Genomic DNA, 143218 nt, shown 5'->3' with positions numbered 1-143218 from the left:
CGGGGGAAGGGATAAGTGGTCAGGGGTGGAAGTTTTTCCTGGGAACTCTTGTATCTTTAAATCTGGTACTAGGTCAATCTATGATCTATTGGAAAAACAGTAAATTAAATTTATAAAGGAATACAACTCGATTAACAGAATGGACAAACAGGGCTGTGTAAAGAGTAAGACTTTTTTGGTGTTAAAAAAAAAAAAAAGAAAAAAGAAAAAAAAAAAAGAAGCAGCCAGCACAAGTCCAGATGCCAGAAGCCTCAGTTATTCAAGTGAGGCAGGCCTGGCTGTGGCTGACCTGGGGCTGGATGCCTCCTCCAGGCTGGCAGCTTCCAGGTGACATCTGAAGGGAGGCATGGGTCCTGGACCTGCCCGGCTGAGGGCTCCCTCCAGCCTCCCGTGTTCTGGCACAGCTGCCCACAAGGCCACTTGGCGCAGACATGGCTCTGCGGATTTGTGAGGGCTGGCACATCCCGGAGCCCTCTGGGAGCTACGGGCCGGAGACACCTCTCTCCCCCTGCACTGCCCCCCACCCCTTTCAAAATCACTGTCTCAATTCTTATCCCCTGAAGGGTCCTCAAATAACAGCAATGATCACACTTTGGGCCCTGCCCCGGGGAAACTCGGCTTCCTGGGTGCTTTATCTGCATGACCTCTGATATTTCCTAGCTTTCCCAATGAGGTTGGCACTACTCATAGTCCCCATTTTACAGACGGGAAAACTGAGGCCATCACAGCAGGAGATCATAGTAAGTAAAGGACTGAGTCAAGATTCAACCCTAGCGCTACCCTTGCAACTATTAGGCTCTTATCACAGAGCTACCACCTTGGCAATCCTCAGAATATGATTCTTTAAATACAAATATATTTAGAGAAGGCCAAGGCACAGCTGGGACCCTCCTGCAAGGGCCACTTTGTGAAGACTGAGCGGTGACCGCTGAGCAGAAGGGGGACCTCGGAGACATCATCCTGCTCCCGGACCCTCTTGATCGCTCCCGCCTTAATTTCCCTGCTCCAGAGGCGATCCGTGTGCCTCAGCCTGTGCGGGCGCCTTTGGGGGTCCGGAAAAGGAGTGCGCAACCCGGGTGCAATCCCAGGACGCGGGGCCCCACGAGCCGCAGCGGCGAGCGGTGACGCAGCCCCCTCCGCTCCCCGTGGATCCCCGGGAGGAGCGGCCCAAGCGGCGGAGGCGGGGGGGGGGGGGGGGGGGGACAGGGGGAGAGCTGCGCTTCCAGACTCGTAGGCGGGCGGAGGCGAGCTCCTGACCGAGTGGGAGGGGCCGCGGGAAGCAGCCAGGCGCGGAGCCGGCCCAGGTCTGCGGAGCGAGGTCTGCCGACGAGCGCGGGCGGGGCGCACAGGGGCGGCGGGGGGCGTGCGGCTTCCCCGCGCCGGAGGTGTCCGCCCCCGCGAGGAAGCGCGCAGCGGGAGTGGGCCGGCGGGGGAGCCGGGGCTTTCCCCAGGCTCGCGGAGCTCCTGCGCGCAGGGGGCCAGGGAGGCGGGCGCGGGGGCGGAGGGGCGCTCTGGAGCCCGCGCCCCCCTCCTGCTTTTAGGCAGTCACAGCCGGCGGGAGCGCAGTGGAAATTTCCAGTGTCCCTGGAAGCTGGAAGCCTGTGCAGATTTCACCTCCTCCTGCGCGGGAGACCACAGGGGTCTGCTTCCTGTTGTTCTCGAAAGGGAGGATGAGTTTCGAGTCTCCCGCTGCGCCCCCCCCCCCCCCCCCCCGCGCGCCCAGCTTTCCTCCTCCGGCTTGGCCTTGAGCACGTTTTGCACAGGCTAAGCCGGGTCCTTCGGGCGGCAGCGGCTCCCTTCCAGCTCTGCTTCGCCGCAGACCTGGTGAGCCCGGGGCAAGGAAGGAGTGGTTATCCCCATTGAACGGGAGGCCCCCGGAGAGGGGAGGGGCTTGTTCCAAGCTTCCATTGTGGATCTACGAGGGAGGGCGCTGCAGCGGAGCGCTGGTGTCATGGATGGAAAAGAGCAGCTCTCTCCCGTGCTGCCCCACGAATGCCTCTCCCTGTCCCTGGCGATCCCTCTGGCCGCTGTGCGTTAAGTGGCATCACGCGTGCCTGAGGATGCCAGGTGAGCCTGTTTGGGGGCGTGCACGGCACCGGTCCCTAAAGACTAGGCAGAAAACCCTGAGGCTAAGACCCAAGCACGAAATTTCCACCTGCTCTGCAGAGCTTTGTTTCTGTTCTTTTTAACCGTGCTGAATCAGAAGCATTGAATGAAAAATGTGGTAGGTCGGAATCATTCATCAAAGAAGAAATGGTGGATTTCCCTTGCTTCTGCACTCCTGGCTTGAGGCTGGCACAGGGCATTTCCCAACCCCTGAGAGGGCGTGGTCCCTGGCCAAGGCGAGGCCACAGTCAGCTGCAGGGAAAGTCAGCCACCGCACTGCTCTGTTCCTGGGCCTCCAGTCACTTCCCTCCGTGCACAGCCCCTGCACCTGCGCACTCTGGCCCAGCGCTGTCCCAGGCAGAGTGAGGAATCAGAAGGACGGGTAGGTGGGGGCCCTGTTGACCCAGCCCCATCTCACAGTGGGAAGATGCAGGAGGAACCTGCTGGCCCAAAGGGATGTAGCTTGTCAGGCAGAGAAAGGAGGGGACGTGGAGCCTGACAGTGTGACCAGGCGGCAGTGTCCTTGGGGGACAGAAGATAAAGCTATGCCCAGCCTTGCTGTGAGACCTACGGGTTGTTGGGTGTGGGTTAGGTCCGCAACCTGCTCTCCTAGCCTACGCCCATAGCACACTGGTCTATGCGCAGCTGTCCCCACCGATGGCACCACACACACTCCCCTCCTGATGGTTTGCCAGAGCTGTCACACCTAATTAAGTAAGAAGAGAAGGCTTTGAGCCTGGGTGCTGGTTCCTGGTGAACATCCTGGGCCAAGTTGTGGGCCCAGGACCCAGCTGTCTCTCCTCTTTCCTGCTGAGGAGGGGCCACAGCCCAGGCCTCCTTTCCTTCGCATCCTCACAGACCATTGCTCACAGCTTGTTGGACCTGCGGCCTGGGCTGCACGTGCGTGATGGAGACGCAGCACTTCCTGCTGGCGCTGGCTCAGTCTTTGCAGCTTCCCAGGCTGGCAGAAGAGGGAGAGGCTGCGGACAGACAGAGAGGCGGCCTCTCCTTGCTCCTGGACAGGAAGGCTCAGGTGGCTTCCCTGGGATGGCAGTCTCCCTCCAGCCTTGGTCCCCTTCAGTCCCCAGCCAGCCCTAAGAGCCCGGGCTCTGAATCTGGTATTTCACCCATGCTCAGCCGTGGGCCTGCTCCCTTGGGACCTTCCCCAACCCAGCTCTTCCTTGGCGCTGACACCGTCTCCTCTCCCTCCAGTCAGTAACTTCACACTGGGAATTTCCATATTAAGGCTGGGTCTCATTTCCCATCCTCTGTGGCCCCATGGGTCACCACCCTCTGGCCTTCTGGTCCTTCCTGCCCACATCTTCCCACCCCATAGTAAACCCTAGTAGAACCATGTGACTATTTTGCCATCCCCCAGATGACTTTCAGATCCTGAAACGGAGCAAAGGAGCTGACCGAGCACCACGATGCTGCCTAACTCCTTTTCTTATGACCTTTGCACATGAAACCCATTGGGAAAGTCTCCCTTCTATAGCCCATGAATTTTCCATGACAACTCAGTGTGGGTGTGCTCTCTGTCACTGCCTTTTCCTTACCAGGGCCATGCAAAGTAATTCCAAGTCCCTGCAAAATGAACAGGAAATAAAGATACAGTGAGGGGGGCTGGTGCTGTGCTGTAGCACCTGCAGTGCCAGCATATCATATGGGCATTGGTTTGAGTCCCAGCTGCTCCTGTTTCAATCTCACTCTCTGCTATGGTCTGGGAAAGCAGTAGAAGATGGCCCAAGGCCTTGGGCTCCTGCACCCATGTGGGAGACCCAGAAGAAAGTCCTGGCTCCTGGCTTCGGATCAGTACAGCTCTGGCCGTTGCAACCATTTGGGGAGTGAACCAGCAGATGAAAGATCGCTATTTCTCTCTCTCTCTCTCTCTCTCTCTCTCTCCCCCCCTCCCTCTCTCTCCCTCCCTTCCTCTCCCTCCCTCCCTCCCTCTCTGTAACTCTGCCTTTCAAATAATAATAATAATATAATAAAAAGATATGCTGAGACTCCACTGCCTCCCTCCTGAGCCTCCTGCCCTGGCCGTCACCCAAGCAGTGCTACCCTGGTATCCTCTTCTCTTTCCATCCTGCTCGCGGAAGCTGCTCAGATAAGCTCTTTGTACTGAAGTAAAAGACTGGGAGGAGTAAACGTGCCTGTCCTAGGAGACCTTGCACAGAGAGGATGGCCTTGATGCGCCGAAGCGCCCTCTGGTTGTGGAGTTGTTGTCATAGGCAAGATTGAGGAGGGCAGAGAGATCTCTTTCCATGTCCCAGGAACCAGCTCTCGGTTTGGCCCCGCACAACCACGGAGCTGCCCTGACCCACTCTTTTGGTTCATCACCATGAAGTGCCAAGAGCATTGCATGAAGAAGTGCAGAGCTCTAAACCTGGTTCTGCCACTAACTAGTTTGGAGACAGCAGCCATTTCTCTCTCAAGCCTTAGTATTCTCATGGACCAAAAGAAAAGTTTGGGTCAGGTGATCTTACAGGATCCCTCCAGATCTGACACATGCTTGACTTCCCAGAGGGGCTGGGGGCCCTGATCCAGCACATAGAGCCCCGAGTCCCTGCAGCCATGGCACTGAGAGAATGGCCTGATGCCAGCACACAACATGGCCCTTCTCTGGACAGGGACACCGACAGGCTGCCTGCATGCCCTCTGCCCACAGGTGCCACGCACTGGGGAGGAAAGGTAGCACTTAGCTCAGCCGCTGGGCTCAGAGTGACCAAACCTGCCCAGATTTGATATTATAGATGAAGAGCACACAACCTGTCCCCATCTCTCCAGCCCCAGTGCCATACCTGGCCACTGCCCATGGTGGCCTTAGAGCCACCACTACCCTGGAAGAGAAGTAAGAGAAGTGTGGAAGCCACTATCTTTTCCTTATGCTTTCTCTTTCCTAGCAGGTCTCCCACCTAAGAAAAGCCTTGAAGAGAAGGAACCTCTTTTACCCTGTAGGCTTAGGCAATGAAACCAGAGTCCTGCCCCTAAGGCCACTCCGGAACCCACACCACCACACCAGGCCTCCTCTCCTCTGGAACTCGCCCTCCTTTTCCATCTGCACGTCCTACAAGAGAGAGGTCTGACTTCCATCCCCAGGAAGCAGAACTGGGGGAAACTGCCCCCACTTGCACGCTGTCCTTGCCAAGTCACTGCGCCTTTTCCTGGGTGACTGTGGTTTCCCTGCTTAGGGATGGGGGAGTCCATCCTCAGGGCCACAGGGCACTGGGGGGCAACCGGGGTCTCTGAGTTCCTGATCTTAAGGAGCAATGGCAGAGAATCGAGTTGGGCTTAGAGATCATGTCCATCTCTGAGGGTGTGGGGGCCTCATTGTAGATCACTTGGGGATGGTGGACTGGTCTTGCCTGGCACTTTCCAAGGTGAGCTCAGATTCATGGATCTGGAATGGCTCAACTGCAGGCAGAGGAGTCCATGGGGAAAGAGCCTGGGGTGGGGGGGAGGTGGCCTGGCAGAGTGGAGGAATCCTGAGCCTGGCTTTTGGCTGCTCTATCACTGCCGTCTGGCATCAGAGAGGCCTCTTTTCCTGGCCCTGGGTTCTGTATCTGCAGCAGGACTGCAATGATTGAGCACTGACTGTGTGCCTGGAGCAATACTAATTTAAACTTTGCAACAACCCTTTAAAGTAGATGTTGCTCCTTAATTTGTACGTGGAGAAACAGAGGCTGAAGTCAATAATGAACGAAGGGTCTCACAGCTGGTAGGTGGGGAGCAGGACCCCTGCCAGGGTGTGCCTGCCCGAAGCCTAGCCCCTGGATGTTCTATGATCCTGTGGGTTCCCGAAGTTCCTATCAGCCTGAAGGGCGACCTTCTCCCTTGCTTACCCGGGTTCCTTGCTCCTTGTTAATGTCCTTGCTGTTGGAGATGCCAACAGCCACCCGTTTCCTCCATGGAAACACAGAGCTCCTTGCAGCCTGTGGGGGCTTGCACTTCGTGCTTTTCCAGGGACAGAGGAGGAAGTTGCTTCAGGGGCCTGGCCTGGGAGACTCTGCCAGATAGCCTCACATCTGGGAGCCTGCCAAGGCAGTGTGAGTGTCCCCAGGATCTCTCGCTAAGAAACTCCTTACTGCAATGCTGCTGCCCTGTGTCCAGGGGCACTGGCAGTGTGTCGAGGTGTTTAGCCCTCTCCCTCCAGCAAAGGCAGTTTGCCTAAAACCCTTTCCACAGGACTTAAACTCAGGAGTTGAGTCTCTTTCCCACCACAGGCCCAGCTATTTCCCCATCCCTTACCTTCCCTCTCACCTAGCCTGGAATCCAACTGGCTCTGCCCCAAGAAGCCTTTGGAACTCAGGTTGCAGGGATATTTGCTGAGTCAGCAGGATGGGCTGCCATTCCTCTTGCTTGGTTGGGGGCAGCCGGGCAATATGCCTGGAGGCCTTTGTCAGGCCCTGTGTGTTGATGCTGTGGGTCTGGGGAGGGGTTGGGAGGAAGGAGAAGATTGGGCTAAAGCAAGTCACAGGGGCTGGGGAGGAGTAGGGAGACACTTGGGGTTACCCAGAGGCAGAGAATGATTTGTTTCTTTTTGCTTTGTATATAAAAAAAGAGGGTAGAGTCTAGGCTCTTGGAAAAGTGGGAGACAGCAAATCTCTCCCTCATGGCAGCTTCCAGGTATGAGCCAAAAGACACACACTCCCTATGCTCAGAGGACTGACTCCATCCTGGGCCCATTCTCAGTCTTCACCATAGGCCGGCAGCCCCTTGGTGGGGGCTGAGGAAGAAGAGAGGCTGATTGGTGAACCTTGGCCGAAAGAAGCTTCCTCAATGAATAGGCCTTTCAGACACAAGGTCGATATGGTCCCTGTGTGCTGAGATTCTCCTTGCCTTGGAGATAGGTTAAGCCTGGTGGGGAAGGGGAAGCAGGCACTATGTACTGTACCATCACAGGGTGGGGTGATGTGCACATGCAATACACACATCTGCATGAATGGAATGTTCAGGGCTCTGTTCCCTTTCCAGCTCTCCTTGTCTCTTATCATTCCTTGACTTGAACCATGGACTCCAATCAAGAAAACCTTCCCTCTGGCTGTAGACATGATTTGTATGTTCACGCTTTTTATTCTGTGCTGTTCTGACAGAGGGTAGCCCCAGCAGCTACAGTATGCTTCACTTGTTTAGATGTTCCTACATCTGTGTTTCCCTGTGTGCTGAGCAGGGGCCACTTGCTTCTTTCCTATCTCTCTGCATCACAGAATGCAGGATTGTGAATGAACAAGACACTTCATACATTTGGTTGATTGACTGATAGACCTTCATACTCTCTTAATAGCTTCCAGGATGGACCAGTCATGAGCTGCCACCTTCAATCAGACAGCTCTCATTCAAGAGGAGCAGAGACACCTACTCCAATCGGCATCTGAGACAAGTCAGGCTAAAAAGCACATCCAGGATGAACTAGCCTCCTCAGCCTCCAGTCGCTATGAGTCCGAGGAGCTGAAAAGATGACTCATGATTTATTTTATGCTGAAAGGATGAGCATAGGGAGGAAAGATATTGCCGTCCTATGATACTTAAGTGGAAGCAAAGGGTAGAAGGATGGAGAGATATGAGAGAGAAAATGTTTGATGGAGGGAAAACACAGGGGAAAAGAGAAGGAAGGAAAAAGAGGTGGGAGAAAAGAGGGAGGAAGAAGGATGTTACCTAGGTTCAGGTTTCAGCTCCACTTTCAATTCCTTCATCCTGCTGTTGCACACACTGGGAGGCAGCAGGTGATGGCTCAAGTACTTAAGCCCCTGCCACCCACACAGGAGATCTGGGTGGAGTTCCAGGCTCCTGGCTTTGGCTTGGCCCAGCATTGTCTGTTGCAACCAATAGGGTAGTGAGCCCACTGATGAAAGTTCTCCCCTCTCCCCACCTTTCAAAGAAATTTTTAAAAATACAAATAAAAATGTCTTAAAAAAAAGAGGGAGAATGTAAAAGGAAGACTAGGGAGGAAGAGGGATAGAAGAGGACAGGAACTGCTGAGCCATTCAGGCTTTATTGTGATGTTGAGGTGGGGATCCTGGGGTAGCAGCTGAATGTGGATCATAATGCAGGACCCTTAAATAAGCTCCAACAACCATCCATCTCAGACCTTGGGGACATGGACAGACCCTGGAATCACAAACTCTAAATGCATGGTGGGAGAGAGGAATGGGGAGGGGAGTCATGTGCTCATGTGGTGATGCTGTGGTCACAATGAAGCCAGGAGCTTCAGAGAGCATTATGTGTTTCCAATGCAAGGGGACTTGGCCATGCCAGGCTGAGGCACTGACTTCAGCCAGGTACGGGATAATAATAAATTCTGGAGATGCTGTGAGCCTTGATTGAAAAAATAAACAGGAGGAAGCTGTGTTTGCTGCTTTCATTAAAGTGCATAAGCAGTGGGGGCCAGAGCTTAGCAAGAGCCAAGAAGTAGGCAGAGAGAATTTTAACCCCTGCAGTGGTTTTCTTCCATCATATCTCTGCCCTCACCCACCCCCACATCATGGCTTCCTTGGCCTTATGTCTAAGGCCACCATACCTATGTGCCTCCCCCAGCTGAAGGAGGCAGAGAGACTGAGCTGTTTATTAGTGCAGATCAGATGGCAGTTAAAGGATCCATGATTTCCAAGCCCCAGGTTCTCAGGGCACCGGCCTCTCCTGGAATTGGTGGGAAGCAGGAGTTCTGGGGGTAAGAGAAACTGGGCCACAGGGGCCTTTAGCCTCCTTACTGATGCCACAGTCTCACTCTACTGTGGCCAGAGAGGGAATGAGAAAGGTTTACAGCAAAATTATGCTCCTAAGATGCTCTCTGCTGTCCCTTGCACCAACTTTAGCATGCTCAGCAGGGAAATGATTGAGCAGGGAACTCCCTGGGAGAAATACCAGGGAGAGGTCTGCTGGTGCTGCTCTTCTCTGCCCCTCTTCATGGGGGCCATTCCCTGCCTCCAAACTCCATCTAGTCCTGCTCTGTAGAGACATGCGGGCAGAGAAAGACAAACATAAAGTGGGGGTCATAGGTACATAGCAAGAGGAGCCAAATATGGAGTCAATGAGGGTGATTTTTTTTCCCAAGGTTCTTGGGAAAACTTGGGTTGAAGTTGGGCAAAAAATGGGGAAAGAAGTGGGTGGTCCAAAAGGCATTCAATCAATCAATCAAGACGTCTCTGCCACCACATCCCAGGGAAGGGACTGCAGCAGGAGGCGTGTCCTTGCTCTCTAAGTCTCTGGGTAGACAGCCTTGGGGAGCATGGGAAAAGCAAGGAATCACTGGTGTTATTAACCTCTTAGTGCCTGGTACAACTTTCCAGGGGACGATTTCCCACAATGTACCCTCTGCTCCACCCTGCTAATTGTGTCTTAGTTTTGTTGTTTCCCTTGGGAAGCAAAAGCAGGGTGGGGTGAAGGGTAGAGGACACTGCAGTTTCTTGCTGGTGTTGACAGGTAAGGCTGTATAGGAATCAGGTGACTCCTAAATCCCTGTATTCCCAGTAGGACCGTCTGGGCCAAAGGTTTGGGCTCCTTAGACCACAGTGAGAGCTATGGTCCAGACCTAATCCAAGAAAAATGACGTTTCCTGCACCTGTCTTGCCCAGACAGTCCCCTGAAGGGATGCTAAGGAAGTGATGCAGTGCTGGAGAAGGAAGATATCAAATATCAGGAGGAGAGGAAGCAGGTGAAGAACTGGATTCTCAGGAAGCTGAGGCTGTCCCCAGGGATATGGAATGGACTAGGACTTCTCCCCTGGTGATGAAAAGGCTACACACAGTGTCTCAGAAGAGTGTTACCTCCTGCTAAACAGTGGGCACTGAGGAAAAGCCCACTTTTACTTTGTATGCCAGATAAGAAAACCATAAAACTGAGGGCATAAGCAAATGGACCACTGAGGAGGTTGAGGAAGAAAACTGTATCTTCTTGGGACTTGGACCAGATGCTTTAGGCTTGCCGAGGCAGATCCCCCTGTAGCTTCATCCTTAATTTCATATGGTTCTGAACAAAGCTACCCTGTGAGCTAATAGGCCATGGCCCAACTTCTGGAGCTCTGCAGGGGATGGAAGAAGAAAATGAGTTTTTGGGGATAATTCTTCACAAGTGTCCCCTTATGAAAGTATAGTTGAAACTGAATAAAGATGGTATGCTTGTCTCTCCCTCTCCCCTCACCCACTCCCTCCTTTAGCATTGCCATCATCAGGGTCAGGTGCTAATCAGGTACTGACTTCCCCTGAGCTGCCCTTCCAGGCAGTTATTCTATCACCAGTCTCATCAGAGAAGGGGGGCTGATATGGTCACAGCCTTCTCGATACAGGAGAAAGAAGATTCTGGCATCCTTTTTTATCTTACTTTTCATATTACGAGGGTATGGACTGTGTAACATGAAAAAGCTGGGTCCTTAGAGGGTCTCATTGGAAGAGTAAACATTTCCTTCAAAACCTAACGTGAGATTCTGCTTATCACCAATTAACCAGGAGGAAATAATGTTCACATGTAGTAGCCATATGGAGATTTAAACTGCCCTTTCCTTCAAATAGCAACTCTGTTTGCCAGCTGTCTCTCGATCACTGTTCCCTTTCCACAATTGCCAGCGACCTGCACTGACATCCTCCTTGAGTCAGAGGAAAAAGCTGTCACCAGACTGAGTACTCAAGCTGCAAGCGAGCTCTCCATTGGTCTGTCTGGTGGATTTCTCCTTTTCCCCGCTCTGCAGGGATTCAGAAAAAAGGTGGCCACTCAGGTCGGAGCAGAGTCAGCTTCCCTAGATGAGCCACTCTTGGCTTTGACTCCCACTGCATCAGTTAAAGAGCCAGCTCGTTCCCCTGGGAAATGCTCTCTCCCACCCTTGATCTTCCTGAGTCCAGCTCCCTGCCTTCCATTTTCATCCTCTTCCTCCTGTATTCCCCTGGTCCCAAACCTGCTCTTCCTGAGTGCAGTCCTTTTAAAGCACTTAACATGCCTCTGCCAAGCCTCTGTCGCTTTCATGTATCACCCTCCCTCTCAGTAATTTTACCATCCAAACTCCCAAATTTTTCCGAACTTAAAATCCTTCAATGGATCTTATTTCTTCAGTTTAATCTTCAACCAACTTTCCCCTAATTTTGTACCTTTGAAAGCCTGCCAGTTTCCAATATCCCCAATCACTTAAATCCGTTTCGCTCCTTCCCTCCAGAAGGGCTGGATACTTCCTTTTGATCCGACATCGTCCAAATCACACCCCCTCCCCCATATCGCCCCCGCTTACCCCCAGATCTCTTCTACCCCAAGTGTCTGTTTAACCCTTCCCTTCGCATCACCCTTTCCTTCAAACTCCCTTGTACAACACCACTTCCCCTCCTCACACCCACTCCCTTCCCTTCCTTCCCTCTGCCCCACTCACTCGGGTCTCCTGCCCAGGACGCCCTTGCCTAGGGCGGCGGGGGATTTGTGTTGAAGGAGGGCTCCGGCGGCGGCGCAGCAACTCGAGGGACGCTCCTTGTCCTTGTGGGCGCCGGCCGAGAGCGTCCCCGCAGGCTGCTGGGGCGACTGCGGTGCCTGAGCCCTGCTGCTGGGGCCTGGTTGGGGCTGCACCAGGAGCTGCCCGTGGTGCTGAAGCGCCGGCGGCTCAGGCGCAGAGGGCGCGCGCTGTCCGTGGTCCTGGAGAGGCTCCTGGGCCCCGGCGGCGGCGGAGGCGGGAACGGCGACAGGGGATGCCGGTGGCGGGGCTGGCGACGGGGCCACGGGCCCGGGCGGAGGCTGAGCTTGCAGCCGCTGCTGCTGCTCACCCAGGCTGCGGTTCTCGGCGCTCAGCTCGTCCAGCCTCCGCTCCAGCTCGTCGATGCGCTGGCGCTGCGTGTGGATGAGGCTCTGCTGGTTCTGCACGATGGCCGTGAGCTCCTTGAGGTAGAGCACGGCCCGCACCGGGTTCTCCAGCAGGCTCTCCATGCCGCCCGCCGCCGCCTGCGCCTCCCTGCGCCTGCCTGGGCTGGCGGCGGGCAGCGCCGGGGCGCGCTGAAGCGGAGCAGCGCCGCGGCTGGTTCGCTTCGCTCTCCGGCAGTGGCAGCCTCCTCACCGCCGCCGGCGCCGCGTCAGCGCCACGGAGACTCACACCCGCCCCGAGGGCGGGACTGCGGCGCCAGGGCCTCCCCTCCTGGCTGCGGGAGGAGGCTCCGCTTCCTGCAGGCAGAGAGGAGGGGCGGCAGCCAGGGCCCCGCGTGAGCGCGTGCGGCCGGCCGAGGCCGTGGCAGAGCAGGGCGCGCCGGGGCCCTGACACCACTGAGATGCGCCCTACCAGAGGGGAGGGAGAAGGGAGCAGCGGCGCTGGGAAATGGGAGAAGAGAAGCAGCTCAGGAGAGGGGAGAATAGGGAGAGGCTGGCAGAAGGAGGAAGGAGAAGGAAGGAAGGTGGGGACGAACGGGGACAAGAGGCAGGCGTTCCGGTCGTGAGCTCTGTTTCCTATGCCCCACCTCCCAGGGGTTGGGGGTCTCTTAAAGACCTTCTGAGGAGAGGCCTCGTCTAACAGTCTCTAATGCTGGGGAATTCCCTGGTGCACAGTGGTCACAGGACTGTAAGGGACCCTAGATACCATCTCCGCCTGCGCTTTCTCCCAGCCCTGAGGAAGCTGAGGGTGGGACGGCTGTTTGTGGGGGGTTTCCTCTGGGAGTGAGACCTCAGGCCAGGGCGAGGAAGGAGGCAGGGCGGTGGGTGATCCTCGCATACCTGTCGTTGCATGTTAGAACATCAGACTTCCCTGTCTGCCATTCTCCTGGTGTAGGCATATTTGTGGCTATCAGGTGTCCACAGCTGGAACAGCCACACCGATCTAATATCAGAGTTGAGTGACCTTCTGGGAAGGAATTTGTGCTTTGCAAATATTCTTTTTTTTTAATTTTTTTTGACAGGCAGAGTGGACAGTGAGAGAGACAGAGAGAAAGGTCTTCCTTTGCCATTGGTTCACCCTCCAATGGCTGCCACGGCTGGCGCACCGCGCTGATCCGATGGCAGGAGCCAGGTACTTATCCTGGTCTCCCATGGGGTGCAGGGCCCAAGCACTTGGGCCATCCTCCACTGCACTCCCTGGCCACAGCAGAGAGCTGGCCTGGAAGAGGGGCAACTGGGACAGAATCCGGTGCCCCGACCGGGACTAGAACCCGGTGTGCTGGCGCTGCAAGGCGGAGGATTAGCCTAGTGAGCCGCGGCGCCGGCCTGTGCTTTGCAAATAAATTGGCTTCTCTGCACTTAAATATTTTTCTTTGTTTTTCTCCCATTTATCTTCCAGGCAAACCTGGAATTAAAAAGGATGAAGGAAGCTTATCCACAGCTGGGGCCGCATTGGGAGAATAGGAAAAAACTTCAGGAAGGATCGGGTCTCCTACCAAAGAGTGGAGGCTGGGGATGGGACAAGAGCACTCTTCTGTGCTCCCTTCTCTAGCTTGATTGGTTCACTGTCCGAGAGCTGGGTGCTGGCAGAGAACCATACTGCTTCTGTACATGGAACAATGGCAGCACCATTACCCATGGGGCTTTCTTCAAATGCAGATTTCTGGACCCAGTATCAATTCTGGTGTATGGAATCACTTGGGATGGGGCCCAAGTGCTTCCAGTTTTGTCTTCTTCTTTCACTTAAAAAAAAACTCATGAGTTGTAATTTGCATGTGATGATAAACTGTATGCACCTGTTTTGAGTGCACAGGTCAATACATTTTGACAGATGAACCCATGTAACCAGCACCACAAGCAAAATTGCAAAAAAAGGACCCTCATACCCCTTTGCAGTTGATTCCTCTCATGCTCCAGCCTGTTAACTGCTGTTCTTTCTGTAAATATACTTAGTTTTGCCTGTTATAGATTTACATTTCAATGGAAATCACAGAATATGTACTCTTTTGTGTTTATTTTTTAAAAAAGATTTATTATATTTATTTGAAAGTCAGAGTTACAGAGAAAGAAATAGGCAGAGACAGAGAGAGAGATCTTCCACCCACTGGCTTACTCCCCAAATGTCTGCAATGGCTGGAGCTGTGCTGATCTGAAGCCAGGAGCCAGGAGCTTCCTCTGGGCCCCCATGCAGGTGCAGGGGCCCAAGGACTTGGGCCATTCTCTGCTGTTTTCCCAGGAGCATCAGCAGAGAGCTGGATCAGAAGTGGAGCAGCTGGGGCTCAAACTGGTGCCCACATGGGATGCTGACACTGCAGGCAGGGGCCTTAACTCTCTGTGCCACAGCGCTGGCCCCTGTGTCTATCTTTTCCCTCAGATTACTGTTTTAGAGGCTCATCTACTGTGTGACAAACATGATGAGTTTGTCCATTTTTTTGCCACTCACAATAGTATCACAATAGATATACCTTAATGTGTTTTTCTCTTCACTTGAGAGATATTTCAGTTGCTTCCAAGTCCTCATTATTTTGAATAAAACTGTTATGATTATTAATGGAGAAGTCTTCATGTGGACACATTCACATAGCTTCATGTGCCTCATATTTCATGTCTTATGAAAAGTCAAAATCTAGGACTGGAATTGCTGGATCAAATAACAGTGTATATTTAACTTAATAAGAAAAGGCCAAACTGCTTTCCCAAGTGGTTAGGCTATCTTTTGTTCTCACCAGCAAAAATGAGACTCAGGCATTTCACATCCTTGAGAATATTTGGTATTTTTATCCCTTTTATGTTTTACCAACATGGGTATGTACTAATATATCATTATGGTTCTAATAAGTGTTTTCTTCACAGCTAATGTTGTTGGACAGGTGTTCAACACAGTGGTTCAGATGCTGCCTGGGACATGTGCATCCAGTTCCTGGCTTAGAGGCTGGATCTAACCTTTTATGGCTTCCCAGTAATGTGCTCCCTGGAAGGCAGCAGAAGATGGCTCAGTACTTGGGCTCCTGCCACACACATAGGAGACCCAGACTAAGTTTCAAACTCTAGGCTTCAAGCTGGCCCAGCCTCAGCTGTTGCAGACAGTTGAGGAATGAATCACTAGATGGAAGAGCGTGCGCTCTCTCTCTTTTGCTTTCAAATAAAACAATAAAATAAATGAGGTGGTGATATATTGATTAAATTACATATGTGTATTTATATATACCTATCTATAATACATACATGTAGACATACACAATTTTTCTACATATGCAGGAGTGCTTCAAAATGTTTGTGATAAGTTTATTTTTACACACAAATATTTTAAGCATGAAATCGACTAAAGAAGTTGTACAAGGGTCATTCCCTGCAGCCCTCTGACTCTGGCTAGAAGAGCAGCTGACCTCTAGTCTGCTCCACACCTCCTGCCACACACACAGCCAGAACGCAGAACTTCTGGTTTGCACATGCATTTTATATATTTAATAAATCAGGTTATCAGCCTGCAGAGAAGTAAAACAAATACAGCTTCTCCTATGCCCTTTTGGATCTGTTTCTGTGGGTGTTGGCTTTATGGGTATATAAAAATGGTGATGATAATCTTAGCCAGCATTTGCATCCCACTTAATGGCTTTCTTTTTCATTGTTGTTGTTTTTGTATTTGTTCTTATTTGAAAGACAGAGATGCAGAGAGAGGTAGAGCCAGAGAGAGAGAGAAAGAGAGAGGTATTCCATCCACTGGTTCACTCCCCAAATAACCGTAATGGCCAGAGCTGAGCTGATCCGAACCCAGGAGCCAGGAGCCTCCTCTGGGTCTCCCACATGGGTGCAAGGGTCCAAGGACTTGGGCCATCTTCTACTGCTTTCCCAAGCCATAGCAGAGAGCTGGATCAGAACGGGAGCAGCTGGGGACTAGAACTGGTGCCCACATGGGATGCTGGCACTACAGGCTGGGGCTTTAACCCACTGTGCCACAGCACCGGCCACACTTAATGGCTTTCAGTATCTCTGGGTCTCAGTTTTCACAACTGTAAAATGGGGATAATAATGGGATCCAACCATAATTTATTTCAAGAATAAAAATCTAATGTATGTCGAGTGTGATCACACGTACTTGTTTTATTTGATACCTAATGAATGACAAACACGGCATGTGCACTGCTGTTAGTCCTGTTTCTCAGATGTAGCAAATGAAGCTCAGGGAGGGTGGTCAACTGTCTTGAAGTTGCAGAGCCAGTAAGGTAGAACTGGATCAGATCTATTCTCAGCCTGCCTTGTTTGCTCTGCACCACACATTAGGAATCTGATATGGAGAGGATCCTTGGGGGAGGGGTTTGGCCCCAACCCTAACAGTGGAAGCGTGGTTCAGTGATGCAGAGCAGGGAAGCACTTAGCATGGTGCCCAGCACAGAGGCTGCGCCCAAGGCAGGCTGCTTTATCATGGAGGAGTCAGCGCCGCACTGTGCCCATGGTACTCTGACACACAAGTGCCTTTGGTCCTCACAAGAAGCCTGTGGGCTTTTTTATGAGCCCCGCCTTGCAGAAAAGGAACAGAAGTGGCAGAAATCAAGTGACTTGCCCTCGGCCAGTAGATACCAGGGTCAGGAACCCCACTCGGAGCAGGCTGTCTTCGGTTCTCTCAGACAGGGCTTCCCTTAAGTGCAGCCGCATGTCACACAGCAAGTGTCAGTTGAGGGCATGTGGTTAATGGTTTGGGCCTTGGAGGGGGCTCTACCGCCAGGCTGCAGTCCCACCTTCAGGCCTCGTCACCTCTAATTTTCTGCTCGATGTCGCGGAGCAGGCCTGCCAGCTCCCAGCCATTCTGATGCACCCATGCTTCCCAGCTTGGGTGGAGCCCTTCTCCCAGAATGTCATTTCCTTGGGGTTTCTCTGCACTTGGGAATGGAGCAGAGCGTAAAGAAGTGTATGGATTCTGAAATAGGCAGACATGGATCCGAGCCCTCCTTCTGCCCCTCCCAACAACGTGACCTTGGGGAAGTCACTTCTCTGAGCCACTGATTCCTCACCTGGACAAAGGGTCAGGGGGCATTGTGGAAGCACCGTGCCTGGGGCTGCAATCTGAGCAGGATTTGGCTCCCCAACCCATGCAGATATTTCAGTCCCAAAGCCACCGACTGATGGAAATAGCAGGACAGAGGCTTGATCTAGTTATGGTGTCTGAAGAGGGCGCCTGGGGAAGTGGCTGGGTTGGATTAGGTTGCTAGAGTGCAGCCGCATGATGGACTCACAGTGGCTCACCAAACAGAGCCCATGTGGCCGAGCGTGTTCCCTGTGTGCTCCTGGTCTCCACAGCTGCTCCGTCCTTGACACACCTAGTGCCACCCAGCACCCTCCGCAGACACCAGGCCAGGGGGACTGCGTGAACTTGGGCTATGAACCTTTAAAACTGAGCCAAAATAAAGCTTCTTCCTTCGTAAGTAGCCTCTCTCTGATGTTTCAGTTGTACGAACAGCAAACTGAATAATACGCTGGCATGCGGGGGTACTGCAAAAAGGTCTTGGCAAATGGAATTAAAAGACAAATATATTTTGGAACAAAAACATTTGAAATCCATGCATAGTTTTTTTTTTTCATACTATGCAATCTCCATGGACCCTTTGAAGACCGCTCCTGTAACACATAATTAATAGTTTTTAGTTTTTAGTAGGAGTGGGGAAGATCTCCCTGAAGTCAGTTCACTCCTCTCAATGTGGTAACTGGGGTGGGTCTCTTACTCTCACTGAGCTTCCCCAGTGTTGCCTGTGAAACGGGTCAGTACCAGTGCTCCCTGAGCTCCCATCTGGAAAGTTCTCCATGAACAAGAACGTGAGCAAAGTGTTAGGGGTTGAACTCATCTGAAAAGAGCCTTCTCTTCCCCATTGTGTCCACAACTTCCGTCCAGTCAGTGGCCTGCCTCAGTCCCGAAGAAGGCTGGCAGCCTCTGTGACGGGCACGCTGGACAAACCTGCTCACCCTGCAGAAGAGTATGGGAAGCCTTCTCCTCCTTTTTCAACACTGATTTGAGGAGGGCACTGCGGAGATGAAATTGGGTGCACTCGAGAGATTATTGAGCTGCAGCCACAGGCGGGAGACTCTTGGTCCTGCTCTCACCTGTCCTCTGTCCCTGACAGTGGCATAAACTGGGCCAAGATCTGTCTTTCTCTGGACCTCAGGAGCCCCATGGTGGAGTAGGATGGGGTGGAATCACAGAGTCTAGAAGGGAGAAGAAGTGGGGAGCTTGCCTACCCTAGGATTGCTTCCACCCCATGCAGGCACCAAATACATCTACCCTGATCAGTAGGCTCTGTCCCGAATCTCCCGGGACATTCAGGTCCCCACATCACAAGATGAGTACCCACCATCACAAGGACAGAATGGCTGGGAAGATTTTTCTTATACTGAGCTGTGACTGCCTTCCTTTATCTTTCACTCACCATTCTGAGTCCAGCCCTCTGGAGCCCCATTCTTCTTCACGTCAACCCATAAAGCCCTTCTATGCTCTGCCTTCCCAGGAAAAGAAGAGGAGGTAGGAAGGAGGGAAGAGATAAGGAAGTCAGACTTCAGACCGCCTGAGCTTCTTATACAGCATCTGTCTACACACACAAGCTGTGGGCTGTCATATTGGACAAACTGTTTCAAAATATTCTCTTTTCCTGCTTGCTGCCAACTCTTCCTCCCCCCACCTACAGAAACTGCTCTGAGAATGACCCGGGAAGTGGGAAGCAGTCATAGCATCCACCTCCAGGGGCTGCTCCAGTTTGAACGGCAATACTCAGTAGTTCTCAGCTTTCAAATTATTTTTAGAATTGTTTCAGAAGACTCCTTTATCAAAGAAACTCTTACGTGGAGCTTGGCTGAGTGGATGACGGATGGAGGATGGGTGGGTGGGTAGGTAGGTAGGTAAATAAAAGGAGATTAGTAGCGTGGATAGACATAGTCCAGAGCCAGGGGTTGGAACCCCTGCTCTGTTGCTATGTTGTTTACTGACTGTGTAATCTCCTAAGTCTGTTACCCATTCAGCACCTCAGTTTCTCAACTGAAAATGGGCACGATCGTTAAATCCCATCTCACAGGAAACGTGACTACTGAAGGAATTGATGTGTGCGAAGCATTCAGGAGAGCACTGGGGCAGTGATGTCCTCTGGTGCAGCATTATTGTCCCTGCCGACAAGGTGGCGAGGCTTTCCCACCCCCTGGCCAGCAAGATTCCCGAGACATCAGAGCTTCCAGGAGCAGAGCTTTTCATCTGTTCATCCGGCGCTTTTCTATGTGGCACAGGAAGTGATGGGAGGGGCTGAGGGCACACAGTGGAGTAGGCGTGTTGAAACCAGACCTTCAGCTGAGGTCTCTGGGCTCTTGGCCTTGGCAATTCACTGAGATCTTTCTGCATGTGCTGAGCTGGGGCTGAGGACCAGGAACTGAGCACATTCCTTAGCCTGTTGGGCTGACCTTGGCTGGGCTGCTGTGCTCCACATCCCCTCCAAGATGAGGCCTCAAGGTCATGTGCTAATGAAGTAGCAACTCTTAACTCTCTTTCAGAGCAGGGGTGGAGATGGATGAGGACAGGGAGCTGTGAAACTTAATTCACACTTATTGCTGTGTCTTAAGGGCACAGGCTACAAGGTATTCCTTGCTGTCTATGCAAGTGCAGGGGGGAATGGACAGGTGAGACTCGCCAGCCTCTCTGTACCCCCTCAGTCCATCTCTCTCTGTCTCTGAAATATTTGAGGACTATCTGTCCTTGAGACAGGCCATCCCAGGCAGTGGCACTCCTCTGAGTTTTATGTTGGACCTCCAAGGTGATGGAAGAGGGAGGCACCGATGGTGTGATTTGGCCCCCAGATTCTTTTTTTTTTTTTTCTTAAAGATTTATTTATTTATTTGAAAGGCAGAGTCACAGAGAGGCAGAGGGAGAGAGAGAGAGAGAGAGAGAGAGAGAGAGAGAGGTCTTCCATCCGCTTGTTCACTCCCTAGATGGCCACAACAGCCAGAGCTGTGCCAATCCGAAGCCAGGAGCCAGGAGCCTCTTCCCAGTCTCCCACATGGGTGCAGGGGCCCAAGGACTGGGGCCATTTTCTACTGTTTTCCCAGGCCATAGCAGGGAGCTGGATCGGAAGTGGAGCAGCTGGGACTTGAACCAGTGCCTATATGGGATACCAGCATTGCAGGCAGCAGCTTTACCTGCTATGCCACAGCGCCAGCCCTGTCCCCCAGATTCTTGCAGGAGTTTAAATTCCAGAGTCATAAGTGAATGATACTAAGAAGGCAGAGTGCTAATCCCATTGTGGTGTTTAGAGAAGGGGTCTTTGGGAAGTGATTACATTGGATTAGGCTGTAGCCCCGTGATCAGATCCTGGCAGCTTCATAAGGAGAAAGACCCCACTTGGAGAAGTACACTCCCTGTCTCTTTCCCCATGGTGCCCTGGGTCACTTAGGACCCTGCCAACAAGAACACTGTCATTGCAGGACAAACCAAAGGGACTTGCCAGATCTTGGACGGTGAACCTCCAGAACCGTCAGTGAAGATGAGCTACTTTTCTTTTTAAAGTTAGTCTGCTGCCAGTAGTTCATTATAGTAGCAAAACCTGACTAATACGGAGACCTTTAGCTTTTACCCAAACCAAAAAATTGTTTATATCAAGTGACAGTCATTCCTACATTAAATTAACACATGCTCACTGAGCATCTACCACGTGGTGGGTGTTAGCAGGGCCACCATTGTATGTGTTATGTGTGCTGTCACTTAGGATCCTTGACTCAGAGGGTCCCTGCACTTAGCTTAATACTCTGCTGTCACTGGCCTGCATTTTTTCATGTTCTTTTCTACCCATTGGTACAGTAGAGCAATGATGGATGTCCATGATGGAGGAGACACCTGTGACGTGAGTGTCCACATTCATTGCACCCCATTCACCTGTGGCCTATGGGCACGGAATTCTGGTTAGCCCACACTCCAGGGGAGTGCAGGAGACTTGGGGGGAAAGTACAGGTATATTTCAGTGTCTCTGCGAACTGTGAATGTGCCAGTCTCTTATATATGACATAATTTACATATAATCTATGCACATTTTCCTGTATACTTTTGTTAAAGATACTTGTATGGATTTGAATTTTCAAATTTATTTTCTGAAATGCATTTGAAAAGCAGACAGAGAGAGAGAGAGAGAGAGAGAGATCTTCTATCTTTTTTTTTTTTTTTGACAGGCAGAGTGGACAATGAGAGAGAGAGAGAGAGAGAGAGAAAGGTCTTTTTTCTGTTGGTTCACCCCCCAGTGGCCACTACAGCTGGCGCACTGAGCTGATCGGAAGCCAAGAGCCAGGTGCTTCTCCTGGTCTCCCATGGGGTGCAGGGCCCAAGCACTTGGGCCATCCTCCACGGCACTCCCGGGCCACAGCAGAGAGCTGGACCGGAAGAGGAGCAACCGGGACAGAATCCGGCACCCCAACCAGGACTAGAACTCGGGGTGCTGGTGCCGCAGGCAGAGGATTAGCCTAGTGAGCTGCAGCGCTGGCTGAGAGATCTTCTATCCAGTGATTCACTCCCCAAATGCCTACAATAGCCAGGGCTGGGCAGGCAGAAAGCCAGGACCCTGGAACTCCATCCAGATCTTCTGTGTGGGTGGCAGGGACCCAATTACTGTGTCATCATCTGCTATGGGAAGCTGAATTGGAAGTGGAGTACCCAGGACTCAGACTGACACTCTGGTATGGGATGTGGGTGTCCCAAGGAGTGGCTTAGCCCACTGTGCCACAACACCTGCCCCTTTCCTGCTGTGTACAGGGCAATTTTCATTTACCCCTGGGTCCCCATGTTATGTAGCTGGGGGCCACAGGATGAATAACACAGTCCCTGCCCTCACACAATTTACTAATCCATTGACAGAAACATACTTTGATTGCATACTTCAGAAATACGTCCTTATAAGCTGATGAGTGCTATGGGAGAAAATTACAGGGCTCTTTGAAGGGGATAGTATTAGGCAGCCTCACTGAGTCTTAGCATCAGGAAGACTTCCCTGAAGAGGTGATATTTGAATGAGATGTGAAGATTAAGCAGGAGTTAGGGAGGTAAGGAGAAGGGGAAGAGTGCTCAGACAGAGGGGACAGCACGTGCAGGTGCTGGTCATCAGGTTCTTTCTGGAACCAGGCCTGGCCCATGACTGAACAGAAGGAGCAAGCAGGAAGGGGCCCCAAGTCCTTGTGGAGCAACAAAGGCAATGGCCTTGAGGGTTGGGCCTTCATCCGAAAAAAAATCGTGCTGATCTTCACATCTGAAGATGACGTTCCTGCCCCATCACCGACTGCACGGGCACTGAGCTTACAAGGTGGGGGGGGGGGCCCGTGTGATGATGGCCTTGCCCTGAGCCCCCCATATTCCCCAGGCCAGTTCTCACTGCACCCAGTGGAAACACCAGCAAGATGACCGGCACGGATGGGGGATTTTCCTGCACCTACCAAACACCTAGAGAGCCACAGCAAGATCTGCAGCCTGCCCTGATGCGCCAGGCATCTGAACATTGCCACAGCTCTCCGTCCTCCCACTTCGTGTAAGTGTTAGCTGAGGATGACCACATCCAGACCTTTTCCCAGCCCTGGGCTCGTGAGATGCCCAGCCCAGCCATCTGGATGTGATCTCTCCCCAGGACTGTCACAACAGCCTCAGGACAGCCCAGCTTGCGTCCAGTCCCTCCCCTCTGCTGCAGACGACCTCCCCCCTGCCCCCGCCACCAGAGGGTCTTCCCGGACAAAGGAAGCTTGTGTCACTACCTTCTTCAAAAATCTGCAGTGGTTCTCCTGTCCCTAAGCAGGGCTTTGCAGTAGCAGGTAGCAGTGGGTCCTGGATCAGTGACATGGGTCATTTTAAAAACAGAGAAAAAAATAGAAAAGAGAGGAAAATGTCAGAAGGCATCGCAGAGTGCTGAACATCATCTCTTCACAGCTTGTTTCAGTTAGGTCTGCATATTTCTAAATATATGTGTATTTTTATGTCCTGACTAGAGATTTAACATTTTAAAATTACTTTTATGTCTCTCTCTCTGTCTCTCTCTCTCTCTCACTGTCTAACTATGCCTGGCAAAAAATAAAAAAAAATTACTTTTATGTTTTCTTAAGAAGCAGAGAGACAGAGATCTCCAACCTATTGGTTCATTCCCCAAATGCCCACAATGGTCTGGGCAGGGCTAAGCTGCAGCTGGGAGCCAGGAACCCAACCCAAACCACGTGGGTGGCAGGGACCCAACTACTTGAGCCATCACCTGCTGCCTCCCAGGATGAGAACTGGTGGGAAGCTGGAATCAGGAGAGAAATCAGGACTCGAACCCAGGCCCTCCTATGTGAAGCCCAGGCATCCCAGGGTGCGGTAACCACGGTGCCAACCACCCTCCCCTGACATGTAGCTCTTGTTGTGGATCGTGGGCAAATGTTTGGAAGCAGAAAGAATATTGCTGCATTGGTGCACCACTTGCTTTCCCTGCTTCCTGTCACTCACATGGGCACGCATATCCTGCACTGGGGCCGCACCAAGACACCCCTCCAAAGCCCCCTCTTGCCTCTCTGACTCGGCTCCTGTCACTTCCTCAGTCTTTGTCTTTCCATCCCCTTCTCTGCCTATTGCAATTCTATTTGACAAGACACCTGTGAAAAATCCCAGCTTTCTCCCCAATCACAGCTCATCACGTATTCCTCTTTGATCCGAAGCACATTTGCATATACCTCTCGTTAGCATATTTCATTCTGCTTGAATAAAGGTTAATTCAAATGTCAGTTTCTCCCAGCTGCCTCCAGTATTGGGTCTGTATCTACTTCATCATTATTTTCCTCTGTGACTAACACGGTGCCTGGCACATTGGATCAGTAGGGGGTGCTTCGTCCAGCCAACTGAATGCTCACGCAGCTCTATGAGGTGAGACTTCAAATTTGGATACAGAAAAGAGGGGCTCAGAGAGGTCGAGGGACTTTTCCAAGGCTACATAGCTGGTTCAGGAGTAGAACAGTGGATGTGTCCAGTGTGTGGAGTGTGGACCCCAGTGCAGAGTCCCCCCATCCCACCCTCCCAGTCACAGCCTGGCCAGAGAGCTGTCTTAGCAAAGTGCTCTCCAGGCCCAGGAATCACCCCAGTCCCCACCCAGGTCCTCCGCGGGGCTGGTCAAAGCTCCCATAGTCCCTGAGCAGCTCTGGGGTGTGGGGTAGAGGTGGCTGACCCCGACAACCTGGGCTTGGAGGAGAGGTTGAGAAAGGCAAGAAGAAGCAGCAGTGGAAGGGATGGGAGGGAAGGGAAAGATGAAGACCCCGGGGCAGAGATAAACACCAAAGGGACTGCGAAACCCAGAGAGGTGAAGATGAAGAAGCAGGGAGAGTGACTGGAAATGAGGAAGAAGGCAGAAGACAGAGCAGGGAGTTGGGCAATGAAGGAGGGGTTGGGAGAGAAAGGTGTGTCCCGGATGCACAGAGCGTGCAAGGCCAGGCTGAGCTTCCCCCAGTCTCCCTGCCCTGCCAGGCCTGCTGCTCTCAACCTCCTTCTGCGCATCAGCCAAGGGCTCTCCGGTCCTCCTCCTCCTTATCCCTAAGTGCTCAGCAGGTGGCCCACATTCAGCCCAGTGCACTATGCTGGCTTGCAGAAAGCTGGCCCCCAGGACACCTGGCATCTGGGGTGGGGCTGGATTTGAATCCCTAGCACCCCACTGTTATTCCAGGGGGTCAGTCTTTCCCAGGGAAGCTTTCCCAGCAAGCCACTCTCTCTGGCTGTGGGCTCAGTCACAAGATCTCCTTTCTCGCTTCTGGTTCTGGAAATAAATAAGAGTGACCTTGGTCAAGGTGACTTCTCTGAACGGGCATCCTACGTGCAGGATGAGTTCTGGGTTCCCCGCCAGGCTGCTGACCGTGGCTCTGACTGCACGGCCTTTGCCACATGGCAGCCTGCAGCACATCAACCTGCTCCTGCAAGACAGCAAGAGCTGGCTCCAGTCCTGCATGTCCTGCCCTCCCTGCTGCTTTCTCTCTGTAAGAAGCGAGGCCCAGGTTCTGCCAGGACCTGAGAGGCTGGAGATGCAGCAACCTCGCGTCTGTCTGTCACCACCCAGGGCACCCTGATGTGACAGGGTTTGGGGCTGGGAATTCACATGATGGGACATGTTTTGAAAAGACACCTCTGGCTGTCATTTGGAATAGACTGAAGGGGGAGAATGGGAGCAGGAGCCCAGCTGAGAGGTTTCCATGAGGGAGAGATAGACAATGGCGTCTGGGGCTGTGTTGTCGGACTGACACAGGCACCCCCTCCCTTCCACTTCTTAAGGTCCCTGGAGTGCTCCCGGGGGATATGGAGACTTGGTCCTCCACAGGCTTTCACTGCGCCCTTTCAACTTCTCTCAGGCCCCAGCCTCTCCTGTCTTCAGCCCAATCCAGACTTCACCGACTGAAGCAGGTGGCACTGCACCCGCCATTCGGTCTGTCACCGACATCGGCATGATGTCTTCTCTGAGCATAGCCTGGGAGTAGCAGGAATGCTGGCAATGCTTGTGCTGCTGAGGGCCAGGCCCACTCTGGCAGCTCATAAAGATGTAGAGAAGGGGGCACAGGGGGTATTCAGAAGGGCAGATCTAGGGGTATCTAAGGGGCACCTGAGCCTCATGGTATAAGGTAGTAGGTAGTGGCCTGCCCCATGAAATGCAGTCTTAGCATCACTGGGTGGGAGTGGTCTTCACCCAGCCTCTCCTTTCACCCCCACCAACCTGCCTTTGGCCCTTCCTAGAGAGACTTTCATTCTGCTTTTGGCAATTTCCCTCTTCCACCAGAAGCCAGAGTTAGGTCTTGTTTAATAGTCATTATGTCTACAAAGGAACTGTCCCTTGTAAATACGACATGGGCAACATATGGAATTCAAAATTTTCCAGTAGCTACATGAAAAATTTTAAGTGGAATTAACTTTAACAATACACTGATTTAACCCATCGCATCCAAAATGGGATCATTTCAGCACGTAATCATATAAAAAACTATATGGTAGTAGAGAAAAACCCTTTGTTCATAGGAAGTCCTAGAAGTTTTTCATGTAGTTGACACGGCGCATCTCAGTGTGGGTACTAAGTTCTGCAGCTGTGTGGGCTGCATTTAGATTTCAGAAAACTCACATTGCGGAAGTAGATTCAGGCACCCAAGCTGCCTCACATATACTGTTACAGCTTGGATGTCCCCCCCCCACACCCACACATGCACACGCACACATGCACCTGTCTCATTCCCCTCTCACTGGTTCTTTGGTCCCCCAAGTCTTATGCTAATGGCTAATGGCCAGTAGACGAAGGGTGGGGATTAGCAGGTAGGTGCCAAGGGAGGTATTTGGGTCCCTGAGGGCGCCCTAGGAAGGCAGTTCTCAGGAGAGGGTTGCCTGTAGAAGCCTGGTCCAGCTCAGCTGCTGCCCACCTGCACCCTGGGTCACCACGTCATCCTCCCACCCCAGTCGCTTCACTCTCTACCACCATCATCAGACTCCAGGCAAATGTGGCCACCCAGACCTGCGAAACAGTGAGCCAGGAGAAACCCTCTCCCTCTAGAAGGTAACTCTGCTTTCAGGTATTTCAGTTCAAGCAACCAAAAGCTGACTGATACACATACTTAAGCTTTCCAATAGTCTAATGGAGCATCTTCAATTTGTTTTCCAATTAGTTAAAATTAAGCACATGAACAATGCAAGCTGTCAGTCACACACATGGGTCCCGTCACCCACGAGTGACCGCAGCCACAGGCAGCCTCCTCTGTCTAGGTCCCAGCTCCACCACTTGGTCTCTGAAAGTCAGCCAGATCCTCAGCTTCTCCACCCAGATGCACGAGTGACTACTGCCCCTCCCTCCCTGCACCCCCACCTCCAGCTCTCCTTAGAATCAGTTTCTCTCTGGTCCATAGCCAAGCCACCCATGGCTCTCAGGCCCCTCCCAGGCTCCCCTGCTCCTTCTATCAACATGATCATCTCTGCACATCAACATTAGCAAAAACACAAGCCAATTTGCATACTGATGATCCCTGCGCTAATCAAATCCACGCTTTCAGGATTAGGAGGCATTCTCCCTCACCAGATGGGGACATGGAGATGGGGGCTTGCCTTCCTGCAGGGGTCTGCAGGGGGTGGGCCTTCAGTGGGTCCTTGGTGTAGGAGGCAGGGGGCTTTTGGCCACAGGGAAGGAAGACAGGGGAGATGCAGAGCATGGGTGGGCGTGCAGCGGGGACGCTTTTCACACATGGCTCATTGTGTCAAATGATTTGGTTGTTAAATGAGCACCTTAAGGAACATTTTTTTTCATATTTCATACTTTTAAATTTTTTATAATTTAAATTCTTTGCCCCAGGCCAAGTTTTTTCAAACTTCAGATCTGTGCATAGAGTGGGCTTCATTTATACAATTCCACTCTGAGATTCTGTCCCACCCCCAACCTCTCCTTCGTGGCCACCCCAGCCAGGAAGCCACTGCTGAACATCTGCCATCCCTGGCCTGCAATGGGGGTGGGCAGCGGCTCTGGCCTGCCCGCCCCAGGCGTGAGCCCAGGGGCCTACTGCGGAGGGAGGCTGGGATAATCCTCCCGGAGCTATTTCAAGGATTAGTCCTGTTGCCCTGTGCCCAGCTCCCACACAAGCGAGGTGCAGGGCTGTGGACACTGCCAGGGAGGGAGGGGCAGCTTCCGGACTGCAGATCCAAGAAGGGAAGTGGACACCGGCTCTGGGCTCTGGGGTCCTGGTAGTGTGTCCTGGGCATCGGAGAACAGTGACATGGATGCTCTCTGCGGCCCTAAATAGAACCATGAGGAGCTACAGAGCTGAATCTGCAGTCCCAGGACCTCAGCCTCACACATGCAGGTGCCCACACACACCATGCACGCACACACACAATGTACATGCACACCCATCTCATTCCCCTCTCACATTCATGTCTTAATTACAACATCCACAGACTAGCCACTTTAGTTTCGTGGGGCCCTTTTCTCCATTTAAAAAGGTATTGAAAATTATATTTAGAGGGACTGGTGCTGTGGCATAGCAGGTAAAGCTGCTACCTACAGTGCCGGCATCCCATATGGGTGCTGGTTCGAGTCCTAGTTGCTCCACTTCCAATCCAGCTCTCTGCTATGGCCTGGGAAAGCAGTAGAAGATGTCTCAAGTCCTTGGGCCCCTGCACCCGCATGGAAGACTTGGAAGAAGCTCCTGGCTCCAGATCAGCCTAGCTCTGGCAGTTGTGGACATTTGGGGAGTGAACCAGCAAGTGGAAGATTTCTCTCTCTCTCTCTCTGTAACACTGCCTTTCAAATAATAATAAGTAAATCTTTTAAAAATTATATTTAAATAACTGAGGAGCTAGATAAGCTTATCTTGATTTGAACACCTTGGAATGTGCACATGGATCAAAACATCACATGTGAGCGGGCATTCGGCCTGGTGGTTAAGACGCCCACATCCAACATCGGGTGCCTGGGTTTGTGTCCTGGCTCTGCTTCCCATCCAGCCCCTGCTAATGCACACCCTGGGAAGTGGCAGGTGATGACTCAAATACTTGGGTCCCTGCCACTCATGTGGGAGACTTGGATTGGGTTCCCAACTCCTGGCTTTGGCCTGTTCCAGTCCTGGTTGCTCTGAGCATTTGGGGAGTGAACCAGTACACAGATGGGAGATCTTTGGGTATCTCTCTCTACTTTTCAAATAAGGAAATAAAATTTGTTCATTACTTAAACAAAAGGAAACACACAGTACCCCGTTAGGGAATAAGGACATGAGTCTCAGCTGTTTTACATTCTTGTTACCCTGCCTTCTTTCAAGAGCCCAGTTCAGTCTCACACCCTATTCTCTACCCACCTCTTGCATTATTCCCCAGGTTTGGAAGGCAGTGAGCTAAACTGGTAAAACCTGTGTGGAGGAGCTCTCTTCTGGACACCCCTACCGCTAGCCCACCGAAGACAGAAAACAGCCCAGCCCCTGGGGTCTGGGCCCCCAGCCACGTGTTCAGTCCATGTGCATGCTGGCAGTTGGTCACCAGCTCTGCGGGAAAAAAAAAAATTTGGTCTGGCTGTGAGTTCGTATTCTGTCTTCTCTCTGCTCTCTGCCCCTTTTCTTACATTTGGTGCCCCCTGTGAGGAGGCACCAATTTGCGCCCCTCTTTCTTACACCCCATAAATATGTATACTTGTGTGTCCAAAAGAAATGTTATATTTTACAATAATATTGATATATCCAAGATGAATATATTAATGTTATGTATTCAAATGTGTTTTTCCATTGTAAGTTCCTGTTTCCTTACGATTTCAGTCCAGAACATTCTGGGGGCCTGGGCACTGTGCACCCTGTGCCTGGCGGATCCGTCAGCTTGGCCACAGCCCTGCCCTGTGCTCCTCACACATCTTGCCTCCCAGGCCTGGCTGTGGCCTCTTGCCCTGGCCTTTCTCACCCTGCCAGGGCAGCTCCCTCAGCTCCCAGCCTCCTCCACAAGTGCAGAGGAAGCAGGAACAACGGGGAGGGGGAGGGGAGGGGAGCCGAGGGCATCCCTCTAAGGTCATTCTGGGCCAGAGGGGCTCCCAAAGCTCCAGCGCCCTCCCTCTGAAGTCGGAGTCCTCCCCCACCACCCCGGAGAACCAGGGGCTGCCCCAGGAAGGATGCATTTGCAGCCTCTTGAAGTCCTTCCTGACCCTGGTGTTGTGATTACAGGTAAGCGCATGCAAGTCTGAAGGCGCCACTTTTGGTGTCAGAAGGGAATGGTTTCTCCTAAACCCACTGGCCATGCTCCCAGGGCTCAGCCTCCCCTGGCTGGCATCCAGACTCCTTTCTAGGACACGCCAGCCGCTCTGTCAGAGGTGCTGTGACGCAGGCGAGAAGAGTACTAATTAAGAGGTGGGCCGGCCTGACTGACCTTGGCCCAGTTCCAAAATCTCTGAATGCATTTCTCTCCAACTGTAGAAGGCACTGGTGGCAAGATTTTCCTTACCAAATTCTCCTAAGCGTTAACATTGTGTGCATAATGGTATTAGGGCCTTCAAAAAGCCCATGGAAAATGGAAGCCAAAGAGAAGTTTGTTTTGGTGCAAATTGTGATTTATTTATTTATTTATTTGAAAGTCAGAGTTACACAGAGAGAGGAGAGGGAGGGAGGGAGAGAGAGAGAGAGAGAAAGAGATCTTCCACCTGATGGTTCACTCCCCAGATGGCTGCAATGGCCGGAGCTGCACTGATCTGAAGCCAGGAGCTGGGAGCTTCTTCCGGCCTCCCATGCTGGAGCAGGGACCCAAGGACTTGGACCATCTTCTACTGCTTTCCCAGGCCATAGCAGAGAGCTGGATTGGAAGTGGAGCAGCCGAGTCTCGAACCAACGCCCATGTCGGATGTCGGCGCTTCAGGCTGAGGCGTTAACCTGCTATGCCACAGCGCTGGCCCCAGTGCAAAACTTTTGAAATCCATGCTTAGTTCTATCATAACATGCATTTTCCATGAACTTTTAAAATGTATTTATCTATGTATTATTTATTTTGAGAGGCAGAGACAGAGACAGAGACAGAGGGGGAGAGAAAGAGAGAGAGATGGACAGAGATTTTCCCCATCTGCAGGTTCACTCTTCAAATGCCCAGGTTTCCCACATGGGCAGCAGTGACCCAGCCACCTGAGCCATCACTTGATGCCTCCCAGAGTGTGTATTAGCAATAAGGGCAGAATGGGGACTGGATCAGGAACTTGAACCCAGACACTCTGCCATGAGACACTCCACACGGTGCCCACCCCTCCACGAATTTTTGAAGACCTCTTAAGTGCATAGCTTTCAATTCTTTTTGCGTCAAAATAAGCTTATATTTTAATTCCATTTTCCACAAACTTTTCCAAGTGCTCTTATGTTTTGCACACAATGAAACAGTGTATATCTGTTAGGAAAAAGGATCGTTATTCACAACAAATCAATGTGCAGGCTGTCCCAACTCGTCTCTCACAGGGCAGATACCCTAAACAAACTTAGATCCTGTGTGTCAGGAGCAAAGCACATTGGCTGGCACAAGCCAGAAACTCCAAAAAATGGTACCTGCTCTTGTGTGGTGTGGCTCCTGCCACCTCGCCAACCTCAGCCCCATGCTCTGTGCCCTTCAGCAGCACCGGAGCCCACAGTCTCACCCCACCTTCACCTCATGCTCGTTGGAGCAGAGACTGGCTTTCTTCCTGGGTTCACAGCTACACGCTCTAGCCAATGTAACACGACCAAGAGCGACGTGCGCTGCTTCCAGGTCTGTCCCGGCAGACCTCCCACGCACTCTTCTCCAACCTTTTCTGCTCCCAATCATTGAGCCCCACGCTACAGATGACAGAGTCCTTGATGGAAAGTACCCTGTCTTGAAGTGTCACCGAGAGCTGCCCACTGTTGGGGCGTTCTGTGAGTGAGAAAGGAGCCTCCATTGTGTGTCAGTCATTCTGTGCTCATCTATTTATTTTTAGTCTGCCACAGCTGTGTGGCTTTCCTTAATTAATGCACACGCACTGTCACATGTCCCTGGAATGCTTGTGACCCCATTCTGCTTTGCCGAGATAATTCCTCCTGATCCTTCAAGCTTCCCCTCTGCCGTCACATCCAATGGGAATCCTCCAAACAATTCTCCCAGTCTTCATAAAGGGTTAGTTAGGTGCCTCTCACAGATGCTGCACAGTAACACCCCCCCCCCCAATTCTCCCATTTCCTCCAGTACAAGCTCAGCGTTGTTCAGGCTGCTAACATACTTTGCTATGAATACTTACTTTCCAAGGCTCTCTTGCAGCTAGAAGCAGTCACGTGATCCAGGCCTGAAGCAACTAGAGACAGGAGCTGGTGGAGAGTTTTGGGAAAGCGCGTGTCTCCCCTTTATCTTTTCTCTTTGTGCTCGTCTTCTTCAAACCTGCAGCTCAGGCAATGCCTGGGAATGGAGAGTCCTTCAAGATGTCTGTGTGAAAATGGAGTTAAAAGGGAAGTTTTGGGACCCACAGTGTGGTGCAGTGGGTTGAGCCACTGTCTGTGATGCTGGCATCCCATAAGAACGTGGATTCCAGTCCTGACTGCTCCACTTCTGATACACCTTACTTACTGCAAAGGTGCTTGGTAAAGCAGTACAGGCTGATCCAAGTATTCAGGTGCCTGCCACCCACAGGGGAGACCCAGATGGAGTTCCAGGCTCTTGGCTTCAGTTTAGTCTAATCCCAGATGTTGCAGCCATTTGGGAAGTGACCCAGTGGATAGAAGATTCTCTTTCTCTCCCTCTCTCTGTAACTCTGCCTTTCGACTATATAAATAAACCTTTTTAAAGAAATGTATGTTTACGGTTGGCAGTGTTTGGTCTGGCAGTTAAAGGAGTGCTTGGGACACACACAACCCATCCTGGAGTGCCTTGGTTTGGGGCTCAGCTCCATCCTGACTTCGCCTTCTCACTAATGCCCACCAGGAGGTGCAGGATGGTGCCTCAAGTTGTTGGGTCCCTGCCATCCACGTGGGAGACGTGGGGTTGAGTTCCTGGCTCCCCGTTTGGCCGTCTGAGGAGTGAACCAGCAGATGGGAGTGCTGCCTATCTCTCAAATCAGTAATTAAATGTGTTTAAAAAGATTAGCTTACTTTGGTGGAAACATATTTGAAAACCATGCAAAGTTTTTTCATCATTTTCCATGTACTTCTTGAAGAGCCTTCCCATTACAGCTGTCAAGATTAGTACTGAGTGCTAAGGCTCCTGAAGGCCCCACGGAGCTGTCCTATCTGTTCTGTCCCGCCTGCACCCCGTCCTGTGACGTGGAAAATCGAAACCCCCAGCACTCAAGCCCTGCAGTCCAAGGCTGCCAAAGGGGGCATTTTGTGTCCACAGTGCTCTCTGGCTGGAGTATGAACCCAGGCATCCAAATGTGTTAGAAACCCCAGGAAGGAGAAGCCAGACGCATCGTTTCTAGGGGGTGGAACATCCCTCTCTTCCTTCCCCAGAAGCACGGCCTCTGGTGAAATTTCCCGCTGGTCAGGCGAGTGGCTTCCGGGAGACGGGGCGCTGCTCCACGGGCTGCAGCAGTAGGAACAACTCACATTAAGTTCCCGGTCTTGTCTCCAGTTTTCTGCCTGTAATGGTGCCTGAACGCCCTGCCCTGTCTCTTTACACCTCTCCGAGGAATTTCTGAGGTCAATGCTGGTGGATCCCGGGTTGTCTGAGAGGGAGCCAGGACAGCCGGGGCTCTCGGAGCACAGCTGGCTGCAAAAGCAGCAGCCACGTGCTGCACGCACACACACAAGCAGCCAGCTTTTCTTACCCCCGTGGCAGCTCAAGGGGCTGAGGTTAGGTATCTCCATGATGTGATTCAGCTTCCAGGACCTCCTCAGTTTAGTTAGGTCGGGGATGCGCCTGTCAGTGGCTTGGGTAGAGACCCGTTATGAAGCCCATCTTGCTGCTCTGGCTCTAGACCCCGGGGTGCCGAGTAGCACAGCCAGGTGTGGTATGTGTCTCTGTGTGCTCTGTGTAGACATGGACGAGCAGCAGCCAGCAGCGCTCCCGGCTGATGGCGCTGGGACCCAGTGGCGGGCGTGCTGGGGAGCCGCAGGCCCATGGGGCGCGGGAGGGCGAGCTCGGCCAGTGCCCGGAGGCACCGGTGCCGGCCAGCCGCAGAGGTTTGTAACGCGGAGTGCAGAGCCTGCAGGCGTGGTGACCTAGGTGGGCTTGCAGAAAACGGCCCAGAGCTTGGGACAGGAGAAGCCGTGGATAAGAGAGGGCTGTGGCCCTGGGCAGTCGTTCACGGCCAGGCCCTGGGGTTCAGCTGCTTCTCTGGGGCCACGCTGTGTACTGCGCAAGCTCTCGGTAATACAGGTCATTCTTGTTGAGTTTTTTGAAATTGAAAAAAAATCTTGATGAGCATGGCCTAGACACAAGAAAAATACCATTATTAGAAATAGTTATGCATTGATGCAGTGCATTAGAAAACAATAAAAGTAGATAAGCAGGAAGTTCAAAGACAGGCTGAATTATGGTCATCCCTTAGAAGACTACATATATATACATACACACACACTACATACTACTTTTACATTATAGAGAAAAGTAGAGAGACTGAGAGAGAGAGCTTTCATCCACTAGTTTGCTCCCCAAAGCTTACAACAGCTGGGGCTAAACCAGGCTGGAGCCAGGAACTCCATCTGGGTCTCCTACATGGGTGGCAGGGACCCATAGCACCTATGTATTTCTCATACAAAGAACTGAGTGATGCATAAGTCCCTAGCCTGTTGTGGTGTGGAGAGCCCAGATGGTGCATGCTAACGGAACTGGAGGGTGTCTGCCACTCAGGAGGGGCGCAGTTCGTGGTTGATTCTCTGTTCCTCCTTTAGTCTCAAAAACAAATCTGTAGATTCATGGAAGGACAGAATGTCAAGGTAAACGGTCTCCCAGTTGGTGCTGGCAAGATTTTTGAACATCAAGGTTTGCATTTTTATGTATAAGAATCATTAAAATGTACCGATAAATAACACCAGCTCAGGATCCTGACAGGTGAGGCTCAGGTCTGGGCTTGATCACAGCTAGCAGTTGATGTTGGAAAAATGTTATTTGTTAAAAATCCTATTTCCTTACCTAACATTGGGGATGATGATAAATTCACTGATATTAAGGATTAAATGAGAATTTGTGACTAGGAGTTAGTGTACTTTTTTTTCCCCTCTGGATATTAGGGTTTCTCTGGGTTTGGCAGTCCTAGTGCAGGGGCTTTTAACACTTGAGTTAGTGTACTTTTAACATTTATATTATAGCTAATATTCCTAGCAATGATTATAGGTAGGAATTAGTGTTATGAGTAATATTAGTAGTATTGTTATAAGGAAATATTATCTACTGAAAGAGGAATAACATAGGTTATCTTTCACTAACAAAAATGTAACAATAAATCATATAGATAGTCATCTACCAGCTACTGCATAAGGGGGAGGAGCAATAAAGTGACAATGTTATGATTAATTCTGATGCTTAGGCTCCTGTTTCAGGATATCTTTTGCCCCAAAAGAAGAACAGAGACTCATTTCTTTAGAATAACAGGACATGCACACACACACACACACAAATAAAACGTGAGTCATTGATTTTAAAAGTATAAAGAGAAGTAGGCTTTGGCCTGGTGGTTAATATGCCCGAGTCCCTATCAGAGTGCGTGGGTTCCATCCTGAGCTCTGATTCCTGACTCCAACATCCTGATCGTACGGAACCTGGGGAGGCAGCAGGGATGGCTCAGGTGGCCGGGCTCCTGCCACCCACATGGGAGGCATGGGTTGACTTCCCAGCTCCTGGCTTCAGAAATCCTGTGGGCATTTGGTGGGGGGGAAGTGTCCAGTGGATGAGAGCACTCTCACTCTCTCTGTGTCTCTCCTTGTCTGTCTCTCAAATAAATAAATAAATAAATGTGTCTTCTTAAAATTAACAGGGAACAGATGAAATTGGTGATAGCATTTTTATTTAGCCCAGTGGATTCAAAATAGAGCATTTAAGAATATAATCAATATAAGAACATTAAATTAAGACATTTTACATTCTTTTCCCTACTAAGTTGTTGACATTTGGTGTGTATCTTATGCTCACAGCACATCTCAGTTCAATCAGGCCCAAATCCAAGTACTCAGTAGGCCCCGTGTGGCTGATGGCTACCATATTAGAGTTTAAGGATTTCATTCCTGGTTCAAGGCTAAACTCTTAGCCATGGTAAGCAGTGTTTTCCACCATCTGGCCTCTCTTTGACCTTTCTCTTTCTTGCTGCTGCCCCAAGGATACTTATGCCCCCACCACTCCAGGGAACTCGCCATTGCCCATGTGCCCTGTGCCATGTTCCTTCTGCCTGGGTCTGGTATGGGGAGCCGTGCGTCCTGTTAAGAGGCTTTTCCCGACCCTCTGCCCCGGCACGGGTCAGCACTGATGATCGCGACTCAGCACGGTGCTCATAGCCGGGTTAGAGCGCTTCTCACATACAGTTGCAGTGTTTGTGGGGCTCTCCCTGGCCAGTGCTGCACCTTACTGAGGTCATGCCTGTGCCCAGGGAGATGGTCAGTCCATGTTTGCAGACAGACTGGGGAGCCCATTAAGCTGTGCTTTGACTCCTGGGGTCTGAGTGGATTTGCTCCTTAATTGTTGAGGCATGGAGCTCTCTCACTGTGTACACGCACCAGCACACGCGGGCCAGATGTGGGGACGAAGGAGGGATTCTTTTCCAGATGTGCATAGATGGTGTTTTCCTTGTCTGACACATACAAGAACTGAAGCATAGAACAAAGCTAGGGTGGCCAAATTTACATCCATGGAAAGACAAAAACGGAGCTGGCATTGTGGTCTCATAAGCTCCTACCTGCCATGCAGGCATCCCATATGGGTGCCAGTTCAAGTCCCAGCTACTCCACTTCCAATTCAGCTTCCCGCTAATGTGCCTGGGAAAGCAACAGAGGATGGCCCAAGTGCTTGGGCTTTGCCGCTCATGTGGGAGACCTGGATGAAGCTCCTGACTCCTGGCTTCATTCCAGCCCAGCCCTGGATGTTGCAGCCATTTGGGGATTGAAACAGAAGATGGACGCTCTCTCTCCCCACCCCCATCTCTTCCTTTCCCTCTCCTCTCTCTCCCTCTCCCTCTCCCTCTCTCTGTCTTTCTGGCTCTCTCTTTCAAATAAATAAAAACAAAATCTTAAAGACAAAGGAGAGGGGGAAATTTCTTGATATGGGTACGATGGTGCCTTGGGTTAGGGTCTTCAAATGGATGGGGTTTGGCTGGTCCCACGTTGGTTATTTGCTAGGAAGAAAAGTGAGGAGGTGAGGAGTGACTTCCGGCTTGGAGGAGAATCCAAGGCTGATTCCGTCTGGGAAACCTGGGATGTCTGTCCTTGATGCCTGAGTGCAAAGGAGGAGCACACTGCTGGAGGAAGAGGTAGAAACCGAGCCTGTCCTCTGAGATCCTGTGCAGGCCAGCCCGAGGAGGGCAGAAGTCAGAGGAGCAAAGTGGCAGGTGCAACGGGGAGGGGTGGGGGAGGGATGTGGGCATGACACACTGTGTGGTGTGTATAAGGGGGCCTGCAAAATGTTCCAGGAAAATGCCCATTATGCCAACAAAATTCAGGAGTTTCAAAGTTTTGTGGTTTTTTTTTTTTTTTTTTTTTTTTGCACATGCACACACAAAACTTACCAGGGGCAGGCACAGGCATTTGATCTAGTGGTGAAAATGCCACTTAAAATACCTTCATCCCGTGTCAGAGAACTGGGTTTGGGTCCCAGCTTCACTCCTGACTCCAGCTTCCTGCTGAAGCAGACCCTAGAAGGCAGAAGTGTTGGCTCGAGTGATTGGGTCCTGCCGCTCTTGTGAGAGGCACCTGGCTTTGGCTCCAGCAGGGGGTGTTGCAGCATTCGGGGAACTGAACCGCTGGATGGACATTCTATCAGCTTCCCAATAGTGATAATATGGCAATAATAATAATAGGCGACCACTTCTTTTATTTTTTATAAAGATTTTATTTATTGCTGGCGCCGTGGCTCACTTGGTTAATCTCTGCCTGCTGCACCGGCATCCCATATGGGCGCCGGATTCTGTCCCGGTTGCTCCTCTTCCAGTCCAGCTCTCTGCTGTGGCCCGGGAGTGCAGTGGAGGATGGTCCAAGTGCTTGGGGCCCTGCACCCACATGGGAGACCAGGAGAAGCACCTGGCTCCTGGCTTCAGATCAGCACAGCGCCGGCTGTTGCAGCCATTTGGAAGGAAGGCCAATGGAAGGAAGACCTTTCTCTCTCTCTCTTTCTCTCTCACTAACTCTATCTGTCAAATAAAAAACAGATTTTATTTATTTGAGAGGCAGAGTTACAGGGATAGGGAGACACAGAGAAAGGTCTTCCATCTGCTGATTCACTCCCCAAATGGCTGCAATGGCCACAGCTCAGCCAATCAAAGCCAGGAGCCAGGAGCTTCTTCTAGGTCTTCCATGGGGGTGCAGGGGCCCAAGTGCTTGGGTCATCTTCTGCTGCTTTCCCAGGCTATAAGCAGAAAGCTGGATCAGAAGAGGAGCAGCGGGACATGAACTGGCATCCATATGAGGTGCCTGTGCCACAGGTGGAGGCTTAACCTACTATGCCACAGTGCCAGCTCCAGAGAACAACTTCTCCTTAGCAGTGCCAGTTCCCTCTGCAGAATGGAAAAAAAAAGAATCAGAGATTCAGAGAAGGCAAGCTACCTGCTTAAGGTCACACAGCACTTCATGCCGACCCCACTCACACCTCTATTGTAACCAAGGACCCCACTGTGTTGCCCAGCAGAGCCAGGTCGGGACACAGTGCTAGGTCTGATTAATGTCCTCTCCACTGTCTGCCCGTGAGGGGCTGGATTAGGCCTATTTATAGGGGCCTGGATCCTTAATATTCCGCGTGGTGTGCCTCTTGCCAATCAAATCAGTGCCGTCTGCAGTGTGATTGCTGCGTTAGTGGCAGCAGGGAGCAGAGTTAATTAAGCCCAATATAAATAGACTCTGCCCTCACGGTGCGATTCCAAGGATGCTTTCTTCCTGTCTTCCACCCCCACATGCACCTCCTCCCCCTGCCCCTTGGCTCTAGCTGGGAGGGGCAGAGTCTGGACACCGCCACCACCACTAGCTGCCGCCTAGTCCATGGCAGGACCAGGCCCCGAGTTCCTCAGGGGCCCAAGAGGGAGACCCATGTCCGCATTTCCTGTGCTTTTCAGGTCTGGGACCGTCCAGCAGTGATCCAGGTGATTCCCACCCAACCCCATCCCTCTGCTTGCAGCCCCCCTTTGCCTCAGCAGCCAGGGTTTCTTCTGTGTTTGTCCAAGTGTGGGAGGTGGAGCTGAGACACTGAATGGAAAGGGCGCCTAGCAGCGCACCAAGCACCATGGCGGGGTCAGCAGGGCCGCGCCTCGTCTGAGCTCCCCATTGTGCCTGCCAGTTTCCCAGCCTCTTGTCTGGCACTCCCCTCCCTCATCTGCTCAGCAGCCAGCAGCAGAATCCCGTTTCCTGTGAGCCCCTGACGCACCCTCTGCACAGGCTGAACCTGGACAGCACGTAGGGTGAGGGCTGGATTTGAGACACTGCCCGGCCCTGTGGGGTGTGGCTGTGGGTGTGACATGGAGCACTTCTCAAACCCTGGTTCCCAGCGTAAGTCCCATCAGGGCCCAGGCACACCTTGGCAGGCCAGCCCTATGCAGTGGCCCAGCACAGCAGCTGGACCTGCGGTGGGAGGAGGCCACCCAGCAGCTGGCAGGGGCCCTGCAGTACCTGCCGAAGGTGTCTGCAGACATCGTCAGCAGCTGGGTGCTTCTGCCAGCCTCACCTGCTCAGGGGCTGTCCATGATCGTGGCGGGTCCTCACGCAGCTCCTCTGGCGATGCTTGGTCCCTGGAGCCTGAGAGCTCTCTGCCAGCTGTCCCACGTGTGTCCCACGGGCCCCAGCCGTGGCTCTGCTCTCCTGTCTGGTGCTGTTTCTCCCACTGGGGGCCACGTTCCTTCACTTCTTGCTGCAGTCAGGAAATGATTTGCTCAGCCCTTCTGGTGTGTGAGGCACTGCGCTGATGTTTTCAGATACAGCAGTGACTGAGGCGGGGCCCCCGGCAACAAGAGGGTAGGGTATGCCCGCAGGAGAGTGGCTGCAGTATCCAAGTGCATGGTTAGCTACTTCATTATCGTGACGGTGAGACCTATTTATAATAGTGTTTGCATTAGCTGTGCGCCTCCGTTCACCTGAGAGCATTAACTCATCTCATGCTGCTACACACCCATTTTACAGAGGAAGAAACTGAGGCACACAATGGCTGAGCGACGTGGCTGGGTGGCAGAGCCAGGCTTCAAGCCCATGGCTTTTGGCTCCAGCTGCTGTGGAATGGTCACTGAGAGGAGGTGCCACAGGATTCGTAATGCTTGGTCTGGCAGATCAGGAAGGCGGATGTGAGGAAATAATATTTGTGGTAAAATCTGTGTGGGGGCATAGGTGGGGAAGCGAGTGTTCCAGAAAGAAAGACATGAGTTGAGCTGTGGAGGTGGGAATGGCCTGGGAGGAAGCAAGGAGAGGCTGGTGAAGCGGGCAGGGCTGTAGGGGTCATTGATGCTTTGAGCTGGAGAGCTGTAGGTGTTTGTCGCTCCCGCCCTTTCTGGAACATTCCTTGGGCTACGGTGATTTCTCATTCGATGTTTATGGGATGGGAATGAACGAGTGGTGTTGGCTGTGTTCTTGCAAAGCCCTTAGGCTCTGGTGCCCAGGCCCTGTCTGCCTGGCAGTGAGCCGCCTCACACCCACTGCCCTTCTCTCCCGCCCAATGTGCAGTATTTGCCTGCCTGACTCAGCTGCTTCCTGGGGTCCAAGTTGCCCCCACCCCATCCTGGGGCTCCCCAGGCCTGGAGTCCTCTCCTTCTCCATGCAGTGTCCTCTTCCTGGACCACCTGGGAGTCCACCTCTTCCCGGAAGCCCCCCACCCCCAGCAGAGAGTGCAGCCATGGTCTCCATCTGGGTCCCCTGGACTCCTCTGGCTCTTCCATGTACACTGCCTCACCTGGCTGCCCCGGGCCTGCCCAGAGTGTGACCATGGCCCTGGAGTGGGCACAGGGTCACCTGTGGAGCAGGTGCGTTGCTACCCATTTGTGCGCTCTGTAACCACGTGCCCATCCTGTGACCCCTCCCAAGTCTCCATGTTCAGTTCTGTAAATGGAGATGATGGAGGTGTCTTCCTCACAGGTAATAATACACTGAATGAGAACGTGCTGGCATGCAGCCAGCGCTCAGCAGGTGTTCGCTCTCATCTGTTGCAGTCCTGTGTATATGACTGCTGCCTGTAGCATCCTATCGGCGGCTACAGAAAGTGTGAGATGCCCCCTGGTGCTTGTTTCTGAGCTAAATGCCTCACAGGTCACAACCACAAGAGGACACGGGTCCGTAAGAGCCACCAGCCTCAGGTGATGGCCACTTCGTGCCCTGTGCCAGGCATGAATGGTGCCGTGAGTTCCTGTAGAGCTGCACCGTGTCACCAGGATTGTGGCTGAAGGCTCCCCTTATCTCTGGGGTGAGCATGAGGTTTTGGTGTTTGGTACCTTGCAGATGGCGGTCTAGCCAGTGGATAGGATGAGGAGAGGGTGGGAGGGCCTTCTCCTGGCAGGGGTGAGTTTGTTGAGCACCGTCACCAGCCCTCCACGTGGCTGAATCCGGGTCCACTGGGCTCCTCATCCATCTCCCACTCTAAGGAGCTCAGAGTCAGGAAAGGCCAGGCGGGGTTGATTCTTGGTTGTGTGGCATGAGCTGTGCTGGCGCTAGGGAGCTAGAGGAGAGAGGAGTGAGATTTGGCGGTGCATCTGTCCATCAGAACCCGGCACTCCCCCCAACCCCTCCCAAGCCAACCTAAGCACAGACCACCAGAGAGCAGGCTGCGGGGTCTAGGGCTCAGGTGGTGCCCTGGGGACCTGGTTTTGCTCTTGCTCCATCTCACCTGCAGATTCTGGTTGGCTTCAGTCCCAGACAGGCACCGGGGTGAGGTGGGGTGGGGGATGACTCAGGCTACTTGCTGGGGCAGTGGCAAGGTGACAGCCATGGGAGCCAGAGCTCCGTGCAGTCAGGTTCAGAGCCAGGAGGAGAGAAGCTGTGCACTGTGGCAGCCTTTCCCCCAGAAGTCACACTCGTCCCCGTGGCCTGGCTGCGTCCTCACTTCTCTCCCGGATGCAGTTGCTGGGTGGGGGGCTATGACACACTGAGGAGCTCAGGCCTGGGTCTGAGGAGCTCTACTGCCTGGGCATCACCCCAGCAGAGACTGAGCCCTGGGAGACAGGGCTTCCCCAGAGGCCACAGGGCAGTGATCAGAGGGGGGCAGTGAATGCCAGAGAGGGAACCCCATGCCTGCTGCACGTGCTCAGGGATGGCTGCTGGAGGCGAGGGCAGGGATAAGGCCATAAGAGGGACAGGACATAGCAGGCAGGGATAGGAAGGTGCAGGTCACCCAGGGAAGCCTCCAACTGGGGGCCACAGGCATAGAGAGAACCTTACTGTGGTCTGGAATGAGGTGCATCGCGGGCTGAGGGGAGGCCGGCCCTATGGGGGTGCTTTGCTTCCAGATGTTGCCGCCTGCCCCTTGCCTTGAGCTCCTTCGCTGCAGGCCAGGTGTGCAGTACGTACTTCTGTGTGTCTGGGCCTGGCTTCCCCCTGGATCCTGTGTCCCCAGAGTGCCGCCAGGTATGTCTGCTTCAGCGCCCCATGGCAGGGGTAGTGGGGTGGGGTGGGGGAAAGCCAGGCCAGGCGCAGCAGCGCATGAGTGTGACAGAGGAGGTCACAGCTTCTAGAGCAGGGGGGTGATGGGACCAGCAGACTTTGGCTCTTCAGGAGATCATCCAGGGCAGATGGGAGCGGGGAGCGATGGCTTCCAGGGCTGTGGTCAGGGCAGGGAGGGGCTGAGGCTGCAGTCCAGGGGAGTTGCAGCAGGGCTGGGTGGAGCAGAGGGAACAGTGAAGCACGTGATGGCAGAACAGGAAGGAGGAGGAGGGGCAGAGAGGAGGCAGTGATGAATGGGGCCGGGCTGGGGTGCGGTGACCCCTGTCCTTGTCCCCAGGCCTGCTTCCCATCCTGCAGCAATGGACGCACAGGTGGGCCAAATCTCCCCTGAAACGTGCTCCTCCTGTTTGCAGAGAGAGGAGGGTAGAGAAGAGACACTGCATCTCCTCCCCACCGCTGTGCAGCACTGGAGTCGGCCCTTTGCATGGAGCAGGAGCTCGCAGCCCATGAGCATTGGGAGCTGGCCTCCTTCCTCCTGTGCTGCCGCGGCAGGGGCCCAACGAGGCTGAGAGGGACAAGGACCCCTGCGGCCCACTGCAGCCCACTCCTGCCAGCCCTTCCAGCTGACCCGTTTTCTCCCGGGAGATGTCAGCACCCGAAATATCTGTCTGGCCCCGTCTCCTGCTTCATCACATGGTCCACATGACTTCCTGGAGGGGCTGGAATGCCCCTGGGGAGGAGCAGGGCCTTGGTGGGTGTGGAGGTTCTGCTGCCCTCCTCTGTTCCCCACCATCAGCCCACCAGTGGGGGGCGCTGTCTGGCACCCCTCTCTGCCCCGCTCTTTCCCCTCCTTCCTCCCTCTTTCTGCTTTCCCTCTCCCTCCCCACTGCTCTCACTCCCCACCTACCGATGGCACCTGGCAGCCCCAGCATTACCAAGTGCTTACTAGGCCGCCTGCATAATTAGCCATAATTAGCGGATCATTCTTAATGATCCCAGAGAGTGAAGAAGATAGAGCCCAGGTTCTGGGTTCAGGGACTGCCTCCCCTGAGTTCCGACAGAGGCAAGCAAATCAGGTCAGGAGTGGGGGTGCCTCCTCAGCAGGCAGGCTGGGTGGGGAGTATCCAGCTGAGGGTGCCTGCCATGGGAGCCCTGCAGGGGCCCCGGTCTGCCTGCCTTCCTGGGGAGCCAACCCACTGTCACTGGAGGGGGTGGGCCGGGAGCCAAGCTCCACCCCATCCAGAGCCCTTCCCTGAAAGGCAGAGGAGCTGCCTGGCCTGGCTCAGCGGCTCCTCTGCCTGGGCTGCTCTCGGGAGGCGCCTGTTGGCCCTGCCGGTAGCCTTCCTCTCCACTTGCTGTGGCTGCCTCTTCCATGCACTTCCCCAACCCTGCACATGTTCTCCATTTCCTGCGAGTGCTGCAGCCCCTCCTCCTTCCCAGTGCGGTGTCACCTGAGCACGAGTGCACTGGCAATGTGGCAGCTGGCACAAGGGCCCTGTACCTTAGCTCCCAGTGGCCCTCACAGTCAGGCCTCCAGGCAGAAGGTAGAGTTCCTGTTTCCCAGCTGCAGGAGCCAAGGCACTGGCCAGTAAGTGACCTGCCCAAGGTCACACGGCTACTAGAGATTTGAGCCGCCCCGAGGGAAGACAGATGTCTCTTGTGTGGCTCAGCTCTGCCCCCCCTAGTCCCCAGCGCTGTGTCTTACACACTGAATGCACCACGTTACTAGTTACTAGCTGGTCAGTGAGGCTAGGAGGACAAGGAGAGCGATGTTTGAGAAGATGGACTCACAGCGAGGTCCCCGTTTGAGCAGACCAGGCATGGCAATCACCCTCAGGTCATCAGCATCCCAGCCCTAGTGCGGCCCAACAGCCTTCCTACCACAGCCCACCAGACCGCTACTGCCGGCCCACTGAGATGGCAAACCGATGGGGTGCTCTTCTCATTGGGGGGCCTGCTCTCTCCCTCGGCACCACGTCAGTAGTCTTGATGCAGCCCCAGGCAGTGTCAGAGAATGATGGCTCCTGCTTGGCAGCTCTTTTTTTTTAAGATTTTTTTTTTTAAATTTATTTGACAGGTAAACTTACAGACAGTGAGAGAGACAGAGTTCACTCTCCAAATGGCCACAACAGCCGGAGCTGTGCCAATCTGAAGCCAGGAGCCAGGTGCTTCCTCCTAGTCTCCCATGTGGGTGCAGGGACCCAAGCACTTGGGCCATCCTCTATTGCTATCCCAGGTCATATCAGAGAGCTGGACTGGAAGAGGAGCAACTGGGACAAGAACCAGTGCCCATATGGGATGCCAGTGCCTCAGGCGAAGGACCAACCTAGTGCAGCACGGCGCCGGCCCCCTGTAGCCCTTTTGACAGCTCTGCAACCTGGAAGGAATGGCCACTGTCACGGAGCCATCTCATCATTAGCAGGACACCCTTCAGCTGTCTTCATGTGACATGAGTTCCCCCCACCCGTCACCAGTGCCCTATCATTCTTAGGGTGCAGGTGTATCTGTCACTTTCTGTTCAGCCAGCATTTATTGGGTGTTGGGCATGGTCCCGGCTTCTGAGGATACAGCAGTGAGTAGGGCAGATTCTTCTGTCTAGAAGGGAGCTCAGTGTCTTCTTTAAGATTTATTTATTATGTGAAAGATACAGTCACAGAAAGAAAGGGAGAAATAGGGAGATCTTCCATCTGCTGGTCAACTCCCCAAACGGCTGTAATGGCCAGATCTGGGCCAGGCCAAAGCCAGGAGCTAGGAATTTTGTATGGGTCTCCCATGTGGGTGGCAGGTGCACAAGCACTTGGGCCATCTTCAGCTTTCTTCCCACATGCATTAACAGGGAACTGGCTGGGAAGTGAAGCAGGTGGGCCCGGAACTGGTGCCCCCAAGGGGTCCTCTTGAGCACTGCATGAGCCTGGTGCTGACAAGAGTCTGTTCTCACAATGTGAGGGCTCTGCTTTCCCTCTGGTGCCTCCGAGAGAGCATGAGTGTTCCCTGTTGAGAAGGAAGTGGGGTAGGAGATGGACGGAGATGAACTGTGTACCCTAAGATCTGATTTCTTTTCTAAGCTGATTAATATGATTTTAGCTCCAGCTGAGCTTAGAGCTAGCTTAAGCCTTTGCTGGTATACCAGTTGCCTTTACTTTCACTCTCTGTGTGCTTTGAACCTAAATGGTGGGCTTCCTGTCACTTCTTGTACACTGGCCTTGTTGACTGCTCCGTTCTCTGGTCTCAGATGACTCGGGTGATTCACCATGCAGCTCACCTGGACCCTCCCCATGGTCTGTATCCAATTTTCTTTTTTTTTAATTTTATTTATTCATTTGCAAGGTAGTGAGACACAGAGGGAACTCCCATCTGCTGGTTCACTGCCCAGATGTCTGCAATGGCCACAGCCAGGAGCCAGGAATTCAATCTGGCCTCCCACATCAGTGGCAGGGGCCCTGTCATTTCAGCCAGCACTGCTGGTTCCCGGGCTCTGCATTAGCAGGAAGCTGGGGTCAGGAGTCGGAGCCAGGTTTGAAATGCAGGTATGCCACTCCCCAGTTTTCTGAGTGTTGAATGAGCGCGATGAAGCCTGGAAGAAATTTTTTTTCCCTGCGTCAGCAGGGGGACCACATTTGCGCCCTATTGTCTTTCTGGCTCTGCTTTTTCTTCCTGTGCTCTCCTCCAGGCCCTGGTGCCCACTGCATCCACAGGATGCTGTTAGAATCCATGCTGACTCAAAATGCACTGGGCTCAGGCTTTCCGTGATGCGTCAGTCTGACACTGGCACCAGGGAAAGAAGCGAGGTGAATCTCGAACAGCCCTGGCCCCTGGGACTCACCTCCCCCTGTGCTGTGTGCTTCCAGACCCTGCATGGAATAGCCCGCTCCAGACACTGGCCGGGGCCGAACGCTACGCTTGATGTGTGCCGCTCTGAGAAATCATGCCCCGTGCTCTGTCCTCCACGGCAGGGCCAGGACAGAGTGGCCTCTGCCCTCTCCAGTTCTGGGTCTCCTTGTGCACTTGCTGTGCCTCTGTAACCACGGACAGCTGGAAGAGGTGCAGGATGGCTGCGTTTGGGGCTTGTGTGAGTTAAAACAGTGCCTGTGCTCAAGACCCCTCTCCTTGCCCCAACATATGGAGCCTGGGGGTTGGGCGGCTCCACTTCCCTGACTGGAAGGAGATGGGCCGTCCTCTTCCCTCCTTGGGGTGCTGCCAGCCTCCCCCCACATGTCAGGGAGAACTGGGCTGTTCCGGCACCTGCCTGTGCCCCTGCCCCTGTAGGCATCAGGGCTGACTCCATGAGGTGCTGGAGGTGGTTCTGGAACTTTGGGCCAGATTCTTGCCTGTGGCTGTCAATCTGTGGAGAAATCCTGGCATTCCCTGGGCTGGAGTCTCTGACCCCAGGGACAGAGGGGCCCCGCTGCCCTCCCACCAGGCCCTCCTACCCTTCCCCATGAGTGACGCTTGCTCTCTGCCTCCTTGTCTCTCCTGCCTCGTGGACACGCATGTGCTCTGGCCAGGTGAGTGCCAAGTGACGCCTGCTCTGGATGGGGGTCATGGCCAGTGTGGGCAGGGGAGCTGGAGGGGTGACCCGGAGGAGGAGTCCGTGGCAGGTGTGAGTCAGAGTAGACCCTGCAGTGGGAGAAACCTCACTGTGGGAATGCGGAAAGGCCTAAGCAAGGCTTCCAGAATGAAGGGTAAGGCACAGGGACCCAGTCGTTCACTCACTGGAAAGTGGGCCTGTGCCAGCAAGAAGGCTAGTGAGGAGGCCCATGGGGTGGGCGGCCAGTTCTTCCCTCTCACCATGTCCCTGCTCTCCCCACAGTCTGTCCCCCAAGCCTGCCAACCTCCCTCACTCTCAAGAGCTTCAAGTCCCAGATGCGTCCCTCTGTGTGCAGCTGATCTCCTGTGCCAGGTATGCAGCTCCCAGCGGCTACAGCAACATAGCTCCATCTTCTTGGGTACCCAGGACCCTGGCATGCAGGTGCCAACCCCTGGATGACTCCACAGGTGTCAGGGCCACACTCATCGCACACCTGGAGGCTCTGGGGGCTGGGAGGCACCAAGGGCCCACTGGAGGCTTCTGTCCTCCAAGAGGATACCTTGGGGATAGCTGAGGGCCCAGCACTGAAATCCCCCACCTCTGTCCTCTCAGCTCTGCCCCCAGAGGAAGCTGAAATACTTCCCCATGTGTGAACACCAAGCCTGCGCTGAGGGTGAAGCCGAGGAGGGGCTTGGGGGCCTCCCACACTATCAGCTCCGTCAGCTCCTTGCTGCTCTTCCAACACCACTGCGAACCTGTGCAGCCAGGCGGGGGCCCTTGCTGGGAGGCTGGGAGGCCTGGCTGGGTCTAGTGGGGCAGCAGGAGCTGAGCGCTTTGCTCTGGCTTGTAAGGCCTGGGAAGCCGCAAGAGTTCAGGAACCAGGGCCTGGAAGAGAAAGTTTCTCTGACCTGGTCCCCTAGCCTCCTGTAGCTCAAGAAATGTCTTCCTTGACCCAGGCTGGTGCTGCAGCCAACACCCCTGGGAGCTGGGCACTCAGCACCGGGAACATCTGCAGACCCCATGATGCCGGCGCAGAGAAGGGGGAGGAGCTGTTCCACGCCCCACTGTCCATCAGCAAAAGAGAGCGGCTGTGGCGGCAGGTGGTGGTGTCCCTGGCACAGCAAGGCCTCTGCTTCTGACTGGCAGGTGGCCCCAGGCAAACACCCAAGCTCTGCACTGATCTCCCCACCCATCCCGCAGACTTGCTTGCACTGGCACCTGTGTCCAGAGACCTCCCAGAGGTTTGCAGGGGCTTGGGTGTGAAGGCAGGTGTGGAGAAGCCTCGGCAGGGAGGGGAGGATGTGGGCTGGGTGGCAGGAAGTCCACAGGAACAGGAAAGGGGGGTAAAAAACAAAAACTGCCAACAATTCAGCAAAAAGAAGGGAACTGTTAATGACACGCGTATGGGCCATCTCATTGAAACTGCTCATGGGAGCAGCCAAGGATATGGGCTAATGTGGCACAGGATTCTCTGTGCTGGCCGTGCGTGAGAAGCAGCTGTGGGGGTTTTAACAAACGCACATGGCCGGGCCCAGCCCAAGCCACTGAATGAAGGTCTCCAGGGTTTCACCTGTCAGATTGGCAGATTCAGTTTGTCCATTTGGTGGAGCAGCAGACACCGTGTGAGTCATTGTTGGGACACAGGGAGTACAACTCTTGGTGGTGGTGGTGGGGGGGCAGGATTTGACATTATTTCATGCATTGCAGAGGGTACTTCCAAGAGTCCATGGAAATTGCATACTATGGACAAACTGTGCATGGGTTTTTCTTTTTCTTTTTTGCACCAAAATAAACTTATCCTTTAATTCCATTTTCCATGACCTTTTTGGAGTGTGCTCAGATGTTTGCTTATTTTTGCAACACAAAAAATAAATAAACAAAATGACTGCAAATACAGGATAGTGGTTCATAAAAATGAGGGCAGGATAGTAGGGGTCAGAAGTGAACTCTCCCAAACTTATCTTTTTTTTTTTAAAGATTAATTCATTTATGTATTTGAAAGGCAGAGTTACAGAGAGGAAGACAGGGAGAGAGAGAGAGTTAGTTTCAATCTGCTGGTTCACTCCCCAAACTGTTACAAGAGCCAGGTCTGGGCCAGGTTGAAGCCAGGAGCCCAAAACTCCATCCAGGTCTTCCACGTGGGTGCAGAGGCCCCAGCACTTGGGCCATCTTCTGCTGCCTCCCCTGGCACATTAGCAGGGATCTGGATCAGAAGTGGAGCAGCCGGGACTTGAACCAAGTCAAATAAATCCTTTGATTTTGACTTGGAAACATCAGTATGGGCTCAAGATTTTTGAGAACCAGTTTCATGGAAATTGCGTATTATGAACAAGCTATGCGTGCATTGCATATTTTGTGGGTCCTCAAAATGCCCCAGAAGCAGAGATAACCCAGGGCACCTGTGACCACACAGCATTCAAATCATGGTTTCTAAAGCTCATTCCCACTCAGAGACAACAAGGCACCTTGGGGAACTGAGTAGCTCCAGCTCTGAAGCAAGGAAGGTAGCAGTCATCTTCAGAGAGATCATGGAAACTGAGAACCATGAAAGCCCCAGGCCTGGAATTCAAATATTTGCAACAAAATGAACGCATTTTTAATTACACTTCCAGATCTCTGAAAAATCCTCATATTAGCCGAGCCTTGGATATTTTGTGCAGAGAGCAAGGACTGATGGGGCCCTGTGACAAGGGCCAATGGCAGCAGGGAGGGTGCCCCAACAGCCAGGTTTGAAAACAGTAACGACCTTGAACAACATTAACCCTCTGGGTAAATGGAGAACCTTCAAATCTATACAGAGCCGCCTCGGGGGTGAGTCCAACAGGTATCTGGGGCAGGAACTCGGAGCTCTGAACAGCCGTCCAGCCAGTGAATGACCTGCTAGGATGCAACCTAAGGAAATCAGCACTGTGCAGACCTGGCTCTATCTGTCACCGTATTGCTCAAAATGGAGAAACCAGAAATAGCCTAAATACCTAACACCTGAGGAGTGGCTATATAGTGTATCCGTGGGGATACAGCATGGCCAGGATACGGTGGAATAATCATATATTTGCCAACAAAGAAACATGTTTGCAAGGGTTGGGCGTTTTGCCCAGTGGCTAAGATGCCTGAGGCCTGGGTCTGATGCCCTGGCCCAGCTTCTGCTCCAGCTCCTGATATTCACACCCTGGGAGGCACTGGTGATGGCTGAAGTAATTAGGCCCCTGCCACCCACATGGGAGACCTGGGTTGAGTTCCTGCTCCCGGCTTTTGGCCATTGAGGGGAGTGAACCAGTGTATGGGAGTGCTCTCTCACTCTCTCTGCCTCTCATATAAATTAAAATACCAGATTTAAACAAAAACACATTTTGTTACTGAGTTTTAAAAAAAGCGTAACAGCATGTAGAGACGTTACTATCTTTATTTTAAAAATACGCACGCATATCTGTAAAAATGATGCATAGGCTATTCTAACAGATTGGTGAGATTATGCTCTATTTCCCCGTTTTTGCTTTTTAGTTAAAATGTAATATTTATAAGCCTCAGTTTGCAAGAGAGAAAAGGCTTCGAGGCTGGTGCAGGCAGGGAGCAGTCAGAAACACCTTCAGGAGGGTGCAGACAGCTCTCCCCATGGGACGCGTCCCCAGCCACGTAAGTAGCAAAGGGCGGGGCCGCGACTGCTAGCTCCCGCGCCCAGGCCAGGCAGCGAGACGGTGCAGCATTGCCCCCTCGTGGCCGCTGCTGGACCTGCTCCTGTTCGAGCTGCCCTCCCTCGGAGTTGGGGCCCACGAAGGAGCAGGAGCTCAGGGTGCATCCATTCCCGCCCGGGTCCCCGCGCAGAGGCCGTTACAGGTGTCCTCACGGACTGCAAGGTGTCCCCCGCGATGACCACTGCCCGGCACTCCCTCACCAACGGGCGGGGTGCCGAATCCGTCTGCGCGACAGAGTCGGTGGAGGAGGCACGAGGGGAGGCTTCTGTTCCTTCACCTCCCTCCCACCATCCTCCAGGGCGGCCCCAGCCCTGGCCCCTCCGTTCTCAGGTGGGAGAGCTGAGGCCCAGAGCCGCCCGCCCTCGGGCCCGGCGGTTGCTGGGCTCCTCCAGGAGCCCTGACCTAGAGGACGCAGACCCTGTGCATCCCGTCTCCACTGCTTGCCCCGGGGCCTCCGGTTCCTAGTCGCCAGGGCGGTACGGGGGTGGTCGCAAGGGCTCCTCCACGCGTTGGCTCCTGGACTCTCCCGGAGGTCGGGTCGGCGTCCTCGCCGGGGCCCTTGGTCCTTCTGACACACGCCCCCCGCCCCCCCCCCCCCCCCCCCCGCCCCGAACGGCCCCGCAGCGCCGCCGTGAAGCCGGAGAGCTGTGTTGGGAAGAGGCAGAGGCGAGGGTGGGAAGCTGGGGGCGTAGACCGCACGGCCTCGCGGGGCACGGGATGGGCCGCAGCCCACCGCGCCAAGACCCATCCGGAGCTTCCGAGGGCAGGGGCAGCTGGGCCCGACCCAGGCCCGCACACCGGGCGGGCTCCTTTCTGCTGACCACTCTCTGCACGGCGCCGCCTGCAGGCACGTGTGAGAACGCAGCAAATGGAGACCCCGATTTTTAAATGTATTTATTATTTATTTTCACTTCACTTGAAAGGCAGAGAGAGAGAGAGAGAGAGAGAGAGAGAGAGAGAGAGAGAGAGAATGAATCAACATTCCATCTGCCATGGAATCAATCTTCCATAACTTCCCAAATACCTGCAACAGCTGGGGCTGGGCCAGGCTGAAGTCAAGAGCCCCAGAATTTGGGTCTCTCGCGTGGGTGGCAGGGAGTGGTGTGGAACCAAGTGGACCATTTCTGCCCACCTGGGTTCTGGACCAGGATGGTGACCATCTGGAGGTACCTGAGGTCAGGCACCTACAGTGCACAGTTCCAGGAAGTGCCATCACCTTTGCAAGCCAGGGGAATGTCGCCCCCTGCTGGTACACAGCTTGCAGCCTCCCGCACCTGTATGTGACCTCAGCTGGTTTTTCCTTCCTCCCTCCCTCCTCACCCTCTCCCTTTTTTATTCTTCCTTTCTCTTCCTTTAATGTTTTATTTTACTTATTTTTAATCAAAATATTTATTTATTCAAAAGGCAAAGAGGCAGAGTTACTTCATCTGCTGGTTCACTTTCCAAATGGCTGCACCAGCTGGGGCTGTGCAGAAGCCAGGAACCAGGAACTCAATCCTGGACTCCCACTGGGTGGCAGGAACTCAAGTGCTTGAGCCATGGTGTGCTGCCTCCTGGGGCCCACAGTAACAGGAGGCTGGGACTGGAAGCAGGGCCGGAACTAGCACCAGATGCTCTGACAAGAGATGGGAGCATCTTAAACACTGTGCCCAATGCTCACTCCCTTTTCCTTTTTAAAAATTTGGAGCCACAGGGCCAGCGCTGTGGCGTAGTATGTAGGGCTGCTGCCTGCAGTTGCTGGCATCCCATATAGGAACCAGTTTGAGTCCTAGCTACCCCACTTCTGATCCAGCTCTCTGCTGTGGCCTGGGATAGCAGTAGAAGATGGCTCAAGTCCTTGGGCCCCTACACTCATGTGGGAGACCTGGAGGAGGCTCCTGGCTTCTGGCTTCAGATCTGCACAACTCCAGCCATTGCAGCCATCTGGGGAATGAACCAGCGGATGGAAGACCTCCCTCTCTCTCTGCCTCTCTGTAACTCTACCTTTCAAATAAATAAATAAATCTTTTTTTTAAAAAAAGAAAGAAAAATAAAAACTTGGAGCCAGCAAACAAGATGGGGACAGTTGCAAGTCTTCAAACAACTCATGGAAAAAGCATTTTATGAAAAGACCAAGCATTTTTTTTTGGTACTAAAATAAGCTTATCTTCCAATTCTGTTTCCATGAACTTTCCAGAGTGCCGTTCAACATGAGATCCAGGCTGCAGTCAATGTGGTTAGACCTGGTGCATGCCTGCTTTTTAGAATTTATTTATTTATTTATTTATTTGAAACACAGAATTCTAGATGGAGAGGGGAAAGCAGGGGGGAGGGAGAGATATCTTCCTATCACTGGTTCACTCCTCAAATGACCTCACTGGCTAGGGCTGGGCAAGGAACTCCATCTGAATCTCCCATGTGGGTGTAGGGCCCCAAGCACTTGGGACCATCTTCTGCTTTCCCAGGCCATAGCAGGGAACTGGATTGGAAATGGAACAGCTGGGACTTGAAACAGGGCCCCCAGGGGTTGCAGCTTAACCCAGTGCATCATAACACTAGCCCCTGCTGTCACTGCTTTTATTTATTTATTTAAGATTTATTTATTTGAAAGGCAGAGTTAGAGAGGCAGAGGCGGGGGGGGGGAGGGAGAGAGGGAGAAAGGGAGGGGGAGAGAGAGAGAGAATTTTCCATCTGCTGGTCATTCCCCAAATGGCTGCAACTGGGCTGATCTGAAGCCAGGAGCAGGGGCTTCTTCCAGGTCTCCCACACAGGTGCACTTGGCCATCATCTGCTGCTTTCCCAGGCCATAGCAGAGAGTTGGATCAGAAGTGGAGCCGCTGGGTTTCAAACTGGCACCCATGTAGGATGCTGGCATGGCAAGCAGTGACTTTACCAGCTATGCCACAGCACCGGTCCCTCTCACTATCTTCTAAACCACCAGACAACTCACCCTGGACAGAAGCCCAAGCCCTGCAACCTCCATGGAATGAGCCTGGGCTCCAGCCTTGCTGTGCTCAAGAACACGAAGAGTGAGCCATCCCCACGCTACAGTGAAGGCCGTGCATCTTTGTCAGGCAGGTGAGGTTTTCTTGTAAGGTCAGATCATTCCTGCTGGACAAGTGAGTCATTGACATGAACTTGGCAAGGCCTTTAACTAGAGAGCAGTACACGCTGGGAGCAGGGGAAACTCTGCTCCCTGAGACCCATTTAACACATTCCAACACATCACTGAAACTTCTGCAGAAACCTGTTACCGAAAATGTAAGACACAGATGTATATCGGTGAAATATTAAAATACTGAAAGTAGAATTTAGTAGAATATGTAGCAAAATGAAAGGTTTTCAATAGATTGTTTTTACCCAATACATATAGTAAGGTTTTCTAAAAAATTTAATGTGTTGGTATTGGTCTTCAAAAAGTCTGAGAGGGTTTGTGCTGTGGTATAATAGGTTAAACCACCACCTGCAGTGCCAGCATCCCATGTGGGTGCTGGTTCGAGTCCCAGCTGCTCCACTTCCCATCCACCTCCCTGTTAATGCCCCTGGAAAAGCAGCAGAGGGTGGCCCAAGTGCTTGGGCCCCTGCACCCACGTGGGAAACCTGGAAGAAGCTCCTAGCTTTGGATCAGCCCAGTAGCCATATGTAGAGTGAACCAGCAGATGGGAGGCCTCTCTGTCTCCCTCTCCCTCAAAAAGAAAAAAAAAAAGAAAAGGCTGGAGAAATTCTGTGTAAAAAATGTGCCTTTTCTCCTTTAGTGCCCCCACTATTGATATATTTACTCTGCATCTGTATAATTTTATTTACTGAACAGGAGAGAGAGAGAGAGAGAGAGAGAGAGAGAGAGAGAGAGAGAGAGAGAGAGAAACAGAGAACCAGACATCTCCCAGTTGCAGGATCACTCCTCAAATGCTTCCAACAGACCAGACTGGGCCAGGCCAAAGCCAGGAGCCGGGAACTCAAGCTGGGTCTCCCTTGTGGGCAGCAAGCATCTAAGTACTTGATCCATCACCTGCTGCCTTTCAGAGTGTGCATTAACAGGAAGCTAGAATTAGGAGTGGGACCAGGACTTAAACCCAGTGATGGGATGTGGGCATCCCAAGCAGCATCTTAGGTGCGACACCAAATGCCTGGCCCTGTTTCTATATTTTTGTGCATCTGTAAGCCTAATTACATAAACTTGGGTCAATAATGAAATCATTGTGAACTTCAGTGAGAAATCTAAAACACAAAGTGATATGACTCAACTATTATGCAAATCTTAAGATATGTATACACATAGGAAGGAAACACATATACACAGATATGTTGTAGTCAATATCATGTGCTTTATTTCTCCCTTGATTTCTAGATCCCAAATCATTGGCTTCCCATAAGGAATACTCTGGATGAAGAAAAGAATTAATCTGAAAAGGAGCCAGAATTCCCTGTGCAGCCAATGCCTCCCTTCCCCTCATCAGCCTTCATGCAAGTTTAACTTACAAACGAACTTTGGCAGGAGTAAATAAAAATAAAATAAAATAAAAAAAAGAGTCCATGCAGGTGGCACTTCCATCAGAATGGCTCCCCCACCCCACCCGCTGCTGGTGGGCACAGTGGAGCTGCTGCTGTTGTCCACTGACAAGGTGGAGAGCTCCATCCAGCTGTGCAACAGTGGTGCAGGCCTGTGCAGTTTGAGCTCACGTTGCTCGCCAGAGCAGGCACTCTCCCTGGATCAGGGCTGCTGGGGTCATTTGTTCTTTCTGTGCTCACTGCTGCCTGTCTGCACCTTCCATACAGGTCCATGGGGTCTCTACTGCTTCCACAGAATCTCCACTTCAATTTTCCCTGCAACTTTCCCCCAGAGAGAGCACGTTCTCCACTTTTTTTTTCTACTATTCCCACCTAGCCTAGCGTAGACTGCCCTGTCGCTATTCTGCTATCTTAGAACCCCCTTGAACAGGCATTTTTCAAGAGAGGAAATCCAAATGGCCAACAGACACATGAAAAAATGCTCAGGATCACAAGCTGTCAGGGGAATGCAAATCAAAACCGCAATGAGGTTTCACCACACCCCCGTTAGAATGGCTTTCATACAGAAATCGACAAACAACAAATGCTAGTGAGGATGTTAGGAAAAGGGTACCTTAATCCACTGTTGGTGGGAATGTAATCTGGTACAGTCACTGTGGAAGACAGGATGGAAATACCTCAGAAATCTGAATACAGACCTACCATATGACCCAGACATTCCACTCCTGGGAATTTACCCAAGGGCAAAGACATTAGCTATTGCAGCTCAATTCACAATAGCTAAGATAGGCAGTCAACCCAGGTGTCCATCAATTGAAGACTGGATAAAGAAATTATGGTATATGTATACCATACATAAAAAATATGAATATAAAAAAATGAAATCCTGTCATTTGCCACAAATGTATGCGACTGGAAACCATTATACTTAGTGAAATGAACCAGTCCCAAAACAACAAATACAGTATTTTCTCTCTGATCTGTGGTAACTAATAGAGCACCTAAAAGGTAATCTATAGAAGTGAAATTGACATTTTGAAATGCAATGATTTCAAACAGCCCTTGTCTTGACTGTTGAGGAGCAGGTGCTTTTTTTTTTTCATGCTATTTATTGAACTCTTTACTTAGTGTAGGTTAATCCTATGAGTATAAACTTAAAAATAGATCTTTGTAAAAATAATAGGAATAGGAGAGGGAGGAGGAAGAAGGGTGAGAGTGCAGGTGGGAGGGAGGGTAGGGTAGGAAGAATCACTAGGTTCCTAAATTTGTATATATGTAATACATGAAGTTTGTATACCTTAAATAAAAGGTTTCTAGATTAAAAAGAGGCCGGCGCCATGGCTCACTAGGTTAATCCTCTGCCTTGCGGCGCCAGCACACCGGGTTCTAGTCCTGCTCGGGGCGCCGGATTCTGTCCTGGTTGCCCCTCTTCCAGGCCAGCTCTCTGCTGTGGCCAGGGAGTACAGTGGAGGATGGCCAGAGTACTTGGGCCCTGTATCCCATGGGAGACCAGGAGAAGCACGTGGCTCCTGCCATCAGATCAGTGTGGTGCGCCGGCTGCAGCGCGCCGGCCGCAGCAGCCATTGGAGGGTGAACCAACGGCAAAAGGAAGACCTTTCTCTCTGTCTCTCTCTCTCACTGTCTACTCTGCCTGTAAAAAAAAATAGATTAAAAAGAGTAGACGTAGCTAATAAGAGTATCCACTTCATTTAAAAGGGGTGTATTGTTTTAATTCCCACAATTTTTGGTTTCTCCAGTTTTCCCTCTGATAGTGATTCCTAACTTCACCCCATGGTGAACAGATGGTGTCTGTCTTTTTCATCCATTGAGACTTAGTGGTGACCTATCATATGGTCTATCTTGGGAAATGTCCCATGGGAAATGGATGTGTGCTGTGTTGAGTAAGGGTCTATGTACATCCATTAGATCAGTTGGTTTATTATGTTAAGTCCTCTGTTTCCTAACTTACTTCCTGTCTTGGTTATTCTGCCCACTATGGAGACTGCGGTATTGGTCTCCAACCATTTTAGAACTGTCAGGTTTCACTTTCTATATTTCGATGGTCTTTGATTAAGCTCATAAATATTTTACCTAATGTGTTTTCTTGTTGTATGGATACTTTATTGATGTACAATGTCCTTTTTATCTCTTGTAAGCTTTGTTGATTTTAAGTCTATGGATATTTGCATAGCAGGAACTGCTGCTCTCTTTTGGCTATAATTTGCATAAATTTTTTTTCCATACTTTCATTTTCAATCTTTTTTCTTTGGTCTTTGGATCTAAAGAGAGGCTTTGTAGACAACACACAGTTGGATAAAGCACTTTTATCCATTCTTCCAATCTCTGTTTTTTCTTTTTTGGTTGGAGAGCCTAACTTGCTTACATTTAAAGTAATTACGGGGGGGGGAGGGGCGGCGCTGTGGTGCAGTGGGTTAAAGCCCTGGCCTGAAGTGCCGGCATCCCATATGGCTGTTGGTTCTAGTCCCGGCTGATCCTTTTCCGATCCAGTCTCTCTGCTATGGCCTGGGATAGCAATAGAATATGGCCCAAGTCCTTGGGCCCCTGCACTCATGTGGGAGACCCTGAAGAAGCTCCTGGCTCTTGGCTTTGGATCGGCACAGTTCTGGCCATTGTGGCATCTGGGGAGTGAACCAGCAAATGGAAGGCCTCTCTCTGACTCTACTTCTCTCTGTAACTCTGCCTTTCAAATAAATAAAAAAATAAATCTTAAAAAAATAATTACTGGGAATTAGTGTTGTTGCATAGAGGGTTAAGCCAGCGTTTGTGATGTTGGAATACTGATATATGAATATCTGGTTTGAATCCTGCCCTTCTGCTTCTGATCCAGCTGCCTGCTAATGCACCTGGAAAGGCAGTGGAAGATGGCCCGAGTGCTAAGTTCCCTGCCACCCATGTGGCAGACACAGATGGAGTTCCTGGGTCTTGGCTTTGGCTTTGCCCAGACCTTGGTACTGTGGCCATTTGGGGAGTGAAACAGTGAAATGAATAATTCTCTCTCTCTCTCCTCCTCTCTCTCACACACATTCTGCCTTTCAAATAAATAAATAAATATAAAAAAGCAATATGGATAAGGGATTTAATTCTGTCACTTGCTATTTGTTTTCTATATGCCTTATAGCTCTTTTTTTCCTGCACTATTGTCTTTTTTTCCATTTAATTTATTTTTTCTTAGTGAATGTTTAAATTTCTCATTCTCATTTGTATATATTTATGGCTATTTTCTTCGTGATTACCCTGGGGATCAGCTTTAACGTCTGAAAGCTGTCACACCCTGATCTGTGTCTGTAACAGCTCAGCCTCAATAACACACAGGACCTTGCTCCCACACAGCTATGTCCACACCTCTGTCATTGTAATGTCACAGAATTACATCTCTATATACCATGTGTCTTTTTTTTTTTTTTTTTTTTGGACAGGCAGAGTTAGACAGAGAGAGAGACAGAGAGAAAGGTCTTCCTTCCATTGGTCACTCCCCAAATGGCCACCACAGCTGGTGTTGTGCCGATCCAAAGCCAGGAGCCAGGTGGTTCCTCCTGGTCTCCCATGCGGGTGCAGGGCCCAAGTACTTGGGCCATCCTCCACTGCATTCCCGGGCCAGAGCAGAGAGCTGGACTGGAAGAGGAGCAACCAGGACAGACCAGTGCCACAATCGGGACTAGAACCCGGAGTACCGGTGCCGCAGGTGGAGGATTAGCCTAGTGAGCTGCAGCGCCGGCCAATGTGTCCTAATATTCTTCTAAATACCTAATATAAAATAGCTAATATTATTCTAAATACCTATTAAGTTATATAGAAAACAAAATGTGGAATTAACAAACCAAAGTCATAATACTACTAGCTTTCAGATAGATAGTTTTTAAGAGTGTATTTGTCTTTTAAATTGTGTAGAATACTGAATATGGAGTTAGAAACCTTTGCTACAATGCTGGCTTTTATCGCTGCCCTCATATTCGCCTTCACTTAGATCTTTACTCTTCCTAGCATTTCAGGTTCTTGTCTGGTATCCTTTCTTTTCAGGGATCCCGTGAGCATTTCCTGCAGGGAAGGTGGTGATGAACGCTCAGGTTTTGCTCAGCTGGGAATTTCCTAGTGTATCCCTCACTGCTGAAGGGCAGTTTTGCTGGATACAGAATTCTTGGGAGACTGCATTATCCTCAATCCCTTGAGTAGAGCAGTTGGAAAGGAGCCCCCCCCCCCCAGCCACAGCTGTCCTTTTTCAGGAGCAGGACACCACGGGAAGGGCCTGCAGAACATGAGAGTCACTTGAGCAGAGGCAGGGTCGTTGGCCGCCTGGATGGAGGCCCCTGATCCCTGCTCCCATGAAGCTAGGAGCCCCTCAGCCAAGTGAGTGCCTGCCAAACATGGCCCTTGGCACAACGGACACCTGGGCTTGGGGTGCTAGAAGAGCCCAGCTGGACATGGGCTCACAGCACAGTGGGGAGAGACAGGGTAAGGGCAGGGGAGTGCAGGTGGTTGTGGGAGCTGGAGACAGAGAGATGGACACAGCTGGAGGCAGGGTAGAGGCAAAGCCTCAGGGAGGGCCCGGGCAGACCCAGTCAATAGCCTCCTCAGGAAGATGGTTGAGGACAGGGAGACCCACCCACAAGGGAGGCACCACCACGCCTTGCTCTGGTGCCAGGAAGGCCCTGTCAATCACATCTACTCAGAGAAGGCTCCTCCTGGGGCCACTGCCACTTCTTGCCTTCATCTGGCCTATCCCAGTTTCCCTCTCCAGTGGGCTCCTCCTCTTCCTGCAGGCAGGCCTCCCTCCCTCTCCCTGCCTGCTGGTCCTCCTGCAAAGCCCCAATCTCTGGGAAGGGAAGAAGGGCTGAACCACTTGCACTGGGGCCTGACTCCAGGCTGCTGCTCATCCCAAAGTCTCACTCCAAGGCCTCAACCTGCAGGGGGCACCAGCCCTGGCCCAGACCCTAGAGGACTTCAGTTCCGCATGCTCTATGACAAGCTCAAGCATGAGAGCCTGCAGGTGGTGGCGCAGCTGAGCAGGCACAGGAATGATGCCCTGGCCTTCCACGGGGCCACCAGCCAGCAGCTCCAGGGCTCCAGGTGAGCCCACCCCTGGAAGCTGCCCTTTAGGATTCTGCCTGAGCCAAGAAGGGTGCCACCCCAGAGCATCGATGCATTCCTGATTCCCTCTGCAGGGTCTCCATGTAACAGGGCTGTAAGCTCTGGGCAGGGGCTGAGGCTCCGAGACAGGGGCCAAAACCTCTGTCCTGACATGGGATGGCAGCAGGAACCTTGGAGCAATCACACTGCAGCACTGGAAGCTCTGGCAGCTGCCACGAGGTGAGGCAGGGCAGGCAGGGCAGCAGGTGGAAAGTCACATTATCCACTCACGTCTGTCACTTCACTCGGTGCTCAGCACAGGGACTCAACAGATGTCATGACCCCAGTTCCAGAAGACAACACCAGGCCCAGAGCCTCGGGGGTGACTGCCCAGTGACCCAGACAACAGGGGCACTGCCGCATTGTCCTGCTTGCTCACAGGGAACAGGGAAGCTCCAGGGGAGAAGACAGCACATTTGGTCATTCCATCTGCTGTAGGAAGTAGCCTGTCCACCCCCCCTACACCAGGGGCAAGACCCTGGGATCCACAGCTCTAAACGCAGGGAACGTGGCACCTCGTTTAACCCCTTAAGTTGTCATCATCTCCATCTACAGTGGACGGAACTGGGGCTTAAAGCAGCTGACGGACCTGCCTGAGATCAGGCCAGAAACCCATCTCAGCTCTACTCCCTCCTCACCCCTCTCCCGCCTCCCTCCACAAGGCCACGAAGCCACGGACTTCACCAGGCCCGAGGCCCCAGGCTCAGCCTCAGGCCTCCGGGAGCTCCTGGCCCTTTCAGGGAGAAGGGCCAGCCCAACCGGTCAGGGCCATATCCCGTTTCCTCAAGTGCAGGTCATGCTCCAGATAGAGGTGGCCCCTGGACATGTGCTTGGGCCTGAGGTTCCTACACTGGGGACACATTTGGGGTCCTGAGATATAGGAGCCTTCAGATGCAGGCCCTGGAGAGGGGTTGGAGAGCAGAGATGCCAGATGCCTGCTTGGCTGTCCAAACCAATCCCGCTTCTTATATGTCTTGATAAGACACACCTGGCTGGGACTCCTGGCCACGTGACTTTGGGAAGGACCAAGGTTGCCACGTACTTTTGATGCCTGCCTGTGGCTATGCAACTCCATCCTAAAGATGCCAGTGACTGCTCTCTGCTCATGGCCAGGCGCTAGGCCTCCCCAGACTAAGCCACTGCTAACAACAAGGCAGAAGGGTCCATTTGTTTCCTGGCACTTTTTTTTCCAAAAGAAAATGATGCAAGTTCATCAAATTAGTAAGAAAAAGGCAAATAATGGGCTGGCACTGTGGTGTAGCAGGCAAAAGCTGATTCAGCTCCCTGCTAATGTGTCTGGTAAAAGCAGCAGAAGATGGCCCAAGAACTTGGGCCCCTGTACTCATATGGTTGACCTGGATTGCATTCTCAGCCCCCGGCTTCAGCCTGGCACAGCTCTGACCCAAATGTTGTGGCCATGTGGAGAGTGTACCAGGGGACAGAAGATCTTTCTCTCTCTCCGTCTTGCTCTGCAACTTTGCCTTTCAAATAAATTTTAAAAATACATATATTTTAAAAGATGCCACTGTGGACACCCATACCCAATATCTGATGCTTAGGTTTGAGTCTTGGCTTTAGTTCTGATTCCAGTTTTCTGCTAATGTGCACTCGGAGAGGCAGCAAGTGATGGCGCAGGTACCTGGGTCCCTGCCCCCAACAAGGGAGTCCAGGACGGGGTTCCTGGCTCCCAGCTTCAGCCTGACCCAGTCCTAGATTTTGCAAGCAGGCATTCGGGGGAGTGAACCAGTGGATGGGAGATTCTCCCTCTGCTTCAAATAAATACATTTTTAATTAAAAAACACTTTCCTTAACCTGATAAAGAGCATCTACCAAAAAGAATCAAGGTTAACAATGAAACATTAAAAGTATTCCACTTAAAGTCATGAGCTACAGACTAACTCAGTGCAGTAAGAAAAAGAAGCAAAAGACATTAGTGCTGGAAATGATGGAGAAATTCACTGTGTGCAAGTGTTAGGTGTGCACATCAAACAAATGGAAGCGACTCCGCAGTCTGCCTCTATCCCCTGCCTCTGGCCTCAGCCAGCTTAAGCCTCAAAGGCAACGGAGGCTGATGTCCAGTTTCTTCTTCACAGTTTGTTGCTTCTCAAGTCAGCTCCTGCTGCTTTCACTCCTCCTCCCTCCCAATGGGCTCGCCCGTCCATTTCTCCGCTGGTTGATGAGAAGGGGAAGGAGAATTCAGCGGGACTGACCATGGCTTCCACAAAGGACGCGCTGGCTCAGCACTTCAGAGGGAAGAAGTAAAGGACAGTTTGTGTTGCTCACAGTCAAGGGCTAACTTCCCAACACACAGTTCCAGCAGCCAGCAGCGCAATTTTTTTTAAAAAAGACGTATTTATTAGAAATGCAGTTATGGTGGGGGAGTTGTGGGGAGGGAAAGTGAGGGGGAGAAAAAAAGGGAGAGAATCTTCCACTTACTCGTTCATCCTCAAATGTCTGCAACAGCTGCGGCTGGACCTGGCTGAAGCCAGGAGCCTGGAACTTCATCCGGGTCTGGCATGTGGGTGGCAGTGGCCCGCGTTTGGGCCATCTTTTGCTGTTTTCCCAGGTGCATTAGCAGGGAGCTGGATTGGAAGTGGAGAAGCTGAGACTTGAACTGGTGCCCATATGGGACACTGGTGTTACAGGCGGTAGCTGAACCCACCGTGCCCAACGCCAGCCCCAGACAAAACTTTCTTGAGTACAAAAGTTCATGGTGGAGAGTTGTGGGCTCTGCTTTTAAATGATAGTTTAAAACATTCTTTCAATTCTCCCAAGAGTATCGGTATGTGAAGAGGCCCACTACATGCCGGACACCACAGCGGTGCCCCTGAGGGACCGAAACAAAGTCCAAGGTGGCCTCAAAGAGTGTATGTACAGCCCCTCGGGGAAGTGAATGAAAGGCAGTGGTCGGAGGCAGGTCCAGCTCCCGGGAGAAAGCGGAGAAGGCGCCGCTGCTCGGAGAACACTGGAGGATGCAAGTCTCGGGGGCTGAACACGGTTTCCCAATTCCACAGCCCTAGAGAAGCTTTTCCTTTCAGATTTTTTAAAATATTTATTTATTTATTTGAAAGTCAGAGTCACACAGAAAGAGGAGAGGCAGAGAGAGGGAGAGACAGGTCTTCCATCTGATGGTTCACTTCCAAAGTGGCCACAATGGCCGGAGCTGAGCTGATCTGAAGCTGGGAGCCAGGAGCTTCTTCCGGGTCTCCCACGTGGGTGCAGGGGCCATCCTCTACTGCTTTCCCAGGCCATAGCAGAGAGCTGGATGGGAAGTAGAGCAGCCGGGTCTCGAACCAGTGCCTATATGGGATGCTGGTGCTTCAGGCCAGAGCGTTAACCCACTGCACAACAGCGCTGGCCCCTCCTTTTAGATCTTCTAACTTCATGCTGATAAATGCTGGAGTGTTTCTTTTTTTTAAACTTTTATTAATCAATATAAATTTCCCAAGTACAAGTTTTGGATTTTAGTGGTTTTTTCCCCCCATAATCTACCTCCCACCTGCAACCATCCCATCTCCCAGTCCATACTAAGTAAAGATTTCAACAGTTTGCACCCACACAGAAACACAAAGTATAAAGTACTGTTTGAGTACTAGTTATACCGTTAATTCACACAGTACAACACATTAAGGACAGAGATCCCACATGGGGAGTAAGTGCACAGTGACTCCTGTTGTTGATTTAACAACTGACACTCTTGTTTATGGGCTGGCTATAGCTCAGCAGTTCCTTCAACATATCAGCTACATGTTTCTTTCATTATCTGCTGTCGTCTGGGTGTTTGGTTTGTTTGCCCAAGCTCTCCTGGGCTGTCAGAAATGAAGTACTTGAGAGATTTCACCGCCTGGGGGTGCTCTATCAATTCCTGGGGCCTGACCAATCCCAGGTGGCCCAGACCAGCCATGAGCTCAGCCCTGTGTCCTGCACCGCATGTCCACAGTGGCCTTGTGGAATGTGCTCCCTCTGCTGGTGACCTCTAAGAACTAAAAACTGGTTTTGAGAAGAGCATTGAATCCCCATGGCCCTGAAACAATTTTCTGGCTAAAGTGGTATTTGGTTTAACAATAAACCAAAGCCCTTATGCCCACACTCAGGTTGGCCATCTCAGGTGAGTCCACCTCTCGTGGGCTCTTGGGAGAGACTGACCTGGTGAAAAGAGAAAATCTGAGTGTTTTCATTGTTGGCTTAGCAACAAACAGAGCAGTAGAGCTTAGGCCGTATCCCCAGAAGCCCCTGAGGACGTGCTGTAAGGAATTCAGGCACCCGGACGGAGGAGGGCACTGGAATCAGCAAATAAATGCACCAGGCACTTCAGAGCTTGGCACAATTATTTAGTGTGTGTACTGGGCAATCCTGGAGACACACTAAAAAACTGGATCACTTATCTGAAACGCATCTCTAACAGGCAACCCTGTGCTTCACTGGGCCACCCTGACAGGGAGGAAGGAGGAGCGAGGATGAGGAGTGATGTCACGGCCAAGAAGGCTCATGGACGAATCCTGCTCAGGTGTGCTGGTGCCGGGAAACTGGCGATGGTGACAATGGCCAGCTCTGATGTGCTGCCCATTGCCACTGCAACAGCGCACAGCAGGCAGCCTATTTTCCGCCAGAACTTCAATTGATGTTTTAGAAAGATTTATTTTACTTATTTAACAAAGTGACGGAGAGTGGGACAGAGAGATCCTCTATCTGCTGGTTCACTGTCCAAATGGTCAAAGTGGTTGGGGCTGGGCCAGGCTGAAGCCGGGAGCCCAGAGCTCCATCCCATCTCCCACACCGGTTGCAGGGGCCCAAGTCCTTTCCCAGGCCCATTATCAGGGAGCTGGATCAGAAGCAGAGTAGCAGGTCTCAAACTAGCCCTCATGTGGGACACCAGCATTGCAAGCAGTGGCAGCTTAACCCACTGTGCCAAGATGCCAGCCCCTACAGAGCTGATTTCAATCCTGCCAGCCCCTCTTTCCATACAAACTCATGTTTAAAAGGCCTTGTAGAATATTTCAATGCCGTGTCATCTTCATTTGGATGCCAGTGGTATGGTGTCCAGCATGCAGCTGTAACTTCTCCTCTGCTGGCTGTAGTCAGCCTTCTCCACCCTAGCAGCTGATGGCCCAAGGGCGGTTCACTCGGCTTTGCTGACCCTGCCTATTCCCTGGGCTGCAGTCACACCGACTGCCTATTAATGAGCACACGTGTGCTTCAGTAGCCAATGACTATCTTTCCTAAGGGGCCACTGAGGCAGCCCCAGTGTGACCACCTGGAAAAGTCACAGTGTCTTCTCTTGCACAGAGGGTGTGCTGTGCTAGGGCTGGGCCTTTCTCCTTTCGTATCCACTTCAGGGGCAGGTCTGAGGCTGCCCCACCTGTGCAGACAGCACCCTGACCCCAGCCCCTCTCAGGCAACCTCCCAGTAGAACTGGAGCTGGGCAGCTGCCGGTATCTTCTCAGCCATCCAAGACAACATAGCTTTGCATTTCTGTCTTCTCTCCCTAGGGTTTGTCTACAAAGTGCTCACACTCACACACCATGCGCAGTGGTGCAGCCCTCTCTGTGCACCCTTCCAGGGCAGTGAGAACTGAGTCAGGCCAGGGATGAAGGAGACCAGCGATGCAGGCTAAGCTCCTCCCCTCCACCCTCCACCTGCTTCAAGAGTGACTTTTTAATGTGATGAAAAATGCTGATCCCTGGACAGATCCACTCACAGAGTGTGACCACCTGACCTCACGCTGACCTCAGACTTTGGGCTATCATAGACAATTATTTAAAATACATCAGAGACAAAGATACAGGGTGATCAGTATCAGGCTGCACAGGTGACCCTATGAGAACAATGTCATTCTCCCAATAGCACTTCACAAGGAATACATCAGTCATGAAGATTATAGCCAAGATCACAAACTCCACTTTTTGGTTATCATCACTTAAAAAATGATAGCCCTTGGGGTGGGCACTTGATGCAGTGGTTAAGATGCCATTCCATATTGGAAAATCTGGGTTCCAGTACTCGCTCTGCTTCTGAATTCTAGCTTCCTACTAATGTGCATCCTAGGAGGCAGGGGACAGTTTGGCTCAAGTACTTCATTTCCTAATTCAATATGGGAGATGGACATTGAATTCTCAGCTACTGGCTTGAGCCTAGTCCAGCCCCAGATCTTGGGAACATTTGGAAAGTGAACCAGCAGATGGAAGGGCAGGGAGTGTGGTCTTTGTCAGCATCCAAATGATATCTTCCAAGTTTCTACCTAAGAAAAATTAAGGGACACCTGAGGAAGTTAAAATACTTATTTAACTTAAATAAGTTAAAATACTTATTTAAGCAAGGGGCCAATGCTGTGGCATAGCGAGTAAAGCCACTGCCTGCAATGTCAGCATCCTTATGGGCACCAGTTCAAGTCCTGGATGCTCCACTTCCAATCCAGCTCCCTTCTAGTGTGCCTGGGATCAGCGGAAGATGGCCCAAGTGCTTGGGTCCTACACCCATGTGGGAGTCTTGGAAGAAGCTCCTGGCTCCTGACTTCTCATTGGCCTAGCTCCGGCTATTGCAGCCATTTGGGGAGTGAACGAGTGGTTGGGAGAGATCTATCTGAGTTCTCCCCACCACACCATGTAATTTTTCCTTTGGAATGAAATAAATCTTTAAAAAGATATTTAAGCAAAATCCCAGGAAAAGAAAACATAATTACATTTAATACACCCTATCCTGAACTCTAACCATGCATTTTAAGCTCATTTCTGCAGGGCTCATCTCCTACTTCTTTTTGTGTTCCTGTTGTTGATTCTTTGCTACCCTCACAGCATATACAACAGCTGGCCTATATGGGAAGGCCCCTTTAGAGAATCTGTGAGTCAGTGGGGAATGTCACAGTGGGTCTCCTATGACATCACCAGGACTGGGAGGTGATGGTTAACAATCAGTTCCTAGAACGGTTAGCCACTGCCTGTGGGAGCAGGAAACCCATTTTCTTAGCTTCCTAGTGGATACCATTGATAGTACTTGCCTAGATTCTGTGAAAAAGAATAAAATCACTGAATTTCTCCACATTTTTATCAAAATGTCAAGTGAGAAAGATGGTGAATCTGAATTAGAAAAAAATGCCAAGCAATCCCCCACCACGAGAAGAAACCCCAGGAACGCTGAGGATGTTCCAGCGGTCTCAACACTTGAAATCCCAGCCTCCGTACAGGACATCCTCTCTCGGATTGAGCGAGCACAGGCTGTTCGAGCCAGAGAGGTAGGAATGAACCAGAAATATACAGACTGCATCGCTAAAAAAATTATTTCTATTTCAGAGACGGGGTGGGGGGAGAGAAAGAGAGAGAGAGAGATCAGTGGTTCATTCTTCAGGTTCCTGTAAGAGCTGGAGCTTGGCCAGGCTGAAGCCAGGAGCCAGGAACCCAGTCCAAGTATTCCAGGTAGGTGACAGGTAGGTGAGCCATCCCTTGCTGCCTCCCAGGGTGCATTTGTGCAGGAAGCTGTAATGGGGAGTGGAACCAGGACTCAAACTCAGGCAATCCACAGGGTGCAGGCATCCCAACACCTGTCTTAAGTGCTTAGGCCAGATGCCCACCCTTGCACTTTTAAAAATCTTTCCAGGACCAGTAAGTTCTTTTTCTTTTTTTTTTTTTTTAATTTTTCACAGGCAGAGTGGACATTGAGAGAGAGAGAGAGAGAAAGGTCTTCCTTTTGCCGTTGGTTCACCCTCCAATGGCCGCTGCGGCCGGCGTGCTGCGGCCGGCGCGCTGCAGCCGGCGCATCACGCTGATCCAAAGCCAGGAGCCAGGTGCTTCTCTTGGTCTCCCATGCGGGTGCAGGGCCTAAGCACTTGGGCCATCCTCCACTGCACGCCCGGGCCACAGCAGAGAGCTGGCCTGGAAGAGGGGCAACCGGGACAGAATCCAGCGCCCCGACCAGGACTAGAACCTGGTGTGCTGGCGCCGCAAGGCGGAGGATTAGCCTATTGAGCCATAAGTTCTTTTTAAAGCTCACTGATTTCACAACATTTGACTTTGCGGTAACAGACTTCAAATGATGTCACTTGACTCTGATTCTTTGATTAATAAAGCTCCAACCTGATATCAATCTCTTCTTGTCAGAATTAATCAAGAACTTAAGAAATACAGCACATGTGGTCGAGATAAGGCACAGAGGGTGAAGCTGCTCTTGGGAGGCCAGCATCTTATATGGTGGCTTCCCTTCTTCTGATCCAACTTCCTACTAATGTGCCTGGGAAAGCAACAGAGAATGGCCCAAGTGCTCGGGCCCTGCCACCCATGAAGGGAGCCAGCATGGAGTTCCTGGCTCCTAGCTTCAGCCTGTCCCAGACTTTAAAGAGTCAATCTCTCTCTCTCTCTCTCTTTCTCTCTCTCCCCTCAGTCTGAAATTCTGCCTTTCAAACAAATTGATGTCTTTAAAACACCCATCAAACTCTCTGAAATGTGGTCATCCTGCTATACATTCCCATGAGCAATATACAAGAGTTTCAGTTGCTCTACACCTTCATCAACACTTGCTGTGGTCAATCTTTTAACTATCAGCCACTCAAAAGTGACATAATTGTATCCATTTGCACTTTCATAGTAACAAATGGTGCTGAGACGCTTTCCTTGGGGTTATCTGCACTGGGTAAGTCTTTCTGGGTGGTTAAATATTTTGCCCACCTTATTTCAATTTTTTAAAGATTTATTTATTTGAAAGAGTTACAGAGAGAGAGAGAGAGAGAGAGAGAGAGAGAGAGAGTAGTTCACTCCCCATTTGGCCGCAACAGCTGGAGCTGTGTTGATCCGGAGCCAGGAGCCAGGAACTTCTTCCAGGTCTTCCATGTGGGTGCCTGCGCCCAAGGACTTGGGCTATCTTCTATTACTTTCCCAGGCCATAGCAGAGAGCTTCTTTTGTATTGATGACTGTGTTTCTGTGTTTCTGAGTGTAACATATCTTTAAGCATCTTTTGCAGGCTGGACTAGTGGTGACAAATTCTTTCAATTTCTGTTTGTTAAGAAAGGTCTTTATTTCACCTTCATTCACAAATGAGAGCTTTGCAGGATATAACATTGTTGGATGGCAGTGTTTTTTCCTCCTAGTACTTGAGCTGTATCACACCATTCTCTCGTAGCCTATAGGGTTTCTGATGAGATGTCTGCTGTGAGTCTAATTGGAGATCCTTTCAAAGTAATCTGGCATTTCTCTTTTGCACATTATAGAATCTTTTATGTTTCACTGTGGTGAGCTTGATTACAATGTGTCATGGTGAGGATCTTTTCTGGTCATGTCCATTGGGAGTTCTGTGGGCTTCCTATACTTGGATGTCTCTTTCAATCTCCAAACCCGGGAAGTTTTCTGCTAGTATCTCACTAAAAAAGGTCTTCCAATCCTTTCTCTCTCTCCATGCCTTCAGGAACTCCTAGAACCTGAATGTTTTTTTTTATTATTTCTTTTTCTTTTTTTTAACTTTTATTTAATAAATTTTGAAAGTACAACTTTTTGATTATAGCAGTTCCCCCCCCCATAACAACCCTCCCACCTGCTAACCATCCCATCTCCAACTCTCTCTCCCATCCCACTCTTCATTAAAATTCATTTTCAATTATCTTTATATACAGAAGATCAACTTAGTATATACTACGTAAATATTTCAACAGTTTGCACCCACACAGACACACCAAGTATAAAGTACTGTGTGAAGACTAGTTTTACCATTAATTCACATAGTAGAACACATTAAGGAAAGAGATCCTACATGGGGAGTAAGTGCACAGTGACTCCTGTTGTTGATTTGGCAATTGACACTCTTATTTATGATGTCAGTAATCACCCAAGGCACTTGTCATGAGCTGCCAAGGGTATGGAAGCCTCTTGAGTTCACAAACTCTGACCTTATTTAGACAAGGCCATAATCAAAGTGGGAGTTCTCTCCTCCCTTCAGAGAAAGGTACCTCCTTCTTTGTTGCCCTGTTCTTTCCGCTGGGATCTCACTCACAGAGATCTTTCATTTAGGTCATTTTTTTCTTTTGCCACAGTATCTTGGCTTTCCATGCCTGAAATACTCTCATGGGCTTTTTAGCCAGATCCAAATGCCTTAAGGGCTGATTCTAAGGCCAGAGTGCTATTTAGGGCATCTGCCATTCTATGAGTCTGCTGTGTATCCCACTTCCCATGTTGGATCGTTCTCTCCTTTTTAATTCTATCAGCTATTATTAGCAGACACTGGTCTTGTGTATGTGAACCCTTTGACACTTAATCCTATCTTTATGATCAATTATGAACGGAAACTGATCACTTTAACTAGTAAAATGGCATTGGTACATGCCAACTTAATGGGATTGAATTGGAATCCCATGGCATGTTTCTAGTTCTACCATTAGGGGTAAGTCCAACTGAGCATGTGCCAAACTGTACATCTCCTCCCTTTCTTATTCCCACTCTTATTTTTAACCGGGATCAATTTTCAGTTAAATTTAAACACCTAAGAATAATTGTGTATTAATTAAAGAGTTCAACCAATGGTATTAAGTAGAACAAAAAAATACTAAAAAGAATAAAGTATAAAGTTGTTCCTCAACAGTCAGGACAAGGGCTGAATAAGTCATTGTTTCTCATAGTGTTCATTTCACTTCAACAGGTTTCCTTTTAGGTGCTCAGTTAGTTGTCACCAATCACAGAGAACATACATTTGTCCCTTTGGGACTGGCTTATTTCACTCAGCATGATGTTTTCCAGATTCCTCCATTTTGTTGCAAATGACCAGATTTCATTTTTTTTTACTGCTGTAAAGTATTCTATAGAGTAGATATACCATAATTTCTTTATCCAGTGTTCTGTTGATGGGCATTTAGTTTGATTCCATGTCTTAGCTATTGTGAATTGAGCTGCAATAAACATTGAGTTGCAGACAGCTCTGTTATTTACCAATTTAAATTCCTTTGGGTAAATTCCAAGAATTGGGATGGCTGGGTTGTATGGCAGGGTTATATTCAGGTTTCTGAGGAATCTTCAAACTGTCTTCCATTGTGGCTTTACCAGTTTGCATTCCCACCAACAGTGGGTGTCCCTTTTGCCCACATCTTCACCAGCATCTGTTGTTGGTAGATTTCTGTATGTAAGCCATTCTAACCAGGGTGAGGTGAAACCTCATTGTGGTTTTGATTTGCATTTCCCTGATGCCTAGTGATCCTGAACATTTTTTCATGTGCCTGTTGGCCATTTGGATTTCCTCTTTTGAAAAATGCCTATTGAGGTCCTTGGCCCATCTCTTAAGTGGATTTTTTGTTTTGTTGTTGTGGAGTTTCTTGATCTCTTTCTAGATTCTGGTTATTAATCCTTTATCGGTTGCATAGTTTGCAAATATTTTTTCCCATTCTGTTGGTTGCCTCTTCACTTTCCTGTTTCTTTTGCAGTATAGAAACTTCTCAATTTGATGCAATCTCATTTGTTAATTTTGGCTTTGACTGCCTGTGCTTCTGGGTCTTTTCCAAGAAGTCTTTGCCCGTGCCTGTATCTTGCAGGGTTTCTCCAATGTTCTCTAATAATTTGATGGTGTCAGGTCATAGATTTAGATCTTTAATCCATGTTGAGTGGATTTTTGTGTAAGGTGTAAGGTAGGGGTCTTGCTTCATGCTTCTGCATGTGGAAATCCAGTTTTCCCAGCACCATTTGTTGAACAGACTGTCCTTGCTCCAGGAATTGGTTTTAGATCCTTGATCAAATGTAAGTTGGCTGTAGATGTTTGGATTGATTTCTGGTGTTTCTATTCTGTTCATTGGTCTATCCATCTGTTTTTGTACCGATACCTTGCTGTTTTGATTATAACTGCTACTTGGGCAAATTTAAACACCTTATCTACTATAGTTTTTGTATTGTGAGACTTACATAGAACACCTTATAGTAAAACTGGCTATACTAAGGTAATAACAACTGAACTTTAACCACATTAGAAAAAAAAAAAACTCTATATTTTTATTTTCACTTCTACATTGTTTTTGAGGTCAATTTACATCTTTGATATTGTATTTCCCTTAACAAATTGTCACAGACATTATTACTTTGAATAGCTTTACTTTTCATCATTAAAGACATAAATGATTTTCACTCCATCATTACACCATTAAACCATTCTGATCTTACTGTGTATGCAGTTTAATAAATGAGTTTTATACTTTCATGTTACTAATCAGTATCCTTTTCTCTCTGCTGAAGAACTACCTTTAGCATTTATTGTAAGGCAAGTCCATGCTGTAGCATGAACTAACTGCTAGGCTAAACCTGACACTGTGGATTTTTGACAATTTGTAAAGAAAGTGGTTGAGGTTAGGGGCTAAGGGTTATGGTTATGGTTCATGTCACAGCTTTTGTTTTCCTGGGAGAGGCTTTAATTTTTAAGGACAGCTTTGCAAGTAAATATTTTGTTGGCAGTGATTTTTCTTCAATAATTGGAACATATCATTCCATTGCACCTTAATCTGTATTATTTCTGTTGCGAAATCCATTATCTTATCAAATGTCCTTGCATGTTAGATGCTCCTTGTCATTTGCTGTTTTCTGAATTGTCTTTATCATCTTATTTTTCATATTCTTTTTAAAAAAGATTTATTTATTTATTTGAAAGATAGATTTATGGATAGAGAGAAGGGGGGAGGGAGGGAGGGAGGCAGGGAGGGAGGAAGGGAGGGAAAGAGAGATAGAGAGAGAGAGAGTTCTCCCATCTGCTGCTTCACTCTCCAAATGGCCACAAGGCCACAACAACCAGGGATGGGGCAGGCCAAGGGCCTGGAATTCCATCTGGATTGCCAACAGGGGTTGCAGGAGATCCTCCATGGCCTCCCCAGGCACATTAGGAGAAAACTGGATCAGAAGCAGACCAGCTGGGACTCAAACCAACCTGCCACCCCAATATGTGACGTCTGCACTTTAAGTAGTAGCTTAAGCTACTGTAGCATAATGCTAGGCCTTGGTTATGTTTCTGTAAAGCAATTATGTCTATACAATTGGTGGAGCAGTCACTTCTTTGAGACTTCATATCTGTTGTAATTCTGTTGGATACATATCTTCTATGGACAGAAGAGTAAAAGGACACTATCTGCATCGGTTACAGTGGTCTGGAGCCAGTGAGGGTGCAGATGTGTAGTCTCTGTGCATATTTGCTAAGAAGGTGTTAGAGATTTCAGGGACACTCAGCTCCAACATGGTGGATTTCCAGTCTAGGCAAGAGCTGTTGGAAGGCTACAGTTCTCCCAATGTCTTCTTCACCTACTGCACAGTCATGACTGAAAGAATCCTTCTTGGCATTGGCCTGGCTGTGGAATGACTTGTGTCAGTGCACTGGTGTTTGCTGTGTGGTACATGTGCACAGCTATGTAACAGAGGCCCGAAGCACATACACATGGGGAGGGACTATGGTTCTGGAGCCTGGGGTGATAATGGTACCAGATCCCAGGGTACAGGCACTTCCTCTGCAATGCTGGCAACTCTGTGGAAAGCACAGGTGCTTGTGACGTAGTTCAGGAACCAGGGATGGGAGCATGGGCATGAACAGAGCCTCAGTGTCTCTGGGGGTCTGGGTGGGGCCTGGCTCTCGATGGTGGTTGTCCCTGTGAACAGAATGTGTGCTTGCACAGAGAGACCTTCCTTCTAGGACCTGGCTTGTGACCTAGCTCACTATGGTGATGGCTCCAGTGTCTGAAGTGCAAGCAAGTGCAGTGAAGCCACAGAGACACAAAGTGTGTAGGCACTCATGGAGCAGCCATGGCTCAGAGACAGGGCACCAGTGGGTTGGTGAGGGGTGATAACTCTGGTCCCAGAGCATCAAACAGACGTGTTTCTTGAGGAAGAGGCATCTCCTGCTCTCTGTGGTTCTCTAGTGAGAATGGTTATTGGTTACCTCAGTGCCCAAAGATGCCAGTGTTCTTTGTGGAGCAGGCCAGTGGGACATAAAGGTTCCTACAATGTGACAGTTATATCTACCTAGGGCTGGCACTGTGGCATAGTGGGTAAAGCCACCACTTGCAGTGCCAGCGTCCCATATGGGTGCCAGTTTGAGTACCAGCTGCTCCACTTCCAATCCAGCTCTCTGCTATGGCCTGGGAAAGCAGAAGAAGAAGGCCCAAGTGTTTGGGCCCCTGCACCTGTGTGGGAGACCAGGATGAAGCTCCTGGCCCCTGGCTTTGGATTAGTGCAGCTCTGGCTGTTGCGGTCAATTGGGGAGTGAACAAGAGGATGGAAGACCTCTCTCTCTCTCTCTCTCTCTCTCTCTCTCTCTCTCGGGGTGTGTCTGTGTGTGTCTGTGTCTGTGTGCACATAACTCTGACAATCAAATAAATAATTAAGTCTTAAAAAATAGTAAAATCTATCTTTACTTTTTCTAGCTGACTCCTTCCAATGCTTACAAAGAGAGAGACAGACACTATCTTCCATCTGTGATTCATTCCTGAAGTGGCTCCAATGGCCAGACTGGGCTGGTCTGAAGCCAGGAGCCAGGAGCTTCTACTAGGTCTCCCATGTGGGGGGCAGGGCCCCAAGAACTTGGGCCATTTCCCAGGCACATTAGCAGGGTGCTAGATTGGAAGTGGAGCAACTGGAACTCAAACCGTTGCCCATTAGGGCTGCTGGCCTTGCAGGTGGCTGCTTTACCTGCTATACCACAATGCCAGCCCCTGCTACAGATTTTTAAATGGACCTCTGATACGTCCTTGCCCATTCTGGTATGTACATAGTTGTCTATAGTTGTTTTTTGTAGAGGATCAAGGCTGGTTATATTCTACTTCATCATCTTGATGACATCACTGTCAGTGCCTTAAGTTTCATTACTATCATTCCATTTTATAATTTCATCCACTCTGCTATTTGTGGTCGCTATAAATATTATTGCTACAAATGTTTTGTTCATATCTTTTGATGCATGTGTGCATGAACTTTATGACTGGAATCACTGCATCATTATAACTGCCTCCCCACTTGCCTTGTCCAGTTTCAAACTCCATGGTTTTTGGTTACTCATGGCCAATGGCAGTCTGAAAATATTAAACAGAAAACTTCAGAAGTAAGTAGCTGGCATGTTTTAAATCGCATGCTGTTCTGGTTAAGTGTGATGAAATCTCATATACTACTGTTACATCTCTCCCAGATGTGAATCATCCATTTATCCAGTGTATTCATGCTGGATATGCTACCTACCTATTAGTCACTTAGCAGTAACCTTGGTTACCAGCTAAGCATAGAATTAGGTAGAGCCACCATTTTAGGCATCCACTGGGGGTCTTGGCATGTATCACCCATGAATAAGGGCAGATTTCTAAGGGTATCAGGTGTCATTTGAACTGAATTTTACCAGTTTCCTTACTGTTTAAAAAAGATTTATTTGAAAGGTAGGGTGTCTCATCTATAAATAAATGGTGCTGGAAAAACTGATATAGCTATATATTTATAGATATAGAGATAGAGATAGAGATGAATGAAATTAGATCCCTACCTCTCATCAAATATCAAAAAACCCCAAACAACTCAAGATAGTTCAAAGACCTAAATTGAAGGCCTGAGACTTGGAAGAAAACATAGGGAAAACACTTCAAGACACTGGTGTAGGTGATGACTTCCTGGGTAAGACTTTACCCAAAGCACAGGCAACAAAAGCAAATCTAGACAAAGAGGATCCTTTCAAACTCAGGAGATGTTTCCCAGCAAAGGAATCAAACATCAGAGTGAAGAGACAGCCAACAGAGTGGGAAAAATATTTATAAGCTACTTATCTGAAAAAGGATTAGAATCCAGAATACATCAGCAATTCAAAAATACAACAACAAAAAACCCAACAGGTCCAGTTAAAAAATAGGCAAAGGAGCTCAATAGACAGCACTCAGGCATAATGAATCATATCTTCTTTGTTCATACATGAAGGATATGGTCTTTTGCATTTACTTTATTTAAACTTAACTTTATGGCTTGGCAATCACTTTATATCACATTAAACCATTTATTTTCATCTTTTTTAAGAGCTAGATACAAGTTGGCTGTGGGGCGATCATTTCCTACCTAAACTAGTAGTGAACACATTTTTTGGAATCTTATAAAAATTTTATAATTTTCATTCCCACATTTGTCTTTAGGCTACCCTAAACTGCTTTTTGTGAAAGTATGGGGCAGAAGTTCAATTTACTATGCTTTTTCTGGATGGATAAGTGCTTGTGTCAACACCACTTGGAGATAAGTTCATTCTTTCCCCACTGATGTGTAAAACTGGTTCTTTCATAAAGCGGCTTTCTGTGTATGTGTGTGGGCCTGTTGGTGGTCTCCATTCTGACTCACTGGTCGATTTGTAGTACTACACAGCCCGATTACCGCAAGTGAAGAAAAGGGCCTAATAAAACTCTGATGCCCTCATAGTATCAGAATGTTGACCAATCAAATCTTACTCTACCTCCAACATCACTATCAAATGTTTTTACCTGGGAAAGTCTTGGAAATTTTTAGCCATTTACTCTTCTATCTGTACAATTTCTGGAACTGGACTGAGAAGTTTAAAATCCATTGTGAAACACATGTTTGAATTTTGCCTGGATCTCTACTGAGCGTCTTGATTAATCTGGGGAGCCATGAGATCTCTACAATGCTGTCTTTCAATCTGTGAGATGGTGCAGCTCTCCATTTCTGAGACTTAAATTTCCTTCAATGCACTTCTACAAGCCCCTCCTTCAAAGCTTTTGTTTACATATTATCTCTTTGTTTTCTTCAGAACATTAAAACACAGATGACTGAAATAATGAGCAACGTGCACCGAATAATGGCTCGCTACAGTCTTGACTTTGACTTGTCCTCTGGACACCGCATCTCTCTTACAGAACACATGAGGAAACAGAGATCCCTGTTTCTGGAGAGAATGGGTACTTACTCTAAGAATGCTGAAAACAGAGAGAAGATACTTGCCTACATTCTGGCCTGGTTAGAGGAATGGAGTAAGTGTCTAGAAGTGTTTCAGAGAAAAATCACAAAGTCAACAACTCTACCGTGGGGGATTAGTCAGATTAAAGAAGAAAACACTAAGGAGGTTTTTCAGAAAATGTCTGTCTCATTTCCCAGTAAGAAGGAAATATAGATTTGCTCACTTAGTGAACACGCTGACTTCCTTGTTTTTCTTCAAGCATGCCAGTAATGCCCCAGCCCAATGTCTGTATGCTTCCTGTTTGCTTGCCTGGAACATTTTTCACTCATTCCTTGCCTAAATTTCACTTTTAAAACAATGTGTTTTCTGACATCCCCATTCCCTGTTACCTCACACTCTGCATTACCAAGCATCTTTACCTTTGTCTACACCATTCGTATCTGCCATACCACACAATTTAATTTTTATTTCCTGTCTGTCTCCTTTCACTAGAATGTAAGCAGTAGGAAGTTAGGGAACTTGTTGTATTCAAGGCTGTATCAGCAAGATTTGCAACAGTACACATCTGAATAGACACTGGTTGAATTAAAGAATGAATAAGCATACAATAATAAGCACAGCATCAGAGAAAGAAGGAGAGAGATAAACAGGGATAGATAGATAGATGGATAGAAAGACAGACGTTTCATTCGCTGATTCATTCTCCAAATGGCCACAATGGCCCAGGATGTTCCAGGCCATAGCTAAGAGCCTGGAACCCCATCCTGTCTCACATACTGGTGGCATGGGCCCAAGAACTTTGTCCATATTCTGCTGCATTTTGAGGCACATTCACAAGAAGGGAGATTGGAAGCAGATCAGCTGAGGCCCAAACCGGCACTCTGATATGTAGAATAAGGAGAATCCTGCAATCCACGCCACAATGCTGGGCCCTTCACCATTTGTTTAAAATATTTCATCTCCTTACAAGAAATTCCATGTAATGGGGGTTAGGAAACACTAGAAAACTGCCCAAACAGGTTGATTTACATTTAGACACCCAATATGAAAGTATCTATTCCTATTTTAGACACTGATTTCCTTGGAGATAAAGAACAAAACCAAACAGATACCTTTCAAAAACTTAATTCATAAACTTACTACTCAGCTTCTTCCTCCAAGTCTTTACCTGTTTCATTGAGAAAAGCCTCAGAATAGCACTAAATGCATGATAACCATGACTGTACTCCTGAATACAATTTATTTCATAGTTACCTGATGTTATAAAGCTATATGGTTATGCTTATCTCTTTGTATGCACAAAATAATGCTTTTCTTCTCTCCAAGATGTTATTTTGTCTGAAATAACTGCATTTGATGTTGAGGAACACTACCATTGGATAGTACAAATGGAGATGTTTCCAGAAACACTGAGAGCCATTGAGAACAATGTCAATATACTATGTAGCATCAGCACCACTTTCCTTAACGATAAGAAGACACAGAAGAAAAAAACAGGTAATTGTGTTTTGTGACTTTGCAAATGGAGTTTTCTTTTTTTCTCAAAATGCAGGTTGGTGGAAGTATCATTTATAGACCATAAAACTCAACATGTTAAATGATTCTCAGTACCTTTCAAGACCTCTGAAATCCAATCAGAGGGCCCCAACACAGGCCCATGTTCCACCCACTATTGACAGTGAGAAATTGTATTCCCCCACACTATGACGTTATCTACTTCTCCCTTTAATTCTGTCAGTCTCTGTGTGTTTGGGGGCTTGGCTATGTGCTGTATGTTTATAATCATTACAGCTTGCTGATGTATTGACCCTCACTGTCTCTAGAACCATTGTTGTTGTGCTGATACCTGTTTTGTCAGATAGTATATAATCTTCAGCTCCCACATATTCACAGTGTACCTTTTTTCTATCACTTTACTTCTGCTCTCTTTGTCTCTTTGAATCCAAGGCGTGTCACCTGTAGTTGGATCTTGTGGGACTTTTTCTTTTCATACATGTCTGACAATCCAGGTGTTCCACATGGGCAGTAGGGACCCAGACACTTCAGTCATTGGTTGTGCAGGGAAAGTTGCTGAGTTTCTCCTTCAGCCATTCAGTGTATCTTTTGTCTGTTGATTAATGGCCCTTTTGAAAGAATCAAAGTTTCTCACAGTAAGAAAAGGTAGAAAAGGGGGCAGGAACCCAAAAGAGAAAACTGAACACATCAAGCAGCCAAACTCAGGGGAAAGTTGGATTTGTATTCTATCGAAACCCAAAGTTCAAGTAACAGTGAGTTAATAATGTCACAACTGAGTTCATCTCCTTACCTCTGGAAGCAACTCTGGGTGATTGCAAGAAAACATGATTCTAAAACCAAAACTTTTAGAGCTACAGTTTTCTCTCTGTTTTTCTTTTTTCAAAGATTTACTCATTTGAAAGGTAGAGTGACAGACAGAAGGAGACACAGAGAGAACGAGATCATCCATCTACTGGTTCACTTCCCAGTTGGCTGGGCCAGGGTGAAGTCAGAGGCTTGGAACTCCATCTAGTTTATCCCCATGTGGGTGACAGAGGCTGGGAACTCAGGCCATCCCCCACCATCCTCCTAAGCACATTAGAAGGGAGATGGATCAGAAGCAGGGCATCTGGGACTCCAGTGAGCCCTCCAACATGGGATGACAGGGTCATAAGTTGTGGATTAATCTGGTGTGGCACAAGGCCAGGGTCATAGCTAAAGTTTTCTGACTAATCTTCAACATACAGTTACCTGTCCATTTGGGCTAAATTCATTAGGCTTAAACATAGAGCACAGCACAAAAGAAGCAATACGATCTCATTGTTTTGTTTTACTTTTTTTGCTTCCAGTATCTAGAGGTGCTCTATGGAAAACATGGAAAGACAGATTTATAAAGCGACCTGCAACAGCCCTTGCACTAAGACCAGATCAAATGATCTCTGATCAATTTACAACCAACACCAAGGTTTTGGAAATTCAACGTATGTTACAAGAACTCATAGGTTCTTCAATGTTCAACAAAATGGAAAACACTGCAATCAAATATATCTCAGCAACTATATTAAATCTTTACAAAGCCTTGAGTGCCGTGTGTGAACAAGTCAATGTTTCTAACATCGTAAGTGACAGCATGTTTTTCGAAAAGTACGAAACAGAAAAAGAACTCTCCAGAAGGATGATCTGTGACCTTAGCGAGCAAAACGAGCTGCTGCAACGAAAACTGCAAGAGAGAGAAGAAACCTATGAACAGCTAATTCAATCCACAGTTCGTGCAGGCCAGCAAGAATATACATCAGTGCCCACATCCAGGACCCATATCAAGGCTGGGGACATAGCAGACAGTATGCACAATATTTTAGCCATGGAATTGGAAAATACTTTATATAAATCTCCAACAAAAAATATCAAATCCTCCGAGATAAAGTGGGGCTCTTCACTTAAAGCCCCAGCTGTACTGACCCCAGACTTGCCGGGACAACAATACCGTCCACCTGAAGACCATCAGCAAATGGGTCCTGGGCCTTTGAAGGGTACTGCTGACTTGAAAACACTGGAGCCAACGAAACAGCAAAAGGTGGTCTCAGAGGAAAATGAGGCGAAGCTGAGCCAGGGCCTGAAGAGAGAGAGACAGCTGGAGCTGAACACAAACGCCGCTCCCCCCTTCACCGAGTCCTCACAACCTGGAGCCCCTCCTGTTTACCCACAGCCCCACCCAAAATACAAACCCCTCACTCCTCTGAAAACCCAGGCCCTGATGACCACTCTGACACCCCAGCAGGCAGAGGCCCTGGGGACCACTCTGACACCCCAGCAGGCCCAGGCCCTAATGACCACTCTGACCACCCAGCAGGCCCAGGCCCTGGGTACCACTCTGACCACCCAGCAGGCAGAGGCCCTGAGGACCACTCTTACCCCTCAGCAGGCCCAGACTCTGGGGACCACTCTGACCCCCACAAAAGCCAAGGCTATCAGGCCTCTAACCCCTCAGTTGGCCCAAGATGTGGAGACTATGACTCCTCAGCTGGCCCAGGCCCTGGGGAAAACACTAACCCCTCAGCAGGCCCAGGTGCTGGGGACCACTCTTACTCATCAGCAGGCCCAGGCCCTGGGGACCACTGTTACCCATCAGAAAGCCCAGGCCCTGGGGACCTCTCTAACCCTGCAGCAGGCCCAGGCCGTGGGGACCACTCTGACCCATCAGCAGGATGAGGGCATGGGGACCACTCTCACCCCCCAGCAGGCACAGGCAGTGGGGACCACTCTCACCCCCCAGCAGGCCCAGGCTGTGGGGACCACTCTGACCCATCAGCAGGACCAGGGCATGGGGACCACTCTCACCACCCAGCAGGCACAAGCAGGGGGGACCACTCTTACTCATCAGCAGGCCCAGGCTGTGGGGACCACTCTTACTAATCAGCAGGCCCAAGCCCTGGGGACCACTCTGACCCTACAGCAGGCCCAGGCCCGGGGGACCACTCTTACCGATCAGCAGGCCCAGGCCCTGGGGACCTCTCTTACTAATCAGCAGGGCCAGGACATGGGGACCACTCTGACCCATCTGCAGGCCCAGGCTGTGGGGACCACTCTTACTAATCAGCAGGCCCAGGCTGTGGGGACCACTCTGACCCTGCAGCAGGCCCAGGCCTGGGGGACCACTCTTACTGATCAGCAGGCCCAGGCCCTGGGGACCACTCTTACTAATCAGCAGGGCATGGGCATGGGGACCACTCTTACCCATCTGCAGGCCCAGGCTGTGGGGACCACTCTTACTAATCAGCAGGCCCAGGGCATGGGGACCACTCTTACCCATCAGCAGGCCCTGGCCCTGAGGACCACTCTGGCCCCTCACCACACTCAGACTCAGGGGGCCCACCTTACCCCTGACACGGCCCCTCCTACTCCAGGGCAGCCCCTTGAGCTGGAGGCAGTGAGGCCTAAGCAGGACTTTCCTCAAACTGCCTGGCCACCTCCAGCAATGAAGGCCCCACTCACTCCCAGGTGGCCTATTAGATCCGGAACAACATCCACCTCTACAAAGAGCCCAGGTCTCCATGGTCCTCTCTCTCCTGGCCAGTCCTTGGCTCCTGGGCCGCCTTCCTTCCCTGGAGCGCTCTTGGAGTCTGGACCCTCCTCTGCACAGCCTCCGGCACACCAGCCTCCTGTCTCCACTGGGCAGCCCCCCTCTCTCCAGGCCCCTTCTGCCCTTGCACAACATCTGGCACCACCGACCCTTCCTGGAGAAACTTCATCATGGATCGCCCCCGGCTCTGCGCATCCCTCCACATCATGGACCCCCTCAGCTGCTGGAATGCCCCAGAAAGGTGTGGCCTCTTCTGGGAGGAAGAAAGGACTGGTAAGGATTGCTTCCCAGAAATTGGTCCAACCCAGTCCTCTGGGTTGGAAGAGAGATCTCACTCCATTCATTGCCAGCAAGCCTTCTGCAGAAACCCAAACACCTCGGCAGTCTTCACCCATGGAGCCTCAGTCCCATCTCTCCAGCAACAGCACACCAACATCATGCATCACTTACACCGATGGGGGGACCCTGCACTCTCTGCAGAAGCCTAAAACATCACTGCCTTCTCTCGCTCCTCAACTAACACCAGCATCACAGGTCCCTTTCACTAATGAGGGGGTCCTGCACACTCGGCAGAAGCCTAGAACATCACTGCCTTCTGCCACTCCTCAGATATCCAGGACATCACAGAAACCTCTTTCTCAGTGGGCCTCGAAATCCCAACACCCCTCTCTAGATACACCACGGTTCATGAAGCCAGCTTCAGACATCAACAAAGACAAAATGATGGTGCCCCCTTCCTCTCCCAAAGAGCTTGAAGGGAGGATGTATTTTGTTGACGTGAAGGCTCAGAGGAAGAACCTGATGCTATTGAATCAGGCCTTAACAACTAATGGACTCCCTTCCCCGCTCCACACAACAGCTAGGAATCTCATCATCGAGACCCTTCACACAGACCAGGTTCGGCTAGGATACCTGTTCCACAAGTACACTGCCCACAGGCTGATCCAGCGCTTCAGGTAGATAATTCTCCAATGATCTAGCTGATCTATGCCCAGCTTTTTCCTGAACTGTCCTGATATCAAATATCCTCCCTCCTTGCCCTAGAAGTATATTCATGTTTGTCAGATTGTATATTGTGAGAGAACCTTTCATTGAAGATATGTAGGATGGAAGCCTGTTTAAGACAGCAAAAGGAGACATTTTTAAGTGAATAAGAAATGGGGAATAACAAGATCCATTTCATTCTTTCATATCTCAAGCAGAGATGCTAAGGCATGTTTTGTGAATCATGGTTGATCTCCAAAAGATCAACTTCTAAAGGTCAGAGATGCCGGCTGGTCACTCTGAGTTTCTTTCATCTTCAGTTCACCAGAAGATGTAGGATTTTTATTTCTTTTTTAAAAATAATGTTTAATTACATTCATTTTTAAAATTCACTTGTGAGACAGAGAGAGAGAGAGAATACTTCCAACTCCTGGTTCACTCCCCAAATGCCCACGTAGGGCAGAAGTGGATCAGGACTAAAGCTCAGAGCTAAGAATAAAATCCTAGTCTCCTCAAATTGGCAGAGACCCAACTTGCATCATCACTGCTGCCTCCCAGGGTCTGCATTAACAGGAACCTGAAATCAGGAAGCAGAGTAGGTATCAAACCCTGACACTTTGGTATGGAAATGGGCATCTTAGCCACTAGCTTAATGGGTGACTTACCGGCTAGACCAAATCAACTACCCCAGTTGATGTATGATCTTTAAAAATGGAGATGGACACTGATGTATGGCCTATCAGCTAAGACAACCTGTTAGCATCCTTATGTCCTATATCAGAGTAATTGTGTTGAATCCCTGGATCCGGCTCCCGATCCTGATTCCAGATTCCTACTAATGCAGATCCTGGGAGGCAGAGGTGATGGCCAAGTGACTGGGTTCCTGTCAACCACATGGGAGCCCTGGTTGAGTTCCCGGCTCACAGTTTAGCACACCGACCACCCCCTCAGTGTGGCAGGTATTTGAGGGAGTAACCAGCAAATGGGAGTTCCTGCTCTGTCTCCCTTTTTCTGCTTTGAAATAAGCATTTTTAAAAAGAGAAGTTAATTTTTTAACAAGTTGTTCATTTTACTTACTTGAAAGGCAGAGAGACTGAGAGAGAGAATCTCCCACCCACCCAGTGATTTACTCCCCCAAATACCTTCAACAGTTGGGCTGGGCCAAGCTGCAGCCAGGAGCCAGGAACTCAATGCACATTTCCCATGTGGGTGGTAGGAACCCAACTCCTTGAGCCATCACCTCTGCCTCCTAGGGTGTGCATCAGCAGGAAGCTGCACTGGGAGCAGGAAGCAGGTATGGAACCCAAGAACTCCAACTCATGATGGCGAGCTTCCCAAGTGTCACCCAAACCATTGTGTCGAATGTCCACCTCAATGAACAGATGTTTAAAAAGACTAGCATGGGGTATTACACTTTGTGTTCATTGCCAATACAACAGATCAAATGTGGAATCTCATTGTTTTAGCTTGCATTGCTTTGTTGTGGGTGAGGCTAAGTATCTTTCATAGACATCAGATCCATCTGCAATTCATTTCCTGTGAATATCCTATTCAAATACTTTGCCCATTTTTCAATAGTTACCAAGTTTTCATGAAATGGATTCATGTGTCCTATTCAAATATTTGGAAAAGTAGCCCCTAGCCAGTTCCACCCATTTGTGTTTTTACTCCACTCTTGGTAATTTTGGTTTGTAGAAAATTCTTATTTTTATTTGCTGGTTTGATTTATTAAGATAGGCCTTCTGCATTCTGAGATTACTAAATGTTTTCCTGGATTTCTTTGGGTGTCTTTAAGGTTGGTTATTAGCTTCATTGCTTGTCTTACAGTTAAGTCAGATCCTTAATTTTCTACAGTAGTAGATGGACTTTGCTGGGGTGTTTTTCACATGGCTACTCAGTTGCCGCCTAGCGTTTTTAAATTATTTATTCATTTGAATGCCACAGCGATGGAGAAAGAGATCTTCCTTCTGATGATTCACTTACCATATGGCCATATCTGACAGGTCTGGGCCAGGCTCTAGCCAGGAGCCAGGACTTTCACCCAGGTCTCTCACAGGGTGATAAAGGGCCAAAGTACTCGAGTCATTTTCTACTGCTATACCTGGTTCATTAGCAGGGACCTGAGTCAGAAGGCCAGTAGCTGAAACTCAAACCTGCACTCTGATATGGGATGTGAGCATCACAGGGTCCCTCAACCCACTCTGCCACAAAACTTGCTCCCCATGTTTTTTTTCTAGGAAAATTCCACATTCAACGGGTTTAAAAATACCCTTTACCTTTACATTCTCCTTTTTGAGAAGTTGTGAAGTACTTTTTGTTTTCTTAAGTAGCACAGATGTATAACTGAACCAACCAGTAACACAGGACTTGGGGAAAAAGAGAAAGTCAACCCCTAACTAAGCATGTCCTGCTTTCCAGACAACGGTGACCTCTTCAGCTTGATAGGATTAAGATGGCAGTGCCCCTGATGCAGGATCAGTAGGTGCGCCTTTCCTGTTGCAGCTCCTTATAGCTGCAGCCTGATTCTTTTCCATTGTCTCCTCTGGGAGTGCCACCTGATTTCATTACTAGTTTTCAACTGAATCCACTGAAGAATGGGGTGAATTTTTGCCTTTTGCCCAGGAATCTCTTTCTGTGAAAGTCTTATGAGAAGACTTGGCAAGGCAGAGTCAGGCACACTCACAACAATGGCAGAGAAAATACAAAACATCCTTAAACTTGGTCAGTTTCACTCCCAGTATAAACTTCCTGGAATGTGTTGTGAAATCTGTAATATTTTATTAGGGGCTTTTTAACTGGTATTCATGAGTAAGTTTGGCAGATGGTTTACTTCTATGGTTTACCTTTATCAAATTTTGCTATGATTCTAATTTTGTACCATTAAAAGAAGTATGGATGTTCATCTCTTTATACTCTGGAAAAGTTTAATAGGAAAGTTAGCTGATCTTTGAATATTTGGTGGATTTCACCTATGATATTATAGGGACTTGGCACTCTTTTGGAGTTCTTTGACAGCTTTCCAGTGTTTACATAACAGCTTATTTGAAAGATTTATTGATGATGTTGAATACCTCAGCAACAGGAACACTTACTTCAGTAAAATAATTTAAAAATTGAAATATATAAATCAACATTCCAGAATATTTAACTTCATATAACTTTAATCCCATCCAGATAAATTTATCTTATTAGAAATTTATTTAATATTTAATATTTTTAAACAGGAAGTGTTTTTTAAATGTGCTGATGTTCCTTATTTGAACAACAGAATGAAAGGGAGAGACACAGAGAGAGAGAGAGAGAAATACCCATCCAATGATTAACTCCCTAAATGTCCCAGACGCCCACAACTGGGCCAGGATGAACTTGGGAGTCTGGAACTCCAGGTCTCCCATGGGCATGGCAGAGACCCAAGTCCTTGAGCCATTAACTGCTGCCTCTTGGGATGTGCATTATCAGGAAGCTAAATTAGAAGCAGAGGAGCCAGTACTTGAACCAGGCACTCTGCTATGGGACACAAGAACCCCAAGGAATGGCCAGCTAACAGAGAATCTTAAATAGTACACTAAAGATCTTGTAACTCAGTCTGCACATGACAGAGGGTAACTGAAGAACCTTTCTAGGGCAGTGAAAGCCATTCATGTGGAGGATGGATCTAAGGGGGAGTAAAGCTTCATGCACAGCCATAAGCTAGGAACAGAGGGCATCCACCTAACTCCTGAAGAATATAAAGGTGGCAGTGAAATTACTACTGCAGGGTTTCCTGTTGTCCTAAAGGACACTCTGCCTTGGTGGAATTTCCACACTGTAACTCCAGTTAACTGTAACTCCAGTTAACTGAGGGAAAGCTGTGGGGTTTGTAATTGAAAGTGGATTCACTGACCTTTTGAAACAGTAAAAACCGATAGGCCAAAGGAAATATGAATTTTGTAGGGGGTGGGTGGGCATTCAGCCTAGCAGTTAAATGTTCACATCCCACCCCACTGTGTCCCTGGGTTCAACAGCTGACTCTGAGTCTGGATCTTGACTCCAACTCCCTGCTAATGTGAACCCTGGGAGGCCCTGGTGATGGCTCAAGTAATTTGGTTCCTGCTCCCCATGTGGGAGACCTGGTTTGACTTCTTGGCTCCCAGCTTTGGCCTGGCCCAGTCCCAGCTATAGAAGGGTGCTCTCTCTGCCTATCTCTGTCTCTCAAATAAGTAAAATTACAAAAAGAAACTTTTGTGGGAGACTCAAACTTGTCTAATCTAGAATTGTTTGAAGAAACATCACATGAACAAGGTTAAACCCCATGAAAATATACTACTCAGATTTGGTTATGGAAATCAGGCAGACTTGGGTTTAAATGTCTAATTTTGAACCTCTCTGAGATGCAAATGTGATGTTTATACTGTGAATGCAATGATATTTGCTTCAACGAATAGTTGAGAGGATTGATGTATAATTTCTAGTACTTGACCTGACTCTAAGTAGATATTCCGTAAATGCAAACCATGGTAAACGCAAAGCAGATAAAAACCATTCCTTACAATGGGGGCAATATGTTATCAATACAAATGGCACTGGCTAAGAGAGTGGAAGCAAAAGGTTAGGAGGATGAATAGTCTTGCTTCTGCGCAGGGACTTTTAAATGAGCAGATAATTCCCATGGTTCTCCGTAGGTTGAGTGTGAGTAGTTCAGAATGAATTATCTCTAAAGATATATGAAACATAATATACCTAAAATGAAAAGGAACAAAATGTTACCAAGTAGTGAAATACCAAAAGGGAAAAATTATGGGGGGAGAGATCTCAAAAGACCACATTTAGTAAATAGAAAATGATAGAAAACATGTGTTGTGAAAAAAAGGCTTATGGGAAAAAATAAAAGTTAATACACATTAGTATTAAAACATCAATATATACGGCAGGTTTCAAAGTATTAATTATATCCACTTAAAAAGAGACCTATAAGCAAAGTTATTATCTCTAGAAAGAAAAGGAAGAAAGAAAGGAAGTGAGGGAGGAAGAAAGAAGAAAAAAATTATTTTTAATTAAAAAATTTGCTTTTAAAATCTTTTTAAAAATATTTCACATACACAGATTTTGGAGCATAGTAATACTTCCCACTCTACCCAGCCTCCTCCTTTCTGTATCATTCCTTCCTTTAATTTTCATAATAATCTACTCTCACTCTACTTCATACTCATAAGATTTGCCCTACACTAAGTAAAACACTCAACAAACAGAAGAAACAAACACTGTACCTCAACAGTAGAGATAAGGGCCATAAATAATCACTTAATCTCAAAATGTCAATTTCACTCATATACATTATAATTTTGATACTCTAGTAGGTACCACACAGTTCAGGGAAAACATATGGTATTTGTCCTTTTAGGACTGGCTTATTTTACTAAGTATAATGGTTTCCAGTTGCACCCATTTTGTTGTTGCAAAACAATGGCTGAGTAGCATTCCATAGAAAGGCGATTTTTCAAACAGAATTTCAGGTAAATTGTATGGATTCACCTGAGTGAATATATCAACACACACACACACACACACACACACACACAGGTAGGTACTTCATTAAATTCATGGGAAATAGTTATAACATTATTCTGGCGCCAAAAATTTTTTGAAGCTCACGCATATGACTCCTAAAAAGTTCATGGAAAACAATGCATATTATGAAAAAAGTAATCATGGATTTCTAAATTTATATATACTGAGGAAAATATTTGAAGGGTCTCTATTACCCACAAAAACATTCCAAACTCTTTAAAATACCTATGAAGATCCTCTTTACCCAGCCATCCTTGTCTCATTCTCTCACTACATCTTGACACATCTTCTCATACTTCTGTATTCTCCCAGACTACTCACCACCCCCAATGTAACTGTCATTTTCTGCTTGTTGGTAGTATTCTTTTTTTAAAAAAATATTTTATTTATTTGAGAGGTAGAGTTACAGATAGTGAGAGGAAAAGATGAGAGAAAGGTCTTCCTTCCATTGGTTCACTCCCCAAATGGCCCCAAAGCTGCCCTGATCCGAAGCCAGGAGCCACGTGCTTCTTCCTGGTCTCCCATGCAGGTACAGGGGCCCAAGCACTTGGGCCATCTTCTACTGCTTGCCCAGGCAACCTGAAACTCTTCATCCTCTTCTTCCCATGCTGGTGGTTAGCATAATGGTTTTCAAATTCTAGTAAAAGAAAATTTACCTAAGGTTTTGTTGAAACTGCAGATTCCAAAAGACCATCAGCAAGATAGTGGCTCAAAATGTCTGAGGAAGCACCCTGGAATCTGCACTTCCAACAGGCGCCCTCAGTGATGAAGTCCAGGTGCTCAGGGACCACACTTCGGGAAATACCCATTCTACCTCCTGTAGAAATGAGAATGGCAAAACTTGGGAGAGGGTGGTGTATGCCATTTCTTCAAGATTTACTTGGTACATTCCTAAAAATCTTCATCACATGAGCATTTGGCACACTGGTTAAGATGCTCATGTGCTTGGATCCATTCTACACACATAGGAGTCCTAGTTTGAGTTCCTGACAATGGTTTTTGGCATGCCACAGCTCTGGTTGCTACTGGCATTTGAGGAGTCAACCAGTGGATGGAAGTGCTTTCTGCCTTTCAATTAAAATGAAATTTAAAAGATTTTAAAGTTTTTTTATTACTCTTCTATTAATTATGCTTTCTTTTTGCTCACAGAGCATTGTTTTCATTTTGTTTAGCATTTATTCATTGTATCTTTTACACAGCTACTTTGTCAATCCCTATCTCATTTATAAGTGTGTTGGCATTCTGGCCTCAGAATCAGCCCTTAAGGCATTCAGATATGACTAAAAAGCCCATCAGAGTATCTCAGCCATGGAAAGCCAAGACACTGTAGTGAAAAATGAACTAAATGAAAGATCTCTGTGAATGAGATCCCCGAGGAATGAAGGGGCCATCAAAGAAGGGGGTACCTTTCCCTGAAGGGAGGAGTGAACTCCCACTTTGATTATGGCCTTGTCTAAATAAGGTCAGAGTTTGTGAATTCAAGAGGTTTCCATAGCCTTGGCAGCTCATGACAAGAGCCTTGAGTGATTACTGATGTCATAAATAAGGGTGTCAATTGTTAAATCAACAACTGTGCACTTGCTCCCCATGTAGAACCCCTGTCCTTAATGTGTTGTACTATGAGAATTAAGGGTAAAACTAGTCTTCACACAGTACTTTATACTTTGTGTGTCTGTGCAGGTGCAAACTGCTGCAATCTTTATTTAGTATATATTAAGTTGATATTCTCTATATAAAGATTATTTAAAATGAATCTTGGTGAAGAATGGGATGGGATAGGGAGTAGCAGATGGAATGGTTTGCAAATCAGAGGGTGGTTATGGGGGGAAGAACTGCTATAATCCAAAAGTTGTACTTTCAAAATTTATATTTATTAAATAAAAGTTTACTATTAAAAATATAAGTGTTTTGGAGGAATGGACACTGTCTTTTAATAACTGTATTAAGTACTTGCTACATGTCTTACATATAAGTTTCTTAAAAATGGAGAATTGTGCCCATTGAGACAATTTTTAAAAAATACTTGTATTTAAACATCTTGACATTGAAATGACAAGCAATGCTTTTGAATGCTAAAATACTCTAAATAGTTCATGAAAATTCAGTGGCCATATAGATTATTGGAAGTGTATTCGCATAGAGAAGTAGATTAATGTCTGGTTAAAAAGTAGAAACAAAAGCCCTTGTTCCCATCCCATCCCATTGCTCTCTACATGCAAGAGATGATGTGAGAAATGAGGGAAATGAGGGAAACAAGGAATGATTTGAGGAATGAGAAAACTTAAGCTCTTTAACTAATCAATCTAATCCCCCTCCCCTTTTTTTTTTTTCAAGAAACTACATAATCTGTCGAGTGAAAGCTACCCGAAACACTGGGAAAGGTTATGAGATGCAGAAACTCTATGTCATGATGAGCAAAATTGATGGCTATCAGAAAAGAGCAATGCATGTCTGGACTGAGAAGCAGAAGCTTCTGGAAGAGAAACGGAATCAATGCCTGAGGAAAATGATAGCTTTATTTGGCCAGGTAATCTGTTTTCTGTTCCCTGTCTGCAGTGTGTTATGACAGAAATATGAAATCACTACACTTTTTTTAAGATTTACTTTATTTATTTGAAAGACAGTGTTACAGAGAGAGGTAGAGACAGAGAGAGATGTCTTCCATCCACAGTTTCACTCCCCAGATGGCCACAATGGCCAGTGCTGCACCGATCTGAAGAAAGGAGCCAGGAGCTTCTTCCTGGTCTCCCATGTGGGTGCAGGGTACCAAGGACTTGGGCCATTACCTACTGCTATCCCAGGCCACTGCAGAGAGCTGGATCAGAAGAGGAGCAGCTGAGATTAGAACTGGTGCCCATATGGGATGCTGGCACTTCAGGCCAGGGCTTTAACCCACTGAGCAATAGCACCAGCCCCAGCACCATGTTTTGAAAGTTTAACACCAACCTGCACAGACCACAAATGCCACTTTTCCAGGGACACCCTAACAAATTACCAGAAACTTGATGGTACAGTGTGGGGAATGTTCTGCCCATGGGCCAGACAAGGTCCATGAAATCATTTGTTTGGCCCTGGCAAGGCAACCACGGGCAAGATTTGCAATTTAAGGAATTTATAAGAGGCTAATTTTTAAGTTGACAATTTTCTATAGCCATGAATGATGGCATAAATATCCAAATGCGCCCTGGCAGAATACAAAGTCCCCCAAGGAAATCTGCCATGGTTCCAGAGGTCAGAAATGTATGAAATCAAGGTGCTGCAGGCCTGGTTTCTTCTGGGTCCTCTGAGGGAGAACTCCGTCCCAGGCTTCTGTTCTAGACTGCAGTGCCACTGGAAATCCTTTGTATTCCTAAGCTTGCAGCCACTAAACTTCATCTTTGCCTCCATCTTCCAAATGATCACCTCAGCATGTGTGTTCTGGATTCACTTTGGTCTCTTTGGAGGCCACATGCCATCAGACTTAGGACACAGTGACATCTTGGTTAATCCATGGTGATCTTACCTTGAGATCTCCAACCAAATTACATATGTAAAGCCCCCTCTTCCAAGTAAGGGCATTTTCAGAGGTTCCGAGTGCATAAGCTTTTGAGACGATTCAAGTCACCATGACACCATGACCAGTGACACTGCTAGATGGACAACAGGAATACTTGGTAGATCTCTAGAGGAGAATAGGTGCAAGTTTCAGAAACGTTCAGCTCCTTCCTGGTCATCCCACCTCTCCCTGACTCCAGAGGTGAACCCTCTTGAAGTCACTGCTCCCTAATCCTGGGTGGTTGGTTACCTTTCTCATCAAAACTCTCAAACAGCTGGGTTTACTCTCATGATTTGACAAGAAGGGAGACAACCTGCTTCCATAACACTAGGCCAGACAACCCTGTTCAAGCAGCCATACACTCACTATGGCCTAGAGCCCCTTCTAAGAAAACTGTCAATATGTTTTGGGAGTGACAGCAGCCTTCCAAAAGCTGAGATGGGAATTTTCCCCCTGGGATTATGTGTTTGAAAGCTCCTAGCACTAACTGAAGTTCTAAGAATAAACAACACAAGCTGCAGTTCTAGGACCATTTTCTCTCTAAATATTATTAACTCTTTGGCACTGTGGTGGACTGGGTTAATCCTCCGCCTGCAGCACCGGCATCCCATTTGGGCACCGGTTCTAGTCCCGGCTGCTCCTCTTCCAATCAAGCTCTCTGCAGTGGCCTGCAAAAGCAAGAAGATGGCCCAAGTCCTTGGGCCCCTGCACCCACATGGGAGACCCAGAAGAAGCTCCTGGCTCCTGGCTTCAGATCGGTACTGCTCTGACCATTGCAGCCATTTGGGGAGTGAACCAATGGACAGAAGACCTTTCTCTCTGTCTTGCCCTCTCACTGTCTGTAACTCTACCTCTCAAATAAATAAATAAAATCTTTAAAAAAGACCATCCCTGACTTTTTGATTTGGAAATATGGCCAATTGTGCATGGAGCCCAGCAAGATGTGACATGAGCCTTCGAACAGGAATCACAGGTCTAGCACATTTCAGATGATGAGTAAGGGTCTGAGTCCAGGAATGTTGGATTCTGACATACTGGTATGAAGGCATTAAGAAGAGACAGTAAAAAGCAAAATGGGTAAGAGGGCAGCTAGGAATGAATACTTTACACTGAATTGGAGTGATCATTAAGAGGACTGGATCTGTTACCAGGTTATCTGGATTCAAATCACTTTCACCACATGCCAGGTAAGATACCTGGACACCTTAAGATTTCATGCTCTCAACATGGCCAAAACCAGGAGCCATGAAATTGACTCTGGTCTCCCACATGGGTGGCAAGGTCTTGAGAATTTGGGCCATTTTCTGCTGCCTTCCAGGAGCATTAGCAGGAAGCTGGATTGGAAGGCAGAGATGGACTCAACCTCAAACACTCTGATAAGTGATGCAGGATTCCTGAGCAGGTTAATAAGCTGCATCACAGGGGCGGGCGCTGTGGCTTAGTGAGTAAAGCTGCTGCCTATTGTGATGGCATTCCATATGGGTGCAAGCTCAAATCCTGGTGCTCCATTTCCGATCCTGCTCTCTACTATGGCCTGGGAAAGCAGCAGAGATGGCCCAAGTCCTTGGTCCCCTGTATCCACATGGGAGACCAGGAAAAATCTCCTGGTTCCAGGCTTTGGATCAACACAGCTCTAGCTGTTGTGGTCAACTGGGGAGTGAACCAGCGGATGGAAGACTTCTCTCTCTCTAACTCTGCCTCTCCTCTCTCTGTGTAACTCCAACTTTCAAATAAATAAATCTCTAAAAAAAATAAGCTGCACCATAATACATGCCCCAAAACTGAAGTTTTCCTTAGCTCCTCCATATGTAAGACACAAATAAAAATTCCCAACCCTAAGGTAGTTGTAAATTCCAAATGAGCTGACGTGGGAAGTGCCAGGCTCAATGTCCACCATTCAGTGAGTATTCAGTAAATGCTGGCTATCTTAGGTTTGCATAGTGCATCATAATTTATATTCCACATATGCTGCCTTATACAATGTCCACACTCCTGTTATTCCTATTTTAGAAATAAAGATAAACAGGTGTAGATAAATAAGCAACTAACACAAAGTTTCACAATTAGGACCAAGACTGGAGCTTAACTGGGACCCAGGTTTTGATTTGCCATAGATTCCATCTCTGAAATTGCGCATGTAGGAGGGGAGTTGGAGGAGGAGGAAGACTTGCAAGTGCAGGGTAAAGGAGCTGGAGTTCAGAGCAGGGCCAGTTCAGAAGACCTCCCTAAAGAGTCTGATCCTTTCTTTTTATGACATCCTCCTTCTGATTTAACTTTTTATAGCTCCAAGAGACATATAAATTGAATCTTAGTCGACCAATTCCTTTGCACATCCATAAGAAGATACTTTCCTCTAGAGAATTTGTTCAACAGACATTCCAACAACAGACATTCCAACAGCCACCAGCAGAAGAGGATATGCAACCTGTCAAGAATATTAGGTATGTGGTGGAAAGACTGACACGTTCAGATGATGCACAAAACCTAAAGTAGTTTTTCCATCCAAGATCCTCCTCTTCCCCACCACTATGATACGGTGCAGGGGAGAGTCTAAGGCAGTATTAATGCTCTGAACTATTTACCAAAAGGTTGATTTATTGGTCTTGAGTTCCTTTCTAAAAACACAAAGGGGGAATGCATTCTTCCTCATCAAGAAATAAATTACATTAAGAATGTATAATAAAAAAGCTTAGAAGCATTAACTCCTGGAGGAGCTCTGGGAAGGGAGCAGAAAACACCCACGTCTGCTGTACTTCATAATGCTAACAAGGTATTTTAATATGGATTTCTAGGTGAAGTCATGGAAATTCAGCCTTGTTAACCATTTCAGAAAGTTCTAGTTTTTCATCCACCTGTCTGTCATAGTGGGCATAGCTGATGCTTGTCAGTGCAAGGGGAGGGCAAAACAGGACAAGGCCGTGGTGAAGCGCTGAGGGGAGAGAAAGACTCAGACATTTTGATTGGCTACTGGCACAGCCCAGCCACGCACTTTCACTTAATGCTTCTCTGACTCTGCAGACACCAAGATGACCAGATGGATGCCATCTGGAAAACTGATATATGCGATTCAAGCTACCCAATAACAGAGAAGACACCAACAAATGTACCCTGGGACCAGCTGGGTGGATATCCAGACATTCCGAGGCTGCTCGAGTTAGACATCCAGTCTACCTTCAGGAAATCTCTCACGTCCATTAAAACACGGTAAGGCTTGGGAGCACCCTGGAAAGTAGGTTTTTCATCATCTGGCTTTTGTTTCCCTAACCTTTCTCCTGTGGCACCAGGCAGTTGCCAAAAGTAAGAGTTTGGTGTGTCACAGACATGAGGATTTCATTTCCGAAAAATATAAAACCAACCAACCAACCAGGCATCTCAAGAGTCAGCTTAACCCACCGTACTGCAATGCCAACTCCCAGGGTCAGGCATTTTAGATGCAGAAGTTAAGGGGAAGCAGAATTTCAGATATGTTCCTGTGCCACATCACAGACACATGAAACAGATTGTCAACTGCAGAGTTTCCATGCTGAATCGAATCAGGAAAATCTTACCAAATAGGGTGAGATCAGGGCTCTGAGAATGACTGTCTGCCATTTCTCTTTTCACTCAGCCTGTGTCTCTGTGACTCTTTGGCTCTTGGAATTTTATCATTAAATCTTTGTTGAAAACTCACAGCTGGCACATAGTATGCTACATCAAAATCCTTTGCTTCCCTGTATAGCTCTTAGCTGGGGCTTTGCATTATTGAAACTAAGTATATGATAATCTTAATTTTCAGATGTTTGCATTGACTTGTTAGAACATTTGCCTTCTACTTTAAAAAGCTACTTCAGATACAAATTATAAACTAGAAAGTTGCCTGGTGAGTACAGAATCAGGGCAGATACTAATCATGGGACATCAATATGACTGGGACTTAAGATCACGATTTCGATTTGTCTCTGCTGCAAGGATGTACCTGACATGCACCCTGGCCGTACATGGTGGTTGTGGACAACCCGAGACAACTCCCTGACCCTGTCATGTTCTCCTGCTGACCCGTCTGCCACTCCATGTCCTTTTTTTCTTTCCTTAAATAACTGAAATTATTTTGTTTTGCTAAAATGAAATTTCTTTTTTCAGAATATACACTAGGTATATTTTAACAAACCACTTTCAGGAAATACATAAAATATAAGCACGGAAAAAGAAGAAAAACTACAGGCCTTTGGCACAGTAATTAAGAAGCTGCTGGGACTCCCCCATCCCAAATGGTGGTCACTGGGTTTGAGCTGCATCTGGAGTTCCAATTCAGACTCCTGCTAATGCACATCCTGGGAGGCAGCAGGTGCTGATGGCTCAAGTATCTGGGTCCTTGCCACCCATGAGGGAGAACAACATTGAGTTCCCAGCTCCTGATTTAAGCCTGACCCAGCCTTAGGTTGTTGTGGGCACTGGAGTACTAAATCAGTCTGTCTGTCTGTCTGTCTCTCTCTCTCTCTCTACCTTTCAAACAGATGAAAGTAAATGTTAAAAGCAAATTTGTCGGGGCCGGCGCCGCGGCTCACTAGGCTAATCCTCCGCCTTGCGGCGCCGGCACACCAGGTTCTAGTCCCGCTCGGGGCGCCGGATTCTGTCCTGGTTGCCCCTCTTCCAGGCCAGCTCTCTGCTGTGGCCAGGGAGTGCAGTGGAGGATGGCCCAATGCTTGGGCCCTGCACCCCATGGGAGACCAGGGTAAGTACCTGGCTCCTGCCATCAGATCAGCGCGGTGCGCTGGCAAAAGGAAGACCTTTCTCTCTGTCTCTCTCTCTCACTGTCCACTCTGCCTGTCAAAAAATTAAGAAAAAAAAAAAGCAAATTTGTCGGGGCCAGCGCTGTGGCTCACTTGGTTAATCCTCTGCCTGCAGTGCTGGCATTCCATATGGATGCTGGGTTCTAGTCCCGGTTGCTCCTCTTCCAGTCCAGCTCTCAGCTGTGGCCCGGGAGGGCAGTGGAGGATGGCCCAAGTCCTTGGGCCCTGCACCCGCATGGGAGACCAGAAAGAAGCACCTGGCTCCTGGCTTCAGATCGGTGGAGCACCGGCTGTAGCGGCCATTTGGGGGATGAACCAACAGAAGGAAGACCTTTCTCTCTGTCTCTCTCTCTCTGTCTATAACTCTACCTTTCAAAAAAAAAAAGAAAAAGTAAATTTGTCACTAAAACATCACTGTATAGTGATATTGTTGTTTTCTCTCCTTCTCAAGCTTTATTTTTAGCCAGCACTATGTCTACCATGTAGTTGACAGTATCTAGCTGACAACGCAAAACATTAATAATACATTTAAGTATTTCGCATTTCTCTTGAAAATAGTAGCTGTATATACTTACACAGTACAATATGATTGTTCAATATATGCATATATTGGAGAATGATCAAATCAGGCTTAGTATCACATGCATCCACAGACACATCATTTCTTTGTGGTATAGAAACTTAAAATCTACTCTTTCATGGTAGGCAGTGTGGCACAGCACCTTAAGCTTGGGATTGCCCACATCCTATCAAAAGGTGGGTTTGCGTCCTGGCTATACCATGTCAGATCCAATTTCCCATTGATGTGCCAGGGAAGGTAGTGCATGATGGACCACGTGCATGAGTCCCAGCTGACACCCTTCAGAGGCCCAGATGGAGTTCTGGGCTTCTGGCTTTGTCCTGGCCAATCTTCAGCTATTGCAAGCATTTGGGAAGTGAATCACTGGGTAGAAGATGCTCAATCTCTCCTGATCACTCTACCTTTCAAATGAATGAATAAATCTTTGACAAAAATCACAGGCAATTTTGTGACATATGCTACAGAAACTCTGACAATTATGTTGTGTAAGAGAATCCTAGGAATTACTCCTCCTGTCTAAAGAAAACTTTGCATCCTTTGACAAACATGTCCCTTCTTCCTGAGAACTCCCTTGCTTCAGTCTCTGGTAATCACCAATCTGCTCTACTGTTATGAATTCAACTCTCTGGGTTCCATGTATAAGTGAGATCATGTACTATCTGTCTCTATGTTCTTGACTTGTTTTACTTGGCAGAGTGTCTTCTAGATACATTCATGTTGTTGCAAATGACAGAACTTCTTTATTTTTAAAAGCTAAATAGTATGCCATTATGCATGTATACCACCTATTCTTTACCTGTTCATCTGCTGCTGGACATTAAGTTGTTTTCAGATCTTGAGTACTGTGAAAATGTTGCAGGGAAGTACAAACATCTCTCCAATGCACTGATTTCAGTTCCGGTTGATATGTACCCAGAAGTGGGATTGCTCAATCCTAGGGTAATTCTACTTTTCATTTTTTGAGGAACCACCATACTAGATTTCAAAATGACTAGACTAACTTATTCCTGCCAACAGTGTGCAAGGGTTTCCTTTTGTCCAAACCATAACTGGTGCTTGTTATCATCTTCTTCATAAGAGCTATTCTAACAGGTGAGAGGTAATAATCTCATTATGGTTTCAGTTTGCATTCCCTGATTAAAACTGTTGAGTTTTTTATTTCATGTATCTGTTGGCCATTTGCATGTCTTCTCTTGACAAATGTCAAGTTGGGTACTTTTGTCTATTTGGATTGTTTATTTTCTTGTTATTGAGTAGTTTAAGTTTCTTACATACTTTGGGTTGTAGTCCCTTCTTTGATGTATGATTTGAAAAATTTTTTTAGACTCTTTGGGTAATTTCCTCACCTTGGCATACAGAAACTTGAGATTTTTATTTATTTGAAAGGAACAGTCAGAGAAAGAGAGAGAAGGTGTGAAGGAGGGAGGGGTGAAGGAGGAAGAGAGAGAGAGAGAGAAAGAGAATATGAATCTTCCATCTGCTGGTTCACTCCCAAAATGGCCACACTGACCCAGCTTGGCCAGGCTGAAGCCAGGACTTAGGAGCTTCTTCAGGTCTTCTGTGTTGGTGCATAGGTCCAAAGACTTATGTCATTTTCCACTGCTTTCCCAGGCACACTAGTGGGGAGCTGTATCAGAAGTGCAGCAGCCAGGATTGGAACTGGCACCCATATGACTTGCAGGTGCTGCAGGCCATGGCTCTAACCCATTGTACCACAGTGCTGGCCCCGGCATGCTGAAACATTTTAATTTGATGTAAACCCATTTACATATTTTTACTTTCAATGACCAGACTTGTGGAGTCATATCTCAGAGATCACCACCTCATCTAATGCCATGGAAGTTTCTGTGTTCTTGTAGTGGTATCACTATTTCAGGTCTTATAAATCTTTCATCCATTTTTAGTGAATTCTTGGATAAGAGAGAGATAAAGTCCCACATGGATCCAATTTCATTCTTCTGCTTACTGATAGCAGCTTTCTCAGCAAAATTTGTTGAATGGACTGTCTTTTCCCAATCATGTATTTTCTTAAAAATTGTTAAAATTTTTATTTTTAATTAGTTTTTAACAGATTCAATGTGATTTGTAGACGCAATTCTAAGAACACAATAATATTCCCTTCCTCCCTATCCCCACTCCTTCCTCTTCCCTTGTTTTTGAGATAACATTTTAAATTTGCATTACAGTAAAAGGGCTTAATACTACACCAAATAAGAAGTTGAGCAAGTAAAAAAGCAAAGAGACCCAATGTTGAGGTTGATTTGCTCTGAGAAGAGGAGCGTGGTGGGGGCAAGAGGCACAGAGTCACCACACAGACCCTGGGAGTCGGGTGAAAGTGGGCCAGAGGCGAGCAGCCCACAGACTCATTTATTTTAGTTGGTACCACAGCTTATATAGCCAAGGCAGCCAATCCGGTCAAGGGGCGGTTTATGCCCTAACCAATCACAGCCTGTTGCCAGGCAGTATCCGAAGCCATCCCATCACAGCCTGTTGCCAGGCAGGCTCCGTTGGCCATGTGGTTTCCAAAGCCATCCAATCACAGCCTGTTGCCAGGCAGGCTCCATTGCCAGGTGGGTTTCAAAGCCATTCCTGAGTAACTGACGCTTGCTTACCAGTGGCCATCCTGGCATGGCCTTCTCATTCCACCACCATTCCCCCTTTTCATTTATTTTTGAGCAACGGGAGGCATGATTCTTGGCCATACCATTGTTGACCCCGTTTCCATGTGGTCTCCATACGCGGCTGTGCCTGTCTTAGGTTGTCCCCCAGGGGATCTTACCCGTCATTGACTAACCAGCGCTCAAAACAAGAGACCACAGGAGTTCTTGCTCAGATAGGGGTAGGAATGAGGAACAATGGTAATCCGGAATGGCATGACCGCACACAGGCTGTGGGCCATTTGAGTGGCTGACCAGAGCTAGTGGGGTATATAAAACAGTAACGGACTGTGGCTATGGGCAGTTTCTCAAGGTAGGATGATAGGGCAGGTGCGTCTGCTAACAAGGCAGGCTCTCAGTCTTGTTCAGCTGGTTCTGGTTGGCTGTCAGTCGCAGGCTTGATATTTCTGGCTGGTACCCAAATGGGCTGTCCTGCATTCTCTGGAAAGACACAAGCATATCCTCAGCCCTTGGTTAGCAGAAGCCTTTTTACAGGTGTTGGAATCCAGTGCCTGAATTTTGTGTTCACTTCTATATTAATGGCAAACATGCAGGTGGGATGAGGTCTAGCGGCTGCCCTGAGAGCCTGGGGTACCTGAGTACTGCCACAAATGTGGGGATCCTCACTGGGTGCGGATGGGATGACCTCCCATCCGTTATTGTCTCAAGGTCCTCTAAGTTCATCCCACGGGTATGTGGGGGGTGGGTGACTAGGCATTGCCACATTGTTTGCTACCTTGTTTGCTACCTTGTCATTTTCACTGTTGGAGCTCTCCTAAGTCATCAACTGTTGTCTGTGAGGTAGACGCCTGGAGTGACAGGCTCTGATCACTCACAACCCTACTTTAGTGGAAATATAAACAACTGCTACAAGCAAAAATTGAATGGGAAAAATGACCATTTCACCCATATACAGTCATCATGTATCTTGATTAAAACCAATTGACCATAGATGGGTGTCTTCTTGGCTTTTTCTCCTACTCCATTGATCAAGTGGAATCTTTTGGGATTTATACACCTTAGTGCTCTCTGAGCGTCATGGATATGGTTTGGTTCCTGATGTCAAGATGGAAAAATTCTCAGTCATTAATGCTTCAAAGTTTCTCTTTCTTCTTCTGGAATTTCCATGACTCATATGTGATACCTTTTGTGACTTTCCAACAGTTCTTGTATATTCTGTTTTTCAGCCTTTTCCAACTTTGCTTTCTGGTTTGGGAAGATTCTATCACCACATTCTCAAGTTCAGGACGTCTTTCCTTAGTTGTGTACAATTTACGAATGAGCCTATCAAAGTCATTCTTCATTTCTGTTAGCGTTTCTGATCTTCAACTTTTTTTTTTCAATTTTTCTTAGAATTTCCATTTCTCTGCTTACATTTTCTACCTGTTTTGGTATTTGATTACTTTTTACGTTTGGCGCTCCATGGCACACTTCTCATGATTCCTTTAAATACTGGTCTGAAAATTCCAACATTCCTATCACACCTGGCTCACATTCGGAGGCTTGCTCTGTCTCTTAAGCAGTGCTCTGTTTTATTTTTTGCTTGTTAGTATACCTTGCATTTTTCTCCAAATATAGACATAATGTACCAAGTGAAAATGAGCTCACATTGCGTATGTTTTTAAACTTGCTTTTGTTTCACTTAACAGCATATGTTTGAAGTTTTCCTATATTAATGTAGACCTACATTGTCATTCTTTTGATTACATGATAGTCAATCATACAAATGCATGATAACTTATAGTACTGTTCTGCTCTTTCTGATAGAAATTAGGACAACTGTCATGACACATTATAAGAATATTGCTCCATTTTTCCTTGCAGTGATTGCCATACTGATACAATTATTACCCTATGAAAATGCCATTAAATATTTTAATTACAAAAGCAATGCATCCTTGCTGTAGAACGTTGGAAATGAATTCTACCCCCAGAAATAACAACCATTGTTAATTCTGAAGCCATGTTTTAACTTTAGAGATAAGAATATTGTGGAATGGGTCAAGCATGAACAGCAATTAAGATGCCACTTGAGACACTCACATCTCATATTAAAGTGTCTGAGTTTGAGTCCCACCTACAGTTCCAATCCAGCTTCCTGCTAATAAACACCTTAGGAGATAGCAACGGATGGCTCAAGTATTTGAATCCTTGTCACTCAGCTGGATGAGTGACATAATCCCAGATATTGCTGGCATTTGGGGAGTGAACAAGCAGATGGAAGATCTCTCTTCCTCTCACACTCTCGCTCTCTCACTCTCTTCCTCTCTCTCTCTTGCTCTCGCTCTCTCACTCTCCCCACCCCCCCCCCCAACCTCCCTCTACTCTTTCAAATGAATTTTAAAAAATACTACCTGGTAAGTAATTAGCTTTTGTCACACCATGCTCTTTTTTTTTTTTTTTTTTTTTGTCCTGGAAGACATTCTGTCCCTTAATGTGACTTTCATGAATATGGATTACAAACTGACTTTACTAAGCTTGCCTTGTGAGTTCTGAAGGCTCTCTTAGGTTCCTATGATTTACCTATATCCCACAAATGTGTTTCTGAGCAATTTGTAATAATATTTTCTTGTTTCATTCCCAGGATTAGGAAGACTCCTAAGTGACTATAAAAATTCAATACAAGCATGTTCAAAACAAATTTCACTGTTTCAATAAAATGCCCAGTTTGTTTTTCATGAATGTGCATGGCTTGATCTGTCTTTTGCATTTATGTCCTGCTACATTTTCTTAGAATGAACATTTTAATTTCCAGACAACTACTATGATTACTTAAAGAGAATATCTTCTGCTCTAGTTCACTGGAAGCAAAGTTTAAGCAAACCCTGGTGAGGGCTGAGTCAGAAAAGGGATATATCAGGGACCAGTGCTGTGGCATAGTGGGTAAATCCATTGCCTGCAGTACCGGCAATCCATATGGGCGTGGGTGCGGGTCTTGGCTGCTCTACTTCCAGTCCTGCTCTCTGCTATGGCCTGGGAAAGCAGTAGAAGGTGGCCCAAGTCCTTGGGCCCCTCTACCCATGTGGGAGACTGGGAAGAAGTGCCTGGCTCGTGGCCTCGGATCAGCCCAACTCAGGCCATTACAGCCAACTGGGGAGCAAACTAGCAGATGGAAGACTCTCTCTCTCCCTCTCCCTCTCTCCCTCCTTCCCTCTCTCCCTCTCCTTCCCTCTGTGTGTAACGTAGAGACTTTCAAAGGAATGAATAAATCTTAAAAAAAGGGGGTGGGACATGTCAGAGCCCCTGAAATGAAAGCAAAGTGGCACAGTCTTACTTCCAAAAATCCAAACCCAAAGATGCAACAGAAGTGATGAATGGATGTAAGAAGGAAAACAAGGGGCCCTTGATGTGATATAGTCAGTAAAGTGCCACCGCCAATGCTAGCATCCCAAATGGGTGCCAATTCTAGTCCCAGGTGCTCCACTTCAGATCCTGGACCCTGCTAATGTACCTGCGAAAGCAGCAGAGGATGGCCCAAATCCTTAGGCTCCTGCACCCACATGGGAGACCAAGAAGAAGCTCCTGGCTCCTGACTTCAGACTTGCCCAGCTCCGGCCATCTGAGCCATCTGGGGAGTGAAGCAGCAGATGAAGAGTGCTCTCTCTTTCTGTCTCTTCCTCTGACTCTCTCTCTCTAACTCTGCTTTCAAACAAGTAAAGAAATCTTTAGACAAATAGCAGAAGAAACCCCTAGAGAATCAGAAAGTGGTTATGACTTGGTAGAGAAGGGAGAAAAGATTTTATATATAAAATATATAAAATAACTAGACAACCAGAAAGGGAATAAATTAAGATATCTTCCTAGATGACAAGACTAGCAAAACTCAAGCCATAGAAGGAAGTGATGAATCATGTACAATTGTAAAAAACAAAGTAGTAGGATTATTATGTATTCAAACCCTACTTATAAATTAGATGAGATACACAGGAAAATGGACATAGACCAGTATTAGGTCAAGGTACTTTACAAAGGCATTTGGAAGAAAGAATAGATGAAAAATACAAAAGAAATACAGGAGACATAGAAATGACAACCTTCTTATAATAGGAATCCTAACAAGAGAGAAAATAAATAGAGGAGGAGCAGCCATTGTCACAGCCATTAACTGCTGCTTGGGATGCCTGCATCCCACATCAGAGTGCCTCGTTCAAGTCCCAGCTACTCTTACTCCAATAGAGCTTCCTGCTAATGCACACCCTGGGAGGCAGCAGGTAATGATTAAAGTACTTGGGAGCTCGCCATCCAAAGGGAGACCTGGATTGTGCTACCACTTCCTGGATTTGACCTGGAAAATGGGAGATTGATTCATCTACCTTTCTTTTTTCTTTTCTTTTCTTTTTCTTCCTCCCCCAACTCCCTCCCTTCTCTCTCTCTCTCTCTCTCTCTCTCTCTCTCTCTCTCTTTCTTTCCCTTGCTCTGTCCCTCCCTTTCAATTTTTAAAATTGGAGCCATGATTATGGTGTAGTGGGTTAAACCACTGCTTGTCCCTCTGGCATCCCATCAGAGCAATGGTTCAAGTCCTGGTTACTCTACTTTGGATCTAGCTTCTTGCTAATGCACCCTGGAAGGCAGGTTATGGTGGCCCAAATACTTGGTTCCCTGCCACCCTTTGTAGGAGATCAGGATGGAGTTCATGGCTCCTGGCCTCAGTCTGGCCCAAAACCAGCTTGTGTCCATTTTGGGAGTGAACCATTGGGTGGAACAGCTCCTTCTCTCTCTCTCTCTCTCTCCCTCCCTCCCTCCCTTTGCTTTTAACATATATTAATCTTTATAAAAATTATTTTAACAAATGCATTGGAGGCACCAGCACTGTGGATCAGCGGCTTATGCCATATGAGCGCTGGTTCATGTCTGGGCTGCTCCTCTTACAACCCAGCTCTAGCTATGGCCTTGGAAAGCAGCAGAAGATGGCCCAAGTGCTTGCGCTCCTAAACCCATGTGCGAGACCTAGAAGAAGCCCCTGGCTCCTTGCTCTAGAACAGCCCCGCTATAGCCATTGCAGCTATTTGGGGGGATGAACCAGCAGATGGAAGACCTTTCTCTCTGTCTCTCCTTTTCTCTATCTGTAACTCTACCTCTCAAATCAATAAATAAAATCTTTAAAACAAGTATTGAAGGGAAAGAAAATGAAATATGAAAAAACACTTAAGATCTTCCAAAGAAAGGTAAATCTTGAAATGACTATGGAGTGATAAATAGGGTTGAGAGGGAAATATGAATACTCAGAGATACTTCAATGGAACTGAAGATGAATTCTTGATCATGTTGACTAAGCAAAGAAAAAAAAACTGACTTTCAAAGAGCAGCTCACCCATAAAGAATGAGGTTCAGAATGCTATCAGGGTTTTCAAGAGAACCATCAGAAGCAGGAAAACAATTCTGTAGCCTTTTCAAAACACTGAAAAAAATTTTAACTCTAAAATTCTATGTTCAATGAAGCTAGCATTTACCTATTAGGACACAATAACTGTATTCCCAGACCTCCAAGTCTGAGTAGACTATCATAAAGACCCTCTTAGAAAATACTCTTGGAGTACTAATTTATTAAACAGAAACAGTTAAGAAATACTATGAAATATAAGAGTAAGAATGATGAGGCTGACGAATGGCACAGTTGGTTAAAGGCCCAGCCTGAAGTGCCAGCATCCCACATGGGCTCCGGTTTCTAGGCCCAACTGCTCCTCTTCCAATCCAGCTCTCTGCTATGGCCTGGGAAAGCAGTAGAAGATGGCCCAAGTCCTTGAGCCACTGCAGCCACATGGGAGACTCGGAAGAAGATGCATGTCTTTCAAAGCCATAGGGAAAAAAATGATCTGTTTGAGGAAATAAACAAAGTAAAAAATACCAACTAAAGTGGAATACAAAGCTCTAACATGAAAGTGACTCATTCATAGAAAAATAATTCCCACACTGAATTAAAACATACGACCTAGCAATACACAGTCTAGAAGAGACAAGTTTCAAAAAAGGGTAGGACAAATAAAAAAGGAATGGGGCCAGCGCCGCGGCTCAATAGGCTAATCCTCCACCTAGCTGCGCTGGCATACCAGGTTCTAGTCCTGGTCGGGGCGCCGGATTCTGTCCTGGTTGCCCCCCTTCCAGGCCAGCTCTCTGCTGTGGCCCGGGAGTGCAGTGGAGGATGGCCCAAGTGCTAGGGCCCTGCACCCCCTGGGAGACCAGGATAAGTACCTGGCTCCTGCCTTTGGATCAGCACGGTGTGCCGGCCGCAGCGCACCAGCCATGGTGGCCATTGGAGGGTGAACCAACAGCAAAAGGAAGACCTTTCTCTCTGTCTCTCTCTCTCACTGTCCACTCTGCCTGTCAGAAAGAAAGAAAGAAAGAAAGAAAGAAAGAAAGAAGGAAAGGAAAGGAAAGGAAAGGAAAGGAAAGGAAAGGAAAGGAAAGGAAAGGAAAGGAAAGGAAAGGAAAGGAAAGGAAAGGAAAGGAAAGGAAAGGAAAGGAAAGGAAAGGAAAGGAAAGGAAAGGAAAGGAAAGGAAAGGAAAGGAAAGGAAAGGAAAGGAAAGGAAAGGAAAGGAAAGGAAAGGAAAGGAAAGGAAAGGAAAGGAAAGGAAAGAAAAAAAAAGGAATGGAACAATGTAAATATGAACCAAGAAAAAAAAAGCCAGGAGGACGACCATCATCAGACAAAAATAGATTTGAAGGTAAAATCATCATGAGGGACAATTGGGAACTGTGGATAAAAAATGTGTAGTGATCATTAATACAGACGTTTATAACAATATGACCTCACAACATATAGAGCAGCAACTGACCTCTGGCCCTCACTTGATAACACTGCCTCACCTGGAGCTCTCTCAGATACACTTGTTAAGTTCCATATCCTCCTTATCTCTTGGCTATAAATGACAGAGGGGAGTCCTCACTCCTCAACACTACTTCCAGACCATTCCCCTCTACTCCCCCAAAATAGTCTATTTTAACTCACCTACTACAGACTGTCTACCACTTATCACCCTAGATGTTACAGCAATACCTCCTCCTTGTTCATCATCACTGTATCAGTCAGAAGTCCCAGCAACTTCAATATTCCATAGGTCTTTCCAATACTTGGCTTCTGATATTTTTAAAATACCCTCTCCAATGATGTAGTCTTTTAGCCACTGGTCAAAATCTTTAATTTGTCATTACAAAAGCAGAGAACTGCAACCTTCCCATAGTCTCTTTCAAATGTGTTATTCTCCAAATATCATCTGTTGATAGCTCATACCTCCAGTACCCCAACTGCAACAATTTTTTCCACAGCAACATTTACATCATTGATTCGACTGCCCTCTTACACTCCCTCGCCCACTCACATCCACATGTTTGTCACTCCATTCAAATTCCATGGTCAATAATTATAATGGGTCCCTTGTAAACACTTCACTCCATTTCCTTTGCTCCTGTATTGCTTTGAGGTAGTCCGTGGCTGGCTATAGTCCAGATGATATACAGTTTTCTCTGCCTGCTCCATGACTGCACACTAGTGGTGGAATGTGGCTTCCATAAAACATTTGAACTTGTGGACTGGTCATATTTTAAATAAACATTAACCTCAAATGACCCCATAATGCTGCCTGGCAACATACTATATTACCCTATTCTGACTGTGCTTAACAGTTTTGTATTTTCTCTAGTCATTGAACTAGAGATCAATATCCCTGATGAACATAGATGCAACAATCCTGAACAAAATACTAACAAATCAAATCCATCAACACATCAAAAGATCATCCACCCTGACCTAGTGGCTTTATACCAGGATGCAGAGATCGTTCAACATACGCACATCAATAAATATGCTATATCACATCCTAAAAATGATATGATGGAGTTGAGAAAGCATTTGATGAAATACAACCTCCTTTCCTAAAAAAAAAAAAAAAAATCAAAATTGGAGACAGAAGCAACATATCACAACACAATAAAGGAAATATATGACAAATCCACAATAAGAAACCTATTGAATGGGTTAATTTTAGAGCCACATGGAGGACCACTCTCAATACTATTATTCAATATAGTTCTGGAAATTTTAGCCAGACATGTTAGACAAGGACAAGAAATAACATGGATGTAAACTGGAAAGCAGGAAGTCAAATTATCAGTGTTTGCAGATGGCACGATCCTTTTTGAAGAGAAAACAAAAGAATCCATGAAGAGACCATTAGAACTGATAAAATAATTTGGAAAATTTAGCATATACAAACAACACACCCCTTTTTACAGTAGCTACAAAAAAATAAATATAAGGGGATAAATTTTCCCAAGAATAGGAAAAATGAAAATTATACCATGAAATTATATAAGGAAAATTATAAAAAATTAATGAAAGTAACAGAGCAGACATCAAAAATGGAAGAAATATTTCATATTAATGACTTGATAGAATTAATGTCATCAAAATGTCTATACTACACAAAGCAATTTACTGATTCAATGAGATCCCAATCAAAATGTCAAAGACATTCTTCACAAAGCGAAAAAAAAAAAAAAAAAAGATGGGAACACATGTGACCCCAATAGCTAAAGCAATCTTAAGCAATAAATCAAGAGATACCACAATACCAGATTCCAAACATAATACTGGGATGTTATAATCAAAACATTCTGGTACTGGCCCAAAAACAGAAACATAGACTAATAGAACACAACAGAAATTAACCCATGTATCTATAACCAACTAATCCCTGGCAAATGAGCTAAAATCATTCCCTGGAGAAAGGAAAGTCTCTTCAACACATGCTGATGGGAAGATGGACTTCTCAATGTAGAAGTGTGAAACAAGACACCATCCTTGTATCCTATACAAAAATCAAATCATGAATCAAGGACCTAAACTGAAGACCTGAAACCACCAAATTTCTTTTTTTTTCTTTTCTTTTTTAAAGATTTATTTATGTATGTGAAATTCAGAGTTACACAGAGAAAGAAGGAGAGGCAGGGAGAAGGAGAGGTCCGCTGGATCACTCCTCAATTGGCCACAACGGCCGGAGCTGCGAAGATAAGGAGCCAGGAGCCAGGAGCTTCTCCCAGGTCTCCCACATGGGTGCAGGGGCCCAAGGACTCGGGCCATCTTCTACTGCTTTCCCAAGCCATAGAAGAGAGCTGGAGTGGAAGTGGAGCAGCCAGGACTCAAACCAGCGCCCATATGGGATGCCAGCACTGCAGGTGGCAGTTTTACCCGCTACACCACAGAACTGGCCCCAAGAAACCACCAAATCCACATGGAAAAGCACATTTCTTCTCCCCAACCCCCCACAAGAGCACCCTGCATCTGGTGAGAAGGCGCCATTCTGACACCAGTAGAGCCTGTGAAGGCTCACAAGGGCGCGACCAGGGGATTCTACCAGAGGGGAAAATCTGCATTTCCCACTAAATTTGAGTGTGGCCAGGAGGGTTGAGGAGGGCAGCCAAATAGGACCTTGAGGTGCTCACATCCTCTTACCTATCACAGGCTCTGGGGTTCAAAATGCCAAGGCAGAGCACCTGCAGGTAGCTGATTCTGGGAATGCCTGTGCTCTCTCCATGGACTGGGCAGGATCATGGGACTGAGAAAGGATTCTCTGAAACCCATGACTGTGAGAGCATTGCTCACTGTGACTGTAGGAGATCTGTGACTTCACAGTAGGGTGTGGGGCGGGGTTGCTGGGTCTCTGGGAAATCACTGAGTCTGGCATCAGAAGCTCAGAGCTCCCTAACTGCCCATGCAAGGTCAATGTAGAGGGGTCATGCTTCCACTGAAGACTGCACAGATCCTGTCTGTAGTTCATGCACTAGCATGGATGAGGGTTGTACCCAGGTGGACTGGACTCAGGCACTGACCACCGTGGAAGAGAGAAGGTGAGGTTGTGAATACACTAGCAGATGGGATCTCACTCTCCTCCTACTGACAACAGAAGAGACGTATCATGCCAACGTGCATGTCATCTGAGATTCTTGCCTCATCCTTGAACACTGACCAGGGGCAGACGCTCCACTAAGCCACAGAGGCATAGGTCAAAGATAAAATGCATCAGTGAAGAAAACCAACAAGTGTTTCCACAAAGGCCTAAAAGTAAAAGCCAAAATACTAGAAATGATAACAAGGAAGACAACATGACTCCCTCAAAGGAACACAGCAACACTTCAATATTACAGTGTGAAGACAAAGAGACTGATGAAGTGCCTGGAAAGGAGTTCAAAAGAAGGATCACAGGATTTCTCAGAGGACAGGAGAAGCAAAATCATGGCTATTTTTGTGCCAGTACCAGGCTGTTTGATTATAACTGCCCTGTGGTATGTCTTCAAACCTGGTATTGTGACGCCTCTCCAGTTTTGTTCTGTTGTTTAAGATGGCTTTAGCTATCTGGGGTCTCTTGTGTTTCCATATGAATTTTAGCATATTTTTTCTATATCTGAGAAGAATGTCACTGAAATTTTGAATGGGACCTATTTGATTCGGTAAATGCTTCTCATGGTATAGATTTAACAAATGTGCTAACAGCATACACAGGCAGAAGCCATCACTTTAATAAAATCTACTGGGAGAACAAGTTATCGACAGGCAGAACCATACTGGACTCCCTTGTCTCCCATCACATTAGAAATCAATTAAAAATGCACTGGAGACTGAAGTGTAAGTTCTGAAAATAAGAAACTATTAGAAGAACACCAAAGTGACATGCTATGGGATACTGTAGTGCACAAGGATTTGTTGCATATGACCCCGAAAGCAAATGAAACAAAAGCAAAAACAGAAAAATGGGATCACATCAAACAAAAAAGTAAATGCAACAATCAACAGCCTGAAGAGAAAAACTACACAAGGGAAGAAAGTATTTTCAAACTACACATCTGATAAAGTGGTAATATCCAACATATAGAAGATGCAAACAACTCTACACCAAAAACAAAAAGGAAATAGAGACTTCTCAGAAGAAGACTTACAAAAGGTCAACAGGTATATGAAAAAAATTCAGCATCACTAGTCATGAAGGCAAAGCAGATCAAACGGCAGGGAGCTGCCACTTCAGTCCACTTACACTGGCTACTATCAAAAAGACAGCAGCAACTAGTTGTGGTGAGGATATGGCAAAAAAAAAAAAAAGGAACACTTACAAACTCTTGCTGAGGAGTCAAGTTAGTACAGTCACTATGTAAAACATTATGGAAGTTCCTCGAGTGATTATAAATAGAACCACTGTACAGTGAGGCAGAAATCCTACTACATAGTGCACACCCAAGAGAAATGCAGTCAGTATACCTATACACATGATGTAACATGATGTAAATCAGTATACCTGATACACGATGTAACTCAAATATGGACTCTACAACATTTCAGCTCATAATCTGAGGAAAGAAGGCTGGCTACCAGAGGCTGAAGATAGTATAGGGGAAGCAGCAATGGGGAAAGGTTGCTCAACAGGTAGTAAGTTACAGGAGAGGAGAGATAAGCTCTGCCACCCTACTGCACAGTAGGGTGGCTGTAAATAGTGACAGCCCACTATGTGTTTCTGAAACCTAAACATTTTCCACCCCAAATAAATGAGAAATCTTTAAGGATACAGATATGCTTACCTTGATATGAACATTCCACAACATATAAATGCATCAACACATCACATACATACTTCATGATCTACAATTTATTATATGTGTATGTTTAAAAAATGATTCATCCTGGCCGGCGCCACGGCTCACTAGGCTAATCCTCTGCCTTGCAGCACCGGAACACCGGGTTCTAGTCCCGGTCGGGGCACCGGATTCTGTCCCGGTTGCCCCTCTTCCAGGCCAGCTCTCTGCTGTGGCCAGGGAGTGCAGTGGAGGATGGCCCAAGTGCTTGGGCCCTGCACCCCATGGGAGACCAGGAGAAGTACCTGGCTCCTGGCTTCGGATCAGCGCGGTGCACCGGCCACATTGCGCTGGCAGCGGCGGCCATTGGAGGGTGAAACCAACGGCAAAGGAAGACCTTTCTCTCTGTCTCTCTCTCTCTCACTGTCCACTCTGCCTGTCAAAAAAAAAAAAAAAAAAAGATTCACATTAGGGAGGGCATTGTGGCATAGCAGGTCAAGCTACAGTGTGCAGCACCAGCATCCCATATAGGCACAGGTTTGAGTCCCAGCTCCTCTATTTCTGATACAGTTCCCTTCTCATATGCCTGGGAAAGCAGCGTAATATGGCCCAAATCCTTGGGACTCTGTCACCATGTGGAAGACCTAAATGAAGTTCCTGACTCCTGGCTTTGGCCTGTCCCAGTCCCAGGCATTGCAGCCATTTGAGGAGTGAACCAGTAGATGTAAGATCTCCCTCTGTCTCTCCTCTCTCTCTTTCTGTAACTCTGACTTTCAAATAAATAAATAAATCTTTTAAGAAATAGACTACTCCCTGGACAGCACATATTATATCTGCAGTATTTCTTTGCAGAGGTTTTTAATAAGGAGGATTGCAATGCCATGTAAACATGTTAACAACACACAGCACTGAGCCACAGCCCCCAGAGGTGCTGATTTACTTAGACAAGAGCATGTGGGCTTTAGACATTTTTAAAGCTCACTAGGTCATTTGAAGGCACTTATTGTGAGGAACTTGTGGAAATCATTGCATGGTAAACTGAGTTTTGCATGGCTTTTCAGTAGTAAAACATCCAAGTACTCTTTTAGCAATCATGCTAAACTGGTAATAACTGAAATCAGAAGACTAATTTCATTTAACAGAAAGCTGAGGCCCCAGGATCTATTCCTTTAGTCAGCAGCAGGGATGAAGCAGCACTGAGAGTCCTGACAGTGCCCCACATCGTCCTGGCACAGCCTTGCAAACGGCCTGATGCTGCAGGAGTTGTGAAAATGCGGTCTGGAGGAAGGAAGCTAGTCTACAGTTACACCTGCCACCACTGAGTCATGTGCGAAATGCATCCTGGTCTGTCTCTCCTGATGGGACAATGTCTCCTCATACAACACACACAAGCACCATCTCCTTGCTTACAATGAGCCTGAGCTGCAAAGGAGGATCTGATATAGAAGCCCTGGCCACTCAGGAAGTGGATGTAAAGAGAACCTGGCCCCTTCTGGCCCAATAGGGAAAGACGGCGTAAACAAGGAAACAGGACATGGTCCTCATTCCCAACACCATCCTGCACACTTCTACTTCTCACCCAAGTCAGGCTCAACTCCAGTGCAGCTTCAGAAATACTGAGACTCTAGCTATGCAGACACGACACGGGAGGGTGCTGAGCCTGGTGGCAGATGCAGGAAGACACTTCCAGATGACTTCAGGCCCCACAGTCCCCTAGTGAACTCTGTCATGTTTTCATAAAATATTTGTAATTTTCAACATCAGTGTAGATCGGGGAGGCCAAAATTCAAAATTCTATCATTCATGACATTCAATTTAGTTTCATGCATCAAAATTCTTACAAATAAATAAGTTGGAAATTATCACCTTTAATACCACAACAACATTGGGTCGGCGCCACGGCTCACTAGGCTAATCCTCTACCTGCAGTGCCAGCACTCCGGGTTCGAGTCCCAGTTGGGGTGCCGGTTCTGTCCTGGTTGGTCTTCTTCCAGTCCAGCTCTCTGCAGTGGCCTGGGAAGGCAGTGGAGGATGGTCCAAGTGCTTGGGCCCTGCACCTGCATGGGAGACCAGAAAGAAGCACCTGGATCCTGGCTTCAGATTGGCACAACGCGCCAGCCGTAGTGGCCATTTGCAGGGTGAACCAACAAAAGGAAGACCTTTCTCTCTGTCTCTCTCTCTCACTAACTCTGCCTGTCAAGAAAAAAAATACCACATCAACCTGTAATGCAGCTATTTAAGAGGATGTTGAGTGGGACTTTCCAAGCATCCCACCATTTGCAAACAGGATCTTTTTTTTTTTTTAAGAATGATTTCTTTTTCTTTTTTTTTTTTAATTTATTTTATTTATTTGAAAGACAAAGTTACCGAGAGAGGTACAGACAGAGAGAGAGGTCTTACATCCGCTGGTTTACTCTCCAGATGGCTGCAACAGCCAGAGAGTGCACTGATCCAAAGCCAGGAGCCAGGAGCCTCTTCTGGGACTCCCACATGGATATAAGGGCCCAAGGACTTGAGCCATCTACTGCTTCCCCAGGCCATTGCAGAGAGCTGGATGGGAAGAGGAGCAGCCGGGACTAGAACCGACATCCATATGGGATGCCAGTGCTTCAGACCAGGGCTTTAACCAGCTGTGCCACAGCACTGGCCCCTGCAAATAAGATCTTACATCTACAGATGAAGAAGTTTAAAAAAAAAGTCAGCAACTAGGGCAAGGTTACCTCATGCATTAAGAAGCTACATACTAAGATCTTCCAACTTAACACCCTATTTGCCTCTGTACTGTCCTGTCCCTGTCACAGTCCACAAATAAGTATGGGGGAGGGGGAAGTCCGATGTCCCTTAACCTACAGGAAAGTATTGAATTTGGGGATGGTATTTCCCCTACCCCTCGGTGGAATCTAAGAGAGATTAGTGGATCTGAATAGAAAAAGTGTGGAGCAGGAACTTTTACATATTGTAATGCCTGGTGACTATCTGCTCAGCAATCGACTGACTGCAGTAACCTTGACAGAGGAAAGGAAACGGGCAAGAAGAAGAACAAGTGTTGTCACTCCACAGATTGGCATGGAGGTAAATCCTCGGGGTCACACATTCCCATGGAGACTCTTGCCCTTCAGACCTCCACCCAAGAGGGCTGCCCCTTGAGCACACAGACAACAGCTGGGGGTATCCAAAGAGGAGTGGTTAGAAAGAAAATGACAGAGCATAATCTAATTTCTTCTCCAGAAGTAGGGACAGTGCATGAGGGAGTCCACCCTCCACAGAACTCACACTCAGGTAGCACTGGCCTGGCAACCAGTAAATGTGATCAAGAGTGACTTAACAGCTGCCAATTAAGGGACACTCCCCTGTCCCTTGTCCTCCTACTCAGCCCTACAAAACCTGAAAAAGCACAGGCAAGAAACATCTGAGAGAGTGTGCCTCCTCCTGCCCTGCACGCCCCAACACAAGGTACAGGGATGAGAGTAGAAAAATAAACAAATCTATCTCTTCCCATTTCACATCCCCAGAGACACACATCTGGCCAGTAAGAGAAGCAGATAGAGCTTTCAGTTAGATACATGGAATTTTCAAATGGTGACCTGTCAATGACCCACAGTGAGCAGAAGGCTGTGAAGTCAGCCAAGCTATCACCAAGTGATCTGCCCCCTGGGGAAGGGAGACTTCAACAAAGCACACGTGGGCACTCTGCCTGGAGAGAAACAGAATCATTCAATCTGCACTCCTGAGAGCTATACCTGTTCAATCAACAGCTTCAAGAGACCATTTGCTCCATTGTACAGATTCAGACATTCAGGCTCAGAAAGATAAAGAAGCATTCACCAACCCACAAAGCACTGGTGGCTCCCTGGAATCCAACCTCAGACTCGCCAGAGGCCACGCTTTGTACCCTGCACAGGACTGTTCCAGGTGGGATCCAAAGACATGTCTTCAGGGATCTGACATCCAACAAAGAACTGTTTTCCATGTTCAATTTTCATCTCCAGAGTGATCTTAAAATCCATCAGCATGGTCTTGAATAAGGGTCATCTTACAAGGGAAGGCTCTCCCTCCATGGCCAAAATTTGCATTTAGAACTGTACTGACAAGTACTGAATGCTGCAATCCTCATACACCAGTGACCAGCAGAAAAGAACACAGGGACAGGAGGAAGTCATGTGGGCAAGCCCCTGGAAAGCCAGATGATGCGCTGCACACCCCGTAGCTGACTGTGGTGCAAACACAGCAACTTGGCAGGAGAAAAGGGGGCAGGGGGCACATGGAGATAATCCCAAAGAGCAAATGCCTCCTTCACATTTGCAGCTGAAGTTGGATTTCAGCAAAACAGATATCGCTCGGGTGAATTATGTTCATCCTGAAGGTCTGCATTTCATTTGCAAACTGTTTTCTTCTAGCACTGTGGAAGAGCTATAAGCACATGCCTTCACCTGACAGTTTTCATTTATACACATTTTGGTAAAATACTCAGTATCAAGGGCCTATGGAAATGTCTGTTTCAAGTATCATTCTATTACCTATGCTGGAGAAGCTCCATGTTGGGCCATTCTGCTGAGTGACCATGAGTAGACACGTCTTGGGGTAGGCATTCGGTACAGCAGTTAACATGCTGCTTGGGGTACACACATACCATAGTGGACTGCCCAGGTTTGAGTCCTGGCTCCACTTCCTAGTCCAGCTTCCTGCTAACACACATTCAGAAGACAGCATGGGATGGTTCAAGTTGTCAGATCTCTGCCATCCACATGAGAGACCCAGATGAGATCTAAGCTCCTGACTTCACTCTGACCTAAGCCTGGGTGTTGCAAGCATTTGGGAAATGAACCAGCATATGATCCATCTCTGTCTCTATTTTTGACTTGCTTAACTTACAATTACATATAAATCATTTTAAAAACCCACGACTTCAGATACTATTTGTTGACACAGGAGAATATTTTCAAAACAAGGTGGTACAGTCATGCTCCCACTTTGTAAAATACACACAGCACATACAGACACAGAGACAGAAGGTATGAGATACCCTAAACTCTTCACACTTCTACTTTTGTAGCAGTATTCAGGTGTCCTCTACTAACATGGCTATTTATCTTCTTGTGATCCACTGTGCTTACAATAACTTTATTATAGGAGTAAATTTAAGCATCACCCCCCACAATTTAATTTTTATATCCCATCCTGTGATCTTCCCAAATCAAGTCATTTTGAAAAAAAAGTCATGAATTCAATTCCAGCTGAAGTTCTTCTCCAAGAAAATGTAACCAATTCTAGAGTAATATTTGCTCAAAACTTAAGCATGTAAAGTATTAACCAACCAATGACTTACCGTGATTTAGGTACCCTGGCTGCAGAGAAGAACAAAGGACATGCTGCACTCCAGAACTTCCGGGCTGGAAGGGAAGCAGAGTGTAACACAAGTTACTGAGCAATACTAACCCATAACAGCAACACAGTAGAGTGCAGGAGGAGACACTTGATAATTGAAAGTACTATACTCAATATTACTCCTATCAAGCACCTTTGTATACACAATTCTCAACCCACACAGAGAGGGTAAATGGACTAGATACACTGTTCCCTATTCTTTCCACTAAGTGCAACTAAAACCTTGGGTATTATCTATTCAACAATCTCATACACAACCACAGCTGTGAAGGCTGAGCATGTTCCTAGACTCCCACCCTTGACAAGCAGCCACAAGGCCCAGTGACCCTGCTCAGTGCTGTCCAGGAAGAGATGTGACTCTGAGACATACTGAAGATGGACAGGGAACACCACTCACTACTGCAGGATCAGGGAGACCACATGGGAAGATGGGACTCCTGTCCCCTCCCAAGGGCAATGAGGAGCTCCTTCCTCTCATGAGTGTCAACAGAGGCTAAGCGGGGAGCCTGGATTTCTACCTGCCCTGGATGTAATGAGGCAGAGCCTCCTCCCACCACAGCTGAAGCAGTATCAGGAAAAAAAAAAAAAAAAAAAAAAAAAAAAAAAAAAAAACCAGTTAAATGTAAGATGCAAATCAGATGCAGGTTATCAAAAGAATAAAACATGTATAGATTTGAATAGAAAATAATTCATTATGCCAAGAACCAGGAATATATCAAAGGGAGTGAAAAAAAAAGAATCAACAGACACTAAAAATGAGATGACAGGGATGCTGTAACCTTTGGACAAAGATTTTAAAGTGCCTGTGATAAAAATGCTTGAATGAGCACTTGCAAATACTTAAAACAAATAAAATGGATAGCTCAACAAACAAACAAAATCACAGCAAATAAAAAGAAGATACAAGGAAAAACCAAATGGAAACTTTAGAACTGGAAAATACAAAAACAAAAACAGAAAGCTCTGCAGGCTTCACCTCAGAATAGAAAAGACAAAAGAAACAATGCGTCCACTTGGAGACAGGGAGGTGGGTCCGGTCTTGCTCAATCTACTCCCACAGCCTTGTCTTTCATTAACATTCCACTCAGGGCCACAGGAGCACAGTACCAGAACTGTGAGATGTCCAGCCACACTGCTGACCCTAGACACGTGAGGTCCTCTAACACAGGCATCTGACAGGGGGCTGTGTATTAAAGTAACAGGTGATTTGCTTGATGAGTGAATGGAACAGACTGAGTTCAGGATGCAATGACGACTGAGAAATACCACAGTCAAAGAATGCAATTTACAGCAGCCAAGGAACCCCACAGTGCTGGCATGGTAATGGGCTGAAATGAGAGAGAGCAGGCTGAGTGATCATCACTGTGAATGTCTATGCTTTGGGGAAGGGGACGCCTGAGACCGGGATCCCATAGCACCAACACTTTCACAACACCTAGAAAAACACCGGTGGCAAAAAGCCCCTAGCCCACTGCAAACTGGTCCTAATCACTAATTAATTATTTGCCCTGTGGCATCCTGGGGCCCTGAAGGCCAGGCCTCCAAGTGCCTCTTCTGGGACCTGAATCATGGTGGGCCTTCGAGGGTACCCACCCTGGAGATCACAGATTTCTAGAGACGAGGGCACCATGGCACACAAAGGAAACGTGACTTTTTTTTTTTTTTTTTTTTGACAGGCAGAGTGGACAGTGAGAGAGAGAGACAGAGAGAAAGGTCTTCCTTTGCCATTGGTTCACCCTCCAGTGGCTGTCGCGGCCGGTGCGCTGTGGCCGGCGTACCACGCTGATCCGATGGCAGGAGCCAGGTACTTATCCTGGTCTCCCATGGGGTGCAGGGCCCAAGCACTTGGGCCATCCTCCACTGCACTCCCGGGCCACAGCAGAGAGCTGGCCTGGAAGAGGGGCAACCGGGACTAGAACCAGGTGTGCCAGCACTGCAAGGCGGAGGATTAGCCTAGTGAGCCGCGGCGCCGGCCGGAAACGTGACTTTGACACAACACCTTCTGCACCCCGTGCCCAGGTAAGGAGGCTGAACTGGGAGTTATGCCTAGAGATTGACTGTGAAAAGGGAACCAGGCCAGAGCACTGTTCTGCACAAATAGAACTCCTCATGCTAGTCCCAGGCTTTCTGGGGCTACTGCCCAGCCTGCCTCACCTACCCCAAATGGACAGCAGATCTCTACCATTTGCTCCAAGACACAGGCTCCACACCAGGCATGCAAAGGAGCTGTGGCTGGAGAGAGGGTGGCTGGGGATGGCAGGTCTTGGTGCCATGGTGCAGTGCCTAGTAGACCTCCCCAAACTCACCAAGGTCACGTGAGAACTGCAGACCCAGTGCATCAGGGCCCCTATCAGCCACATCCCACCTGGCCTGAGCAGCAGGACTGAGGTCAGTTTGGTGTGGAGGACATTGGAGGAGCAGAAGGAGCAGGGCGCTGAGTAGTGGCCAGGACATCAACAGGGCTCTGGAGGGACAGGAAGTGCTGCAGGTGCGGTGCCAACTGGCAGGGTGTGCACAGCATCTCAGCACACACAGCCACCCTTTCTCACCCTGAGCACCACTTGCATTCCTCACATTTCTCTGTTTACTACAGCCCAGAGAAGGCAGGGAAACCAGGTCAGGGATGTAACAGCTGGCTGGCTGACTGGAAGTGAGCACAAGACGTCTCAGAAATGGGCACCACACATACATACAATGGGCATGGACCACATCCTCTATCATTTCTTTGATGGGGAGGGTGGCTCTTCTTGCATTTGAGATATTGTTCAGCAGTTCCTAAATGAGGCTGCCCGGGGGGGGCTGGGGTTCTGTGGCTCTGCAGACATAGGTAGAAAGTTCTTCATAAGCAGGCTGCCAGCTGTGGCTGAAAAGCTTCTTCCCAGACCTGCCGACACCTCCCCCACTACAGCTTCTTGTGCTTGTGTGACCTTGCAGTTTCAAATCACACCTTCAAGTTAGTTGCAATCGTCCACCCAGAGCTAGCAGAGGAGGGGTCTGAGCCCCTAAGGAGGATCGGGCTGCCTCTAGGAGACCTCTGTTGCCTCCATGAGCCCCAAGCCAATCAACATACAGATGTAAACCCACTGTCCAAATAGCCAACCCATAGGATGACCCAAGAAAAAATAGTAATGCCTTAAAAACCCCAGGCAATTCCTGGAATCCCTTGCCAACCAAAGAAGTTTCTGCTTCTTTGCAAACTGTTTCCTGGCTTTTTATTTTTGTACTGAGCTGAGGAAAAGAAGCCATGAAACTCGCTGCAGCAACCTCCCTGATGTGTGCCAGCAATCTGTGTTTCACCAGGCCTTGGGAGACAGCCGACCCTTTACTAAAGTGGAAGAAGGGACGTCCCAGCCTGGAGGGACCGGGGACTCTGAGCCAGAGGAGCCAGCTCCTCGCTGCTCTGAAGCCGTCCCTGGAGAAGGCACACACACCTGCACCAGGTCCCGGAACCTGCACCAGTCCTCGGGCCTCCTGCCTCTCAGCCGGGTCAAGGTCTCCACACTCGGCTTTATCACCGCGCTCATAGGACACACCTGCTCATCCTCCCAGGACCCGGGAGCCCCTTTTCTGCCAAGGGCCATTTGGACATTTATAGCATCCACTGCAGGCCACAGATTGTCAACGTGATGGAATTCTGAGCCCCAGCTGCGGCTGCCTGGGCAGCACCAGGCCACAGGACTTCAGGGGCCTCAGACAGCTGCGGGCCCTCCTTCCCGCACTAAGATCACTTTCTTTTCTTTTTTCTATTTTTTGACAGGCAGAGTTAGACAGTGAAAGAGAGAGACAGAGAGAAGGTCTTCTTTCCGTTGGTTCACACCCCAAATGGCTGCTACGGCTGGCGCCACTGCGCTGATCCAAAGCCAGGAGCCAGGTGCTTCCTCCTGGTCTCCCATGCTGGTGCAGGGCCCAAGGACCTGGGCCATCCTCCACTGCACTCACGGGCCACAGCAGAGAGCTGGACTGGAAGAGGAGCAACCGGGACAGAATCCGGCGCCCCAACTGGGAAGAAACCCGGAGTACCGGCGCCGCAGGTGGAGGATTAGCCTAGTGAGCTGCAGAGCCGGCATCCCGGGGTCTAGTCCCGGTCGGGGCGCCGGATTCTGTCCCGGTTGTTCCTCTTCCAGTCCAGCTCTCTGCTGTGGCCCGGGAGCACAGTGGAGGATGACTTGGGCCCTGCACCAGCATGGGAGACCGGGAGAAGCACCTGGCTCCTGGCTTCGGATCAGCACGGTGCGCCAGCCGCAGCGGCCATTGGGGGGTGAACCAACGGAAAAGGAAGACCTTTCTCTCTGTCTCTTTCACTGCCCACTCTGCCTGTAAAAAAAAAACAAAAACAAAAAAACAAAAAAACAAAAAAAAAACAAAAAAAACTAAATAAATAAATAAGAAGAAGTCACTTCTAGCTATCTGGTAGGTCCCTCTCTCCTAGGCACACATACTAACAAATGTAAACCCATTTATTAGTAGTAATAAACCCAAGGCCCATGGTTACTACCCCCGCCTCAAAGACTTGTGGAGCGTCTGTCAGTCTGGTTATGAGGGAAGGTCACAGTCACGCTGCTTTCCCGGCATCCTTTAGGGGACTCATAATGACCAGAGGTGGAGGGATGGCTGGTGGGCAGGTACTCGATTATGCAACGTAATCAATTGCTCCAGGCATTCAAACCCCTGGTTCATGTGGGGAGGCTTCCTGAAAGGACACCTCCAGAGAGATGAAGACCCCAGACCACCTGGGGAAGCCCCACAGGCGCCCCGGGCAGGCGGCCCCTTCTGCAGCCCAGAGCTGTGCAGACAGCTCCAGGAACGGCCCCAGCAAGCAGACTCCCGCGCCGCGTCCCGCCCAGCGCCTGCTTCCCTGCCCTCCCCCGCCTTCCCGCTCCAGCTCCTGTCCCAAGCCAAGAGTCTTCTCCGAGCTGGGAATACCAAGACAGCGAGTGGCCAGCCGCTGCTCTCCCGACTGGAACCCGGTGAGCGCGCACACCGGCACGGCCCCCGCCGATCCCACGCACGCCTCAGCGCCCAGGACTCGGCTCACCTCCCAGGCCCTCTGGCCCTTTACTTTTCTACGGCAGCGCGTCTCCACAGCGCTAAACACCGACATCGTCCACACTCTTCCCTCGCGCCGGAACACGAGCTACAGAACCGGAGGACCCCGCCCCGTGGGCCTCGCGGCTGCCCCGCCCCTCGCGTGGGGTCCTCACCTGTCCATCACGGGGAAACCGCTTCCCGCCGATGGCGCGCCGCGTCCTTTACACACAAGGAGCCGCAGCGCTCAGTCCTCACGAGCGCTCAGTCCTCACGAGCGCTCCCGCCGGAGACCGTCCATTCTCACCTCAGTTTCTCCCCCGTCCTCACGCAGCTCCGCGCTCACCCTCTACAACGTAGCACCGCTTCCAACCGTCCGGCCGCAAGGAGCGGCCAACGCGGAGCGCGCGACTGGCCACGCCCCTCGCCGCGGGTGGTGCGCGCGCCGGGATTCTCAGGGACGCGGGTTTGGGTTCGCCGGGGGCCCGGCTCTTTGGAGCTTGGGAAGCCCCGAATCCCCAGGTCTGACGGTCGGAGGCTGTGGGGGCGCCGTGACTGGAACCCTGGGCCTGGCGCCGTCCTTCACCCCTCCGGCCAGGGCAGAGATGCGCGACCGACGTCCGCCCCTGAGCGCGACAGTCCCCTCACTGGATCCGCCCCGGAGCGCCCAGCGCGGAGGCCGAGCCTCGGGGACCCTGAGTTGGGCCCCCGGCCTCTAGAGCGGCGGTGCGTGAGGCGCTCGGGCCCGCGCTGCTCGCCGCGGCCGCGGCCGGGTGGTGCGGGAGCCCCCAGTCGCGAGGGGAGGCGCTGCCGAGGGGCCGGGTCTGCGGCGCCGTCCGGACCCGCGGAGCTGCAGCCCTGCCCCGGGACGAGCACGCCCGCAGACCCGAGAGCGCCACCCAGCACCTGCACCCCGGCGGGCGCGGGTTCTCCCGAGTCCCGCGGGGCGCGAGCTCGGCCGCCCTCAGCCTTTCCGAGCGCCTGCTTCTGGAAGCGCCGGCGGAGAGCGGTTCGTGCGGCGCCCGCGGAGCGGCCTGAGCGGCCAGCGTGGCTGCCCTACCAGGGCCGGGACGCGGGGAGAGCCGTGGGGCCCCGAGGAGACTTCTCGAAGAGGAGCCGGTTCCCCAGGGTTTCCCTGGTATTCTCTAGTAATTTGTTTCACACTTTAGATAAGTGTGATAAGTTTCACACTATAGATAAGTCTCTGATCCATTTTGAGTTCATTTTTGTGTAAGCTGTGAGGTAGGGGTCTTGTTTCATACGTCTGCATGTGCAGATCCAATTTTACCAGCACCACTTGTTGAAGACACTGTCTTGACTCCAATAATTGCTTTTTGCTCCTTTGTCAAAGATAAAGTGGGTGTAGATGTGTGGATTTGTTTCTGGGGTTTCTATTAAGCTGCATTGGTCTCACGTCTGTTTTTGTGCCAGTACCAGGCTGTTTTGATTACAGCTGCCCTGTAGTATGCCTTGAGGTCTGGTATTGTGATGCCTCTGGCTTTGTTTTTGTTACGGTTGCTTCAGCTATTCAGGGTCTCTTGTGAATTTTCCACATGAATTTTAGCATCATTCTTTTCTGGATCTGAGAAGAATGTTGTTGGTATTTGATTGGTACTTCATTGGATCTATAAATTGCTTTTGATAGTATGGACATTTTGAATATTGATTCTTCCAATCCATAAACGTGGAAGATTTTTCCACTTTTTTATGTCTTCTATTTCTTTCTTTACTGTTTTGTAATTTTCATCAAACAGATCTTTAATGTCCTTGGTTAAATTTATTACAAGGTATTTAAATTTTGTAGCTATTGTATATGGGATGGATCTTAGAAATTCTTTCTCAGCTATGGCATTGTTGATGTATACAAAGGCTAGTGATTTCAATGTGTTGATTTTAATATCTTCCTACTTTACCAAACTCTTTTATGAGTTCCAATAGTCTCTGTGGAGTCTTTTGGGTTCCCTATATATAGAACATGTCATCAGCTAATAAAGATAGTTGGACTTCTTCTTTCTCTGTATCCCTTTGATTTCTTCTTCTTGCCTGATGGCTCTGGTTAAAACTTTCAGGACTATATTAAATAGCAGTGGCGAGTGTGGGCATCCTTATCTGGTTCTGGATCTTAATGGGAATGCCTTCAATTTTTTCCCATTCAGTAGGATGTTGGCTGTGGGTTTGTTATAAATTGTTTTGATTATGTTGAGGAATGTTCTCTATACCCAATTTGTTTAATGTTTTCATCACAAAAGGGTGTTGAATTTTGTCAAATGCTTTTCTGCATCTATTGAGATAATCATATGATTTTTGGTCTTCTGTTTGTTAATGTGGTTAATCACATTTATTGATATCCAGATGTTGAACCACCCCTGCATACCAGGGATAAATCCCACTTGGTCTGGGTGAATGATCTTCCTGGTGTGTTGTTGGATTTGATTCACTAACATTTTGTTGAGGATTTTTGTGTCTATGTTCGTCAAGGATACTGGTGTATAGTTCCCTTTCTCTGTCATATCTTTTTCTGGCTTAGGAATTAAGGTGATACAGGTATCCTAAAAGGAGTTTGGAAGGATTCCGATTCTTTAATTGTTTTGAATAGATTGAGAAGAATTGGAGTTAGTTCTTCAAATGTCTGGTAGAATTCAGCAGTGAAGCTGTGGGGACCTGGGCTTTCCTTTGTGGGAAGGTTCTTTATTGCTGATTCAATCTCTGTTTTGGTTATTGGTCTGTTTAGGTGTGCTATGTCTTCAAGACTCAGTTTAAGTACATTGTATGTGTCCAGGAATCTATCCATTTCTTCTAGGTTTCCTGATATGTAGGCATACAACTCTTTGTAGTAATTCCTGGTGATTCTTTTTATTTTTGTGGTATCTGGTGTTATGTTTCCTTTTTCATCTCTGATTTTATTGATTTGGGTCTTCTCTTTTTTAGGTTAGTTATTTGGCCAATAGTGTGTCAATTTTGTTTATTTTCTCAAAAATCCAACTCTTCATTGATCTTTTGTATTTTTTGTTTCAATTTTGTTTATTCTTTAATTTTAATTATTTCTTTCCTCCTACTAAATGGATCTGGTTTGATTTTTTTCTTGGTGCTTGAGATGCATTGATAGCTCATTTATTTGGTGACTTTTCAACTTCTTGATGTTGGCACTAATTGCTATATACTTCCCTTTTAACACTGCTTTGGCTGTATTCTATGAGTTTTGATATGAGGTATTGTCATCTTCATTCATTCCCAGAAATTCTTTTATTTCTCTTTTGATTTCTTCTATTACCCACTGTTCATTTAGGAGCATGTTGTTCAGTCTCCATGTGTCTGTTTATGTTCTTGAGATTCTTCAGTTGTTTGTTCCAAGCTTGAATCCATTGTGATCAGAGAAGGTGCATAATATGGTTCTGATTTTTCTTTAATTTGCTGATAATTGCTTTATGGCCTAGTATAAGGTCTGTCCTGGAGAAAATTCCATGCACTGCTGAGAAGAATATGTATTCTGCCACTGTGGGGCGAAAAGTTCTATAGATAACAGGTCCATTTAGTCCATGGTCTTGATTAGCTCTGTTGTTTCTTTGTTGATTTTCTGTCGGATTGATCTACCCATTGATGAAAATGGGGTGTCCAAGTCCATCATTACTATTGTATTGGAGTTTATGTCTTCTTTTAGATATGTTAACAGATCTTTTAGATAGCCAGGCTCCCTTTAATTGGGTGCATATACATTTATTATAGTCATGTCTTCCTGTTGAATTGATCTTTTTATCATCACATAGTGTCCTTCTTTGTCTCTTTTAACAGTTTTTGTGTTAATGTCTATTTTGTCTGATATTAGAATGGCTACACCTGCCATTTTTTTTTTCATTTACATGGAATATATTTTTCCATCCTTTCACTTTCAGTCTACATGTATTTTTGTTGGTGAGGTGTGTTTCTTGTATGCAGCAGGTACATAGATTATGTTTTCCAATCCATTAGGTGATTCTGTATCTTTTAACTGGAAAGCTGAGGCCATTTACATTCAAGGTAACTATTGATAAGTAACTACTTGGACCTGTCATTTTCCTGTGAATATTCCTATTGTTTACTTTGGGTTTCTTTTGTACTTTTACAAAAGGGGGACTTTCTATCTTCGCATTTTTTCATGACTCTGGATTTCTTTCTGTGTTTCTATGTGTAGCACATCCTTTAGCATCTCTTATAAGGCTGGACACAAGGTTGACAAAATCTTTCAATTTCTCTCTGTTATAGAAGGTCTTTGTTTCCCCTTCATTTATAAATGAGAGCTCTGGAGAGTACATTATTGTGGGTTGACAATTTTTTGTCTTAAGATTTGGACTATATTTTGCCATTGTCTTCTAGCCTGTAGGGTTTCTGATGAGAAATCAGTTGTGAGTCTAATTGTAGATCCTCTGAAGGTAATCTAGCATTTCTCTCATGCACATTTTAAAATCTTTTCTTTATGCTTTACTGTGGAAAGTTTGACTACAATGTGTTGTGGTGAAAATCTTTTGTGGTTATATCTATTAAGAGTTCTACGTGCGGGCTGGCGCCGTGGCTCACTTGGTTAATCTTCCACCTGCGGCGCCAGCATCCCATGTGGGCGCTGGGTTCTAGTCCTGGTTGCTCCTCTTCCATTCCAGCTCTCTGCTGTGGCCCAGGAGGGTAGTGGAGGATGACCCAAGTGCTTGGGCTCCTGCACCCGCATGGGAGACCAGGAGGAGGCACCTGGCTCCTGGCTTCAGATTGGCACAGCACCAGCCATAGCAGCCATTTGGGTGAGTGAACCAATGGAAGAAAGACCTTTCTCTCTGTCTCTCTCTGACTGTCTATAACTCTACCTGTCAGATTCAAAAAAAAAAAAAAAAGTTCTACTTGCTTCCTGTACTTGGACCTTCCTTTCTTCTTTGAGTTAGGGAAGTTTTCTGTAATTATTTCACTAAGTAGGCCTTCTACCAATGGAAGGAAGACCTTTCTCTCTCTCTCTCTCTCTCTCTCTCTCTCTGATTGTCTATAACTCTACCTGTCAAATTAAAAAAAAAAAAGAGTTCTACGTGTTTCCTGTACTTCTGTACTTGGACCTTCCTTCCTTCTTCGAGTTAGGGAAGTTTTCTGTAATTATTTCACTAAGTAGGCCTTCTATTCCCTTCTCTTTTTCTGCTCTTTCAGGCACTCCCAAGACCCATATGTTGGGTCATTTGATAATGTCTCATATATCTCCAACATTGTTTTTAAGTTTTCTAATTTCTTTCTCTTATTTTTGGTCTGACTGTAAAATTTCCTGAGATTTGTCTTCTAACTCGGATATTATTTATTCTGCCTCAGCAATTCCTTTGTTGAAGCTTTCCACGTGTTTTTTATTTGATCTATTGAATTCCTCATTTCTAGTATTTCATTTGATTTCTCTCTAAAATCTGAATTTCATGTGAGAAGTTTTAATTCATGTCATATGTGGTTTTTTTTAGCTCGTGGATTTGCTTCTGATTACTTTTGAATAATCCTAGGGTGAATTTTTTGAATTCCATTTCTGTCATTTCCTCAATCTCTTCATCTTCACATTCTAATATTGAAATACTATTGTACTCCTTTGCAGGAGTCATGGTGTCTTCCTTACTCTTGTTTATTGGGTTTTTGCATTTATTTTTAGGCATTTGTAAGATTCCCCCCCACTTGGGGATTTTTTTTTTATCTTTGAACTACGCCTGTGTGGTATAGTAGAATATCTACTCTTTCAGTGAATACCAAGAAATGTATAGTGGGTGTGGCCAAGGAGTTCTGATCTGTGCTCCAGGATGGGTATCTGGGGTAGCATCCAGGTTCGGCGTAGTAGTTTTCCTCTGATTAACCGGAGGGAGAAGAACGATTGTCTCTGTTGGTGCAACCACATTTTCTCCTCCAGGCTGAGGAGTTCCCAGGTGTTAGCCCCCAATGTGTTCAGCACTCATCCACACTGACACACAAATGATCTACCCAGCCCCTCCTGTAAGCACTGTTCTCTCTCCTATGAGCTGTTCTAGGCCACAAGGAGCTCTGAGAGTGGGCTGCAGCACTCTGTGATTGCCCAGAACCCAGCCACACCCTATCTCCTTTCAGAGGATTACAGTGTTTTCTTAGTCTCAGCACCCAGGGCTCTCAGGGCCAGGGAGTACAAGTGGAGCCACTCCACCCAGCTAGCCCATCCTGACAGCAGAGGGGCCACAGGATGTGTTCAGCCCACTGGATCATGTCCTGTCCTCCTAACCAGATGTGATACCAGTGAGGTACCAGGGTTTTTCCTCTGGGAAGATCTCTGGGTCGCAGGCAGGCACTGTACCTCCCAGCCACAGATAGACCTGCTTGCTTCACAACTGTGCTGGGTGCCTAAGAGAGCCCCACAGGCTGCACTTCCCTTCCAAAGGGAAGCTTCCCCCTCAGTCTTGATGGCGGGTGGGTGCAGCTGGCATGCAACGGCAGCAACCTCAGAGGGTTGCTCCTGCGCTGCTATGTGTGCCTCTGCTGACTGGGTGGAGGGTGACCACAAGAAATGCTGGGTGCTGCACACAATCTGGAGTGGCCACTAAGTGCCTAAGTCCAAAAATGGTGCCAGCCCTTCCACCGCTGGCTGCAGGTTGCTGTTGCGGGAGGGAGGAGGGGACAAACAGAGAAGCCCTACTTTTTTGCCTTTCCTCCCCTCTCTGGGTGAGCAGTCACCCTGCTGTTCCCAGGGATCCCCAGTGGATGAAGGGGTACAGTTCACCAAGCTTTGCCTCTTGGGCACGGGCCCTGGATGCCCATCTCTCCTGTTTTACCAGGGCGGTTGTGCACCCCCTTCCCAGATCCAAGTTGCTGGGTACTCCATCATCTCCTATTAAATTCACTTTTAATGGTGTATGATCATGTGAAAGCTACACCAAAAATATAAATTATTGATACTTCCTCATTTTTCTTTACCCTAAGGGACAAGTGCCTGAAATCACTATCTTCTTTATCCCATGTCAAGACTGAGAAACTTAATAACTACCATGATCACAGCTTTTAAGCTAGAATGGAATTGCTGTCATTGAAAATAGCAGGACATCTTGCAGCCCTTTAAATACCAGTTCTCACTATAATCTTCTCTGCCAAGGAAAACACAGCCACTCTTAGGTAATAATGGCTGAAAACACATTTTAATGCATTGATCCCTTACTTAGAATTGTTGGATTTGTTAGGAAATTGCTTTTCATGTCGAATAATATAGATTTGGAATTGTAGTCATCAGGAGGGGGTCAACTTTCATTATAGAATTCTAAGAACATAAAATTATGATTTTTCTTTTATTTTTAAACCAAATGGGGAAGTGTAAATTTAAAAAACCAGAAGTTATTTGAAAATCTCGAAGTTGTTTATGTTAAAAATTGTTTTCTTTGATAATTTAAACATGCTGTTTTGAATGCCTGTTCTTTTCATTTTCTCCTTTTAAAAACAATTTATAAAAGTTATTTGTGTTTCTGATGAAATATTCAATAGTGCAAAGATTTTAAATAGAAATAACAGTTCTTCATTACCCCTCTGCCCATTGGCCAACAGTCCCCATAATATTCCCTTGAAGCAAACTCTCTTAACTAACTTTGGGTTTAGTTGTTTTGATTTTCTGCACACCTCGAAATAATATTGTTATTTGTTGAATTGCCAATAGAATAACATCCTTTGACTTCTGGTCTGAGTTATGAGAATTTAGTTGGTTTCTTTCTTTCCCTCCTTCCAAGTAGTGATAGTTACATTAAAAAGAATATTAGCTGTCTTTGTACACCAAAAAGCATAGCTAAGCTTCTGCTTCTTGCTGCTGCAAATTTCAACAGAAGCTCTTAATTCCTTATTTTTCACAGTAGGGATGTTAATTCTTTCTTCTATCTACTTGTTACCTCCCCATCCACTTTTAGCTGGATTCTATTACTACCTTTAATTTTACATCTTCATGCTCAAGGTTAGCGACATTAACATTGTATAGAGCAGTTGGGGTCGGCTCTGTGGCATAGCGGATAAAGCCTCTGGCTGCGGTGCTGGCATCCCATAGGGGCGCCGGTTAAAGTCTTGGCTGCTCCATTTCCGATCCAGATCGCTGCTGTGGCCTGGGAAAGCAGTAGAAGATGGCCCAAGTCCTTGGGCCCCTGAACCCATGTGGGAGACTGAGTGGAAGCTTTGGATCAGCAGAGCTCCAGATGTTGTAGCCAGCTGGGGAGTGAACCAGCAGATGGAAGACCTCTCTCTCTCTTTGCCTCTCTCTCTCTTTGCCTCTCCTCTCTCTCTGCCTCTCTTTCTCTCTCTGTGCAATTTCAAATAAATAAATAAATCTTTAATAAAAAAAATTGTATAGAGCAATTTCAAACTTCTGTGCTTTTGTCTGTAAGTGAAAGACCCATAAAATATCTATCCATTGATAACAACCATAAATACCTAATGCCAAATCAGACAGTACAGTAGGATTAGATTTCCAGTGACTCTAATGTTGTGATCCCCCAGCTACCCAGTGAGTCACAGTGTTACAGGACAATGGAAGCAGTCTCAGTTCTTGTCTCATGTAGAAGAAAAATTGCCAGGTGGACAGGGACAGTGAGCAAACCAAGATTTATTTAAGTGAGAAACTTCCTGCTGCAGCAGTCAGGAGGGTGGCTGCAAAGGAGGAATTGCCCTGGGGAAACTTGCCAGTGATGGGACTTTTATACATAAAGTGGCTATCTAGAGTTAGCTAATCAGGGGAGAAATAGAATAAAGCTAACAGCCAATCAAAGGGCTAGGATAACAACCAGTCAGAGGGCTAGAATAATAACCAATCAGAGGCTGAGATAACAACATCAGAGAAAAATATAAAACTCATTAGAGGAGTGGAGATTGATAGCCTTGCAAGTACTTGTCCAGTCTTAAAGGGACTCTACCCTTTTTTCATTCCAACAGAGACCTGATCTAACTGCATATTAGCCTGTAACTTCCTCACAAGAGCATTTAGGTAAAACAGGTTACTTTTCTTTCCTTTTTTCCTTGAAATCTATTACTTGATTAAAATTATATTACAGGGGCTGGTGCGTGGCATACAGGGTAAAGCCACTGCCTGCAGTGCTGGCATCCCATATGGGCGCTGGTTTGAGTCCCAGCTGCTCCACTTCTAACCCAGCTCTCTGCCATGGCCTGGGAAAGCAGAAGATGGCCCAAGTCCTTGGGCCCCTGTACCCACATGGGAGACCCAGAAGAAGCTCCTGGCTCCTGGCGTCAGATCAACCCAGCTCCTGCTGTTGTAGCCATTTGGCAGTGAACCAGCACATGGAAGATCTCTTTCTGTAACTCTTTCAAAAGAAATTCAAAAACTCTAATTAGGAGCATGTAGCCTCTCTTGAGTTGTGATTATACAGCAGAGAGAGAAAAGGGATATCTGAAGTAGCCAGAGCCCAAACTACTTAAAGCTTCACAGAATAAAGTCAACATCTTTGAACTGCAAATTTAAGCCAATGGGCAGGCAGACTGTAGAACACTGGTATTATGTACTGTACCATGTATCTCTTGGCTACCGAGCCACAGAACGTAGCCTCCGTAGTAGCTTCAGGGTGGGACTGAAGACTAGAACTACAGTAACAGACATAAAGCTGATGTTCAGCCAGGCCAAAAAATAAAAGAAAAAACAAAACAAACAAACAAACAAAAAAAAGTGAGAATAACAGTTTTATTTAATCAAGAATTACTATCTGAATGATATTAAACTGATGGCTATATTCTCTTCCACATTTGTGTATCCTATTTTAAACAAATATATTATCTTTTTGTGCAGCATTTCATACAATTCTCTCTCTGGTTCAGAGACAGACAATATATGAAGAAAGGTGTTACTCCTTTTTGGGAACTTTTTTTTTAAGGTTTATTTATTTATTTCAAAGTCAGAATTACACAGAGAGAGGAGACGCAGAGAAAGAGAGAGAGGTCTTCCAGCCGCTAGTTCAGTCCAGCTCTCTGCTGTGGCCTGGGAGTGCAGTGGAGGATGGCCCAAGTGCTTGGGCCCTGCACCCCATGGGAGACCAGGAGAAGCACCTGGCTCCTGCCTTCAGATCAGCAGGTTGCGCCGGCCACAGCACGCCAGCCGCGGCGGCCACTGGAGGGTGAACCAACAGCAAAAGGAAGACCTTTCTCTCTGTCTCTCTCTCTCTCACTGTCCACTCCGCCTGTCAAAAAAAAAAAAAAGAGAGAGAGAGAGAAAAGAAATTGAACAATCCACAGGAAATGTGGCCTCATCCCAAAATGGGATGGATCTGGAAGAGCAGTATCTTGGCCATTAATTAATATACTCCCTGTAAGAGATCTTAGAGTTACTGGTCTTGATGGATTATCTGATGATGTGGCGCATACATAAATTCTTGTGGAATATCAGCCCTTGGAAATTGTAATTTTTCAGGTTGGGCAGCCATCAAGGGTTCATTCAGCAGTGGTGGGATAAGGAAGAATAGGAGATGCCTAGTGGATCCCCTGGGTTCCATAAATATGTTACCCTGACCTCATTAGGTAAACCATCCTTACCTCCTGCTAGTTATAGTCAACTAACCTGTCAAAATAATGGCTCTTCCATTAACCTAGTAGGCCCTGAGTGCAAGAGATCCAAAATGCTAAGGTTGTCGTTGTAATTTAATGGAACATTTTCTTTGTCCTATGGCAAATAAGAGCCCCCCCCACCTTGAGGAAAGAACATCCAGCCCTGAAGAGTGAGAAACCAAAAATGCCTGGGCATCATTGGGAATGATGGCAGTGAAATCGCTGCTATTTCTATCACTTGGTTCCCAGATCCATTTATTCTTCCTGCTGGGAAGAAAGAACTATACAGAAGCTTCTGATTTAAAACATGTTCTGCATCCCAAAAAATTACCACCGTCTTTTCATAGAATTGCCTTTGAGCTTGTGCTTATCTGTGTGATGATGGGGGCCAGACAGGGAGCCAGTGAGACACAAGGAGCTGAGAGACTGCCAGTGGTCTGTTTGATGGAACTCCCCCACCACTCAAACCCCAGCCCCTTCTGTCTGATTCAACATGGCTGCAGGCCTGGCACCCCTACTTCCCCGTCATGCACCTGAGCCTCAATCCCCTTCATGCACCAAACACCATGATGACCACATGTATGCTGAGGGCCACATGAAAACACCAGGACACCTTCCTAGAGATCACCACTTGCACTGAAGCCCCACCCAAACTCCACCCCATTTGTATGTTCAATTAGGGCACCACCCCATACCCTATAAAGGGATGACCCGAACTTTGGTAGACACAGACACTGTTCTTTCCTCATTGTAAACCTTGCTCTCCTTCCTGCACTTCTATTCATGTCTACTTTGAATGCTTCCCTCGGGCCAAAACAAGAACTTGGAGGGGCTGGCATTTTGTCCCAGCTGGTTAGGCCACCATGCTTCCTTAAGTGTGTTGTAGTCAACAGGCTCCTCCCCCATGAGAACACTGTGCTACTGAGAAGGCCCTCAGATGCTCATTCCTACAAGTGTCTACATCTGCATACTATGCTGATTGATCCCTGTGAGTCTCTTGCTAAATTCTCTCCTACCCAAGGCACGGAAATGATGTATGTCTCTTCAGCAGGAATGCAGGGTTTCTGCTTTATTGCATGGTGACTGCACAGCTACATGATTCCTTTTGAAGCTGTCATTATGTCCTCCATTTTTATCATTACACAGGCCTGCATTTATGCATTTTTCCCTTTTATGAAGTCAGGTGTGAAGCCAGCACTGTGGCATAGTAAGTTAGGCCTCCACCTGCAGTGCTGAGATCCCATATGAGTGCCAATTCATGTCCCCGCTGCTCCTCTTCCAATCCAGCTCTTTACTGATGGTCTGGGAAAGTATCAGAAGATAGTCCAAGAGCCTGGGCCCCTTTACCCATGTAGGAGACCCAGAGGAAGCTCCTGGCTCCTGGCTTCAGATTGGCCCAACTCCAACCATTGAGGCCATTTGGGGAGTGAACCAGCAGATGGAAGACCTCTCTCTCTGTGTCTCTCCCTTTCTCTATCTATAACTCTGCCTCTCAAGTCAATAAAATAGATCTTTTTTTATAAAAAGTCAGGTGACAGATAAATCCATCAAATTTAAACTCAAATGATGCCAACTCATCATCTACTGAGATGCCTCAGAGAGCAGTCACATGATGCCTGCTAGCTAACTACAGCAAAGAGGTTCAGTGCTTGGTGGTCTTCTTTGTATTTTGGAAGAAACTAGAAGTCGCCCATGGGCTGACAGTTCTGAGTAAGGATCGGAGCAAAGGAAAGTTCTGTAGCAAGCCCAGGCTGCAATATGAGCTGGTTTTCACTGACTTTATTACTCAGCAGGTGCTTTTTTAAATATTTATTTACTTGAAAGCCAGAGTTAGAGAAAGAGAAGAGACTGAGAGAGAGAGATCTTCCATCTGCTGATTCACTTCCCAGAAGGCCTCAAAGGCCAGAGCTGGACCAATCCAAATCCAGGAGTCAGGAGCTTCATATGAGTCTCCCACATGGGTGCAGGGGCAAAAGTATTTAGGGCATCTCCCACTGCTTTTCCCAGGGCATTAGCAGGGAGCTGGATCAGAAGTGGAGTAGCTGGAACTTGAACCAGCACCCAAATGGGATTCCGGTGTCACAGGCAGCGGCTTAACTTACTATACCACAACACCAGCCCAATTTTTTGAGTATTTGTGTAAAATAATAGTGTGTTTATGGCCTCTGACAGAAACCAATAGGATAATACAGCTCAGGCCTCGCAGATTTTTTAATACAGGTATGCCTCCTTCCTCAAATAACAATTCTTCTTTTGAAAAACACCTTCCAAATTGCTACCAGCTCTCGGTAGAGATTACACATGTAATCACAGGTGTAAGGTGGCTGAGCTTCCCACCATGAACATTACGTTACCTCATGTTATTCGTAAGGTTGGGTGTGCAGCACAGCATCTGTCATCAGGGGGAGATTTGTATAAGAATCTGAGCTCAAGGAGACAAAAGGACCAAGAATGTTACATAAGCCAGTGACTCAGGGCTCATGTACAACAATGTCTCCTACACCAAGTCCACCCCTCAGTTCAGGCCTACTGCATTACGGAGAATTCCCCTGGACCAGTTCCTCGAGGAAGAAGGAATCAGAGGCTGGAGTTGGCATTTGGCCCAGTGGTTAAGTTGTAGGCCATGTCCCATATCAGAGCACCTGGGTTTAATACCTGGCTCTAGATCAGGAATGGGAAAAGCCCAGCCCATGAGATCTTTTGGTCTGGCCCTACCAAGGCAACCACAGGCAGCACTTGAAACTTAATAAATCTATAACAGGCTATTTTTTAAGTTGATAATTTTGTATGGCCCGTGAATGATGTTATAAATATCCAAGTGGTCCTTGGCAGAAAAAAGGTTTCCCACCCATGCTCTGGATTCTGACTCCAGCTTCCTGCTAATGCAGACTTTGGGAGACAACAGGTGATAGCTTGGTCCCTGACACCCATATGGGAGACCTGGATTGAGTTCTTGACTCCTGGCTCCAGCCCCGGCACAGCCCCAGTAATTGCAAGCATTTGCAGAGTAAACCAAACCAGCAGGTAGAAAATCTCTGTCTCTCTCTGTCTCTGCTTCTGAAATCAATAATTTTTAAAATAAAATAATATTTCTCTTTTTAAAAATATTTATTTATTTATTTATTTGAAAGAGTCATAGAGAGAGAGGGAGAGCCAGAGAAAGAGAGAGAGAGAGATCTTTCCTCCCCTGGTTCACTCCCCAGATGGCCGCAGTGGCCAGGGTTGAGCCAGGTAGAAGCTAGGAGCCAGGGGCTTCTTCTGGGTCTCATGTGGGTGGCAGGGGCCTAAGCATTTGGGCCATCTACTGCTTTTCCTGGGCCATTAACAGGGAGCTGGATTGGAAGTGGAGCAGCTGGGACTTGAACCAACATCCATTTGGGATGCTAGTGTCCCAGGCAGTGGCTTTACTCGCTATGCCACAGCACTGGCCCCCAAAACAGTATTTCTTTTGTCATTTCAGCAGCAGTGATTATGGAGTCTGTGACACGGGATCAGTGGCCCACTGGAGGGAATAAGGGACTCTAGACTATAAATATCCCATAACCTCAATGTCCCCTCCCCTCTGGACAGATTGGGGAAATTTGAAATTCAGCCTCATCAAGTGAGTGATGGTGAGAGGGGTCAAAGACAAACAAGCCAGACACTAGTTAAAGAGACGTGGGCAGAGCTGCACCAGCAACACTCTGCTGAGACAGGGAGACGGGCTCAGTGGGGACTACACTCTGATCTGTACAGCGGGGACTGGGGCTTTAAAGGCAGAGTGAGACAACAGGCGGGGGTGAGGAGGCTCAGCAGAGGCTGGAAGTGAACAATTACAAAACGTGGGAGACAGGCTGGTCCCTGTGCAGCCCGTCTGGGTTTGTCAGCTGGCACATGCTGAGGTCGGGCTCTTTGTTGGCAAGTTGTATGTTACCATACCAGGAGGTTTACTTGGACTCACAGCTCTGGAGGTTCACAGTCCAAGATCTGACATGCCTGTTTGCCCAGCCTCCAGTCCTGCCAGAGTCCCAGTCCAGGGGAAACAAGCAGCAGCAATGTCTTGCACCTCCCAGGCTACACACTGCGATGGACGGGGCTCTCCCTCCCCTTCCCTCTCCCCTTCCCACTGGCTGAAATGCTATCCTCAGGAACACTGGACTAACCAGGTAGGGAGAGCTTGGCCCACACATGGCTTCACAAAGCTGAGCCCCTATACTAACCAAAGCTTTATGTAAAGAGAAAACTGCTTCTCTTCTTTGAAGTTGATGTTATACCAGGTCTCTTTGCCTCAAGCAAAACTTGTGTCTGATACTAGCAGACGCAGGGATGAGGGGCCAGACTGAGTCAGGCAATCTCAGAGAATCCAGACAACACTGAGTAGGTGGCAGGGATATCCAGGGACAATACAAACTGCAACCCAAGGAAAAAGTTCTGCAAGGGAAGCAGAAAGCACTGCCTTGGAAGCCGCCACCAAACACTGCCCTGGAGAACCCACGGGTAGGGCAGAGCGTCCTGGGCACCTGCGCCTCTGGGTGACTACCTCGCTGTGACGGTGTCCTGAGGCAGGCAGTGACTTCCACAGAGCCTGAATTCGTAAGCTCCACTCCATGAGGGTTAACCAGGTAAACTCAAGGAACTGCATGGGAATAGGGAAAATAGCACTTGGGGAGCCCTACCAGGAAACTGTGAGACAGATATAAGGCAGGCCATGTGGCCATCACATCACAGGGAAAGCAGAGGCTTTGAGGGAGAGTGCATCACGCATCCAGTCTGTCTTGAGAACTGAAAGGTGACCTACATCAAGCTGGAATTGGCTTGGCCCCTGCACGCACTGACAAGTGCATGAATAGTCCCTGAGATTTGTACAAAATAGAAGGGTCTTGGATGCTGGCCTCCTGGTGCATGTGAGCCCACGAACAACATAAAAGGCAGCAGGCCTGTGTTTCTGGGGAACCCTGGCTTGGGAGGCTCCTCACTCGGGGCAGATGTCTGAGAATAATGAACTTCAGGTGTGCTTGGGTAAGGAGCAAGGATGCACCAGGTGGCCAGGTCTAATCACGCCGGCCACAACCTTGATCTCATGTAGAAGGGCACTTTATAAAGTTTGTGGAAATATGGAACTGGGTATTTCAGAATATGCATTCCATGCATATTCTGCATGCATTCCATGAATGTTTTTGAAGACCCTCAATTATCCTATCCCTTTCTTGTTTACTGGTTTTGTACTTTTTTAAATGTTTATTTGCTGGGGCCAATGAACTAGTGGATGGAAGACCTCTCTTGCTCTCTCCAACTCTGCCTTTCTGTAACTCTGCCTTTCAAATAAATAAATCTTTTTTTAAAAAAGTGCATGAGCAGATGGGGGCACTTTCTGTATCTCTGCTTGTATCTATCTTTGCATTTCAGATAAAGTAAATAAACATTTTTTAAAAATAAGTAAAGCTAAAAATTGAAATGAGGAAATACAAAAGGAAGAAATAAATCCCAGTTGAGTCATCACATACAGGGGCCTAACTTGTGTACCTTGCACCAGCAGAGGGCGCCATTCCCATGGATTACAAAATCGACGTTATTTCCACTTCAGTGGTCATTATACCAGTTCAGAACCCAGATGGGCAGAGATGGTCCACCTGGCTCAATAAGCAAACAGACCAAAGAGGGCTCTAAGACTGGGAGGAAGAGGGCAGGTTTTAGAACTAAGGACCTCTGGGAGGTCCCAGAATCGCGGGTACTGAAGGTGTGGGGCAACTAGGGGAACCTTGAAATCTTCCTCAAAACTGTATTTAGACTTAATTCTCGTGTACACAAAAGCCCTGCGATGTGACTTTGAGTAAACTACTTAATCTCCACAGACTTGTTTGTTCTATAAAATACTGACCCCCCCACCAGGTGGTCAACAAGATAACCTGGGTACCCATGCCAGGACCTGGCATCCAGTCGATACCCAGCTAACACTGGTTTCCTCCACTCATATCTCAGCTGAGCTGCACTTCCTGAGCCGATGTACCGAGCTGTTTTGAGCAAACATGGGACTTACGGCCCGAGGAACTGGGAAAGTGAGCAGGTAGAGACAAGAGAGCAGGAATACAGGTACGGTGCATGGAGGACAGAGGAAAGGGCTCTAGGGGCTGGCACTGTGGCACAGCAGGTTAAAGCCCTGGCCTGAAGCGCCAGCATCCCATATGGGCGCCGGTTCTAGTCCTGGCTGCTCCTCTTCTCATCCAGCTCTCTGCTATGGCCTGGGAAAGCAGCGGAAGATGGCCCAAGCCCTTGGGTCCCTGCACCCACATGGGAGACCCAGAAGAAGCTCCTGGTTCCTGGCTTCTGATCAGCGCAGCTCTGGCTGTTGCGGCCATCTGGGGAATGAACCAGTGGTTGGAAGACCTCTCTCTCTTTCTCTACCTCTCTCTGTAAGTCTTTCTTTCAAATAAATAAAATAAATCTTTAAAGAAAGAAAGAACGAAAGAAAGAACGAAAGGGCTCGGGGCTTCCCAGAGCTCTACTCAACACTGCAAGGGACTCACTCTGCTCTATGACACCCGACACCACCCTGGAACTTGCTTCCCTGACATTTTTTAGGGCTTCATAAGTTTCTGCTCGGTGAGAGTTCCACTCCCCCAACACCCACTTTCTCCCTGGGACCTGACTTCGATCCCCATAAACCACTGGGATTGTGTTCTCATTAGTCAGGTGCAACCTCTTAAACTTCCCATCCTGTGTCCTTGCTAGCTGTAGGGCCCTGTGCAAGGCTTGGCTCCTAGAGATCAATGGATCTTTTATGAAATTAAAATGCCTCCCTTATCTGGTGGTCACCACCTTACCCAGGAGATCAAAGGTAGCCTCAATAACAGTGGGATTGAGGATGGTGGTGATTGCACAACCCTGTGGATACCTAGCCCTGAACATTTTAAGCAGGTGAAGTGCATGGAATGCAATTAGACCCCAATAAAGCTGGTAAAAATGAACCTAAGAAGCAGTGAGAACAACCTGACCTTAGGGGCGCTTGTTGTGACAGCACATCACGGATACAGATTCACCTGGGAGGTGTTCTTGCCGAAAATGTTAACCTAAAACAGATCAAGTCTTTAGACCTCATTTCCAATTTGTTGTCTGATCTTTTTCCCATCATATATTTGTTTTGCCTGTTACCCAACTGTGCAACTTCATAAATTGGAACCATAAAATACATGCTGTTTTGTGTAAGACACCTTACATATAGATTTGGGGGATTCATTCATGCTGGAGTGTTTAACTGTGGCATGTATGGATATGCCACAGTTTATCCCTGGTCCTCCTAATGGACACCTATCCTGTTTCCAGTTTGGAGCTACTATAAAGCTTGTTCAAACATTTTTGTACAAGGCTTTTTGTAGATGCTTGGTTTTTTCTCGAGTAAATACCTAATAATGTGGATTACAAGGTAGACATGTGGTAAATTTTTTTAAGAAATAACTTCTTTTATATAGAGATAAAAAAAAGTCTTCCATCTGATGGTTCACTCCCCAAATGGCCACAATGGCCAGGGCTGGGCCCATCTGAAGCCAGGAGCCAGAAGCTTCTTCTGGGTCTTCCACATCAGAACAGGTACCCAAGCTCTTGGGACATCTTCATTGCAGAATTGGACTAAGAGCAGCTGGGACTTGAACTGGGCACCCATATGGGATGCCGGCCCCTCGGGCAGAGGCTTAGCCCACTACACCACAGTGCCAGCTCCCTGCATTCCTCTTTTATTTATTTATTTATTTATTTATTTTAGATTTGTTTATTTGAAGGCAGCATTACGGAGAGAGAAAGAGGTCTTCTATCTGCTGGTTCACTCCCCAAATGGCCACAACAACACCAATCCAAAGCCAGGAACTTCTTCCAGGTCTCCCATGAATGTGCAGGGTCCCAAGGACTTGGACCATCTTCCACTGCTTTCCCAGGCCACAGCAGAGAGCTGGATTGGAAGTGGAGCAGCCGGGATTCGAACTGACAGCCATATGGGATGCTGGCACTGCAGGTGGCAGCTTTACCCACTGCCACAGCTCCGCCTCATCATTTCTCTTTTCTAACACTGCTTTGATATATCTAAATCCTCTGAGTTTCCACATAAATCTTAGTAACAACTTGCCAATTCCTATTTTAAAAAAAAATAGACTGGTAAGTTTGTTTGTTTGTTTGTTTGTTTTAAAGACAGGCAGAGTGGACAGTGAGAGAAAGAGAGACAGAGAGAAAGGTCTTCCTCTTCCATTGGTTCACCCCCCAAAGGCTGCTGCGGCCAGCGCACTGCAGCCGGTGCACTGCACTGATCTGAAGCCAGGAGCCAGGTGCTTCTCCTGGTCTTCCACGCGGGTGCAGGGCCCAAGAACTTGGGCCATCCTCCACTGCACTCCCCGGCCATAGCAGAGAGCTGGAGAAATAGTCTGCAAAAATTTTTAAGTTTCCTTCCTTCCTTTTTTTTTTTTTTTTTTTTATTTGACAGGTAGAGTTCTAGACAGTGAGAGAGACAGATCTTCCTTCCATTGGTTTACTCCCCAAATGGCTGCTATGGATGGCGCTGCGCCAATCTGAAGCCAGGAGCCAGATGCCAGGTGCTTTTTCCTGGTCCCCCATGTGGGTGCAAGGGCCCAAACACTTGGGCCATCCTCCACTGCCCTCCCGGGCCACAGCAGAGAGCTGGACTGGAAGAGGAGCAACCGGGACTAGAACCCAACAACCTTATGGGATGCCGGCGCCACAGGTGGAGGATTAACCAAGTGAGCCACGGCGCTGACCCCAAGTTTCCTTCCTTTTCAGTGGGCACTGTTTCCTGGCCACGTGACTGACAGCACTTTCACAGTTCCACACCTCTCACCATTGTTCTCACTCCTTCTCACAAACAGGATTCACTTCTAAGCCTCTGGTTCCATGGACTCATCTTATTCAATCTCTTCCAACACTATTTCTTTTCCGTCATCTTCATCCCTCCCCTCGCCCCTTTTAAATGTCAATGCTTCTTTTTATTTTTTAATGTATTTACTTATTTAAAAGGGAAAGTGACTGAGAGGGACTGACAAAGAGAGAGATCTTTTTCCATCCACTGGTTCACTAACCAAATGGCTGCAACAGCCAGGGTGGACCAGGCAGAAGCCAGGAACCAGGAACTCCATCTGGGTCTGCCACTTGGGTGGCAGGGGCACAAGCACTTGCCCACCTTCTGTTGCTTTTCCAGGCACTTAGTAAGGAGCTGAATTGGAAGAAGAGTAACCAGGACTCCAACCAGAGCTCTGAGATTGTAAACTAGAGTCACAAGCAGTGGTTTAAGTCACTGTGCCGCTACACCAGCCCCGATGTTCCTTTAAACACACACGCACGCACACGCACACACGCACACACAATTAGGGTAAGGTGTTTGATGCAGTAGTCCGGTGCTCTTGGGGTGCCCACATCCCATGTCAGAGTGTCTGGGTTCCAGTCCTGCTTCTGCTTCTGATTTCAGCTTCCTGCAGACACAGGCCCCAGGAGGCAGCAGGTGAAGGCTCAAGTGACTGGGTCCCTGACACCCATGTGGGAAACCTGGATTGAGTTCCCGGCTCCTGGCACCTGGCTTCAGCCTGGCCCTGTCCTGGCTGCTGTGCACATTCAAGGAGTGAATCAGTAGATGCGAGTGTTTCTCTCTCCCTCTGCCTCTCTCTCTCTCTCTGCCTTTCAGATAAATATCTACAATTTTATAATCATAATTCCTGGATGTAAAGTTTTACTTAATGTATGCTAAACTGATTTTCTGTATATAAAGAGAAACGAAAATGAATCTTGATGTGAATGGAAAGGGAGAGGGAGTGGGAAAGGGGAGGGTTGCGGGTGGGAGGGAAGTTATGGGGGGAAGCCATTGTAATCCATAAGCTGTACTTTGGAAATTTATATTCATTAAATAAAAGTTTAAAAATGAAAAAAAAAAAAAGTTTTACTCTTCTGGCTTCGTGCAACATGGAGACTCCCAGACTAAGAGTTAGGAATGTTCAACTTCTTTACCAAGGTCACCACCAGGCTCTCTCTGCCCTGGGTTCTGCCACTAACTGCATGACCTCAGGCAAGCAATTGACTCTATCAGAGCCCCAGTCTGCATTTGGTAAGTGAAAAGATTGGACAATGTAACTGGTATAGGATTAGTTCTGCTTTGTTAGAGCCAGCAATCTTTCAAGAACCTGATGAAATTTAGAGGCTCTCTTTCCAGGAAAACAGAGCCACACAAATATTTTGCAAATTACTTCTAAATGTTTGCGAACTTCCTAGAGCCTCTCCATGAACTTGGGCTGGATTCCCCCATCCCCTGTTTAATAGCTCTCTCTGACTCGAACCCCAATTCCTCTTACAAACAAAAAAGGAGCCATTTCTAGAACTACTAAGAACATGCCTGTTAAGAAAAGTGGTTCCAACATCCCTCAGCCACATTCTGATGATCAAGATTCTGGAAAGACCCTGTGCTAAGAATAGAAGTAGGGGAGGGAGCGGCGCTGCAGTACAGCGGGTAAAGCCGCCACCTGCAGTGCCGGCATCCCATATGAGTGCTGGTTTGAGTCCTGGCTGCTCCACTTCCAATCCAGCTCTCTGCTATGGCCTGGGAAAGCATCCGAAGATGACCCAAGACCTTGGACCCCGTACCCACGTGAGAGACCCAGAGGAAGCTCCTGGCTTTGGCTCAGCACAGCTCCAGCTGTCGCAGCCACTTGGGAAGTAAACCAGCGGATGGAAGACCTCTCTCTCTCCACTCTCGCTCACTCTCGCTTTCTCTCTCTGCCTCTGCCTTTCTGTAACTCTGACTTTC

General features: G+C 48.1%; 2 protein-coding genes, 1 long non-coding RNA gene and 1 other non-coding gene across 9 annotated transcripts in view; 2 read left to right on the top strand and 2 right to left on the bottom strand.

Annotated features, from left to right (window-relative positions):
- Nucleotides 1-12258, bottom strand: part of IQSEC3 (IQ motif and Sec7 domain ArfGEF 3) — a 105140-nt gene extending 92882 nt beyond the window's left edge. For 2 of the 5 annotated variants that reach the window (XR_007921003.2, XR_007921002.2), the window contains exon 1: nucleotides 11453-12255. Coding sequence is in view for 2 of the 5 variants with exons in the window: in XM_002712787.5 (XP_002712833.3) it covers nucleotides 11453-11997 (545 nt within the window). In the remaining 3 variants the exon portion in view is untranslated. Of the gene's footprint in view, nucleotides 1-11452 lie in introns of all 5 variants that reach the window. The other 3 variants (XM_002712787.5, XM_008259870.4, XM_051850099.2) reach the window with 3 other exon arrangements.
- A 38094-nt stretch (nucleotides 12259-50352) lies between these two features.
- LOC103349014 (uncharacterized) lies at nucleotides 50353-54832 on the top strand. The gene is made up of 3 exons (XR_007921000.2): nucleotides 50353-50658; nucleotides 53249-53385; nucleotides 54656-54832. It is a non-coding gene; the product is annotated as an uncharacterized protein (transcript).
- A 12025-nt stretch (nucleotides 54833-66857) lies between these two features.
- Nucleotides 66858-103486, top strand: LOC103349015 (protein FAM186A). Of its 2 annotated transcripts, none has more exons than XM_070049203.1 (8): nucleotides 66858-67189; nucleotides 76676-76895; nucleotides 78149-78319; nucleotides 79666-82852; nucleotides 90762-90954; nucleotides 94246-94403; nucleotides 94981-95166; nucleotides 102553-103485. In XM_070049203.1, the coding sequence occupies exons 1-8, from the start codon at nucleotides 67010-67012 to the stop codon at nucleotides 102572-102574; spliced, it is 4317 nt and encodes a 1438-aa protein (XP_069905304.1). In that variant the 5' UTR covers nucleotides 66858-67009; the 3' UTR covers nucleotides 102575-103485. The 2 variants fall into 2 exon arrangements, with proteins under 2 accessions (XP_069905304.1, XP_069905305.1); XM_070049204.1 differs by having other exon boundaries at nucleotides 67052-67189; nucleotides 76050-76895; nucleotides 102553-103486.
- LOC138843848 (uncharacterized) lies at nucleotides 91016-113442 on the bottom strand. Its single transcript, XR_011378951.1, has 2 exons — nucleotides 109418-113442; nucleotides 91016-92088 (listed from the first exon to the last, which is right to left on the bottom strand). It is a non-coding gene; the product is annotated as an uncharacterized lncRNA (long non-coding RNA).
- Between the last annotated feature and the right edge of the window lie 29776 nt (nucleotides 113443-143218).

The sequence above is a fragment of the Oryctolagus cuniculus genome, chromosome 9 (genome assembly GCF_964237555.1).
Source record: "Oryctolagus cuniculus chromosome 9, mOryCun1.1, whole genome shotgun sequence".
In the NCBI taxonomy this organism is placed as follows: Eukaryota; Metazoa; Chordata; class Mammalia; order Lagomorpha; family Leporidae; genus Oryctolagus; species Oryctolagus cuniculus.
The sequence above is the reverse complement of the archived record's forward strand: the minus strand, read 5'-3'. Positions and strand labels throughout refer to the sequence as shown.

What these genes read in the sequence shown, in the direction of transcription:
- LOC103349015 (XM_070049203.1), top strand. Translation starts at nt 67,010, where the DNA reads ATGTCAAGTGAGAAAGATGGTGAATCTGAATTAGAAAAAAATGCCAAG. An exon ending in AGGCTGTTCGAGCCAGAGAG is followed by an intron (nt 67,190 to 76,675) that starts GTAGGAATGAAC and finishes TGTTTTCTTCAG; the next exon opens with AACATTAAAACACAGATGAC. An exon ending in CAACCTGTCAAGAATATTAG is followed by an intron (nt 94,404 to 94,980) that starts GTATGTGGTGGA and finishes CTGACTCTGCAG; the next exon opens with ACACCAAGATGACCAGATGG.